This window comes from Chiloscyllium punctatum, chromosome 36, assembly GCF_047496795.1.
Source record: "Chiloscyllium punctatum isolate Juve2018m chromosome 36, sChiPun1.3, whole genome shotgun sequence".
NCBI classification, from domain to species: Eukaryota; Metazoa; Chordata; class Chondrichthyes; order Orectolobiformes; family Hemiscylliidae; genus Chiloscyllium; species Chiloscyllium punctatum.
The window spans coordinates 4092044-4234661 of record NC_092774.1 but is presented as its reverse complement, the minus strand read 5'-3'; the positions used below and the strand labels follow the sequence as shown (position 1 = coordinate 4234661).

The 142618-nt window shown below is 45.5% G+C and overlaps 3 protein-coding genes and 1 long non-coding RNA gene across 11 annotated transcripts; 2 read left to right on the top strand and 2 right to left on the bottom strand.

Moving 5' to 3' along the window:
- The first annotated feature begins 19570 nt into the window (after window positions 1–19570).
- On the top strand, window positions 19571–23501 carry LOC140460188 (proteasome subunit beta type-5-like). Its single transcript, XM_072554579.1, has 3 exons — window positions 19571–19795; window positions 21891–22197; window positions 23181–23501. Exons 1-3 carry the CDS (start codon window positions 19586–19588, stop codon window positions 23465–23467), a joined length of 804 nt encoding a protein of 267 aa, XP_072410680.1. The 5' UTR covers window positions 19571–19585; the 3' UTR covers window positions 23468–23501.
- A 4294-nt stretch (window positions 23502–27795) lies between these two features.
- LOC140460186 (uncharacterized) lies at window positions 27796–35703 on the bottom strand. Of its 3 annotated transcripts, XM_072554576.1 has the most exons (3): window positions 35609–35665; window positions 33923–34119; window positions 27796–33389 (listed from the first exon to the last, which is right to left on the bottom strand). In XM_072554576.1, the coding sequence occupies exon 3, from the start codon at window positions 33304–33306 to the stop codon at window positions 32026–32028; it is 1281 nt and encodes a 426-aa protein (XP_072410677.1). In that variant the 5' UTR covers window positions 33307–33389; window positions 33923–34119; window positions 35609–35665; the 3' UTR covers window positions 27796–32025. The 3 variants fall into 3 exon arrangements, with proteins under 3 accessions (XP_072410677.1, XP_072410676.1, XP_072410678.1); XM_072554575.1 differs by lacking the exon at window positions 33923–34119 and having other exon boundaries at window positions 35609–35703; XM_072554577.1 differs by lacking the exons at window positions 33923–34119; window positions 35609–35665 and adding an exon at window positions 35116–35236.
- A 42366-nt stretch (window positions 35704–78069) lies between these two features.
- On the bottom strand, window positions 78070–118201 carry LOC140460183 (uncharacterized). Of its 6 annotated transcripts, none has more exons than XM_072554570.1 (13): window positions 117246–118201; window positions 107396–107710; window positions 105886–106191; window positions 102450–102752; window positions 102041–102358; window positions 97887–98189; window positions 97478–97795; window positions 92676–92978; window positions 92273–92590; window positions 86331–86633; window positions 85923–86240; window positions 80661–80803; window positions 78070–78531 (listed from the first exon to the last, which is right to left on the bottom strand). In XM_072554570.1, the coding sequence occupies exons 1-13, from the start codon at window positions 117334–117336 to the stop codon at window positions 78520–78522; spliced, it is 3351 nt and encodes a 1116-aa protein (XP_072410671.1). In that variant the 5' UTR covers window positions 117337–118201; the 3' UTR covers window positions 78070–78519. The 6 variants fall into 6 exon arrangements, with proteins under 6 accessions (XP_072410671.1, XP_072410672.1, XP_072410673.1 ...); XM_072554571.1 differs by having other exon boundaries at window positions 80661–80800; XM_072554568.1 differs by lacking the exons at window positions 78070–78531; window positions 80661–80803 and adding exons at window positions 82104–82820; window positions 83875–84195.
- On the top strand, window positions 82773–137088 carry LOC140460184 (uncharacterized). Its single transcript, XR_011953899.1, has 3 exons — window positions 82773–82841; window positions 109969–110036; window positions 134496–137088. It is a non-coding gene; the product is annotated as an uncharacterized lncRNA (long non-coding RNA).
- The last annotated feature ends 5530 nt before the right edge of the window (window positions 137089–142618 follow it).

Genomic DNA, 142618 nt, shown 5'->3' with positions numbered 1-142618 from the left:
GCCATACCATACAGTGCTTCGTTTCCGGAGCAGGCTCACTGATGATGTTTACTGAGCGCGGGGACGAAACATCTGAACACAAACCTTCCAGCTCAGCGAGCGAGCCTACATTCAGAACGTCAACCTGAGGCTATCAAATCTACCTCAAAAACTCAACAATGTTTAACATTCGTTTTCTGAACGGTATGTGTATTGCAAACGCCCAAGGTGATGAGGAGAAGAGGAGGAGGAGGAGAGAGGAGGAGGAATAAACATCTCTCAGGGGGTTTGTGCCTCCCACAGTCTGGGTTGGATGCTGTGTGACACTGAGGAAGTTTAAGGACGCAGGCAGAGGTTTCAATCCTAAAGGGTTTGCGCATTCTGGAGAGGGGCTCGGATAGTACAGTTAAACGCGCCAGATGAGAACAGGGGACGGTTACATTGTAGCCACCGATCAGGTCTTGAAGGGGGTTAGAATGTTTAGTCCCGTCCTCTCCCTACCTCTGATGTAATTCAGTCACTCTCAAGCACAGCTGTCCAACTGTCTCTCTCCTCACCTCGATCTCTCACCTCACCTCTCTCTCTCGGTCCCCCTCTCTCTCTCTCTCCCCCTCTCTCTGACTCTCTTCCACTCTCTCTCTCTCTCACTCCTCTCTCTCCTCTCTCTCTCTCTCCCCCTCTCTCTCCTCTCCCCTCTCTCCTCTCCCTCTCTCTCTCTCTCTCTCCCTCTCTCCCTCTCTCTCCCTCTCTCTCTCCCTCTCTCTCTTCTCCTCTCTCTCTCATCTCCTCCCCCTCTCTCTCTCTCTCTCTCTCTCTCTCTCTCTCTCTCCTCTCTCTCTCATCTCTCTCCTCTCCTTCTCCCTCTCTCCCTCTCTCTCCCTCTCTCTCTCTCTCTCTCTCTTCTCTCACTCTCCTCTCTCCTCTCTCTCTCTCTCTCTCTCTCTCTCTCTCTCGTGCTGTCCCAGGTCTCAGAGCGAGTCTCTCTCCCACCCGACCTGCTGAGCTTTTCCAGCACTTCTCCGCTTGCCTTTTCTGATTTCCAGCCACTTTACCGTCACCCACAGCTTTCTATTCCACCTCCCCCCCCCCCACACCGCCACCATGGGCCCTGTCAGTGAACTGAAGGTGTTACACAAAAATGTACAAAGGGAGGAGGCAAGAGGAGGCCATTCGGCCCCTCCAGCCTGGCTCCCCCATTCTATCGGATCGAGGCTGATCGTGAAGCTCAATTCCCGAATCCCATCCTCCTCCCTTTCCGCACAAGAACGAAATCCAGATCAATGTGTGAGGGAGAGAGAGAGAGAGCTGATTGTGTGAGAGTGGGAATGTGTATGAGAGAGACAGAGAGTGAGATTGTATGAGGGAGGTGGTGATATCGGATTGAACTTACAATCCCTACAGTGTGGAAACAGGCCATTCACTCCAACAAGTCCATACTGACCCTTCAAAGTGTAACCCACCCAACCCATTCCCCCATTACTCTACATCACCCCTGACTAATGCCATCTAACACTATGGGTAATTTAGCACAGCCAATCCACACTAACCTGCTCATCTCTGGGCACTATGGGTAATTTAGCATGGCCAATCCGCCCTAAACTAGACATCCCTGGGCACTATGGTAATTTAGCATGGCCAATCACCCTAATCTACACATCCCTGGGCACGATGGGTATTTTAGCACGGCTAATCCACACTAACCTGCACATCCCCTGGGCACATATGGGTAATTTAGCATGGCCAATCCGCCCCTAAACTAGACCATCCCTGGGCACTATGGGTAACTTAGCATGGCCAATCCACCCCTAATCTACACACTCCCTGGGCACGATGGGTATTTTAGCACGACCAATCCACCCTAACCTGCACATCCCTGGGCACTATGGGTAAATTAGCACGGTCAATCCGCCCTAACGCTGCCAACATCATGGGCACTAAGTGTAATTTAGCATGACCAATTCACCCTAACCTGCACATCCCTGGGTACTATGGGTAATTTAGCACGGTAGATCCACATTAACCTGCACATCCCTGGGCACTATGGGTAATTTAGCACGGCCAATCCACCCTAACCTGCACATCCCTGGGCACTGTGGGTAATTTACAACGGTCAATCCACCCTAACCTACACACATCCCTTGGCACTATGGGCAATTAGCACGGCCAATCCACCCTAGCCTGCACATCCTCGGCACTATGGGTAATTTAGCATGGACAATCCACCCTAACCTGCACATCCCTGGGCACTATGGGTCATTTAGCATGGCCGATCCACCCTAACCTGACACCTACCTGCACATCCTGGCACTATCGGTAATTTAGCACGGCCGATCCACCACCCTACACCCTGCACATCCTGGAAGTTAGCACGCTATCCACCTAACCTGCCACATCCTGGGCACTATGGTAAGCACGGCTGATCCACCCTAACCTGCACATCCCTGGGTACTATGGGTAATTTAGCACGGCCAATCCACCCTCACCTACACATCCCTGGGCACTATGGGTAATTAGCACGGCCGATCCACCCTAACCCTGCACATCCCTGGGCACTATGGGTAATTTAGCACGGCTGATCCACACTAACCTGCACATCCCCTCGGTACTATGGGTAATTTAGCACGGCCAAACCCCACCCTAACCTGCACATCCCTGGACACTGTGGCGTAATTTAGCATGACCAATCCACCCCTAACCTGCACATCCCTGGGCCACTATGGGTAATTTAGCATGGCCAACCCACCCTAACCTGCACATCCCTGTGCACTATGGGTAAACTAGCACGGCCAATCCACCCTAACCTGCACATCCCTGGGCACTGTGGGTAATGTAGCCATAGTCAATCCACCCTAACCTGCACATCCTGGGCACTATGGGTAATTTAGCACGGTCGATCCACCCTAACCTGCACATCCCTGGGTACTATGGGTAATTTAGCACGGTCGATCCACCCCTAACGTGCACATCACTGGGCACTATGGGTAATTTAGCATGACCAATCCACCCTAACCTGCACATCCCTGTGCACTATGGGTAATTTAGCACGGCTGATCCACCCTAACCTGCACATCCCTGCGCACTGTGGGTAATTTAGCACGGTCAATCCACCCTAACCTGCACATCCATGTGCACTATGGGTAAATTGGCACGGTCAATCCACCCTAACCTGCACATCGTGGGCACTATGGGTAATTTAGCACGGTCAATCCACCCTAACCTGCACATCCCTGGGCACTATGGGTAATTTAGCACGGTAGATCCACACTAACCTGCACATCCCTGGGCACTATGGGTAATTTGGCACGGTCGATCCACACTAACCTGCACATCCCTGGGCACTATGGGTAATTTAGCGTGGCCAATCACCCTAACCTGCACATCCCTGGGCACTATGGGTAATTTAGCACGGCCAATCCACCCTAACCTGCACATCCCTGGGTACTATGGGTAATTTAGCACGGCCAATCCACCCTAACCTGCACATCCCTGGGCACTATGGGTAATTTAGCACGGTCAACCCACCCTAACCTGCACATCCCTGGGTACTATGGGTAATTTAGCACGCCCAATCCACTCTAACCTGCACATCCCTGGGCACTATGGGTAATTTAGCACGGCCAATCCACCCTAACTGCACATCCTGGGCACTATGGGTAATTTAGCACAGTAGATCCACATTAACCTGCACATCCCTGGGCACTATGGGTAATTTAGCAAGGTCATCACCCTAACCTGCACATCCCTGGGCACTATGGGTAATTTAGCATGGCCAATCCACCCTAACCTGCACATCCCTGGGCACTATGGGTAATTTAACACGGCCAATCCACCCTAACCTGCACATCCCTGGGCACTATGGGTAATTTAGCATGGCCAATCCACCCTAACCTACACATCCCTGGGCACTATGGGTAATTTAGCACGGCCGATCCACCCTAACCTGCACATCCCTGGGCACTATGGGTAATTTAGCACGGCCAACCCACCCTAACCTGCACATCCCTGGGGCACTATGGGTAATTTAGCATGGCAATCCAGCCTAACCTACACATCCCTGGGCATTATGGGTAATCTAGCATAGCCAATCCACCCTAACCTACACATCCCTGGGCACTATGGGTAATTTAGCACGGTCAATCTACCCTAACCTACACATCCTGGGCACTATGGGTAATTTAGCACGGCCAATCCACCCTAACCTGCACATCCCTGGGCACTGTGGGTAATTTTAGCACGGCCGATCCACCCTAACCTACACATCCCTGGGCACTATGGGTAATTTAGCACAGTCATTCCACCCTAACCTGCACATCCCTGGGCACTATGGGTAATTTAGCATGGCCAATCCACCCTAACCTGCACATCCCTGGGCACTGTGGGTAATTTAGCATGGCCAAATCCACCCTAACCTGCACATCCCTGTGCACTATGGGTAATTTAGGCATGGCCAATCCACCCTAACCTGCACATCCCTGGGCACTGTGGGTAATTCAGCACGGCCAACAAACCCTAACTTGCACATCCTGGGTACTATGGGTAATTTAGCACGGTCGATCCACCCTAACGTGCACATCACTGGGCACTATGGGTAATTTAGCACGGCTGATCCACCCTAACCTGCACATCCCTGCGCACTGTGGGTAATTTAGCACGGTCAATCCACCCTAACCTGCACATCCATGTGCACTATGGGTAAATTAGCATGACCAATCCACCCTAACCTGCACATCCCTGGGCACTATGGGTAATTTAGCACGGCCAATCCACCCTAACCTGCACATCCCTGGGTACTATGGGTAATTTAGCACGGCCAATCCACCCTAACATGCACATCCCTGGGGACTATGGGTAATTAGCACGGTCAACCCACCCTAACCTGCACATCCCTGGGTACTATGGGTAATTTAGCACGCCCAATCCACTCTAACCTGCACATCCCTGGGCACTATGGGTAATTTAGCACGGCCAATCCACCCTAATCTGCATATCCCTGGGGCACCATGGGTAATTTAGCACGGCCAATCCACCCTAACCTGCACATCCCTGGGCACTATGGGTAATTTAGCACAGTAGATCCACATTAACCTGCACATCCCTGGGCACTATGGGTAATTTAGCAAGGTCAATCCACCTAACCTGCACATCCCTGGGCACTATGGGTAATTTAGCATGGCCAATCCACCCTAACCTGCACATCCTGGGCACTATGGGTAATTTAACACGGCCGATCCACCCTAACCTGCACATCCCTGGGCACTATGGGTAATTTAGCAAGGTCAATCCACCCTAACCTACACATCCCTGGGCACTATGGGTAATTTAGCACGGCCGATCCACCCTAACCTGCACATCCCTGGGCACTATGGGTAATTTAGCACCATCAATCCACCCTAACCTGCACATCCCTGGGCATTATGGGTAATCTAGCATGGCCAATCCACCCTAACCTACACATCCCTGGGCACTATGGGTAATTTAGCACGGTCAATCCACCCTAACCTACACATCCCTGGGCACTATGGGTAATTTAGCACGGCCGATCCACCCTAACCTGCACATCCCTGGGCACTATGGGTAATTTAGCACCATCAATCCACCCTAACCTGCACATCCCTGGGCATTATGGGTAATCTAGCATGGCCCAATCCACCCTAACCTACACATCCCTGGGCACTATGGGTAATTTAGCACGGTCAATCTACCCTAACCTACACATCCCTGGGCACCATGGGTAATTTAGCACGGCCAACCCACCCTAACCTGCACATCCCTGGGGCACTATGGGTAATTTAGCATGGCCAATCCAGCCTAACCTACACATCCCTGGGCATTATGGGTAATCTAGCATAGCCAATCCACCCTAACCTACACATCCCTGGGCACTATGGTAATTTAGCACGGTCAATCTACCCTAACCTACACATCCCTGGGCACTCATGGGTAATTTAGCACGGCCAACCCACCCTAACCTGCACATCCCTGGGCACTATGGGTAATTTAGCATGGCCAATCCAGCCTAACCTACACATCCCTGGCATTATGGGTAATCTAGCATAGCCAATCCACCCTAACCTACACATCCCTGGGCACTATGGGTAATTTAGCACGGTCAATCTACCCTAACCTACACATCCCTGGGGCACTATGGGTAATTTAGCACGGCCAATCCACCCTAACCTGCACATCCCTGGGCACTGTGGTAATTTAGCACGGCCGATCCACCCTAACCTACACATCCCTGGGCACTATGGGTAATTTAGCATGGCCAATCCACCCTAACCTACACATCCCTGGGCATTATGGGTAATTTAGCACGGCCAATCCACCCTAACCTGCACATCCTGGGCTCTATGGGTGATTTAGCACAGTCATTCCACCCTAACCTGCACATCCCTGGGGCACTATGGGTAATTTAGCATGGCTAATCCACCCTAACCTACACATCCCTGGGCACTATGGGTAATCTAGCATGGCCAATCCACCCTAACCTACTCATCCCTGGGCACTTGGGTAATTTAGCACGGCCAATCCACCCTAACCTGCACATCCCTGGGGCTCTATGGGTAATTTAGCATGGCCAATCCACCCTAACCTACACATCCCTGGGCACTATGTGTAGTTTAGCACGGCCAATCCACCCTGACTGTGGAAGGAAACCCCACACAGTCATGGGGAGAATGTGCAAACTCCACACAGTCCGTCGCCCGAGGCTGGAATCGAACCTGGGTCCCTGGTGCTGAGAGGCAGCAGTGTTAACCCAGAGAGCCACCGTGTCACCCCATGTGAGAGTGTTTAAGGGAGAGATGGCAGGATTGAGTGTGAGATTGTACGTGATAGAGAGAGACAGTGCGATTGTGTGTGTTCTGAATTTCTGTGTATAAATACAATAAGTATGAAATCAAACCTCTGAAAGGGTTCCAGAGTATTGTTTGATTTTACGGCGATGACCCTGGCCCAAGATCCAGAAGGAATAAGAAACCTCTCCCACTTTCTCTATCCCAACAGCTTCCATTATTCCCTTGAGCACTGCAACTGTCTCAGACCCTCTAACGTCCGGGAATACCACACAGAGTTTGCGTCATTCCCCTCCTTCCCTCCCCAGTCACCCCTGGCTGTCAGCTACAATTCTGGTCAATCTACACTGCACCCACGGTCCCCCCTGGGTCCCCACTCTTTCTCACCTTTCCCGATTTAGAATGCAATTAGAATTAAAGTGGACGCAGGAACCAAGAAAGACGCTGGGTCTGGGATTGTGTCAGCACAGGAGAGGGGCACACACCCCTGCGCCGACTGGAGGAATGACAGCTGGCCTTGCAGAAGCAGGAGGTGGAGAATTCGAGCGCAAGGAATAGGCAGGTTTTTAACTGATAGGATACAAATTCCAGAATCTGTTTCGAGCCACTGCCCAGAGAGCATTAAAACTTGTAGCAGTGTCTGTCTAACATTGCAAACTTCAAACAGGCAGAGCGACAGGGAAGGTGACATGTCAAGCTCACCACTGAATCTGCCTCAGCCCTTTAACCCAGAGTCACCGAGGGTCTGGGTGAGTGTCTGTGAATACGTGAGTGTCGTGGAAACGCAGGAGTGAGTGTGTTTGTGGGTGTGAGAGTGTTTCTGTGTGAGATTTAGTGTTATCGCACCAAGACTTCCTCACGTTCCAAATACAATTTCCTGGCAATAATTGGCAATGTATCATTTGTCCTACAACTGGTTGGCTCAACCCCTCTCCAAGTTGTCGAATGTGTCCCACACCCTCTCGTACATTCTTTTCCCAAATGCCATGTTCCCCAGCTACAGCCCCCCCCAGAACTATGTCTGATACTGTAGCAGTGGGTGCCAGTACTTTCTCTCTCGTTCTCTCTGGAGGGACAGGCCCTACACATGGGAACTACACCAGTTTGTAGCTGCTTTAGCTGGGGCTGGGGGTGGAGGTGAGGTGGGAAAGGAGTTAAATGGGCACTGAGATTCCAACAGTGCCCACTCTCACTCACTCTCTCTCACACAGACAAACACACAGTGTTAGTGCACGCAGAGTCTAAATGTGTGCTGCGTCTTGATGTGCATCAGTGTGTCAATGTGAGTGTTAGTGTGTCTGTGTGTGTGTTAGTGTGTTTCTCTGAGGGTGTGTATGTGTGTTAGTGTGTCTGTATGTGTTTCTCTGAGGGTGTGCATGTGTGTCAGTGTGTCTGTGTGTATGTTTCTCTGAGGGTGTGTATGTGTGTTAGTGTGTCTGTATGTGTTTCTCTGAGGGTATGTTAGTGTGTCTGTGTCTGTGTTTCTCTGAGGGTGTGTATGTGTGTTAGTGTGTCTGTGTCTGTGTTTCTCTGAGGGTGTGTATGTGTGTCAGTGTGTCTGTGTCTGTGTTTCTCTGAGGGTGTGTATGTGTGTCAGTGTGTCTGTGTGTGTGTTTCTCTGAGGGTGTGTATGTGTGTCAGTGTGTCTGTATGTGTTTCTCTGAGGGTGTGTATGTCTGTTAGTGTGTCTGTGTCTGTGTTTCTCTGAGGGTGTGTATGTGTGTCAGTGTGTCTGTGTGTATGTTTCTCTGAGGGTGTGTATGTGTGTTAGTGTGTCTGTATGTGTTTCTCTGAGGGTATGTTAGTGTGTCTGTGTCTGTGTTTCTCTGAGGGTGTGTATGTGTGTCAGTGTGTCTGTGTCTGTGTTTCTCTGAGGGTGTGTATGTGTGTCAGTGTGTCTGTGTGTGTGTTTCTCTGAGGGTGTGTATGTCTGTTAGTGTGTCTGTGTCTGTGTTTCTCTGAGGGTGTGTATGTGTGTCAGTGTGTCTGTGTCTGTGTTTTCTCTGAGGGTGTGTATGTGTGTCAGTGTGTCTGTGTCTGTGTTTCTCTGAGGGTGTGTATGTCTGTTAGTGTGTCTGTGTCTGTGTTTCTCTGAGGGTGTGTATGTGTGTCAGTGTGTCTGTGTGTATGTTTCTCTGAGGGTGTGTATGTCTGTTAGTGTGTCTGTGTCTGTGTTTCTCTGAGGGTGTGTATGTGTGTCAGTGTGTCTGTGTCTGTGTTTCTCTGAGGGTGTGTATGTGTGTCAGTGTGTCTGTGTGTGTGTTTTCTCTGAGGGTGTGTATGTGTGTCAGTGTGTCTGTATGTGTTTCTCTGAGGGTGTGTATGTCTGTTAGTGTGTCTGTGTCTGTGTTTCTCTGAGGGTGTGTATGTGTGTCAGTGTGTGTGTTTCTCTGAGGGTGTGTATGTGTGTTAGTGTGTCTGTGTGTTTCTCTGAGGGTGTGTATGTGTGTTAGTGTGTCTGTATGTGTTTTTCTGAGGGTGTGTATGTGTGTCAGTGTGTCTGTGTTTCTCTGAGGGTGTGTATGTGTGTTAGTGTGTCTGTGTCTGTGTTTCTCTGAGGGTGTGTATGTGTGTCAGTGTGTCTGTGTGTGTGTTTCTCTGAGGGTGTGTATGTGTGTTAGTGTGTCTGTGTGTTTCTCTGAGGGTGTGTATGTGTGTTAGTGTGTCTGTGTCTGTGTTTCTCTGAGGGTGTGTATGTGTGTCAGTGTGTCTGTGTGTGTGTTTCTCTGAGGGTGTGTATGTGTGTTAGTGTGTCTGTGTGTTTCTCTGAGGGTGTGTATGTGTGTTAGTGTGTCTGTGTGTTTCTCTGAGGGTGTGTATGTGTGTTAGTGTGTCTGTGTGTTTCTCTGAGGGTGTGTATGTGTGTTAGTGTGTCTGTGTGTTTCTCTGAGGGTGTGTATGTGTGTTAGTGTGTCTGTGTGTTTCTCTGAGGGTGTGTATGTGTGTTAGTGTGTCTGTGTGTTTCTCTGAGGGTGTGTATGTGTGTTAGTGTGTCTGTGTGTTTCTCTGAGGGTGTGTATGTGTGTTAGTGTGTCTGTGTGTTTCTCTGAGGGTGTGTATGTGTGTTAGTGTGTCTGTGTCTGTGTTTCTCTGAGCATGTGTTTGTATGTATGTCTGTGTCTGTGTTTCTCTGAGGGTGTGTATGTGTGTGTGCGTGTCTATGTATGTACACATAAATGTCTAACAATACATGTGTGTATCTTCATGTGTTTCTATCTCTGTGTGTGTGTCTGTGTCTCTGTATCTGCCTACCAATGTCTGACTATCTCTATGTGTGTGAATGTGAGTGAGTTGTGCGTTAATGTGTAGTAGTGTGTGTATCTCTGTATCTGTGTATCTGTTGTGAATCCATTGAAATTGAGGGCTGACCCACCTCGTGTTTAAAGTGATACAATGCCACCCTCTGGTGGTCTCCCCATGCCACTACACAAGCGGCAGATTGTTTTTTGGGGAAAGCATCACAGCCTGTAAATCTCTCACGTTGCACAGTTGTTTCGTTCTTCAAACAATGTCTTTGGAGACACAGAACCTGTTTTGTCCAATCGATGTTGACCCTGAGATATGAGCAGAAGAAGATGAACAAGCCCAGTCCTAGTCTCACATCTTCCACTTATGAATTCTTTCCTCACTGAGAATCTGAGAGAGTGGTTCACAAGACATTACTAATTGCAGGAAATGGCATAAAATTCACCTTGTCTCCTTACAAAGTGGTTCACTCTGAGGTTCCTGGATACAGTGGCGATGGAAATACTCGATTCAAAACATGCATAATGTCAGGAATACTGGCCAAAGTCGAATCACTTCCACATTGCAGAAGGAACTGTCATGAAGTTAAAGGTATGTACTGTACCTCAGAGAGATGGAGAGTGCTGTTCTGAACTGAGATCTTCCAAGCCACTGTGTAATATGATGGCAGTCCCAGAAAATTGAAATTATGTAACATTTGGCTGTGAAATGGATACCTGAGTTTTGGTTGCTGTTTTGACAACAATTCAAATTTAATCAGACAGCTTAAATTATGCCCCAGGATACCAAAATTACATTTGAATTTTATTGTTTTGACACCTGGAAACCAATCAAGTTTTAAGAATTTCATCTATCAATGGAGGTATATAAATTCATTACTTTGAAAATTAGGGGCAAAGCAACTGCCATAGAGAGAGAAACTGCTGGAAAGCTAAATACCCATCTAACGTTGTGCTCTTAAAGAAATCAGAAAAATAAACTCTCTATCAAAGGGACCTTTTCATGTGAAATATACTTGCAGTAAAATGAAAGAAGGTGACCCAGGGAACTCAGCAGGTGGAAGAATGAAGACACAGAAGATGACAGCGACTGTGTGGTTTTGAAATTAAGTCGATATAATTTTAATAAGTGTCTTATTGGAACAGTATATTTTATACAGTTGGAGTCAGATGGTAGTTAATAAAGAGAAGGGGGGGCTTGGATTTGTGAATAGTTTTTATGTTGTTTAATGTTCACATTTAGAGTTAAAAATAAATTGCTGTTATTTTCTTGAAATAGTGGAATTTAGCAGTTGTCTCTCATTTATATTTTAACAGATTATGAGGCGACGTGAGCTTTTCTGGGTGTTTGGTTTAATTAACAGATGGGATTCACCTCCATATTGTAATAGTTTGGGGACTTGGGTCCAAGATCTGGACAGGTTTAGACAGATCCAGTCAGGGATTGTGACAGATTTGAATCGATTTGGGGGTGCAAAAGATCCCAGCAGATTTAAAAACTTGCTGATTAGTGTCCTAGATCTTTAAATAAAACTTAAGTGAGACAATTTATTTAATTTTGATTACTCGTGGTTGGTTAAAAGTGAGGGAAATGGCTCTTAAGATTGCTAAAGAGGTCCCGGGGTTTGCAAATGCACCCCAAATTTGCCAAGGATGTTTAGAAAGACAGAGGAAGGACATTCTTTTAGAATTCGCAAACAGGTTAGAATTGGGTGTAACCAGGGACAAAAGTAAAGCTGACATTGTAATGGAGTTGGTCAAGCACTGAGGGGTATCAGAGAAACAGACAAGTGCAGTAGAGTTAGAAAAACTTCAATTACAATTGAGGCAGAAGGAGTGATGAGAGAACTTGTGGGTAATGCTAGTGAACTTTTCTGTGTGTTTACTTTAATCAGCTCAAATGCATTCCTCTCCACACTGGATTGCGTGTGTGTGTGTCTTTTTTTGCTTCTCTCAAACTGAATGCCTGACAGTTTTTAGATTAGAGGGGTGCTGGAAAAGCACAGCAGGTCAGGCAGCATCCGAGGAGCAGGAAAATTGACGTTTCGGGTAAAAGCTGAAATACAGGCAGGGAGCCTGAAGGGTGGAGAGATAAATGAGAGGAGGGTGGGGGTGGGGAGAGAGTAGCATAGAGTACAATGGGTGAGTGGGGGAGGGGATGAAGGTGATAGGTCAGGGAGGAGAGGGTGGAGTGGATAGGTGGAAAAGGAGATAGGCAGGTAGGACAAGTCATGGGGACAGTGCTGAGCTGGAAGTTTGGAACTGGGATGAGGTGGGGAAGGGGAAATGAGGAAACTGTTGAAGTCCACATTGATGCCCTGGGGTTGAAATGTTCCGAGGCGGAAGATGAGGCGTTCTTCCTCCAGGCGTCTGGTGGTGAGGGAGCGGCGGTGAAGGAGGCCCAGGACCTCCATGTCCTCGGCAGAGTGGGAGGGGGAGTTGAAATGTTGGGCCACGGGGCGGTTTGGTTGATTGGTGCGGGTGTCTCGGAGATGTTCCCTAAAGTGCTCTGCCAGGAAGCGCCCAGTCTCCCCAATGTAGAGGAGACCGCATCGGGACCAACGGATACAATAAATGATATTAGTGGATGTGCAGGTGAAACTTTGATGGATGTGGAAGACTCCTTTAGGGCCTTGGATAGAGGTGAGGGAGGAGGTGTGGGCACAGGTTTTACAGTTCCTGCGGTGGCAGGGGAAAGTGCCAGAATGGGAGGGTGGGTCGTAGGGGGGTGTGGACCTGACCAGGTAGTCACGGAGGGAACGGTCTTTGCGGAAGGCGGAAAGGGGTGGGGAGGGAAATATATCCCTGGTGGTGGGGTCTTTTTGGAGGTGGCGGAAATGTCGGCGGATGATTTGGTTGATGCGAAGGTTTGTAGGGTGGAAGGTGAGCACCAGGGGCGTTCTGTCCTTGTTACGGTTGGAGGGGTGGGGTCTGAGGGCGGTTCATCCCCTTCCCCCACTCACCTATTGTACTCTATGCTACTTTCTCCCCACCCCCACCCTCCTCTCACTTATCTCTCCACCCTTAAGGTTCCCTGCCTGTATTCCTGATGAAGGGCTTTTACCCGAAACGTCGATTCTCTTGCTCCTCGGATGCTGCCTGAACTGCTGCGCTTTTCCAGCACCCCTCTGATCTCGATTCTGGTTTCCAGCATCTGCAAATTGGAGAAAGTGAGGACTGCAGATGCTGGAGATCAGAGCTGGAAAATGTGTTGCTGGAAAAGCACAGCTGGTCAGGCAGCATCCAAGGAGCAGGAGAATCGACGTTTCGGGCATAAGCCCTTGTTCAGGAAGCCCTTCCAGCATCTGCAGTCATTGTTTTTACCGAGTTTTACACCCTCTGATCCCATGTGCAGTGGCGTGGGCACACCAGCAGAGAGTGGCATTGTATCACGTTAAACCAAACAGAGCAGAGCTTTCTCTCCCTTTTTACTCTTTCTCTCTCTCTCTTTCTCCTTTCTCTCTCTCTCTCTTTCCCCTTTCTCTCTCTCTTTCCCCTTTCTCTCTCTTTCCCCTCTCTCTCTCTTGTTCCCCTTTCTCTCTCTCTCTTTCCCCTTTCTCTCTCTCTTTCCCCTTTCTCTCTCTCGTTCCCCTTTCTCTCTCTCTCTCTTTCCCCTTTCTCTCTCTTGTTCCCCTTTCTCTCTCTCTCATTCCCCTTTCTCTCTCTTGTTCCCCTTTCTCTCTCTCTCATTCCCCTTTCTCTCTCTCTTTCCTCTTTCTCTCTCTCTCTTTCCCCTTTCTCTTTCCTTTCCCCTTTTTATTTCTCACCTTCCCTCTCTCTCTGTTCCCCCCCCCCCTCCCCCCCAACACCGCCTCCTTTGCTGAACACAAGTTGACCTCAAGTATATTCACAGACAAAAGGACTTCACCAACAGGTATGAGATACCTCCTCCGCCCATTAGAGAGAAAGGAGCATGTATTGAACGATGATGTGGCTGGGGGCTACAGAGCCTCATGTAACCATCCAATACAGCAAGAACAAAAATACAGATATCCTAAATTTATCTGGTCCCATTTTCCTGCACTTGGCCCCTATCCCCCCAACCCCTTCCTATTCCTGTCCCCATCCCGATGCCTTTTCAATGCTGTCATTGTACCAGCCTCCCCCACTTCCTCTGGCAGCTCATTCCACACACGCACCATCGTCAGGTCACCTGAGGGTCACCCTATAACGTCACCCCTCCGATGCTCCAGGGAAAACAGCCCCAGCCTGTTCAGTCTCTCCCTGGAGCTCAAACCCTCCAACCCTGGCAACATCCTTGTAAATCTTTTCTGAACCCTTTCAAGTTTCACAACGTCTTTCCGATAGGAAGGAGACCAGAATTGCATGCAATATTCCAACAGTGGCCCTAAGCCGCAACATGACCTCCCAACTCCTGTACTCAATACTCTGACCAATAAAGGAAAGCATACCAAACACCTCCTTCACTATCCTATCGACCTGCGACTCCACTTTCAAGGAGCTATGAACCTGCACTCCAAGGTCTCTTTGTTCAGCAACACTCCCTAGGACCATACCATTAAGTCCTGCTAACTTCAGTTTCAATCTGAAAAAATCTTCTGCCTATTGGAATTTCTCAACACAGAAACTTAAACCCTGTGTTCAAAAACATCTCAGGATAGTTGGAATGTCTGAAAGTGTTCTAGGACAAGAGTAATGGGACATTACTTTCAATCTTCACTGTGGAACTACTATATTCACAGGCACTGCAACAAAACCACATTGTGACCATTCATCTGTCCAAGCCCGAGGGAGCGTTGCTGAACAGAGAGACCTGCGAGTGCAGGTTCATAGCTCCTTGAAAGTGGAGTCGCAGGTCGATAGGATAGTGAAGAAGGCGTTTGGTATGCTTTCCTTTATTGGTCAGAGTATTGAGTACAGCAGTTGGGAGGTCATGTTGCAGCTGCACAGGACATTGGTTAGGCCACTGTTGGAATATTGCGTGCAATTCTGGTCTCCTTCCTATCGGAAAGATGTTGTGAAACTTGAAAGGGTTCAGAAAAGATTTACAAGGATGTTGCCAGGGTTGGAGGGTTTGAGCTACAGGCAGAGGCTGAACAGGCTGAGGCTGTTTTCCCTGGAGCGTCGGGGGCTGAGGGGCGACCTTATAGAGGTTTATAAAATCATGAGGGGGCAGGGAGAGGGTAAATAGGCAAAGTCTTTTCCCTGGAGTGGGGGAGTCCAGAACATGAGGGGGAAAGGTTAAAGGTGAGAGGGGAAAGGGATCCAAGGGATAACTTTTTCCCCCAGAGGGTGGTGCGTGTGTGGAATGAGCTGCCAGAGGAAGTGGGGGAGGCTGGGACAATGACAGCATTGAAAAGGCATCGGGATGGGGACAGGAATAGGAAGGGGTTAGAGGGAGATGGGCCAAGGGCTGGGGAATGGGACTGGATTAGGGTTAGGGATATCTGGGTCAGCACGGACGTGTTGGGCCGAAGGGTCTGTTTCCATGCTGTATGAGTGTATGGTCTGTTTTAGGACTTTTCAATTCTTTTTCAGTTACAATTTGTAAGAGTATGTTACAAAACATTTCAAATTGCAGAAACTGCAAAAAGGTTCACCTCATAACTCAGAACTAACATAAGAACATAAGACCTAGGAACACGAGTCGGCCGTCTGACCCTTCGACCTTACTCCACCATTTCATAAGATGACAGCTGATCTTTTTGTGGCCTCAGCTCCACTCACCCACCCTCTCACCATAACCCTTCATTCCCTCATCGTTCAAAACAAAAATCTACCTTCGCTCGAAAAACGTTTACTGAAGTAACACCAACGACATCACTGGGCAGGGACTTCCATAGATTCCCAAACCCCGAGTGAAGACGTTCCTTCTCAATTCAGTCCGAAATCTGCTCCCCCCCGAATTCTGAGGCTATGCCCTCTTGTCCTAGTTTCATCTGTCAGTAAAACATCCTCTCTACATCTGTCTTATCCAGTCCCTTCATAATTTTATAGGTATCTCTAAGATTCCCCCCCTCATTCTTCTAAATTCCAAAGAATATAATCCCAGTCGACTCAGTCTCTCCTCATAAGCCAACCCCCTCAACTCCAGAACCAACCTAGAGACCCTCCTCTGTACCCCCTCTACTGCTTGTCCATCCTTTCTCAGGTAAGGAGACCAAATCTGCACACAGTACTCCAGGTGTGGCCTCACTAGCACCCCGTTACAGCTACAACATAACCTCCCTGTTTTTAAACTCCATCCCTTTAGCAATGAAGGACAAAATTCCAATTGCCTTCCTAATTAGCTGCTGTGCGTGCGGTGATTCATGCACAACCCTCTGTGATTCATGAACAAGGAAACCCAGGTCCCTCTGCATAGCAGCACACTGCAACTTTTTAACCATTCAAGTAATAGTCCTTTTTACTGTTACCCTGACCAAAATGGATGACTTCACATTTATTAACATTGTATTCCATCTGCCTGACCTTTACCCACTTACTTAAAGTATCTATGTTCATCTGTAAAGTTTCACAGTCCTCTGCACACTTTGCTCTGCCACTCATCCTCGTGTCATCTGCAACATTGACAGACCACACGTGGTCCCCAACTCCAAATCACCGATATAAATTGTAAATAATTATGGTCCCAACACTGATCCCTGACGCACACCACTAGTTACTGATTGCCAACCAGAATAGCATTCATTTATTCCCACTCTTTGCTTCCTGTTAGTCAAACAATCCTCTATCCATGCTAATACTTTGCCTGGAATGCCATGCACCTTTATCTTATGCAGCATCCTCTTGTGTGACATCTTTTCAAAGGCCTTCTGTAAATCTAGGTACACCACATCTACCAGGTCCCCATTGTCCACCTTGCTTGTAATGTCTTCGTAGAATTCCAGCAAGACCTGCCCTTCATGAACCCATGTTGCGTCTGCCCAGTGAGACAATTTCTATCCAGATGCTTTGCTATTTCTTCCTTGATAATAGATTCAAGCATCTTGCCCACTACAGACGTTATGCTAACTGGTCTATAATTCCCCACATTTTGACTACCTCCCTTTCTAAACAGTGGCGTCACATTTGCTGTTTTCCAATCCCCCAGAGTCCAGAGAATCTGGAAAATTACAAGTGCAGTTGTTATTTCTCCCGCCATCTCTTTTAGTATCCTGGGGTGCATTCCATCAGGGTCAGGAGACTGGTCTGGTCTTAGCTCCGTTAGCTTTCCCACCACTATCTCGTACGTAATAATGACTGTTTCCAGGTCTTCACCTACCTTCGTCTCTTTGTCAATTACTGGCATGTTATTGGTGTCCTCCACTGTGAAGACTGACACAAAATCCCTGCTCAATGCCTCAGCCATTACATCATATCCCATAACTGAAAACCTCTTCTCATCCTCTAAAGGAACAACGTTTTTACTTTAGCCACCTCATTTCCTTACCCAGTGATAAACTTTACAAACCTAAGCCTTGAGCCATCCAGTCCAGTCTGTCATACTGTTCCATCATGCGTATCTTACTGAGTCACAGAGTCATGGAGCTGTACAGTGTGGAACAGGCTCTTCGATCCGACTCGTCCATACCAATCAGCGTTCCTAAATGAATCTCGTGTTGTCCTTGGAGATGGGGAGAAGCACAGGTTCATCTGAATGATACTGGTGTTAAATTATAACTGTTTTCAGTGGTAGTATCTCGAGTATAGAATGTCAAATTGGTCAAACTAAGGTGGTGAAGACATTTGTTGAAATCGCTCCTTAGCGATTACTCGCTGACAGAGTTGAAGGTAAATGACTGACCTAGTTAGGAACCTGGCTGACCAGTCCGAGTCAGAGAGTGGGGAGAATGGGCAAATATTTTAATTTTACCATAGTTGCATTTTTCCCCAAGATGGGGAGTTGCAAGACTCGGGGACACATTGTTAAGGTTAAAGGAGACGGATTTAAAAAGACATAAGAGGCAAAGTTTTTAAAAAGAGGGTGGTTCGACTTCAGAATGAATTTCCTGAGGTTTGGAATATTGCGTGCAATTCTCCTTTCTATTGGAAGGATGTGGTGAAACTTGAAAGGGGTCAGAAAAGATTTACAAGGATGTTGCCAGGGTTGGAGAGTTTGAGCTACAGGGAGAGGCTGAACAGGCTGGGGCTGTTTTCCCTGGAGCGTCGGGGGCTGAGGGGTGACCTTATAGAGGTTTACAAAATCGTGAGGGACATGGATAGGATAAATAAGTCTTTTCCCTGGGGTCAGGGAGTCAGAACTAGAGGGCATAGGTTTAAGGTGAGATGGAAAAAATATAAAAGGCACCTAAGGGGTAATGTTTTCACACAGAGGGTGGTACGTGTATGGAATGAGATGCCAGATGAAGTGGTGGAGGCTGGTACAATTACAACATTTAAAAGGCTTCTGGATGGGGACAGGAATAGGAAGGGTTTGGAGGGATATGGGCCGGGTGCTGGCAGGTGGGACTAGATTGGGTTGGGATATCTGGTCGGCATGGACGGGGCAGTCCGAAAGGTCTGTTTCCATGCTGTACATCTCCCTGACTTTAAGTGGTGGACCTGGGTACAATTACAACATTTCAAAGAAATTTTGACAAGCACATGAACAGGAAAGGTTTGAAGGCATAGGGGCCAGGAGCAGGTAGGAGAGACTAGTTTAGTTTGGGATTATGGTCAGCATGGACCGGTTGGATTGAAGGGTCTGTTTCCATGCTGTGTTGTCTCTAAGACAGACTGTAACTAGGGCTGACCACAAGGATCAGGGACCCCAGCTATTCACAATGTTTAATCAACTGATTGCTCATATGGTAGAAGGCCATATCTATAACTCTGAAATTATTGTTGTCAGCAACGTAAACGTTTGTGGAAGAATAAAACGGAAATATAAATGTAAAATGTAAAAGAAAGTATAAAATGTAAAATAAATCACACAACACCAGGTTATAGTCCAACAGGTTTAATTGGAAGCACACTAGCTTTCGGAGCGACGCTCCTTCATCAGGTGGTTGTGGAGAATAAGATTGTAAGACACAGAATTTATAGCAAAAGTTGACAGTATGATAGAACTGAAATGATATATTGAAAAAAGACCCAGATTGTTTGTTAAGCCTTTCATCTTTTATCATGCCCATGTTGGTTTCAGTTCTTTCATTCGTAAATCACAATATAAAATGCACTAAAAATCTAAATGTATATATAAAATATAAATATAAAACGTAATTGTAAAGGTAAAATGTAAATGGTAAGAGTGTAAGTGTAAAATATAATTTGGAGTGTTAATGTAAAATCCATCCATTATAAATGTAAATGAGGATATAAAAGTAAATGTTTACATAAAACATAAAATAAAGTATAAATAGTAATTATAAACATAAACTGTAAATGTACCAGGTCCTGTACAATGTAATAGTAAATATAAACTGTAAAAGGTAGTAATGATTCTCAATGTCTTGGTGAAGACACAATAGACTCTGATGCTCCATGTGTTACAGCCTGAGTCCTCCAGGGACACCCACTTCCGGGTCATCCAGGGACACACATCGATCCCCGATCACATCGATCCGCGTGACGACATTTCCGGCCTCCCCGCTCACCCGCCTCCGCCGTCACTTCCGGACCAAGATGGCGCTGGCGGACGTGCTGAGTTGTTCCTCGTTCGGGTCCCGGAGCAGCTGTGTCCCGGGGCCGGGAGGGGGAGCGGCCCCAGGCCCAGGCCCGGGCCCGGGCCCGAACCACCTGGGGCTGGACTTCCTGATGGTCCCGGGGGCCCGGGAGAGCGGCACCGGGGACAGGATCGAGATTTTACACGGAACCACCACCTTGGGATTCCGGGTCAGAGTTCACCCGCGTCACCACCCCCCCACCCCCTCCCACAACACCCCCCCCACAACACCCCCCCAACCCCACAACACCCCCTCCCCCCCACCCCCCTCACCTCCCCAACACCCCCCCCCCCACCCCACAACACACCCCCCCTCACCTCCCCAACACCCCCCCACCCCCTCCCACAACACACCACCCCCCTCACCCCCCCAACACCCCCCCACCCCCCCCACAACACACCCCCCCACCCCCTCCCACAACACACCACCCCCCTCACCTCCCCAACACCCCCCCACCCCCCCAACACACCCCCCCACCCCCTCCCACAACACACCACCCCCCTCACCTCCCCAACACCCCCATCCCCCCCAACACACCCCCCCACCCCCTCCTCCACCCTCCCCCCCCAACACCCTCCCACAACACACCACCCCCCTCACCTCCCCAACACCCCCCCCACAACGCCCCCTCCCCCCCAACCCCACAACACACCACCCCCCTCACCTCCCCAACACCCCCATCCCCCCCAACACACCCCCCCACCCCCTCCCACAACACACCACCCCCCTCACCTCCCCAACACCCCCCCCACAACGCCCCCTCCCCCCCAACCCCACAACACACCACCCACCACCCCCCTCACCTCCCCAACACCCCCATCCCCCCCAACACACCACCCCCCCCACCTCCCCAACACCCCCATCCCCCCCAACACTCCACCCTCACCCCCCCAACACCCCCATCCCCCCCAACACACCCCCCCACCCCCTCCTCCACTCTCCCCCCCCAACACCCCCCCACCCCCTCCCACAACACACCACCCCCCTCACCTCCCCAACATCCCCCCCCCACAACGCCCCCTCCCCCCCAACCCCACAACACACCACCCCCCTCACCTCCCCAACAACCCCATCCCCCCCAACACTCCACCCTCACCCCCCCCAACACCCCCATCCCCCCCAACACACCCCCCCACCCCCTCCTCCACCCTCCCCCCCCCAACACCCCCCCACCCCCTCCCAACACCCCCCCACCCCCTCCCACAACACCCCCCCACCCCCTCCTCCACCCTCCCCCCCCCAACACCCCCCCACCCCCTCCCCCAACACCCCCCCCCCTCACCTCCCCAACACCTCCCCACAACGCCCCCTCCCCCCCAACCCCCCAACACACCCCCCTCACCTCCCCAACATCCCCCCACAACGCCCCCTCCCCCCCAACCCCACAACACACCACCCCCCTCACCTCCCCAACACCCCCCCCACCCCAGCAACCCCACAACACACCACCCCCCTCCCCCCAACATCCCCCTCCCACAACACCCCCTCCCCACCCCTCCCACAACACCCTCCCCCAACCCCACAACACACCACCCCCCTCCCCCCAACACCCCCCTCCCACAACATCCCCTCCCCACCCACAACACCCCTTCCCCACCCCCCCCACCCCACAACACACCACCCCCCTCACCTCCCCAACACCCCCATCCCCCCCAACACACCACCCTCACCCCCCCAACACCCCCATCCCCCCCATCACTCACCCCCCCAACACACCCCCCCACCCCCTCCTCCACCCTCCCCCTCCCCCTCCCACAACACACCCCCACAACACCTCCCAACACTCACCCCACTCACATACCCCCCCCACTCACCCCCCCCCACACAACCCCTCGACACTCACTCCCCACTGACCCTCCTGCCCCACCCCACAACCCCCCCGCCAACACACACCCTCACCCTCCCCACTGACCCCCACACCCCTCAAACCCCTCCCTCACACACCCCTCAAACCCTCCCCACACACTCACCCTCCCCACCCCCACGCACTCACCCTCCCCACCTGCCCCCACCCCACCTGGCCGCAGTGGGTGAGAGACAGGAAGGAGAGGGTGGGTGGGGTGTGTGAGAGGCAGGAAGGAGACAGGCTGCGTGGGGAGGGGGCTCAGGCCGAGGTGAGGGGGTGACGGAGAGAGAGACGGTAAAGAGAGGGGTTTGTGAACAGGAAGGATGGATGAAGGTAAAGACTGAATGAGCAGCAGTGACCTCCCAACCTGACAGTGTCTCTGATTTCCTTGCTCTCTCTCTCTTTCTCTCCGGTCCAGTTTGCCCACGGTGTGATTGTGGCGGTGGATTCCCGGGCCACCGCCGGCTCTTATGTGGCATCCCAGACGGTGAAGAAGGTGATTGAGATTAACCCGTACCTCCTGGGTACCATGGCCGGGGGAGCAGCAGACTGCAGCTTCTGGGAACGCCTCCTGGCCCGTCAGTGCCGCATCTATGAGCTGAGGAACAAGGAGAGGATCTCTGTGGCTGCTGCCTCCAAGCTGCTGGCTAACATGGTCTACCAGTACAAAGGCATGGGTCTCTCCATGGGCACCATGATCTGTGGCTGGGACAAGCGAGGGCCAGGTAAGGGGGCAGCCTGGGATGCTGCCCATTCACCCTTCTTATCCCTCAGGTTGGGTGTTGGCAGGGCTCATCTCAATCAGAGAATCCCCGTGGTGTGGACAGAGGCCCTGCAGCCCAATAAGAAGAGTCACCCACCCAGACCCATTCGCCTACCCTGTCACCCCACATTTACCCCTGACTAATGCACCTAACCGACACATCACTGGGCACTATGGGTAATTTAGCAAAGCCAATCCACCCCAACCTGCACATCCCTGGGCACTATGGGTAATTTTAGCATGGCCAATCCACCCTAACCTACACATCACTGGGCACTATGGGTAATTTAGCACAGCCAATCCACCCTAACCTGCATATCCCTGGGCACTATGGATAAGTTAGCACGGCCAATCCACCCTAACCTGCACATCCCTGGGCACTATGGGTAATTTAGCATGGCCAATCCACCCTAACCTGCACATCACTGGGCACTATGGGTAATTTAGCACGGCCAATCCACCCCAACCTACACATCCCTGGGCACTATGGGTAATTTAGCACGGCCAATCCACCCTAACCTGCACATCCCTGGGCACTATGGGACAATTTAGCATGGCCAATCCACCCCAACCTGCACACCCCTGGGCACTATGGGTAATTTAGCATGGCCAATCCACCCTAACCTGCACATCCCTGGGCACTATGGGTAATTTAGCATGGCCAATCCACCCTAACCTGCACACCTTTAGACTGTGGGAGGAAACCCACGCAGACGCAGTGGGGGGAGAATGTGCAAACCCCACACAGACAGTTACCCGAGGCAGGAATCGAACCTGGATCCCTGGCACCGTGAGGCAGCAGCGCTAACCATTGAGGCACCGTGTCACCCAAGGGTCTGTGAAAAGTGTGCTGCTCCTGCAGTCGGCCATCTTGGATGGTGCTTCTGCCTTGTTTCTCTCCCACCTTCTCTGACCTTCTCTCTGTCTCTCACAAACCCCCTGCAGGTCTCTATTACGTCGACAGCGAGGGGAATCGAGTCTCGGGCCAGGTCTTCTCGGTGGGCTCGGGCTCCGTCTATGCGTACGGCGTGTTGGATCGAGCGTACCGCCATGACATGAGCCCCGCCGAGGCCTACGAACTGGCCAAGCAGGCTATCTACCACGCCACTTACCGCGACGCTTACTCCGGGGGGATCGTCAGCCTCTACCACGTCAAGGAGACCGGCTGGGTGCGCATCTGTCGCGATGACGTCATGGACCTCCATCAGAAGTACAAAGAGGGCTGTGCCTAAATCCAGGCCGTTGGGGGGGTAGGGGGTAGGGGGTGTTGGGGGGGGGGGGGTGGTGCGGGCTGCGGAGGATAGGAGACACACTCAGGGCTGGGGGGCCAGGGTGGTTCGTTCATTGAGTTGAGGTTTGCTCCGGCAGAGTCAGGGTGAGGGATCCCCCACCTCCCTTCTATCTCTCTCACTCTTGCTCCCCTCCCCCAGTCCAAGCTCAGAGGTATTTCACTGGGTGGTGGGGGCAGGTGGAGGAGTGAGGAGTAAAGAGAGAGAGAGGAAATGCATCTTCTGTGCTCCAGCTTTACAAATTCTCTACTGGGATTGGGAGGGGTGTGCCTGGGAATTCTGTGGGTGAACACTCCACTGTCTCCCCTCCTTTCGATGTAAGCATGGGAGGGACCTTAGGATCAGACATGAGGGTGGGGGGGTAGGGGATGGTTTGTCTTTTGGGATTGAGGAGTGAGACCCATTTTGACCCAGAACTGGGCACTTTGTAACGGTCGCTCCCACGTTAACACTAATCCTGTGTAGTTGTGTTTCCTTGCTTGGAATGACAATAAACTGTTACATTTAAGGGTCTGGTTGTGCCATTTCTGGTCAGGGATCTGAGTGTGCTCTTGTATTTTTTAAAAATTCATTCATGGGATGAGGACATGGCTGGCCAAGCCAGCATTTATTGCCCAGAGGGCAGTTAAGAGTCAACAACATTGCTGTGGGTCTGGAGTCGCATGTAGGCCAGACCAGTGAGGGATGGAAGATTCCTTCCCTTAAGGGTGTCAGTAAACAGGGCAGGTTTTTCCAACGTTTGACAAAGGATTCGAGTTCTAATGACACCATCTGCCGTGGCGGGATTTGAACCCAGTTCCCCATAGCGTTACCTGGGCCTCTGGATTAACAGTCTAGTGATACTGTCGTTAGGCCATCGCCTACCCTCAAGCTGTATGTCTCATGTATGTTTCATCTTGAGCGATGTGAAACAAGAGGGAGCAGCAAATGGGACCCAATTTAGACAGTCCTGTTTGGAAAGGATAGCCAAGATGATTCTGGGTAGGAGTGAGAATGACAGGGTCGTTGTTCTGGGGGACTTTAACTTTCCAAATATTGACTGGGAATGCTGTAGTGCGAATTAGATGGGTCAGTTTTTGTCCAATGTGTGCAGGAGGGTTTCCTGACACAGTATGTAGACAGACCAACAAGGGGCGAGGCCACATTGGATTTGGTACTGGAGCATGAACCTGGTAGGTGAGCACTTTGCTGATAGTGACCATAATTTGGTATATTCATTTTAGTGATGGAAAGGAATAGGTATATACCACAGGGCAAGAGCTATAGCTGGGGGGAAACACAATGATGTGATTAGGCAAGGTTTAGGATGGAGAAGGAAACTGCAGGGGGATGGGCACAACTGAAATGTGGAGCTTATTCAAGGAACAGCTACTGTGTGTCCTTGATAAGTATGTACCTGTCAGGCAGGAAGGAAGTGGTTGAGTGAGGGAGCCGTGGTTTACTAAGGAAGGTAAATCTCTTGTCAGGAGGAAGGAGGAGGCTTACGTAAAGATGAGACATGAAGGCTCAGTTAGGGCACTACAAGTTAGCCAGGAAAGACCTAAAGAGAGGGAGCTAAGAAGAACCAGGAGAGGACACGAGAAGTTGTTCGCTGATAGGATCAAGGAAAACCCTAAGGCTTTCTACAGGTATATCAGGAATAAAAGAATGACGAGAGTAAGATTAGGGCCAATCAAGGACAGTTGTGTGTGCAGTCAGAGATGGGAGAAGTGCTAAATGAATATTTTCGTCGGTATTCACACTGGAAAAAGACAGTGTTGTCAAGGAGAATACTGAGAGACAGAGATGGGATTGAGGTTCACAAGGAGGAGGTGTTATCTTTTTGCACACTTTCCAGAATTGCTAAGTCCCCTGGGCTGAATGGGAAGCCAGGGAGGAGATTGCAGAGCCTTTGGCTTTGACTGTTGTCATCAATGTCTACAGGAATAGTGCCAGATACCAAATACTGTCCCCTTGTTCAAGAAGGGAAGTAGAGACAACCCTGGGTAATTATAGACCAGTGAGCCTTACTTCGGTTATGGGTAAAGTGTTGGTAAGGGTTAAAAGAGATAGCATTTATAATCATCTAGAAAGGAATAAGTTGATTGGGGATAGTCAATGTGGTTTTGTGAAGGGTGGGTCAATCCTCACAAACCTTACTGAGTTCTTTGAAAAGGTGACCAAACAGATGGATGTGGGTAAAGAGGTCGATGTGGTGTATGTGGATTTCAGTAAGGCCTTTGATAAGGTTCCCCACAGTAGGCTATTGCACAAAGGAGGGTGATTTAGTGGTTTGGATCAGAAATTGGCGAGCTGAAAGAAGACAGAGGGTGGTGGTTGATGGGAAATATTCATCCTGGAGTTCAGTTACTAATGGTCTACCACAAGGATCTGTTTTGGGTCCACTGCTGTTTGTCATTTTTATAAATGACCTGGATGAGGGCAGAGAAGGACAGGTCAGTAAATTGGTGTATGACGCTAAGGTCAGTAGACAAAAGTGAGGACTGCAGATACAGGATGATGAAGAGCTTTTGCCCGAAACGTTGACTCAGGTCGGTAGAGTTATGGAGAGTCCCAAATGATATTGTGGGTTTTACAGATGGATCGAGATAAGCTGCAGAGCTGGGCTGAGGGGTGGGGCAAAGGGAGTTTAATGTGGAAAGGTGTGAGGTGATTCACTATGGAAGGAGTAACAAGAATGCAGAGTCCTGGGCTAATGGGAAGATTCTTGGGAGTGTAGATGAACAGAGAGATCTTGGTGTCCATGCACATAGATCCCTGAAAGTTGCCACCCAGGTTGTTGGGGTGGCTAACAAGGCATACGGTGTGGTAACTTTTATTGGGAGAGGGATTGAGTTTCAGAGCCATGAGGTCACGCTGCAGCTGGACAAACTCTGGTGCGGCCCCATTTGGAGTATTGCGTACAGTTCTGGTCACCGCATTATAGGAAGGATGTGGAAGGTTTGGAAAGGGTTCAGAGGGGATTTACTAGGATGTTGTCTGGTATGGAGGGAAGGTCTGATGGGGAAAGGCTGTGAGGAACCTGAGGCTGTTTTTGTTAGAGAAAAGGTTGAGAGGTGGCTTAATTGATTCATATAAGATAATCGGAGGGTTAGATAGGGTGGAGAGGGAGAGCCTTTTTCTTCAAATGGTGATGGTGAGCACAAGGGGAGATAGCTTTAAACTGAGGGGTGATAGATATAGGACAGATGTCAGAGGTAGGTTCTTTACTCGGAGAGTAGTAGGGGCATGGAATGCCCTGCCTGCAGCGGGAGTAGACTCGCCAACTTTAAGGGCATTTAGAACATAGAAGAATACAGCGCAGTACAGGCCCTTCGGCCCTCGATGTTGCGCCGATCAAAGCCCACTAACCTACAATAACCCACTATCCTCCATATACCTATCCAATGCCCGCTTAAATACCCATAAAGAGGGAGAGTCCACTACTGCTACTGGCAGGGCATTCCATGAACTTACGACTCGCTGAGTGAAGAACCTACCCCTAACATCAGTCCTATATCTACCCCCCCTTAATTTAAAGCTATGCCCCCTTGTAATAGCTGACTCCATACGTGGAAAAAGGTTCTCACTGTCAACCCTATCTAACCCCCTAATCATCTTGTACACCTCTATCAAGTCACCCCTAAACCTTCTTTTCTCCAATGAAAACAACCCCAAGTGCCTCAGCCTTTCCTCATAGGATCTTCCTACCATACCAGGCAACATCCTGGTAAACTTCCTCTGCACTCGTTCCAATGCCTCCACATCCTTCCTATAGTATGGCGACCAAAACTGCACACAATATTCCAGATGCGGCCGCACCAGAGTCTTATACAACTGCAGCATGACCTCAGGACTCCGGAACTCAATTCCTCTACCAATAAAAGCCAGTACGCCATATGCCTTCTTCACCGCACTATTTACCTGGGTGGCAACTTTCAGAGATCTGTGTACATGGACACCAAGATCCCTCTGCTCTTCCACACTACCAAGTAGTCTACCATTAGCTCAGTAATCCATCTTTTTATTACTCTTACCAAAGTGAATCACTTCACACTTAGCTACATTGAACTCCATAAATGGGCATCGGATAGGCAGGTGGACGAGAATGGGATAGTGTAGGTGAGATGGGCTTCAGATCGGTTTCACAGGTTGGCCCAACATTGAGGGCTGAAGGGCCTGCACTGCGCTGGAATGTTCTATGTTCTAGAACCAAAACAATGAGCATTACCCCCTCTAGAGGAAACCAGGGAATGAGGTAATGAGTCTGTGATTAAATAAAAAGGCAGGTGTTTCTCAAGCCACTTGCAGGTTTAATCTGAATTTTGTCTCACTGATTATTACACATTATTTATAAAATTATAATACAGACAGCATACTCTAAAACCAGGAATCCACTCATTTAACTGGCAGGTATTCCAGTGCTCCTTCTACAGTGATTATTAAAATTAAAAGATCATTGGAAATAAGAGCAGGAGAAGGACATTTGCCTCCTTGAGCCAGCTCCACTTTTCGATAAGATCGTGGTTGGTCTGGTTGTGGGCTCAGCATTGCTTTCCTTCCTGTCCCACATAACTCTCAACTCCCTCAATCAAAACCCTGTCCAACTCAGCCTTGAATATGTTCAGTGACCCAACCTCCACTGCTTTCTGGGAGCGAGAATTCCCCAGACTCCTCATCCTCACAAGGTAATGAAATTCATCCTCCTCTCCAACAGAGAGGGGCCTGCGTGGAGTGGAGAAGATACTTCCACTATAAGGAGAGACCAGGATCCGAGGGCATTGCCTCAGAGTGAAGGGACGACCCTTTCAGACTGACATGAGGAGGAATCTCTTCAGCCAGAGGGTGGGCTCTCTGTGGACCTCATTGCCACAGAGGACTGTGGAGGCCAAGTCATCAAGTGTCTTGAAGGTAGAGATAGGAAGGTTCTCGATTAGGAAGGGGAATCGAGGGTTAGAGGGAGAAAGCAGAGAATGAAGTTGAGAAACATATCGATTGTGATGTTTGAATCTCTGTGGGCCAAATAGCCTAATTCTGCTCCTGGGTTGTGTGGTCCTTAACGATTTTGGTGAGAGAACTAATACACTTGACCAAGTGTGTAGATGAGGGTAGAGCCGAGAGTGTGGTGCTGGAAAAGCACAGCAGGAGAATCGACGTTTCGGGCATCAGCCCCTCATCAGGAACAGAGATGAGGTAAGGTCAGTTGATGTCGTTTGTACAGCTTTCAGCAAGGCCTTTTCCAAGGAGTCACATGGGAAACTGGCTCATGGAGTCCAAGGTACCTCGTCAAGTTGGATCCAAAAATTGGTTTAGTGGCAGGGGCCAGACGGTGGTGATAGAAGACTGGGTCCCTCATTGTTTGTGATATTCATAAATGGTGCAGATGAGAATGTTGGCGGGAAGTGATAAGTACGTTTGTGGATAAGTGGCTGGCAGTGATGAAGGACACCTTAGATTGCAGGAGGGTATAGTTATCAGATTTAACCCTGATAAATGTGAGGCCATGCAGTTTGGAAGAACAACAAGACAAGGGAATATTCATTGATGGCAGGACACGGGGAAATTCAGAGGAACAGTGGGACCTTGGGGGAGCCTGTCCACCGATCCCTGAAGGTGGTAGGGCAGGTTGATAGGGGAATGACAAAGATATATACAGGACGCCTGCCTTTCTCAGTGAACATATCGATTACAGGAGCATGGAGGTTACACTGGACCTGTGCAGAACCTGGGTGAGGTCACTGTGTGCAGTTCTGGTCTCCACACTATGGTAAGGATGTGATTGTACTGGGGGGGGGGGCAGAGGGGATTCACCAGGATGCTGCCTACGATGGCGCAATTTAGCTATGAAGAGAGCCTGAATAAACTCAGGATGTTTTCTTTAGAACATGATTTGGAGGTGCCGGTGTTGGACTGGGGTGTACAAAATTAAAAATCACACAACACCAGGTTATAGTCCAACAGGTTTAATTGGAAACATCAGCTTTCAGAGCGCTGCTCCTTCAAACAAGACTTCCTCTCTCCACAGGATCTCCAACTAACACTACACACCAGGTAAAGTGACATTTTCTTCCTGTGGACCCATGGCGAGGAGTCACTGAAACAACTCCACAGTGATATTAACAAGTTTCATCCCAGCATCAAACTTACCATGGACTATCTTTAGTTATCAGTCTCATTCTTGGACACGTGCATCTCCATTAAGGATGGGCACCTCACTCTGCTGCAAACCCACCAATAACTTCACAATACTACACTTCTCCAGCTTCCACCCAAAATGTACTAAAACAGCCATCCCCTATGGAGAAGTCCTACACATACACAGGATCTATTCAGATGAAGGAGCAGTGCTCTGAAAGCTAGTGCTTCCGAGTAAACCTGTCGGACTAGAACCTGGGTATTGTGTGATGTTTTTTACCTTCTTTACAGCAGAGAAGGTAGAAGGAGATTCTGATTGAGGTGTATAAGATTATGAAGGGGGGGGGGGTTAGACAGGGTGGAGAGAAAGCAGCTGCACCCCTTCATCTGAAGGTCAAGACGAAGGGGCACACTTTTAAAATGAAGGGCACGAGGTTTCGAGGGGAATTTGAGGAAAATCTGTTTTCACCCAGAGGGTAGTGGGAATCTGGAGCACATTCCCTGGGAGGGGAGTTGAGGTTGGAAACCTCACAACCTTTTAAAAAAAACACTTAGACAAACTTTTGAAGTGTCACGACATTCAGCACTATGAACCTAGTGCTGGAAAGTTGGACTGGTGTAGGCAGAAGTGTGGGGAGTAACATAAAGCTGGGTGGGATGGTGAACTGTGAAGTATAATCCAGGGAATTACAGACCAGTCAGTCTTCTGTTAGTGCTGGGTAAACAATTGGCCAGGATTTATGATTCCTTGGAAAACCACAGTTTGATTAGAGACAGTCAGTATAGCTTTGTGAGGGCCCAGGTCATGCCTCACAAGCCTGACTGAATCCTTTTGAGAATGTGACAAAACACATTGATGAAGGCAGAGCTGTGGATGTGATGCACATGGATCTTAGCAACACATTTGATAGGCTCATTCAGAAAGGAAGGAGCATGGGATACTGGGAAATTTGGCTGTCTGGATACAGAATTGGTTGGCCGTTAGAAGACAGAGGGTGGTAGCAGATGGAAAGTATTCAGCCTGGAGCTCGGTGACCAGTGGTGTTCTGCAGGGACCTGTTCTGGGACCTCTTCTCTTTATGATTTTTATAAAGGGCTAGGATAAGGAAGTGGAAGGGTGGGTTAGTAGGTTTGCCGACGACATGAAGCTTGGTGGTGTTGTTGATAGTGTGGAGGGCTGTTGTAGGTTGAAATGAGACACTGACAGGATATAGAACTGGGCTGAGTGTGGCAGATGGAGTTTAACCTGGAAAAGAGAAGTCATTCACTTTGAAAGGTTGAATTTGAATGCAGAACACAGGGTTAAAAGCAGGATTCTTGTCAGTGTGGAGGAACAGAGGGATCTTGGGGTCCATGTCCATAGATCCCTCAATGTTGCCACCCAAGTTGGTAGGGTTGTGTAGAAGGCGTATGGTGTGTTGCCTTTCATTAGCAGGGGAATTGAGTTCAAGAGCTGTGAGGTTATGCTGCAGCTCTATAGAGCCCTGGTTAGAGCACACTTGGTATATTGTGTTCAGTTATGGTCCCCTCATTACAGGAAGGATGCACAAGCTTTTGAGATGGTATGGAGGAGATGTACCAGGATGCGGCCTGGACTGGAGGGCATGTCTTATAATGAAAGGTTGAGGGAGCTAGGGATTTTCCTCATTGTAGCAAAGGATGAGAGGTGATGTGATAGAGGTGTATAAGACGATTAGAGGCATAGATAAAGTGGATAGCCAGAGGCTTTTTCCCAGGGGAATGTCTATCACAAGAGGGCATAATTTTAAGGTGATTAGAGGAAGGTTTAGGGGAGATGTTAGAGGTAGGCTCTTTACTCAGAGTGGCGGGTGCCAGCAGTGGTAGTCGAGTCAATTACATTAGGGACAGTTAAGTGACTGTTGGCTTGGCAAAAGTGAGGACTGCAGATGCTGGAGATTAGAGGGGTGCTGGAAAAGCACAGCAAGTCAGGCAGCATCCGAGGAGCAGGAACATCAACGTTTCAGGCAGGAGCCCTTCATCCCTTAGTACAAAGGAGGGTATGTAGGTTAGTCTAATCTTAGAGTAGGATAGAAGGCTGGCACAACATTGAGGGCAGAAGGGTCTGTACTGTTCTATGTTAACAAACTGAAGGGGGAATAGCTGGAAAAACAAGTGAGATGAGAAAGGAACAGCAGGATAGGGCGATGGGTGCTTGATGAAGAGAGAATGGAACGAGGCTCAAGTGGTGAAGAACTGTGTTCTCAGACCAATTGAGCCAAATGGCCTGTGCTGTAGCGTTCATGTGACACCATGAGAGATTCAATGAAGGGGACCATCAACTGAACAGGCTGCAACCCAGAGGAACCCAACACAGGAATTCACCAAGTACTTTTTCCTTCAGGCCTCCTACCATCGGGGTCACCATGCTAGGAAGCAGGGTGAACTCGCTGGTGCCTCAGGAGGTGGGAGGACCGAATGAAGCCCTTCCCACACACGGAGCAAGTGAACGGCCTCTCGTCTGTGTGGACTCGCTGGTGCCTCAGGAGGTGGGACGAGTCTGTAAATCCCTTCCCACACTCCGAGCAGGCGAATGGTCGCACTGCAGTGTGATAGCGCTGGTGTATCACCAGGCTTTTGGTGCTTTTAAAACACTTCCCGCAGGTCGAACAGGGGAACGGTCTCTCGTCGGTGTGGACCTGCTGGTGGGTCAGTAGTTTGGAGGACCGAATGAATCCCTTCCCGCACACAGAGCAGGTGAACGGCCTCTCGCCAGTGTGGATGCGCTGGTGGGTCAGCAGGTTGGAGGATTGAGTGAACCCTTTCCCACACACTGAGCAGGTGAACGGCCTCTCCCCGGTGTGGACCCGCTGGTGGGTCAGGAGGGCGGATGACCGAGCGAATCCTTTCCCGCACACTGAGCAGGTAAACGGCTTCTCCCCAGTGTGGACCCGCTGGTGTGTTTCCAGGTTGGAAGCCTGGGCAAACTTCTTCCCACAGTCTCGGCAGGGGAACGGCCTCTCCCCAGTGTGGACCCGCTGGTGGGTCAGCAGGTTGGAGGTGCGGGCAAACTTTCTGCCACACGCGGGGCAGGCGAATGGCCTCTCGCCAACTCCCTGCAGCTGATGTCTCCTCTGCTTCGGGTTGCGTTTATCAGAACTCTGAAACCCTTGTGCATCGATGTGAAACCGCTGGTGCCTCAGGAGGGAAGATGATCGAGTGAACTCTTTCCCACAAGAGGAGCACTCGAGGAGCGGCTGAACAGAGTGGCTCTTCCAGTGCCTCTGCAGGTCAGATAGCTGAGTGAATCCCTTCCCACACACCGAGCAGGAGAAAGGCCTCTGCCCAGTGTGTCGGCATTGGCCTCGCTTTGTCTCCTGCGGGCTCTTGGTGCCCTTGGCACGGTCAGAACATCTCCACGGTGTCTTGTCACAGTGAACCCACTTGTGTGCCTGTAGGTTGGAGGGATAGGACAAACCCTTCCCACATGCACAGTAGGTAAACCCACTCTCCTCAGTGGCAGGACGCTGACCATCTTCCAACACGGAGAGTGAGCTGAATCCTGTCTCGCCGTGCCCACCTTCCCCTGGATCCTCCTCGCTGTGACAGTGCACGTGTCTCTCCAGGTCAGGCGAAAGGATGATGGTGAGACCACACCCGGTACAAGTGTGTGGTTTGTCCACCAGTCGGTCGCTGCTTTCTCCTTCCATGTGCAAACACCGACAATATTGAGACCCCCAATGGAACTAGCTCCTGGATCAGATCTTAAAGAGAGGCCTCGTATGTAAAACCCCTGTAAAATGAATGGAGAAACAGAAAGATGGAGCACAATTACTTTGCAGCCAATTTTCTCTCCGAAGAAGAATAAAATGGCTTTCTCTGAGCACGTTGGCAGGAAGCGGAGAGTCGGGGATGGGGGGGGGGGGGGGGGGGGGGGGAGGGGAGGGGGAAGGTTAGGCACAGACAGAGGAGTGGAGATGGAAGCAGACAGTTGTGAAATTGGCAGTGATTGTAAATGAAGACATTCACGATTTCGGAAGCAGATCATGTGACTGCTGCACCAGGTCAAGGGGAGGGGATGGCGCATTGGTAATGGCACTTGACACATCATCTGAAACCCCAGGCTAATGCTCTGAGGACATGGACTCAAATCACTGACTGTGGAGTAGAAAGCCAAATTTACTGATAACACAAAGAAGAAGGGCTTTGAAAGCAATCGAAAAGTACATATGAGTTTGGACCAGACATTTAACTCTTCAAGCCTGTTCTGCCGTTCAATAATATTAATCCACGATCTCAGCCATCCATCAATATCCATCCACTTACTGACTTGTTTGTCAAGAATCGATGTAATTCTGCCTTACAATGGTTCAAAGTCTTCTTCCATTACCATTTCCTCTTCCTATTTGTTTTAGATTGTCAACTCTTTATTTTGAAACAGTGGTCCCCCGTTCTAGAACGTCCTTCAAGGGAGAACATCCTTTACAGAAGTAGCAGGAAAAGCTCAGTAGGTCTGACAGCATCTGTGAAGAGAAATCAGAGTTGACGTTTTGCATCCAGAGATCCTTCTTCAGAAAGGACCTGAAATGTTAGCTTTGATTTCTCTTCATAGATGCTGCCAGACCTGCTGAGCTTTCCAGCGACTTCTGTCTTTGTTTCTGACCTACAGGATCTGCAGGGTTTTTTTCTTTTCACATCTACCCTGACAAGATTTGGAGCAGCTGGTGTTGGGCTGGGGTGGATAAAGTTAAAAATCAACAACACCAGGTTATAGTCCGTCAGGTATTTTTTAAAATCAGATTCTCTCCAGTGTGGAAACAGGCCCTTCAGCCCAACAAGTCCACACCGACCCTCTGAAGAGTAACCCACCCATACACATTTCCCTCTGACTGATGCACCTAACACTATGGACAATTTAGCATGGTCAATTCACCTGACCTGCACATCTTTGGACTGTGGGAGGAAACAGGAGCACCCGGAGAAACCCGCACAGACACGGGAAGAATGTGCAAACTCCACACAGACAGTCACCGAAGGTTGAAATTGAACTTGGGACTCTGGTGCTGTGAGGCAGCAGTGCTGACCACTAAGCCACCATACCGGAATAATTGCTACTATATTCCACTTTAGAAATAGAACTAGTCTGACTCAAGATTGGGATACAGACAGACTTAAATCCCACACCTTTAATGCATTGTCTGAGCTGTGTTGGCACCTTTTGTTATAAAACCTGAAGCTGTCTTGAAAATTTGACTTAAAAGAAGTTCTGGGATTTACATATTGAAGAACCGAAACTAGTAAACCCATTCTAAAAGATGAAAGACTTAATCTCAGTTTGTTCAATCTATCATTTCATCTGCATAACACTGTAATCTTTTGCAATAAATTCTGTGTCTTATCATCCTGCTTCACAACCACTTGATGAGGAAGCAGCGCTTCAAAAGCTAGTGCCTCCAAATAAACCTCTTGTTGTGTGAAGTTTAACCCTAACAAGAGTCCTCAATCAGTTTGACTCTTACCCATCTCAACTACAGCCCTAATCTATTCAATCACAGAAACACCCGCCAATTCCAGGCGTAAACTGTCTCGAGTAGGCTTCCAACGGCGTTTACATCCTTCCCTTGAATAAGGTGACCCATGACCCACAATAGTAGGGCAGGCTCAAGGAAGCTGAACGGCCTTGCTGCTGTTCCTGGTGCTGGCTGGTCTACAGCATCCCGGGGAGCTCAGCTGAGAAACTTCCCTTGCCGGTCGGGTGGTTGGTCAGCCACTGGCGGGAGATGGGCCCCCACAAGGGCGGCTGGGCCATCCCACAAAGCCCCGCGCGGCAGAAAGGGCTCTATTTGTTCCATGGGGGGAGAGACGCGCATGCGCAAGATGGCCCCAGGTCACCACATCCCCCCCCCGCCCAGAAGAGCTGATATAACCCTTCCGAGGGGGAGGGGTGTCAACATCGGAGAGAATAGAGCGGGCGGGTGATACAATTAAAAATGAAAGAAAGAAAAGACCAACCGGATCATCCGGAAGCTTTCCCTCCCGGTGGAACCAAACCGGAGCCACCTCGGTGACAGAGCCAAACCACGTGACCTTCCCATCAAGGGGGCGGGACTGTCATCTGATCAACATGTGTTCACACCAATAGGCAGCTCAGATCTCACTTGGAGGACCAATGGTCGACCAACCAATCGGAGCACCGATATGCGGCCTCCTCCACCTCGTCCTGGGAGTCTTGAGGTGGAGCTGAGGCCATTCATCCCATCGATTTCGCTCTGCTATGCAACCACTGAACTGGTAGCCCTTGATGTTTTTTTTCTGCCACTGCCCTATCCCTTGATTTCCTTACTGACTCTGGACCATTCGCCTCGAGGTGGGTTAGTCATGGGAAATGCAGTGTTACAGGGATAGGGGAGGGGAAATGGAGGTCTCTCTGGGATGCTCTTCACAGGGTCAGTATGAAACCGTTGGGCCGAATGGCCTGTTTCCACAGTGTAGGGAACCTCTGATTCTATGATGAAGAGTCATCGCGACTTGAAACATTAGCTTGCTCTCTCTCTCCATGGATGCACGTCTGACCCGGTGTGATCTTCAGCTTTTTAAAATTGTTTTCACAAGACAGATCGTCCGTGTGAGAATCTGATAACAACCTCCCAGATCGGGGCTGTGGTTACCACCCAGCCACTGATGGACAAGAAATTCGCCGTCGATGTGGGAATTTGGGAACTGGACCGTAGCCCTGTCTCCTGAATGCTGCCCAGACCTTTGGGGAAGAAACAGACCATTTATACCCTTATCTTTTGGAACAGACTCTGGGAGACTGCCTGCAAAACCTCTTCCTGAGTGGGAGAGAACAATTATACCATCTGTCCTCTACAGCACTCTTGCAAAGTCCCAAAGAGACATTTTGTGTTCTTGTGAATTTGATGATCTGCTATCCAGAACATGGGTCACAGAATCCCTAATGTGCAAGTACAAGATATTTGATCCATCAATTCTGCACCGACCCTCCAAAGGGCATCCTACCCAGGTCCACTTCATTCCATAACCCGCATTTCCTATGGCTAACCCACCTAACCTGCACATCCCTGGATACTATGGACAATTCAGCATGTCCAATCCACCTCGACTGCACATCTTCAGACTGTGGAAGGAAACCAGAGTATCCAGAGGAAACCCAGGCAAACACAGAGAGAAGATGGGTATGCTTTTGTTTGTACGTTCAAAGCCTGGGACATGGTTTAGTAACTATTTGACTAATTCGATGAATAAGGGTAGACCCTGGGTAAAAGACCCTTGTCATTCACCTTATCTATGTCCCTTATGATTTTATAAACCTCAGTAAGGTCACTTTTTAACCTCCTGTGCTCCAGTGAAAAAAAATCCAAGCCTTTCTAGTCTCAAACCTCCATTCTCGGCAAAATTCTGGTAAATCTTTTCTGACCCCTGTCCAGTTTAATGATATCATTCCTACAAATGAACAACCAGAACTGGATACAGTACTCCAGAAGAAGCCTCACCCATGTTCTATGCAAGCTCAACAAAATGTCCCAACACCTATACTCACCTATATAGTCTGAGCAATGAGGACAAAGAGACTAAACACTTTAATCTCCCCGTCTACCTGTGATGCAAACTTCAAAGATTTGTGTACCTGAAGCCTGAAGTCTGTTCTAAATCACTACCTATGGCCCTATCATAGGTAGGGCCTACTTTAGGGCCCTATCAGTCCTTGTCTTCCATATTCATAACCTCCACCATGAAAAGGAGCTAGCCAGCTGATACATGGGAACACTATCACCCGCAAGCTCCCATTCAACCCACACACCATCCTCACTCAGATTTTTTCACTATTGCTGGGCCAAAGTCTTAAAATCCCCTCCCCAATGCCATTGTCTATCAATATACACCAAATGGATGACAGCATTTCAATAAGGCAGCTCACTATCACCTTCTCCTGGGAAATTATGAATGGCCACAAATGCAGCAACCCACAGAGGTATTAGGGTTACAGTTTCAGGATTTGAACCCCATCACTATGAAGGAACAGTGATATAATTCCAAATAAGCATGGTCAGTGACAGAGAGTGGACCTTGCAGGTTGTGGTGTTCCTCAGTAGCTGTTGCTCCCTTTTCTTCAGGGTGGTGGAGTTTGTAACATTTGGAAACCACTGTTGAAGAAGTCACGGAGGAAGTCAATGTTTCAGGTGTTGGATTGTATATCAATGAAGTACAGCTGCTTCATCCTGGACGATGTTGACCCTCCCCAGTGCTACTGGAGCTGAATCCATCCAAGCAGGTGTAGAGTATTCCCCCATCACAGTCCAGGTTCGGGACTTGTTTATTGTAGAAAATTATGGAGAGTCAAGATACGACTCACCAATTGCAGTGTTATTGTCCTATGAATTCTGTTGTAGCCGCAATTTTTATGTAGCTGCCCTTTACAGTTACCCTTTGCAGATCAGCAGCTCTTCATTAGAACAATGCTGTGAAAAAGTGGGATTTATGCTGAAGATGAGATGGGATTAGTGGAAGGGAGAGGTAAGCCGGTCAGTGGACATGTAGACCAGAGAGAGAAAGAGAGAGATATGAAAGGGGTAGACAAACAAGGGGATTATTGACAATAGGCCAAGACAGAAGGGAGCTGAATAAGTGATAAGGAGAGCTGAGAGCAGGAAAGAATGGGTAGGCTGTGCTGAAAACAACCCGTGTCATGACAGGACCAGAGGGTGGAGATGGGTAGAAAGCATGGAAGGACAAAATCAGACTCTAAAGTTATTCAACTCCGTGTTGAGCCCTAGTAGAAAATGACTTGTTGTTTGTTGAGCTGGCACTGAGGGTCACTGGAACACTGCAGCAGGCTTGTGACAGAAATGTTGGTGTGGGAACATGGTATGTCACTGGAGCTCCAACTTTTTTGTCCTTTTTTGCTGATTGCTAAAAGCTACCAATCCTCAGGTTGCTGCTTTTTCTGGTCTTTTTATATGATTCCTCTTTGGATCTTATACTGACCCTCATTTCTTGTGGAAGCTATGGCTGAGTTGTCTTTTCTCTATTATTTTTGTGCCAGACAGGAATGAATGATTATTGTAATTCATTCACAAGTTGTTTACATATTCATCATTAATTCTCCACTATCAAACCTTTCAGTAAAGTTCTTCAATCTGTTCTTGCACGTTTGCAATTTATACCCTTGTATTTCCCTTCAATTTAGAATCAAGACCATAGTTTCAGATTCAACTACTTTATTTTCCACATTAATGAAAAATTGTATTATGGTTCTTAAGAGCAACTTGGGACTGAAAACCTCCTACCAGTTGGGGTTGTGAGCAAAGTGGTGAGTGGATACGTGGTGAGTACATTCATTTCACTGCCCGTAGTTAGAGGGGATAACCGTGTAGTTACTGAGTGTAAGTTATGGGACCAAAGGACTCATAGAATTATAGAATCCTTACAGTACAGAAGTGGGCCATTCGGAATAGCATCTTATTCTATCCCCATTATCATTGCTAATCCAGGTAAACTGTACACCACAGTACAATTTAGCATTGAGCACATTTTCAGAGTGCGGGAGTAAACTTGAGCACTCGGAGGAAACCCAGGCAGGCAGACATGTGGAGAATGTGCAAACCTGACAGAGAGAGTCTCCCAAGGCTGCAATTGAACCCGAATCCCTGGCACTGTGAGGCTTACCACTATACCGCCCTATTCTAGGCTGAGTCGGACTGAGTAGAATGAAATACGAATTTATTTTAATCTAGGGGTGCGGCCTAGTAGAATATCTGGAAACCTCGAAATAAGGGATGAGGATTGGTGGGGTAAACTTGAAGCCGTCTGAAAGTGAATAAGGTATATCAGGAAGCCATACAAAACCCAATGGAACGTCTGAGGCCAACCTGTGAAACCAATCTGAAGCCCATCTAACCTACACTATTTCATTCTCGTCCATATGCCTATCCACTGCCCATTTAACTGCCCTTAAAGTTGGCATGTCTACATCTGTTGCAGGCAGGATGTTCCACACCCTTACTAGTCTGAGTAAAGAAACTACCTCTGACATCTGTCCTTTATCTCTCACCTCTCAATTTAAAGTGATCTCTCCTATGATAGCCATCACCATCCAAGGAAAATGGTTCTCACTGTCCACCTTATCTAACCCTCTGATTATCTTATATTTCTAAATTAAGTCACCTCTCAACCTTTTCACGAAAACAGCCTCAGGTCCCTCAGAAGACCTTCCCTCCATAACAGGGAACATCATGGTAAATCTCCTGTGCACCCTTTCCTCGGCTTCCACACCCTTCCAGTAATGGGGTGACCAGAATTGCACGCAATACTCCAAGTGCAGCCAGAGATTTGTACAGCTGCACCATCGCGCTGATAAGTGTAACACCAGTGACCCTCAAAAAACCTGACACCATCCAGGACTCAGCAAAACACTTGGTTGACACCACATTGCAGCTCTATCAATGATGTACAGTAACAGCAGTGTGTACCAACTACAAGATGCACTGCAGAAATTCGTCAAATGTTCCTGACACAGCACATTCCACAATCTAATAAGAGCCTGCTGAACAGTTTTTCAAAAGCTGGTATCGCAATTAAAGATGCAGGTGTATTGGTGGTTGGGGTTTGCTTTCGACCCGACCTGTAAGGAATGTCTGGCAAAATGTAACCACATCATTATGAAATAAAAATGTTTTGTTATTTTAGTTTGCATCTTCACTGGTTATTGGAATTTTGAGTCAGGCGTGAAATATTGTTCCAATACTCACACAGAATGACCACCCAGTGAATGACTGCCCATTCCTTACTGGCTACTATGTGAGATGGTTTCCATTTCGTCATGGTACTTTTTGTTTAAGTCATGACATTCAGACATTGATTTTGATCCTGTTTTGGTGTGGCCTGTTTGATACAGATCTCTCAGTTAGGATCTGCCATTTTGTTGCATTTCAAGAAGGTGATCTAAATAGGTTTAGCTTTACCTTTGACCCTATTGTATAAGTTTTCAAAAATTGCAACTCGGAACATCATTTCCATGACATCTCCCATTTCATTGACTCCTCTTTCTCTCTAAATCTGAGAGACTGAGATCTAATCACAACACAGTCAGAAAGCACAGAATGTTCCTCCTGTAGCATCTCAGTTGCTGTTACTTTTTCTGGTTACTGCACCATCCTCAATGAGACCAATATTTTTGAACCAGACAGGTCGTAGACGAGGATAAAATCAATTCCTCCTCTTCACTGTTGGTACACTATTCCAATCCCAACGTCTCAACATTTGCTCAGTCATTCCTCAATCCAGCTCTCCATAATGGGACCAGTATATCCCTCCAATTTATATTTTCCTTTCACTGATTCCTGTGGAAATCCACTTGCATCATCACCATCCAGCATTGGTGACTGATTAGTTCCAGTCTCTCTCAAAAATCGTAATTCGTTGACATCATTGATTGGAAGAATAAGAAAATACTTCCCTTCTTTGCTCTCCCCCCAAATGAATCCAGGATTTTAAACTGGACTGAACGACAATCTATGGCTTTGGGGGTTATTGAGTTCACTCGATGAGAGCGACTTCTGCATTTCTTCATCTGCATTTTCATCATTTTTCTTTGCAGCTGCTGCTTCTATTTCGTCCTCCAACCTTTCCGTCCTCCACGCTGTATACCCTCTTGGAGGATAGGCGGCGCCACATCCTCCTCCGGGACCCGCCAATCACAGCCTCGCTTTTCCGCCCGCGCTCTGGCCGTTGGGATTTAAACCCCCAATCTCCCGCGCCACGCGGCAGCCCCGCCCCCGGAGGAAGGTCCGCCAATCACAGAATCGCTTTTCTGGCCGTTGGGATTTAAACCCCCAATCTCCCGCGCCACGCGGCCGCCCCTCTCGCGAGGGCGGAGGAGGGTCCGCCAATCACAGAATCGCTTTGCTGCTCGCGCTCTGGCCGTTGAGATTTAAACACCCAAACTCTCGCGCCACGCGGCCGCCCCTCCCCCGAGAGCGGAGCGGCCCCGCCAATCACAGCCTCGCGTTTCTGCTCGCGCTCCGGCCGTTGGCGGTTTGAAAAGGCCCGAGCTCGCGCGGGCTGAGGGTGACGTTGCGCGATCTTTCCGTCTCCTGCAGTCAGTCTGTGGAGGGAGGGAGGGCTCAGAGGGAGGTCACTCACCCATACCACACAGGGACAAGGGGGGGTAAAAAAAAAACACAGGGGAATGAATTTGGGGGGTGGGGTGGGGCATGACATCGTCATTCCTGGTCAAAACTAAAAGGAAAACCCCCAAAGAGCTGGAGAGAAAGATCCCTTTTGGGCACTATCTGCAGGAGCTCTGGCTGACGACGTCGTGGCGTTTGGCATCTTCTCCCAATTTTTGTCAACACTGTGTATGTGGTGCCCAGGTAATCATCGATCCCACCAGATCGTCCAGCACACAGACAAATACTGCTGTTAAAGTTAGTGCCTACTGTGACCATCTATAACTTATGAAGTTTATAATCTATTGTTGTTTCAGACCTCGGGTTGTAAAGTGTATGAGTGATGAATCATTTTAAATTTGATCTGTATGTCTACGTAGTTTTAGTTTCATTTTCCATTTGATCTGTGAGCGCTGCATGGTTCCCTGGAGGTTGTTTACTAGTTTGTGTAATGCGACTGTTTAATCCTTGAGGTGAACAGTTCAGTACATTAGGACACAAAGTGATCCATATGGACTTGAAATGTTAACTTTGTTTCTGTCTCCCCAGATGCTGCCAGACCTGCTGAGTTTCTTCAGTATTTACTGCATTTGATCCAAGACATTAGTGTGGGATTCTGGAATACTAATCCAGTGGTGTTACCATAACACCGCAACCTCCCTTTGCTTTACTGCTGACCAACAAGTGCCCAAATGTATGTGTGCAACAAGTAGCCTGAGTTTACAATTTTAGACCTGGAAGCTCTAACCTCTTGCAGTAGTAAAGCTGGAGGGATATATGTACGACGGATGGATTCTCCAGCATTCATTCTCAAGGTCTATTTGGTGTGTTGCTTGCTGCTCCAGATCCTGAACAGTTCATTGACCTCAGTGCTGGTTCCAATCACCTCAATGCACTTGCTAAAAAATCTCAGAGTCATAGAGATGTACAGCATGGAGACAGACACTTCGTTCCAACTCGTCCATGATGACCAGATATCCGAACTTAATCTCATCCCATTTTCCAGCACTTGGCCCATATCCCTCCAAACCCTTCCTATTCATTTCCCCATCTCAATGCCTTTTAAATGCTGTAATTGTCCCAGCCTCCACTGCTTTTCTTGCAGCTCGTTCCATACATGTTCCACCCTCTGTGTGAAAAACTTTCTCGTTAGGTCCCTTTTATACCTTTCCCCTCTCATCCTCAACCTATGCCCTCTAGTTCTGGATTCCCTCACCCCAGGGAAAAGATCCTGTCAGTTTTTCCTATCCATGCCCCTCATGATTTTATAAACCTCTATGAGGTCACCCCTCAGCCTCCGAAGCTCCAAGGAAAACAAACCCAGCCAATTCAGCCTCTCCCTATAGCTCAAATCGTCCAATCCTGGCAACATCTTGTAAAGTTTTTCTGAACCCTTTCAAGTTTCACGACATGCTTCTGATAGGAAGAAGACCAGAATTGCACCCAATATTCCAAAAGTAGTCTAACCATTGTTCGTGCAACCGCAACACGACCTCCCAGCTCTGACACTCAATACTCTGACCAATAAAGGAAATCATACCACATGCTTTCTTCGCTATCCTATCTACTTGTGGCTCTGCTTTTAAGGAAGTATGAACCTGCACTCCAAGGTCTCCTTTTTCAGCAACACTCCCCAGAACTTTATCATGAAGGATGTAAATCCTGTTCTGATTTGCTTTTCCAAAATGCAGCACCTCACATTTATCTAAATTAAATTTCATCTGCCACTCGTCAGCCCATTGGCCCATCTGATCAAGATTCCATTGTACTCTGAGGTGGCCTTCGTCGCTGTCCACTACACCTTCAACTTTGGCGTCATCTGCAAATTTAGTATCTATGCTTCCTGTGTTCACACTCCCATCATTTACATCAATGACAAAAAGCAGTGGACCCAGTACTAATCATTGCGCACACCACTGGTCACAGGTCTCCCGTCTGAAAAGCAATCCTCCACCATCACCCTCTGTCTTCTATCTTCGAGTCAGTTCTGTACCCAAATGGCTAGTTCTTTCAGTATTCCATGAGATCGAACCTTGCTAACCAGTCTCCCATGAGGAACCTTGTTGGATGGCTTACTGAAGTCCATATCGATGACGTCTACCGCTCTGCCCTCATCAATCCTCTTTGCTACTTCTTCAAAAAACTCAATCAAGTTTGAGAGACATGATTTCCCATGCACAAAACCTTGCTGACTCTCCCGAGTCATGTCTTGCCTTTCCAAATACATGTAAATTCTATCCCTCAGGATTTCCTCCAATGTTCCCACCACTGGTGTCAAGTTCACCAGTCTATAGTTCCCTGGCTTTACCACCTTTCTTAAATAGTGGCACCATGTTTGCCAACCTGCAGTCTTTTGACATTGACATGAGGGATATCGTGTTGGACAGATGAGTGGTCACAATGTGGTTTTGTTGCAATGTCAGTGAATATAGTGGTTCCACAGTAAAGATTGAAAGTAATGACCCATTGCCCTTGTCCTTGAATGCTTTCAGACATTCCAGCTATTCTTAGATGTTTTTGAACATAGTTTTTAAGTTTCTGTGTTGAGAAATCCCTGGAGGTAGAAGATTTTTGCAGATTGAAATTGATTGCATTTGAATAAGGAAGCCTCAGTTCAGTGGCATGAATTCTGTCTTCTTCACAGTTACCACCACAGAGATGTGAACCCCTTGGCTTGGGATTTAGGTTATTTCTGGTCATTCTGGATTTTTAAGTCGTTTCTTTATTTGCATTAGGTGTGAACTAGAGGGAACATTCACCAATGAGAGGAGAACTCAAATGGTTTTGAAGCATTAGGTTGAAGACCCAGGGAGGTGGGGGTATGTTCAAAATAAAATAAAGAGGATTGAACTCAGATCAGACGGGTATCACACTTGATCACAGTCAAATGATCAAGTTGCTGCTGTTCATTTAGTGAAGCTCCACTCACATTATAGATCAGGTAGGAGTTCCAGGTCATCGACCTAGCGACACTGAAGGGACTGGTGATATAGTTCCCAGTCAGTGATGTGCTCCTTGGATGGGAATATGCAGGTGATAGTGTACTTGGGAACCTGCTGCCCTTTGTCTAGGTGGTAGCTTTTGCAGGTTTGGGAAGTGCTGCAGAAGCTTCCTTGACAAGGTATTGCAGTGAATTTTATAAATAGGACACATTGCTGCTGCTTTGTATCATTATTTAAGGAACTGACGGGGATGTCAATCAAATGGATTGTAAACTCTTGGATTGTGTGAATCATTTTGAGTGTTGGTGAGCTGCATCGAGCATGTGATTGAAGAGTGTTCTATCATATTCCTGACTTCTGCCTAGAAGATATTGGTCAGGATCTAGGGAGTCAGGATGTGAGTTACTTGTCACAGAATTCCCATGGCCAAGAAAGCTGAGACCATCAAAGCAGCCATATTCCTGTCAAGTGGTGAAGCATTATTATCAGAATCAAAACTCGGGAAAATATAGAAGAGAGCAATCTCTCTACTCACTAACAATACAACTGAATTGTTCCAGATAGTGTGGAACCAGGAAACCATTCCTGTTGAATTTGAAGATGCAACATTTTCTCATTTTTACAAAAGGAAGCAAAGTTGTTGAGTTAGTAGCAACCATTGCAGGATTGTGCAATGTTGAGAAAGTATTTGCAAGTGTCCTGCTAAGTAATTTGACACTACATCTTAAGATGCATGAGGAATTGTGAGGGGTGGAAGGGCTTTTGCCCGAAACATCGATTTTGCTGCTCCTTGGATGTTGCCTGGACTGCTGTGCTCTTCCAGCACCACTAATCCAGAACTACATCTTAAACAGAACCTTCGACCAACGAGTGAATGTAATACCAGAAAAAGTCATGGTACAGTTGGCCTTTAGCTTCTCAGCAGCTTCTGGAGAGGTCGTAAGAGCATGATAGCATCTTGTCATCAATATTGTTAATCTGATTAAAGCAATCATCATTGTGGTGAGGTAATTCTGTGATGCCATATATGCTCATGTCCTGATTGGTAGACCAACCTCTGACACCTTCCAATTCACAAAGCGAATGAAGCAGAGCTGTGAGTTGGCTGTCATTCCATTCAGCAGGATTTTCTCTGCCATGCTTTCTGAAGCATTCTGTACCAGTGAAAGTGGCATCAACATCAAATGTTGTACAACATGCAAAGTGTTCAAATTGACAAGACAAAACCAAAATGCATGCAACTTTCTTTTTCTGGATGCACTTCTCCCTATGTCTCATTCAGCAAAAAAAATTCCCTAGTTGCATGGATCATGCAGACTCATGGTGTCATGGACTCTCCATGCCACTTTCTTCCACAGTTTTAAAGCAGGTAGGAGAACACATTGCTATTGCCATAACCATATTTTCTCACAGTTACTTAGATTCAGGAGTTGGACCTCTGGATTAGAAATTTGCTCATGTCACCCTGCTGTTTCAGAATGGTGGCAGAGGGAAACTAGGGTTTTAAGACCAGTTGTCCGAACATCTATGATGCGAAAATTGTTGGAGTTTACAGTCAAAGATAGTGAAACTGATCACCTTGAAAAAGTTTGGTTAATCAGAGAGAGTCAGTGTGGACTAATGAAGGTTGGTCAGAGAGTTTTTGAAAGCTGGTGGAGAAGGGTGAGTCAATGCATGCTGTTTCGATGGATCTTCAGAAGACTTTATCAGAAGTCCCACTGAAGAGACTATTACTGGAAGCCAACAGCATCGAGGACAAATTAATGATTTGCATTGGAAATCGGTTGAGTGACAAGAAACAGAGAGTAATGGGTAAGTACTCAAATTAGTATGACATGACGAGTGTTGTCCTACTGTGATCTGTGTTGGGGTCTCAATTATTCACAATATTCATTAGCAACTTGAATAATAGCAGAAAATGTCAACTATCCAAACCTGCTGATGACACAAAATTGAGCAGCATTGTAGACGGTGTTCATGACAGCGTAGAATTGCAACAGCTTATTGATAGGTTTAATGAAGGGGCAGATGGATTTGAAGTAAGTGTGACATTATCCATTTCGGACTGAAGGAAGATACATCAGGGTATTTTTTAGAAGGTTCCAAGTTACGTACAGTGGAGGTCTAAAGAGATTTGAGGTTCAGGTGCATAGCTCTTCGAAATGCCACGAACAGGTACAGAAAGTATTCAAGAAGGCTAATGGAATGTTGGCCTTCATGTTTAAAGGGCTGGAGTACAGAGATGCATGCTGTGCTAAAGGTATACAAAACCCTAATTCGACCCCACTTCAAGTTCTGGGCATCACACTTAAGGAAAGATGTTTAGCCCTGGAGGGAGTTCAGCACCAGTTTCCAATGATGATACCTAGACCTCAGGGGTTAAGTTATGAGGAGAGATGAGACAAATTATTCTTTATAGTCTAGAATTTGGAAGGTTAAGGGGTGACTATTCAAGGCCTTCAGGATATTAACAGGGAAAGACAGGGTTGATAAAGAAAATCTATTTCCACCGGATAAGATTCTAGAGCAGGGGGCATTGTCTAAAAATTAAATTCAGGCCATTCAGGAGAGATATTACAAAGCACTTCTGCTTGCAAAGGGTAGTGGAGCTTTGGATCTTCCTTCCTCAAACATCGTTGAATGCAAAGTCCATTGTAAACTTTAAATGTGAGGTGGACTAATTTTTATTAAGCAAGAGTTACAAGGGATATAGGCTCAAGACAGTCAAATGGAGTTAGGCCACAGATTAGGTTATTGAAACACTGAACATGTTCAAGGGGCTGAATGGCCTCCTCCTGTTCCTATCTTCCTATAACACTGCTTTTTGGATGTATCACCTCTCCGTTTTCTTTGTTTCTCTGATCTTCCTGCTCTGGAATAGTCATGAGATGTTTGACATTCTCTATGTTGATGTTCGAAAGGATGAGCTTGTCTTCTTTACAGTCATTGGCTGAACACTACAATTACTCAGGATAAACTGGCCTGGACAATTGAAGCAGATAATGTGGAGAGCATTTTTAACAGCCCCATCTAGTCATGGTGGTGAGACATGTGATCCTGAAGAGGGTTACTTCATCACTCAGGAGGCAACCTTAGTCCAGCATCACTTCAGTCTGATGGAAGAAGGTCCTGTGGCTTGAGCTGTTGATGTGCTAGATTGTGGTTACAGTATATTATGTCTGTTGTTTCATTGAACACTCATTGCCCCATGAAAGGAGTATGATGAATTAATTGGTTGGTACTGTGGTGACTCGTTTGTGGTGAGGAATCATTCCACAGTGTCACCCTGACTTGCCCTTCCAGGTATGTCTGAGCTCAGTGGTTGGATTAAATTGCGATGTTTAGAGATCATTCTGTAAATAATGGATGATTTTTGGAACTTGTGTACCTGACCACACACCTCATGCTTCAGCTTTACACAGTAGCATGATAGCCATGAATTTGTGTTGAACTATTCCACTCACTTTGGTGATTAAACTTAAAAAGGAGGGTTAGTTGAATCCTAATTCACCAATGGAGAGACATAGCTGTTACTGTCATGTGGATTTGTTCATCTGTCAAGATAGTTTCATGGGGTTTGGCCACTGTTGTGTAGAAGTAGTTTTTTTTTGAAACTACACCCATTGAGGATCAATGATAAGTAAAAACAATGCAGATGCTGGAAACCAGATTCTGGATTAGTGGTGCTGGAAAAGCACAGCAGTTCAGGCAGCATCCTCCACCCTTCAGACACTCTGTCTGTATTCCTGATGAAGGGCTTTTGCCCGAAACGTCGATTTTACTGCTCCTCGGATGCTGCCTGAACTGCTGTGCATTTCCAGCACCACTAATCCAAAATCAATGGTAAGTGACTTACAACAAAGATTTCTCTAAGTCTCCTCTTTAGAAAACTACAACAATAACCCTGTTCTTGAAGAGTGTCAAAATAAAACTGAGATCAACCTACAACTGATCACCCCGACATAAGTTGAAGGAGAGACTCTGAACTATGTTAAGACTTCCCATACCTTGGCAGCTCCCTATCTCAAAAAGGCTGCCATCAATGAGGAGAACAAATCTGACCAGTTCAGCCTTCCACCAAGTAAGGCAACAAATGTTTCACAGCAGGACTTTGACAAGTGAATGAAAACCATGACATATTGCGCAGTTGTCATCACCACACTCACGTGTTCCAGTACTGTGCTGTACCGTGTATCAGTGATACAGAAGAATGCAACAGAAATTCCATGAGCAATGCTTCCATCAGTGGGATTCAGTGGGAGAACCAATGGAAAAATGCATGTGGCCTTCTTGAAAATGGATCGATAGGTGTTCAGGCACAACTTGTTTAAAATCAACTTTATTGGAATGGCCACTCTGGATGGATGTCCAAAAAAAAACTATCACCCCCACCAGGTCCTGTTCTTTCAAATGGTCAGCATTCCTTGGGAAGAGAAAGAAAAACCCTTTCAAGGAAACTGTGTCAGACAGATGCTTGTTTTGTGGTTGCACTGGAACAGCATGGCTCAGGGCACCACGAGAATGAGAGTCTCCAGTATCACAAGTGGAATATTATCAGACCCCATCATTATCATTGTAACCCGGACATTCAGTAATTTCTTCATACTCTGGGAAATGGTTTGAAGTGGCTGAAATATGGTGAGAGGAATTCTGTGAGCATCAGATGAGGTTGAGATGGATTATTTGCTTGATCATGGTGGAAGAAAATGGCTCGAAAATGTGAGGGAGAAGATGGTGGAGAGTGGTGATTAAATAACTTGATGAGTAATCCACCAGCCCAGGTTTACTTATTTTTAAATTTCAGAATATACTTTATTCATAAATTATTGGAAAATACAAAAGTACAAACATGTCCACACGGATTTTTGTGGGATTTTTCAGTTTCCTCATTAAAGCTTCAAACCCTTTGCAACAAAAATGCAATTCTGAATCATGGAAGCCACTCCGGTGATAATGATATCATGAATTTTAACAGACACTTGTTATATTTTGATGGAAATACCTTAGATAATTGGTCTTTACCCATTTCACTTTGGCTTTAGTGCATCCCTCAGCATGTGGTCCCGAACTTGGAATGTGCCAGTCTGCAAGACTCGGTCAAAGTGAGCTCTTTCAACTGGAGCGAGGTTTTTGGCAGACCTTAATGTCCTGGGGACAGCGGCTCATGTCCCACTGTGGCCACTGGTCAAAGGTAAATTTAATTGATAAAATCTGGAATCGAAAGCAAGTCTCAGTCTTTGTGACTGTGAAACATTTGTTGATTTTTGTGAAAAGCCATTCAGTTCACAGAATTTGTTTAGAGAAGGAAATCTCTCCAGACACAGTTTGTTTTCGTTCTGATTAAGTGTCACTGGACTCAAAATGTTAACTGCTTTCTTTCGACAAATGCTGCCAGACCTGTTGAGTTTCACCAACAATTTCTGTTTCTGTTACAGCAAAACTTTTGACGTTCAATGACGTCTGAAATACCTGAGTAAGTCACTCAGTTAAAAGGAAAGTAGACGTGGGGCAACGTATGCTGGTCTTGCCAGTGACACCCATATTCCAGGGAAAAAAATGTAAAAATCATGTCTTTTCCCAGCTGTACTGGACTTCCAGGCTTCAGGGTCGGAAGATTCATTGAACTTTCTCCTCTGAACATATCGAGCAGTTTAGTTGCTTAATTGTTCACCATTATTCAGGACTGGATGTGGCAGGATTACAGACTTGATCTGATCCACTTGTTATGGAACTGCTCAGTATGTCCATTGGTTACTTCTGCTGCAGTTTAGCATGTACTGGGAGAATGGTGAATCTGTGAAATTCTTGTCCACAGAGGGTTGAGTCACTATGTGTATCCAAGGCTGAGATGGCCAGATTTTTAATCAGTAAAGAAATCAAGGGGTTTAAGGAAAAGGTAGGAAAGTAGAGTTGAGGATTATAGGATCAACCATGATCTCAGTGAATGGTGAACTGGACTCAAGGGGCTGAATGGCCTCCCTACTTCAACATCTTTGGGTCTTATTTCAACCTGCCTTGTAGCTGAGACCAAGTGATACAAAAAATATCTAATATAGGAAGATAGATGAATGACAGATGAATGTTTGAGTTCAGTGATTCATTGGGACCCGAATAAAAGGAAATAAATAAAAGCATGGCAGACAAGTGTGAGTGATACAGTGATTGTCCAACAGAGGGAGATAGATGAATGTTTGAGTTTGGTGATTCATGCTGACTCCAAGAAAAGGAGAGTGAATGACAAGTAAGTAGTTAAGTGCAGGTTTGAGCAGAGTGCTTCACAACTCAGATCAGTGGTCAGAACACAACTGTTTTCACAAATGGAAGATAAGAGGTGAATTTGGGGGATACTTTTTTAAGAATGGTATTGTTACAATCTTGACTATACTGCCTAAGAATGTGTTGGTGATTGATTCAGTTGTGGCTTTCAGTGGGGGATTGGATAATTATTTCAAGAGATTTGCAGCACTGTGGGGAGATGGATGAGCTAAGTTGCTTGCAGGAAAAAAAGACCAAGTCAGAAGTCACTTCACCTGACAAAGGAGCATCACTCTGGAAGTTTGTGATTTTAAATAAACGCGTTGGACTATAATCTGATGGCATGTGACTTCTAACTTTGTCTACTCCAGCCCAACACTGACATCTCCATCTCAAAAAAGGGAGTTTGCTGGACAAATACAGAAGGCCGAGTTGTGACCTTTCTTCACTGGACTTGAGACGTTCACTCTGTTTCTCCCTCCTTTCATGCTACTAGGTCTGCTGAGTTTCCCCTGCAAATTCTGCCTTTGTACTCCTTTGTTGAACTTGCTTATTGCCTCTTCCAAGAATTGTAACATACTTGTCATACATGACCTCCCTTTGACCAAGCTGTGCAGACTCAGCCCTATTTTACCTTGTACTTCCAAGTCCTCCCCAATCTCATTCTTAGTAATGGATTCTAAAATCTTCCCAATGACTGAGGTCAGGCTAACCGACTTGAACTGTTTTTGTCTTGTGCCTCCCCCCACCTTCTTAAAAATGAGTGTCACATTAGCAATTTTCTAATCCTGAACGTATAGAGGAGATTTACCAGGATGATGCCTGGACTGGAGGATCTGTTTTGTCAAGTAAAGTTGAGAAAGCTCGGGTTTTTCTCAATGGAGTGAAGAAGGCTGAGAGGGGACTTTTTGGATGTGTACAAGATGATGAAAGGAATAGATAGAGTGGATAGCCAGAGACTTTTTCCGAGGATGGAAGTGACGATCACAAGGGGGCATAATTTTAAGGTGATTGGAGGAAGATTAAAGAGAGATGTCAATGGAAGGTTCTTTACACAGAGAGTGATGGGTGCGTGGAATGAGAGTCAGACACATTAGGGTCATATAAGCGACTCTTGGATAGGCACATGGAAGATAGTACAATCAAGGGTTTGTATTTTAGTTTGATCTTCGAGTACGATAAAAAGTCGGCAGAAGATGGAGAGCCAACGTGCCTGTTCTGTGCTGTACTGTTCTCTGTTCTACGTTCTTATCAGGGTTAATCCCAGGATATTCATAGTGGAGAATTCCAAAGATAGGAAGGTCATTAAACATCAAGGAGTTAAGCTTAGTTTCTCTTTTGTTAAAGATGGCTATTGCTTGGCACATGATTGAACAATACTTATAACTTATCTCCTGTTTTGCATACTGTTTTTTTTAAGGGGGGGGAGACCTACCAGGCAACGACCTCAGCGGCCAGGTCTCGAACACTGAGCCTGGCTGTGTGGCTCAGAAGGGAAGGGAGAGAAGAGGAAAGCGATAGTGATAGGAGATTCAATGGTGAGAGGAACAGACAGGAGTTTCTGTGGTTGTGAACGAGACTCTCAGACAATATGTTGCCTCCAAGATTCCAGGGTCAGGGATGGTGCAGATCGAATCTACAGGATTCGTAAGGGCACTGGTGAATAGCCAGAAGTCGTGGCACAAATCGGTGTCAATGATGTAGGTAGGAAAGAGGATAGGGACCTGAAAAAAGAAGATCGTGAGTTAGGTTGAAAGCTAAAAGGCATTATGAGCAGAGTAGTAATCTCAGGATTACTGCCGGTGTCACGGGCTAATGAGGCTAGGAACAGAGAGTAAGTGCAGATGAACACGAGGCTGCAGGGCTGCTGTAGGAGGGATGGCTTCAGATATGTGGATCATTGGGATACTTTCTGGGGAAGGTGGGATCTGTAAAACAAGGATGTGTTGCACCTGAACTGGAGGGTGCATCAATATCCAGGGCTGGAGGTTTGCTGGAGCTCTTTGGGAGAGTTTAATCTGGTTTGGCAGTGGGTTAGGAACTGGAGCTACATATTTGAGGATGGGGTAGTCAGTGAACAGCCAGATACAGCATGCAGACAGTCTGTGAGGAGGGATGGACAGTTGTTAGGGCAAAGTTGCAGTCAGTGTGATGGTTTGAAGTATCAGGAATAATGATGATGAACTTAGAGCATGAAGCAGTACTTGGAACTATGATGTTGTGGCTATTACAGAGACTTGGATATTACAGGGACAGCAATGGTTGTTAGTTGTTCCAGGATTCAGATGTTTCAAGAGGAATAGGGGGGAGGTAAAAGAGAAGGAGGAGTGGTATTGCTAATGAGGGATATTATTACAGCTGCAGAAAGGGAGGTCATTGTGGAGGGTTTGTCTCCAAGGTCAGTAAGGGTGGAAGTCAGAAACAGGAAAAGAGCAGTCACTTTATTGGGAGTTTTCTACAGACCCCCAGTAGCAACGGAGACAGAGAGGAGCAGATGGGAAAGGTGCAGAAGTAACAGGGTTACTGCCATTTAACTTCCCGAACATTGATTGGAACCTCCTTAATTCAAATAGTTTGGATGGAGCAGTTTTTTTCAGGTTTGTCCAGAAAGGATTCTGAACTCAAAATTTAGATCGGCCAACTGGAGGGGAGACCATATTGGATTTCTGGGTGTCAGATCTCTGGGTGGGAGAGCATTTCGGTGATCGGGATCATAACTCCCTGATCTTTACTATAGCCACGGAGAGAAATAGGAGCAGACGCTATGGGAAAGTATTTAATTGGTGGAGGGGGAATTACAATGCTATTAGGCAGGAATTGGGGCACCTAAATTGGGAACAGATTTACTCATGAAAATGCACGACAGAAATGTGGAGCTTGTTTATGGAGCACTTGCTGATAGTGCTGGATAGGTTTGTCCCACTGAGGCAGGGATGGGATATTAGGGTGAAGGAACCTCGGGTGACAAGGGATGTGGGTCATCTCGTCAGAGGAAGAAGGATGCTTAATTAAAGTGAGGAGGCAAGGATCAGACAGGGTTTGACAGAGTTACAAGGTAACCAAGAAGGAACTGAATAATGGACTTAGGAGACCTAGAAGGAGTCATGAAAAATCTTTAGTGAGTATGATTAAGGAAAATCCCAAGGCGTTACATACTTCTGTGAGGGTCAAGGGGATGGTCAGAGTGAGGGTAGGGCCAATCAGGGATATTGGAATGGACATGTGCCTGGAGTTCGAGGAGGTAGGGGAGGTAATTAATTAATATTTTGCTTCAGTATTCATTATTGAGTGGGACCTGACATTTGTGAGGACAGCATGAAACAGACTGGTATGCCGAAGGAGGATGCTGAATATTTTGAAAAACAAGAGGATCGATAGATAAGTCCCCTGTGCCAGATAGGATATTCTCAAGGTTACTACAGGAAGCAAGGGAAGAGATTGCTGTGCCTTTGGTGATGATCTCCACTGTTTATTGGAATAGTGTCAAATGATTGGAGGGTTGCAAACATTTTTCCCTTGGTCAAGAAAGGCATAATAGGGATAATCCAGGGAATTACAGACCAGCCAGTCTTGTGTTGTGGTGGGCAAACTATTGGTGAGGATTCTGAGAGACAAGATTTATGATTACTTGGAAAGCCATAGTTTGATTAGAGATAGTCACCATGGCTTTGCGAGGAGCAGGTCTTATTGAATTATTTGTGGATGTGAGAAAACACAGAGATGAAGGTAGAGCAGTGAATGAGGTGTACATGGAGGTAGAGGAGTGTACATAGATTTTTGCAAGGCATTGGATAAGGTTCCACATGATAGGCTCATTCAGAAAGTAAGGAGGTATGGGGCACAGGGAAATTTGTCTGGATTCAGAATTGTCTGACCCATAGAAGACAGAGGGTGGTAGCAGATGGAAAGTTTTCAGCCTGGAGCTATGTCACCTGTGATGTTCTGTATGGACCTGTTCTGGGAACTCTTCTCTTTATGATTTTTATAAATGACTAGGATAAGGAAGTGGAAGGGTGGCTCAGTCAATTTGCCGATGACACTAAGGTTGATGGAGTTATAGATAGTGTGGAGGGCTGTTGGAGGTTATAAGGAGACATTGACAAATGTATTAATCACCTAATTCAAATTATGGGAACTTCATTAAAGTCAGAAGCATTATATTGTGGAACTGGGAAAAAAAAATTGTTATGCACATAAGGGTATAAATATGCTGCCTTTTTATTAAACATCAGAGATAACATGATTAATACATTCAGGGATATCTTGATTGATATTCTGGATTATAGACTATTGAACTCTCACCAGCTTTGTTACAAAAAAGTGTGTTTAATTTGTAACTTACATGTGCTCTGAGAATATCTGAGCCAACACCCAGGTACTAATCCAAGCCCAAGTACATCTGCCTTATCTACTGCATTTCTCGCATTAAAATAAGTGCACCTCAGACCACCTGTCACTTTGTGTTCATCATCTGCTCCCTGCTTATTTGTCCTCTTAGTCTTGCTGACTTCATTAGCTAGTTCCTTACAGGCTTTAGTTACTACCTCCTTCCTGTCCACTAACCTCCTCATTTGGTTCCCATCCCTCTGTCACATTAGTTTAAGCCCTTCCCGACAGCGTTAGCAAAAGCACCCCCAAGGACATTGCCCAGGTGTAGACTGTTATTTGGAATCGTCCCACCTCCCCCAGAACCGGTCCCAATCTCCCAAAGATTTGAATCCCTCTCTCCTGCACCATCTTTCGAGCCACTCATTCATTCTTCCATTTCGACTCTGATTAGCATGTGATACTGGTAGCAATCCTAAGATTACTACCTCTGAGCTCATATTTTTTAACTTGGCTCCTAATTCCCTAACTTCTGCTTGGAAGATCTCATCCATTTATTACCGATATCATTCGTGCCTATATGCAACATGACAGCTGGCTGTTCACCCTCCCCCTTCAGAATGTCCTGCAGCCGATCTGACACATCCCTGACATGTGACTTGGTAGGCAACATACCATTCAGGAGTCTTGTTTTCAACCACAGAACCACCTACCTGCTCCCTTTAGAATTGAAGCCCCTCTGACTATAGCTCATCCACTCATTTTCCTACCCTTCTGTACAACAGAGCCAGCTATGGTGCCGTGAACCTGGCTACTGCTGCCTTTCCCTGGTGAGCCATCTCCCCCAACAGTATCTAAAATGGTATCCCTGTTTTGGAGGGTGATGACTGCAGGGTATACCTGCACTGCCTTCCTGCTCTTCCTCTGCCTTTTCTCTTTCACCCTCAGTAATCCTAATCTGCGGTGTGACCAATTCAGTAAATGTGCTATCCATGACCTCCTTAGCACCTCCAGAGCCATCAATGTGGTCTCACAAGAGCTGCAGCTGGACACACTTGCTGTACGTGAAGGAGTCAGGGATATCAGCCGTGTCCCAGAGCAAGAGGAGCACAACACAGGTCTGGGATCTCCTGCCATTTTTATGATTGAGCTTAATTTAGCCCAACTATAATATCAAATAATAGATAAATTAAATTCAATAAATAAATCACAGTACTTACCAGCATATGGTAAAAGAAAAAAAAAGAAAACCCTTCCCTAACCATACACCAGAGTCTTTTATTTTCTGTTAGAGGATGAGGGTGTGTGAGAGACACTACATGTGTAGTGTCTCAGGGTTTCACCACTGCCCAAATATATCAGTTCACTCACCTTCCCAGAGTGCAGTTTGACCACTCCCACTCAGCCCCACTGCCAAAATGAAAGCCCAATGTCAGAGGTTGGTTCATTGCACAGAAAGTGGAATGCACTGCCAGCAGTGTTCATAGAGTCAGATACATTATGGAGACTTAAGTGACTCTTGGATAGGCATATGGATGATCGTAAAATGTAGGTGTGTTTGATCTCAGAGTGGGCGAAAAGATCGGCACAACATCGAGGTCCAAAGAGCCTATACTGTGGTGTACTGTTCTATGTACTGTGTACCCAAAACTGAATTTTTGTTCAGGTCTTGCTGCAAATGAACACAGGCTGTATCTGAGATGCTGTGAATGCTGCTGAACATCATGCAATGATTAGAGAACATTCCTACCGCTGGCCTTATGATGGAGGACAGTTCTTCAATGAAGCAGTTGAAGATTGTAGGCCGAGGGGATTAGTGTCCATTCCTCGAAGGCAAGGCACCTGAGTTCAAGTGTCACCTACTCAGAGATGTGTAATAACATCTCCCAACAGGTTTATTATACATTATCTACTCTGAGAAACTTCAATAATTAAGTCCTCGGAATGCGGTGACTGGCTTCCAACAACCATTTATCCATCTTCCTTTGTGTTAATGATGACTCCAACTCGTGGAAGAGATTGCTTACTTTGAATCCCTTTGACTGTAGGTTTGACACCAATGCGTGATATCACATTCAGTAAAATGCAGGATTGATGTCAAGGGCAGACCCCATCAGTTTCCCCTCTTCTTTTCAACTGTTTTGTGAATGTTTGAGCCAAGGCTGCAATGAGATCGGAGCTGAGTAGGTCCAAATTCAAGACAAATTGAGCAGGGGTGAGGCTGTTAGTGTTGAGTCAGTGTGACTTGGTAGAACTGTTGACCACACCTTCCATCACCTTGGTGATGATTGAGAGTATATTGATAGGGCTTTGTTTGTGAGTTGGATTTGTTGTGCTTTTTGTGATCAGGCTATACCCATGCAAGTTTCCACATTGTCAGGGGATGGCAGTACTGTAACTGTACTAGAAAAGCTTGGTTAGGGGCAGATTAGTACTGGAGCACAGGTCTTAAGGTACAACTGAATGTCTTGCTTGGTCATTTCAGAGGGCATTGAAAACTCAAGGACAATTTTATGAATCTGTAATGACATACCAGTCATTACAGAGGATCATGGATATTCATTCCCAAATGGTCATTTGTGAACCAGATGAATTTGTATGATAATTATCAATCTATGGTCACTATTAGCCGAGCTTATCATTATTAGATTAGGTTACTTACAGTGTGGAAACAGGTCCTGCGGCCTAACAAGTCCACACCGACCCGCCGAAGCACAACCCACCCAGACCCATTCGCCTACACTTACCCCTTCACCTAACACTACGGGCAATTTAGCATGGCCAATTCACCTAATCTGCACATTTTTTGGATTGTGGGTGGAAACCGGAGCACCCGGAGGAAACCCACGCAGACATGGGGAGAACGTGCAAACTCCACACAGTTGCCTGAGGTGGGAATTGAACCTGGGTCTCATACTAAACACACTTCACGAAAATGATGATATTTGAACTTGTCTCCTAGAACATTAAACTGGGTTGTTGTATGATTGAGTGGCAACCCCACTACCTCAACATGACATTAAAGAGGTTAGAATGAGGAATCACAGGTTAAGCTTCAGGAGCTGTTTATTTACAACTGAGGTGAGGTGAAATGTCTTCATCTAAAATATTCTGATCTTTTCAGTTGTCTTCCTGAGAGTACTGTGCATTCTGAGTTATTGAATAAATTCAAGATTGCCTCAATAGGTTTACGGGTATGAAGGGATGCGATGATAGTGTGAGAAACTGAGACTTGGGAGAAAGCAAACAAGTTTTTGTTGCAACACGAGACAAGCTCTCAGGAGTCAATGGCTGATTCCTTACAATATTTCATACTTTCTTAGGTTTGAATATTTTTTCTCCCTGTTTCCGTCTGTCTGCCACTTAATGTGACACACAATCTGGCTGCACTGTATACAAACAGACTGCCATTTCTCCCACTTTCTCCCTCCTCCCTCTCCATGCTGCACAGAAACTGAAGCTGGCACTTCCAGGTTGTCTGCCCATTGTTTAAGCTGACAGCCTTTACAATTGACTGAGAGGAGAGAAACAAGCAGCTCAAACAGGAAGCAGAGGACCAGCCTGTTCCTTCTGAGCAATTGTGTGTGTAAGGTAACTCTATTAAGTGAATTTACAGATGGGTGACCTCAGGGGTGGGAGGAGCTTCTGTTGGTTATTAGCAGATTCTGTTTACTGGTAGAAATTCTGCAGCTGCATGGTACACAGACTGCTGTGATAAACAGGAGAATATGGGAGGGAGAGAGAGAGAGAGAGAGAGAGAGAGAAAAGAAAGAGGGGCAGAGTATGTTCTGGAGTGGGAGAGATACCGGGTAATTGGAAAAGGGATCAAATGGAACTGCATGTGGAGAGCAAGAGAGGAAATATTGGGTAAAAGTGTGTTTTGAAATGGGACAGAGAAAGAACAGGAATTGTAGTGACATTTTGTAATAAGTGGAAAGGAGATAGAAGGAGAAATGAATTAAACAGGAAAAGAGTAAGTGTCGGAGAGAGAAAGATTCAGTGATGACATTAGGAGTTGAAAAGTGTTGAGTTGTGCATTTTCCAGAGTGGTTTGGGGGTGTTCTTTCTCATGTGATGTGGAATCTCTGGTCTGTGATTTATGCCTCAATTTCTTAATTCATACTTCAGTCTTAAATGACAGGAAAAATCCCCTCATCACTGATCTAATAATTGTGTTCCCCCAGGTATCTACTTGTGTTCCTGGGATGTACTCACATAATGTCTTGTCCTGGGATGCATGTCTTCAGTGTCCGGTTCTGACATATTTCCAAAAACTTACATTCAGGATGTTGCCCCAACTTTAGAACCAGTTCCCTAATAACCTGGCAGAAGAAATCTCTTCAATTATCTGTTCATCTTCCCTCAATATCTAGTCCTGGGGTGTATATTCTTACAGAAAATTTACTGGTGTTGTAGCTGTCAGTAATCAGGGAACACACCGTTTACCCACACCCTGGGTATGCTCTCCAGTATGAAGCTCTCAGGCACTCGGAAACAGAAATTGCTGGACACACTTGGTAGGTCTGGCAGCATGTCTCGAGAAAGAGCAGAGTTAATCTTTGAAGTCCATTGATCCTCCTTCAGAACTGATAGCTAGGGAAAACTGACTTTTATGCTGATCATGGGGAGTTAAGGAGGGGCGGGAAGGTGGAGGAGGGAGTGAATAGGTGGAGAGGGAGAGCAGACAGAGAAAAACAGTGGATAAAGGCTAAAAAAGGGGAGTCGATGGCCTAGTGGTCTCATCTTCCCACATCTGATCCTCAATACTCTGCCCCTTTCCCACTCTATCTTCCTGTTCCCCTTTCTCTCTCCTTTCCTTATTCCGCTTTCTCCCTTCTCCCTCCTGTCCCAGCTGACCCTGCACAGGGTAGAAGCTGTCTCTCAGATGCTGGCTGCACTTTGTGCAAACAGGCTGCCTGGACAATGACTGATGGGAGAGAAGCGAACAGTCTCAAAACAGGAAACAGAGGCCCAGGCCGTTATTTGCAGTCATTGAGTGTGAAAATTATACTGAGGACAGAGGGTTTCAGCATTCGCTCACTGAAGGAGAGTTAAAGAAAAAGAACTGTCCATGCCTGGGAGCTGACTCAAACATACTGCAGTGACACAGTAAGGGAATCATTTATTCCTCTCTGAGAGTGGGTTTGTCGATGGGCGAATTGTGGGAGCAGTGGGCGGGGTATTGTTTCTCGCTTGGGAACATTGCTGAAGCTGCGTGTTTGCACGCAGTACAATGAGGTGGAGGAGAATAGTATGTTATAAAGCAGGAATAAGGGCAGTAATGTGATAGATTGGGAGAGATCACAAGAGGAAGTGAATTGAATGTGGTGTTACAGAGTAGAAGAGGTGGTGATTGAGAGAAGGGAGATATATGTGCCTGGATTGCACTGCCATGAATTTACACAGTATATTATATCTGATTTATTATTTCATAGGATGTGGGCATCACTGCCAAGGACAGCATTTGCTGCCCCCTTCCTCATTGCTCATGACCTGAGTGGCTTGTTGTCCACTTCACATCAGAATCAGTCACATTGCTGTGGGTGTGGAGTCACATGTAGGCAAGAGCAGGTAAAGAGAGCAGATTCCCTTCCCTGAAGGGAAGTTGTGAACAAGATAGGTTTTTACAACTGTAAAACAATACTGTAACTTGCTTTTAATTCCAGATTTAACTCACTGAATTTGAGTTCCATCAGGTGCTGCAGTGCAAGTTGGAGTCCATGTCCCCAGAGAATTAAAAACAGAAAATGCTGGAGAGACTCTGTATCTCAGATTTTAGATGTAAACTCTGTTCATCTTCCACAGATACTGCCAGACCTACTGAGTTTCTTCACCACTTGCTGTTTTATTTCAGATTCCTGGCGTCTGTATTATTTTACTTTTCCTGCCCCAGCGAATTAGTCTGGACATCTAGATTACTAGTCAAGTGACATTATCACTCTGCCACTCTACCGGATGAGTTCAGGTGCTAGGAATCTCTCCTGGCTCCCCAAGGCCTGTCCACAATCGACATTGTTAATAAAGCGTGGTGCTAGAAAAGGCACAGCAGCTCAGGCAGCGTCCGAGGAGCAAGAGAGTCGACATTTTAAGCAGGACCCTTCTTCAGGACATAGCATAAGAAGAAAGAACAGTGCAGCACAGGAACAGCCCCTTTGGCCCTCTAAGCCTGCTCTGACATACTTTGCCCTTTCACATTGAAACTATTTTCCCTTACAGGATCCATATTGCTCTACTCCCTTCCTATTCATGTATTTGTCCAGGTATTTCTTGAACGCTGCTGTTGTGTCTGCTTCCACCTCCTCCACTGGCAGTGCATGCCAAGCACTCACCACATTTTGTGTGAAAAATGTGCTTCACACATCTCTTTGAACCTTTCCCCCCACTGCCCCCAGCACCTTGAACCTTGTAATTGATCCCTCCACCTGGGAAAACGCCTCATGCTTTCCACTCTATCCGTGCCATTCACAATCTTATAAACTTCTTTCAGGTCACCTCTGAACTTCCCGCATTCCAGTGAAAACAAACCTTGTCATCCTTTCTTCATCGCTAAAATCCTCCATACGAGGCGACATCCTGTTAAGTCTTTTCTGTATCCTCTCTAAAGCATCCACATTCTTCTGGTAGTGTGGTGACCAGAACTGCACACAATATTCCAATTGTGTCCCAACTAAAGTTCGATAAAGCTACAGCCTGACTTGTCTATCCTGATACTCGATGCCCCTTCCAATGAAGGCACGAATGCCAATGGTCTTTTTAGCTACCTTGTCTACCTGCACTGCCACCTTTAGTGATCTGTGGACCTGTACACCCAGATCTCTCTGCATATCAATACTTCGAAGGGTTCTGCCATTCACTGTATAATTTCTACCTGTACTTGACCTTCCAAAATGTATCACCTCACATTTGTCTGGATTAAACTCCACCTGCCATTTTCTGCCCATGCCTCCAACTGATCTGTGTCCTGCTGTATCCTCTGACATATAAGAATGTGATAGAATACTTCCCATTGTCTGATAAGTGCAACTCTAGTGGCACTGAAAAAGCTCGACAGCATCCAGGACAAAGTAAAGCACTTAGCTGACACCACATTGCACCCTCTGCCTATGATGCACAATCGCAGCATCTACCACTGACAGGATGCACTGCAGAAATTCACCAAATGCTCCCTACGCAGCACATTCCAGATTCCATTTACCATCCTGGCTTAGGATTATATCCATTTTCCTTCAGTGTTGCTGGGTCGGAATCCTAGAATTCCCTCATTAACACCTTTATGGCGACTGTATACCCAGAAATATCACCCTCTTTTTCTGGGCTATGGGAATGTTTCACTCATGACCGGACTTGAGAAAAGGATAGAAATGGAATGCAATCATATGGGAAAAGACAGGAGAGTAGCTGAAGACTTGTGCTCCAGAACTTGCCACTCCCCTAGCCAGATTCTTCCAGTACAATTACATCACAAGAAGCTAGGTCAAAGCCAACCCAGCCCCAGCCTAATACTGCCTCATTAGTCTCCCCAATCATCAGTAAAATGATCGAAGTGTCACCAATAGTGCTATCAAACAGTACCTTTGGAGCAATAACCTGCTCAGTGATGTCCAGTTTGGGTTTTGCCAGGGCCACTCAGCTCCTATCCTCGTTCATGTCTTGGCTCAAACATGGACAAAGGAACTGAATTCCAGAGGTGAGGTGAGAGTGACAGCTGTTACCATCAAGGCTGCATTTGACAGAGTGTGGCATCAAGGAGCCCGAGCAAAATTGGTATTAATGGGAATGAGGGGGTTAAATTCTCCACTGGTTGGAGTCATACTTGGCAGGTAAGAAGATGGTCGTGGTTGTTGGAGATCAATCATCTCAGCTCCAGGACATTTCAGCAGGACTTCCTCAAGATCGTGTCCTAACTCCAACCATCTTCAACTGCTTTATCAATGACTTCCCTCCATCATAAGGTCAGAAGTGAGGATTTTTGCCGATAATTGTACAATGTTCATTACCCCTCATAACTTCTCAGGCCTGCACCCCCCAGCAGCCCACACCCCACTCCTGGCACCTTTCCCTACCACTGGAGGAAGTACAAAATCTGTGCCCACACCACTCGCCTCACCTCCTTCCAAGGCCCCAAGCTATCCTTCCACATCTATCAGAAATTTATCTGTACCTCAACAATGTCATTTACTGCATCCGTTGCACCCGGTGTGCTCTTCTATATACTGGGGAGACAGGATGCTTTCTTGTGGATCATTTCAGATACCCACACCCACCAACCCCACTGCCCCGTGGTTGAACACTTCAACACCCCCTCCCACTCCATCAAGGACATGCAGGTCCTGGGTCTCCTCCACAACCAAACCGTTACCACCCGACGCCTCATATTCCATCTTGGGACCCTGCAACCACACAGGGATAAATGTGAATTTCATCACCTTCGTCATTTCCCCTCCCCCTACATTATCCCAGTCCTAAGCTTCCATCCTCAGGTGACAGTCTGTGTGGAGTTTGCACATTCTCCATGCGTCAACATGGATTTCCTCCACAGGATGTGTTTTCCTTCCATAGCAGGTTTGGGGTGGATTGTCTATGGGAAATGTTGGGTTACAGGGATAGTGGAAGTGGTTAGGTCTGGGTGGGAGATGCACTTGGAGGGTTGGTGTGGACTCAATGGGCCAAATGGACTGCTTCCACATTGTAGGGGTTCCATAATTCTAAATCTGGAGTTATGAACTTTAGCTCCAATTTGCTTCATGTGCCTCAGCAATGTAAACAGGGCATTAGATAAATCTTCAAGAGGACTGAGGGACTGTCAGTCCAATCAATGCAGGCTTCCAACCATGGACTTTGGTGTGAATCTGTCCTTGTGACAGCATTCACATTTCTATAATCCATCCACAAAATCTAGCTAATCCATCCAGTTCAGGAAAGAACACTACTGGTTTGCTCTGATTCAGTTCAGTCATGGGTTTTCCAACATGTACTGAATCTCTGTTTCCATGTGAGCTTCTTTTTCTTGGTTCAAGGATGTAGTTTCACCAGTCCTGAAATTCCTGCACATCCATGTCATATCCAGCTATTGTGGTACATCTGGATTGTTCTCTACAAATTACCTCACACGTCATTAGCAGTCTTAAAAGATTTCCCTGTTGTCTTGTCTGTAAATGTGATAATAAGCTAGTTCATTTTTGGGAGGTTTGATTTGAGAAATATCTCCTTCTAACTTTATCATCTTCCACTATCCTTATTATCTGATACACTTGTTCCTCCTGTTTACATATGCAGGTACGTCATCTCTAGGAGCTCCTCCTCCCGAGGGGTATTGTGGAGTACCAATTTCGTTGGGGGTCTTCCGTGGTGACACTTGCTGCTGGCACAGTCAGTAGCACCTTACAGCAGAGCTTTAAACACCTGAGGCCCACACAGAATACCAGTAAGTGTGCAATGAGGAGAACTATCCCGTGTGCCAAATTGGGTACCCAAGATTTACCTGTCAACCAATTTAGCCAGCTGTCTGTAATTGTGGGTCCCTGTCGAAAATGTTCGAGGTGGACTCGGATATTCTTGATGGTTTCTGTAATGTTCTAAGAGGCATCAATAACATGGGTGATACATTGTCACCAATAATTGTCCAAGCTCTCCCTTGCTGTGCTCGTTGATAATCCAGCGTGTGACTTGTCTGCTGTGTGTAGATCTGAGTTCAGCCAGCTCTGTATTAATTGTTACCAGAATGTTTGAGCTATTATTGCCTAAGATAATGAGGCCACATACAAGGTAATTTCGGTTTTTAGCGCTGACGACCCCTGCTGTGCCCCTAAAGACAGAGATCCCAAGAATCAATATCCCAATGATGACCCCAAAGTGGTGGGGACCTGCCAGTCAGCACAGAAATCCTTCTCCGAACATGTCCCCTCTGGGGAATGGTACAGTAAGGGATGCAATTGTCCCCATCGTGAACAGGTTTGGGAGGTGTGGGGTGTCTGTCGCATAAGTCCCCTTAAATAGAAAAGCAAAACCCTTCACCGTTGGGTAACATACATTGTCCTGTCTTTCCGTCTGTCTGTCCAACATGTCGCCCCTGGTTCCTTGGGTGCCCCCCCAGCTGGTGAGTGTCGAAGGGGTATGTCCATGTGGCAGAGCTGACATGGGTGCCATTGCACCGACCACATATGAATAGTCTGACCACGGTCACAATCAAGCATGCCTGCTCACTGCAGGTGCAGGCAAACTGTCCCCTGGTGACTGAACAGTGCTGATAAGTGCACTGTGTCTGGACACATGAGTTATCTTTAGGAACCGGGGCATAAACACATCCCCATCCCTGCCCTGTGAAACAGAGTGGGTAATCACTGGATTTTAAACTGGCTCTTCCCTTCCCTAGGCTGGGGGACCCAGTCCCATGGGCCGGTAGTCCTGCCCAGCTGCACACATCTACCCTGGAGTCCCCTTACTGCCCCTTACACAGCGCTCCTGATGTGTCTACTGTATACAGGTCACAAGGGGTCCACACCGGGGTGGCCACAAACAGGGATTCTACTGATCGCACCAGTGGGTAGCAGACAGTTCAGTTCCCATGTAAACTTAGGTGGGTTTTATACAAGAGGTTATCTTCAAATTCTGACAGGCTCCTGACAGTCGCGACACTTAAACACATTAAAATATGTACAGGTATTAACATTTAGCAGTTAAAAATAAAATTATCAGTCAAAGTCTTTGTTTTTGTCAGGAGGTGCAGTCGTGCTTCTGTGTGGTTTGTTCTATTGTGTTTTCGGTATTCCCACAGGGATGACCGTCTTGTCCGCCATTCCTGTCTGTACCTGGGGAATGGTCAATGACATAACTTTGGTCGTAGGAATCTTTAACGGTTTTCGTTGGGTCCAGTGCTTCCATGTGCCTTTTCCTTTAATACCTACACAGATACAGGTGTCCCCACTTATTACCACGTTGGATGGCCCTTTCCGTTTTGGTGCAAAGCTTGGTTTGTCGGGCAGTACCCAGGACACAGCTTCCGGCTGCTGGGACCTCAGGGAAGATTTCAAATTCCCCCGCCTTGTTCTTTTTATCCTGTTTATCAATTACAGATTTCCACATCGCTTTCAAGTGAGCACTTAATTCTATTACATACGGCCGAATTTTGTCTTTTAGTGGACCCACACCAGTGTCACCTGTTATTATTGTCTCTGGGAATTGTGTTGCTTGCCCGGTCATTAATTCAAATGGTGTTGGCCCGGTTGCCTGATTTGTGGTGGCTCTTAATTTCATTAGTCTGGCTGGCAGTACATCAGCCCATGTTCTGTCTGAGGTTTGCATAGTCTTAGCTAAAGTATTTTTGAGCGTTTTATTCATTCTCTCCACCATCCCTGAGCTCTGCGGGTGATAGGGAATGTGAAATTTTTGTCTAATGCCAAGTAATTTGCAGACAGTCTTCATGACCTTGCCTGTAAAATGCATCCCTTGGTTGGAGTTGCTCTTGAGGGATACCTCCTACCTCCTACCTCGGGATTACCCCTTCCGCTAATATTCTGGTTACATTGGTCAATTTGCAGCTTTTGGTCGGGAATACCTCTACCCACCGGGTAAATTAGTCTGTGATGACCAGGCAGTATGTTTTTCCACGGGCATGTGGTAGTGGCCCTATCTGAAGGTCTCCCCAGGGTCCCCAAGGTCTGGGCTGGTGTCCCATCTTAACGTTTATGGGTCTCCCTGAGTTTCCATTGCTTGCTCTCTTTCTGCGGGGTGTCCTCCTGTAGCTGCTGAATTTGGATAGCATCTTTCGCTAATTCAGTAGTGACTTTTGCAGCCTTGACAATGGCTTCTTGTTTTAGGGCTTTCTGAGCTGCTCAGTCTGCTGCCTGGTTTCCTTTGAATTTTAGCCAACCAGGACTCGCTTTTGCTGGCTCCTTTTGATGGGCTTTTATTTTTATAACTGCAGCCTCTTCAGGCTGTTCACTGGCACGTAATAGTGCCTGAATTCTTAACTGGTGTCTGATAGGGGTTCTCCTACGGTGGTGAACCCTCTGCTACCTCATGCCACCATGTAGTCATGGGCTACACTGAAGGCACATTGATTGTCCATATGTATATTCACGATTTTTCCTTTTGCTAGTTCCAGTGCTTTGGTGAGTGCTATCAGTTCTGCTACCTGCGCTGACTGACTTCCATTAATCCTTCTGGAAATAACTGTTTCTAACTGACCATTTACCACAGCCCATCCTATTTGGGGCGACCCTGCTACATATTTTCATGACCTGTCCACAAAGAGGGTCTCCCCCACTCTGTCTCGGGGGGGGGGGGGGTATCCTTTATTCTCCCCCTATCTTCATCCCCATCTATATCCCCACAGTTGTGCAGTTCCCCGATGTCTAGAATTCCCTCAGCTGGGTTTTCTCCCATATCCCTAAGTGTTACCACGGACTGACTTGGGGATAGAAGAACTGCCTCCCACTTTGCCCCTCTCATATTGGAGACGGCCCTCAGTTTCCCTGTGTTCAGCATCTCTACTAGGGTGTGTTTGGTGTGGAGGATGACATTCCCTGTCATTACGATGGGCTCACTAACCCTAATGGCCCAAGCAGCACAGTCGAAGGCTGCTATGCATCTGGGCAACTCGGTGACTGCTGGCCCTTCTGTATTTGAGTAATACCTATTGTATGTATTGTTTATTTCTACGAGGGTAGTGTCACTTAGGGAAGCTGGTGTTTTATCCCCTCCTACCCCATTTTATTTGTGTGGGGTAAGGGTAAGTTTGTGATGGATGCATCTGCTCCTGTGTCTTCTAGTATTTCATATTTCCTCCCTCCTATTACTGCAGGTACATAAATGTTCCCCTCTCCCTTCTCCTCACAAATCGGGGCAGCTGGTTGTCAGCTCTGCTGACCTCGGAATCCCCATGGTTCTGCAGTGTTTTGGATGGTGTTTGGGGGTGTCCCATTCTTTTCCTAGCACATTGCTGCTATGTGTCCTTTTCTGTTGCAGTGTCTACAGTATTTTACATTGTTCCCTGCTCTATTCCCTACTCGTGCGACCCTACATTTTCTAGCAAAGTGACCCTGTTGACCACAGTTGTGGCAGGATAGTTTTATTCTGCTCTTGCCTCCATTCCGGTCGGCTGCTTTATCAGGTGTTGCCTTTATCATGAGCTTCTGCCTCCTGCACCCTGCTCGCCCACTCAACTAGATCATCATAATCCTAGGACATTATTACTCCCATTTTCAGGGAGTGGGGTGGACGTCGAGACCCTATCTCTAAAAGCTTCGATGAATACCTGGGCCCCCCGATCTGAGTTTGCTTGCCCTGAGCATTCCTGATAGACCCTAAATAATTGTTCCCCATATTCAGAGACTCCATCCCCTTTAACTTGCTCAGTGTTCATGATCTTGCTCCAGTTTGTGGAAGCATTTCCTCGCACCCTCTGGATTTCTTTATTAAAATTGGCGAAGAGGCCTGCTGGGCATCTACATCAGCTGTAAGGGAAGTGGCATGTGCCCACCATCTTCCCCTAAAGTCTCAGGCTGCTGTGGCATCAGGTCAACCAGTTACCTGACTCCACTTGTCTGCTGGGCAAGTTGTCCAGACCTGTTGGTGTATTTCTCTCAGGTGTAGTTGGTGCCCTACCCATACACTATCCAGCTCATCTCAGAACCTGGTGTTTGTGCTCCAGGGTTGTAAGTTGCCTTGGGAGGCCATAATTTGCTGCCTCTCCCCTGGAGTGAAGGGTTTATAATTTGCTTTGGGCTGTGAGTCTGTTCCTCCTCTGGTAACGGGCACTAAGTTATACTCTTGCATGGTTCATCCAAAAGAGGGAGCAGTTGGTCCCTGCTGGATGGTTTTGTAGGAGGGGATAGAGTCAATCTCCCTTTCCTCCCGTACTCTTTTTAATCTTTGTTCTAGCTCCTTTATCCTGTCCTCCAGATCCTCAATTCGTTCTTGGCCTTTTCTCCACCTGCTAGTGAAGGCATCTACTTGTTCAATTCGGCCTGTAATTAGTACACTAACATTTCCCCTATCTTTTTAGTTTTATTTCGTTTCTGCTTATCTATCTATCCACTGTTATCCTAATGTTTGGGATGGTTCCCAAACCCTTTTCTTCATTTGCTCTGTCAAACCCTTGTCTGTCTGCCTTGTATTTCTCAATAAGGGAAACTGCAGTATCCCCCTTAAAACTTTGATCTGCCATTTAGCAGATTGTGTAGCCCAGATAACACCAACAATGAAGTGTTCCTAACCAGTGGGGACTTCTCTACCCCGTGGCCGATAATACTGTCCCAGTGCCGTCCGTACGGCTGTAACAGCCTCCTAACAAGGTGTGCTCCCCATTAGTGGGACTCTTTACCCTCCCGGCCACCGTCACTATTCAAGCTCTGTTGTTCTACCATGGACTGACAGAGTATCATAGTTACTCAGAGTGTCCATGTTCCTCAGCTTGGTAACATGGGCTCCACTGAGATTTGGCTCTTGGTCAGAGTGATCAGCTCCTCTTCCTCACCACATTGGAAATTGCAAATATAAACAGCACCCAACTTTTAACTTAAACTCTAACTGGACTCTGTGTTGCTCACCCCTACAGAGTCCAATGTTACCTGGATTTGCCACTTGTGCTTCACAACTCCGAGTACCTTTGACGCTACAATTCTCACTTCAAATCCCAATCTTCGCGTGGGGGAGGCTAGCCCTCTTAACAACTGGTTTAGTACGGGGTTTTTGAGACAGGCACTACCTTGTCCTCTGGCTGTTTCAGCAAAAGCAGCAGGTTCTTACAACAGTTAATACAGTTACCACTTATTCTCCACAGACATGCACTTAATTTTGTTTTAACTCAGTACTGTAGCAAGTTAGACATTGCAGTTGGTATACGTTTTAAACTGTGTCCTTGGCCCGGTCAGACTCTTCCTGTTTGCAGGTACAAATTGGTTCTTACCCTGGCTCCCTGATCATGGCCTTTGACCAGGGCACCTGCTTGCAGCGCCCATTATTGTGGGGAAAATCACCAGCCTCAGAGTCAGAGTCAGGGTTCAACGACAGAGTTTATTGTACAAGGAAATACAGGAGCTCTGGGGAGAGAAAGACACCAACAGCACAGTGGTCAGCTGTGAGTCTTCTCACAACCTGGAGTACATGTCAAGATACTTTTATATATTTTGTAAGATAATAGGTCAGTGATGAGGTCCTTGTCTCTGTAACATAGTTTGTTTATTGTAAAGATGGCAGAATCGTTGTCAGTTTCAGTACAGATATTGTCAGTTTCAATGTCTGAGCAGAAGTCCATTGCTGTAGTAATTGACACTAGTTGCTTTTCCTGAGAAGGACAATTACTGCAGCCCTGGCTATTAGCACTTTGTCTTGAGTCTGTATCAAGCTGTTAGCATTTCTGTCAAAGGTGTTGGTGGACCCAGACACTTTGGCGGGCACTATACGCTACTCATGTGTATTCTGTCCCCCACCCGCCTTAAACTAATCAGATAGGTTGTGAGTGCATTGTGCTGGCATTCTGGTGGCCCCAGGCAGTGTCTGTGTTTGCTCTGCTGCCTCTCGCCATGTTGTGGGTTAGCAGCCATCTTGTGTGTCAAGTGGCCAATTTATGGCTCAGCGGCCATCTTGTGTGTCCGTGTGCCTATTGTCACACTGCACCATGCCACCTCCCACTTCACTTTTTATCCTGTTCCTAATGATAATCCCATTTCAGAATGTTTGTGTAACATAACCAATTCTTCTTCCTATGATCAGGATTATTTTCCCAATCAATTACTTTCCTAATCCTCTGAACATTTTTATATGAACCACAGAATTTTGCTTTCATTTGTTCATTTTGTAACAGCATCAATGCTCAACCTTCGCTTTCCTTGAAACATTCCAATTGCTGAATGTTTCCTTGGCCATTCTTTCATTTTCACCTGTCAAACATTCAAATGCCTTTGTGCTACCCTACATGCTCTTGGGAGTCTTCCTTGAACCATAGACACATTAACCATTATTGAGGAATCATCTTATTTGTTCAAGAATTTCTCCCCAATTAACTTCAATAGACCTCTAATCTCATGACCAGAAACCAACCCAAACCAATTCAAAACCAGTGGATTGATCTGTGACCCTCTGGGAGCAAATAGCAAGAATCTAATTCTTTATCCTACTCCTGTGGGTATCCATGACAGTATGCCTTGATTATGCTTTTGAGGGTCTGATGATCCCTCTCTAGAGCTCACTGTGTTTACAGATAATACACAAATGACTTCAATTATTTTATTCCCAAGCTGTTCATGATTTGCTGGAAAGGTTGAGACAGAGAGTCATAGAGTCATTGAGATGAACAGCACGGAAACAGACCCTTCGATCCAGCTCGTCCATGTCAACCAGTTATCTGAACGTAACTTAGTCCCATTTGCCAACACTTGGCCCATATCTATCTAAACCTTTCCTATTCATATGCCCGTCCAGATGCCTTTCAAATGCTGCATTTGTACCAGCCTCCATCACTTCCTTTGGCAGCTCATTCCATACACGCACATTTATCTGCAGGAAAACGTTGCCCATCTTGGTCCTTTTTATATCTTTTCCCTCTCACCCTAAACCTATGCCCTCTAGTTCTGGACTCCCCCACTCCAGGGAAAAGACTTTGTCTATTTACCCTATCCATACCCCTCATGAATTTATGAACCTCGATATGGTCACCCCTCAGCCTCCAGGGAAAACAGCCCCAGCCTACTCAGCCTCTCCTCATAGCTCAAATCTTCCAACCCTGGCAACATCCTTGTAAATCCTTTCTGACCCCTTTCAAGTTTCACAACATCCTTCGCATCGGAAGGAGACAAGAATTAACTCAGAACCTTGACTAGACTATGATAGTAATGATCGTACACAATCTATTGACACTTTATTGAAGTTCATCAAAATTGGTACAGGTATCAAAGGCACTGCTGAGATTTTCCGACCGTCTGACATATGAGACATGTTTTACAAAACTGCATTATGTCTTTCTGAAGTCCTGGTCATGTAAAATCCCTGATTATTGATACCTGTGCTTTCCATATTCCTCTATGCCATGCCATAAGAACTCCATGTACTATTCACAATATCTCCTCGTGATACCTGGGCAGTGCCATTATTTGATGAAGAACCATCAATTCTTCATCTGCAGGTCTGGTCATCAAACCTCTACTTTTAATACAATAATTCTCTTGAACTTCTTCAGCCTCAGCTACAGCAACAGCAGTGGAATATCTGTTTACATTTCCATAAGCATCTCAATCTTCTTATATATCTCTTTCTTTGCCCTTTTCTGTCATCTCTCGTTTCTTCATTCTGTTCTGATGCTCCAGCCACTGTAACTGAATATGTCCTGATACCAGTGTTTGATTGTGCAAAATCCCCCACCTCCTCTGTATTTCCTTTCAACCTAAGACCTTTTTGAGTACCTGAATTATTCTGCCATTCTTGCCCTGTCAAGTATTACGACCTCCAACGTATCCATCAGGTCAATCAACCTGGGTTTTGAAAGTCCCACAGACACTGCCGGGGCATGTCTGCCACCTGCTGGACATTCTTTGCCATTTCCAGTGCCCTGTCTGAAACACAGGCACAGAAACTGCTGTTTTCCTTCATCTTTCTATCTACCAATATCACACCCAAATCCTCATTGCCCAGTTTTAATTCCAGTCATGGCCAAGAGCCCTCAAACGTTATCACAACTCAGTGTAGTGATGTACTAGAAACCAACCCCCCACCCCCCCTCCCATTTTCAGAAATTGCTGCTGCAACAGTTGTTAAAGAGAAGATAAACTAGGTTTCTTGATGTTTCAAGTGGTTTACTGCACAGAACTGAGAGAAGGAACTCCCGATTGCTACAGACCTGGTAGTTTTCCTCCTGATCTGAACCAACTTCTCTCTGTCTTGTTCATAGTCCTAGTATGTTCAGCAAACAGACAACCAATCACATCGAGTCACAGTGAGTCATAGAGATGTACAGCATAGAAACAGATACTTTAGTCCAACATGTCTGTGCTGACCAGATATGCTAAATTAATCTTGTCCCATTTGCCAACACTTGGCCCATACCCCTCTAAAACTTTCTATTCATATATCCATTCAGGTGCATTTTAAATGTCATCTTTCTCAATTGATTCACTAACCATGTCGTTTCTGACTTTCCCTCTCTCTTCCTCCTTTTTAAAATGCCGTTGTTTGATCTTTTTTGCCCCAAAGTTCCAAAGCAACACAACAGCTTATAGAATTGTAATTACTGCTCCTGGAATGTGAGGAAATCAGCTCCAACACTGAAAATACCTGAAAAATGAACAGCTTCTGCAGCCACAATTTTTTTTCCCATCCTCCATCTTGGATTACCCAGAATCTGACATTGGCTGGCAGAGGGCCTTTGTTACTCATCCATAATCCAGTCAGCTTCACTTGGGAACAAGTCCCTGGCTCCAGTTCATCTACACATTGCTGTAACCCACAGCTGCACAAACATGGTTCACAACTGATAGCAAATTACTTGCTTTCAAAACATGCAGCTTCCTCGTGGATGCCCTTATTAGATCTCAGCTGAAGTATTGTGTGCATCTTTGAGCAAAATATTAGCATATACCATATGTTTTACAATGGAAACTCATTTTATGGAATGACGTTTCATTGTCTTCAGGGTTGAAACCTGGAAGCCTGCAAAGACCATGTCTATTTTAATTTGTGTTTCTTTAATAACCATGGAGTGAAATGATCAAGAATTGTTCCAAAAACTAGGAATCACAGAATCAGAGATATGTTACTGTGCAGAACGAGGTCATTCAGTCCATCATGCCTGCACCAGCTCACAAAATGATTATCATGCTCAAGTGCCAATCTCCTGCTATTTTTCCCATTCCTTCCACATTATATCTTTCCAATAAGTTACTCATTTCTCCCTTCAATGCCTCAATTTTCCCACACATGCAGCAAGTTCATTCTATTCCCCAACTACTTCCTGAGTGAAAGAAACTTCTCCTCACTTCACTTTTGCCTCGTTTGTAGATCTTTTTAATCTGTGCCCTTTCCCTTTTCTTGTCCCTTTTGCAAACTGGAACTTGTTCTCCCTACCTACTCTGTTTAGCTCATTCACCATTTTTAAATGCTCGACCTGATTTCCTCTAAACTTTCTTCTCTCGAAGGAGAACAGTCTCCTGAATCTATCCCCATAACTGAAGTTCCTCATCCCTGGAACCATTCTTGTAAAGCTGCATTCTCTCCAATGTGCTCACATATGTCCACACATGTGGCACACAGATCTGCATGTAGATCTCCAGCTGAGCTTTAAGAAGTGTCTTATACACATTGAAGATCACCTCCTTCCTCATGTACACGATATCCCTATTAATAAAGCGAAGGATGATGCCTGCTTTCCTTTCTATTCTCTCCACCTGAGCTGCACTTTCAGTCTTCAGTGCATACATATACGCTGAGGTAATCCTGCTTCTGCACCCCCACAGAACTGTATCCCCAATTTTGTGTTGTCTTTTAATGTTCTTGCTTCACCTTACACTTCTCTGCATTGAAAGTCATCTGCCACCCATCTGCCCATTCCACTGACCTTTCCACGTCCTTTTCAAGTTCTACACTGTCCCCTTCACAGTTTATAATTCTTTCAGGTTTTGTGTTCTCTACAACCTTTGAAATTGCCCCCTGCACACCAAGATCTAGATCATTAATATATGTCAGGGAAAGCAAGTGTTCAAAATCAGACCCCTGGAAGATTCTATTACAAACATCCTCCAGCCTGAAACACATCTATTGACCATGACTCTCAGTTCCCTGTCACTCAGGCAAACATTGTCTCCGTGTTGTTCCTGATAATTTTATTGCATGACCTATAACTTTACTGATAGATCTGTCGTGTGTCACTGTATGAACTATCTTCCGAAAGAAAAATATAGAAATTGTTGGGAAAGCTCAGAAGGTCTGGCAGCATTTGTGGAGAGAAATCAGAGCTAATGTTTCAGGTTGAGTGTCCCTTCCACAGAAGTGATAGTCGCGAGGAAAATGTTGGTTTATATGGCAAGGATAGAGTGGAGGGAGGGGGTAAGGAGTGTACAATAAGTGGGTAGAGCGCCCAAAGAGAGAGAAGAACTGTAAGCCAGACAAAGGAGTTGATAACGATCTGGCTCGGAGGGTTTGTTAGTGGTTAACAATGGGTGGTGTGTAATAACAGGCTGTGTGATAAGGACTTGGGAGAGTTAAAGCTGTAAATTTATTGAACACAATATTGAGTCCAGAAGGCTGCTGGGTCCCCATGTTCTTCTAACTTGCAGTAAGTTTTGCTGGAGCACTGCAGCAAGCCTGAGACAGAAATGTTGGCAATGCTACAGGGTGGTGTGTTGAAGTGGTTGGGTCTTTTTTGCAAGTAAAACGCCAGTATTCTTCAAAGCAGTCAGCTAGTCTATGCTTCACTCCCCAAGACAGAGGAGACCACATTGTGATCAGTGAATGCAGTAGACTAGATTGTGTGAACTGCTGGTAAAGTGCTGCTTCAGCTGGAAGGTGTGTTTGAGCCTTTGGATACTGAGGAGGGAGGAAGTAAACCGACAGATATTACAGCTTCTGTGGATGCAGCAGAAGATGCCATGAGGCTGTGGAGGTGTGGTGGGATTTAAGAAGAGTAAACCAGGGTATCCCAGAGGGAACAGTCCCTGCAGAAAGCTGACGAGGGAGGGGAGGTGTGTATGTGTCTAAAACTCTCTTCTAAAAGTCTACGTACATCACATCAACAGCATTACCCTTATCAAATCTTTCTGTTCCCTTTCCAAAACCTTTCGCTTCAGCAAGATAGTTAAACAGGATTTTCCCTATGGGAATCCATGTTGACTGTTCTGGTCAACCCATGTTTTTCCATGTTTATTCCATTTTCCCAAATATCTCTATTTTGGGAAATTAGCCCTTTCATTTAACCAACTTGTCCATGCTGCCCAGTTTTCACATTTCAACAAGTCCCATTTACTTGCTTTTGGTCCACATCCCTCCTTGCCTATCCCTTCCATGTCCTTGTCTAAATGTTTCTTAAATGATGAAATTGTATTCACTTCCACCACTATCTCTGGCAGCCCATTCCAAACACTCACCACCCTCCCTGTGAAAAAACTGTCCCTCTGGAGCCATGTGTATCCCTCCTCTCTCAGCTTAAACCTTAGCTCTCTAGTTTTAGACTCATGTATCCTGGGGAAATGCTGCTAGCTCTCTACCTTATCTGTGCATCTCATGATTTTCTTGACCACTACAAGGTCAGCCATCAGTCTTCTATGCCCCAGGGAAAATGTGTCCCAGACTATCCAACCTGTCCGTTTATCTCAAACCTTCCAGTCCAGGTAGCATCTGTGTAAATCTTATCTTCACTCTTTCGAGTTCAATAATATCCTTTCAATAGTAAGGTGACCAGAACTGCATGCAGTACTCCAAATGTGGCCTCACCAATGTTTGTACAGCTGCACCAAGATGTCCCAACCCCTACACTCAGTGCTCTGACCAATGAAAGCAAGCATACTGAGAGACTTCTTCACCACCCTATCTGCTTGTGACTCCACCATCAAGGAGTTATGAACCTGTACCCCAGATCTCTTCGTGCTATAATACGGCCCATGATATCTATTTCTTGATTATGTTCCTCCTGTCACACATAGATGAGATTTTCCCAGATTTTCTTCTGTTCCATAATGCCTACCAATACTTGGCCTTGAAGTGGGTGCCACAGACATCCAGATCTTGAGTCTAACTATCCGGACCAGACTAACTATCAGGACTCCATACAATCTAGTCGACTGTATTCGCGAATCACAATGTGGTCTACTCTATATTGGGGAAACAAAGCATAGACTGGGTGACTGCTTTGCAATACACCTGAGTCCTGTTGGTGAATAACACCCTGATACTGGATTCTTTTTCCCCGAGTTCATAGCTTTCCTGGTTCTCATTCTACCCTTAATTCTAGTGCCTGCCATGATAGGATTCAAACCCATATCCTCAGATATGGATTCTGGCTTAATACTCCAACGATAATACCACTGGGACAATACCTTCCCTCCTCATCAGCCATCTTCAACCTTCACTCCCTTCAGAACTAACACACAGTGGCAGCAGTGTGTCCCTTCTACAAGAACCATTGTGGCAACCCACCAAGGCTCCTTTGACAGTTCCTTGTAAACTCACAACCTCTACCAGCTAGAGGTACAAAGGCAGCAGAAGCCTGGCAGCGTCATCACCTGCAGTGCAGTGACCAAGGTGCACACCATCCTGATTTGGAGTCAAAGCACCTTTCCTTTACCGTCACTTTGTCCAAAACCTGGAACCGACTTACGAACAGCCCTGATACTCAAAGAATTGCAGTGATTCAAGACGATAATTCATCTGCACCTTCTCCAGAGCAATTAGTTCGGCAAAAAACACCGACCGAGTCAGCATCACCCATACCCCATTAACAAATGAATGAAGAATTCACCAAATATCTATTTCTGGGATATAAAACTCCTGTGGTTATAAAGCTGTGGTATTCCCATAGCTTTTCTTAATAGGGGTTTCCCGCCAATATCTTGCCCTGGTTGTGTGAGCTTGTTGACTGCATTAGACACAAACCCTCAGTCTGTCACCTACACTGTAGAATATTCACTCCTTCATCAGTTTGTGGATCTCCGATATCTGGTTCTGGGGACTGTGTCCCTCAATAACTGGGGTATTTGCTCATACACGGGGTTTCAGTTCTCCTCCAACATCAAGTCCTTGGATATATTTGCCCAGTGACTGTAGTCATTCAGTCCAGTACTTATTTCATTTCACCTTTCATTTTTATTGATTTCATTTCACATCAAAACTTTTACATCAATGAAAAGACTTTTTAAAAAGCTGCAGGCCGTAATCTGAATAACTTTTATTTCTACAATAATTTTCACAAGACCCAAGGGATCAGTCCTCCACCATCCATCCCATTCTTCCACTCCATCCTGATTCACCTTCCACTCTTCCCCCATTCCTCATTCCATGCTCCCAATCCCCATTCCCTCACCTTATCGTCAACTCTCCTATTTTCTCCCAATTCCCCTTTCAATTCTCCTGAGTCCATTGAAGTTTTATCTCCCTGAATGAGCTGTTGCAGTGCAGTAGCTGAGTATTTTCCATTGAAAGTTGGAAAGCACCATTCTCAGACATGACAATGACATTTCTGGACTATTCACATCTTGAATTCGTCTGAATGTGAGTCTTATCCATCTGTTGGTCATTGCTGAACCTGTAATACAGACAGTAGGGTAAGGTACAATTGTGTGACACAGGCAGTCTGAGCCAAAAATACAGATAGACACAAAAACACAGGTGGACTTTCCTTACTGTGGGACACAGACCCCAAAAGTGAGAGAGTCATTCCTTATTCTGGGAGATTGTCCCTAAAGGGACAGGTGGTCTTTCCTTATTCTGGGAGATGGACAAATTAGCCCACAAAAGGTTAGGTCATAAAATAAGTGCCCATCGTATTGGAGATAGTAGATTAACATGGATAGGGAGTTGTCCAAGGGACAATAAACTGCAAGTGGGGATAAAGGTTTCTTTTTCAGGTTGACAACTTGTGACCAGTGGGGTCCTGCAGGAGTCAGTGCTGGGACCACAACTGTTTACAATATATATTCATGACTTGGAGGGAGAAAGCAAATGTAATGTCGCAAAATTTGCAGGTGACACAAAAATGGGGAGAAAGGCAGGTTGCAAGGGGGTTACAAATAGTTTAAAGAAAAGTATTGATCAGTTAGGTAAATGGGCAAATAGAGTATGATCTGACAAAATGTGAAGTTATTGTTTTGGAAGGGACAACAAAAGATCAAGCAAATGGAGAAAAACTGCAGAAAGCTGCAACACTGAGGGACTTGGGGATATTTATGCATGAAACACAGAAAGCTAACACAGTCACTCCTGATGAAAGGTCCCAACCCGAAACATCATCTCCCCTGCTCCTCCAATGCTGCCTGACCTGCTGTGCCTTTCCAACTCCAAATTTCATTGACTCTGACTTCCAGCATCTGCAGTCCTTACTATCTCCAAACCACCACATAGGGTTCAGCAGGTAATCAGGATGGCAAATGAAATATTGGCCCTTATTTCAGGAGGGGGGGGGTTAAAGTGTAAGGGTAGGGGCGTCTTACTGCAACTGTACATGGTGCTGCTGAGGTCGCATCGGGAGTAGTTTGAATGGTTTTACTCTCCTTATTGAAGTAAAGAGATTATTTCATTGGAGGCCGTTCAGAGAAGGTTCACTTGGATGATTCTCTTCTGAGTAAAGTTTAAACAGTTGGGACTCTACTCGCAGGAGTTTAGAAGATTCAGAGGTGATCTTATTGAAACATGTCGCATTCTTCCGGGGCTTGACAGGGTAAATACTAAGAAGATATTTCCCCTTATGGGACAGTCTAGGAGCAGTGGACACAGTCTCAGATTAAAGTAATGCCAATTCAAGACTGAGATGAAGAGTAAATTCTTCTGTCAGAGGGTTGTATGTCTTTGGAACTCCTTACTGCAGACAGCTATGGGGCCAGAGTCCGTGTATGTACTTAAGGCTGAGATCGATAGATTCTTGATCAATTGGGGAATTGAGGATTACGAGGAAAGGGCAGGAAAGTCAACGTGAGGGGTGTTGGATCAACTATGATCCTGTTGAACGGCAGAGCAGGTTTGAGGGACCAAATCCCTCGAGTTCACTCATGCTCTTTAGGAAAAGAAACTAGTATCCTGACTGGGTCTGGTATGAAAGTGAGTTCAGGCCCACAGCATTGTGGTTGATATTTAAGTGCCCCCTGGGCATTTAGGAATAGTCTAGCCAGCGATGATCGGATCCATGAATTTTTTTTAAAATGTCTGTCATTTCAAGAATTTGATGGATAAATTTGAGGCCATCTGCCCTTATCCGAAGAGATGATGGCTACAGATTAAGTTCTTGGTTGTGATCAGGGCCATAGTTATGCAGGACTCTGTTGTTCAGGTACATAACTGCTGACTTATCTTTCAGATGATGGAATATGCTGTGTAACCCAACAGAACAAGCTGTCCTTATTCTCAGAGATGGGTTCTTTAGGTCAGATCATCTGACCTTATTGTGGGAGATAGACTTAAGTGCTTTGATGTCTGAGCTTATTCTGGAACACAAGACCTATGGGCCTGACCCCCTTCTTTGGGGGGATGATGACCCAAAGACCCAATGATGAGAAAAACTTCAAAGTATGAAAGGATCAACATTCAACTCTGAGTTTGTTTCTAATGTGTGAGCTCGAATCTCAGAGTCAGGTGAGAAATTATGGTGATAAACTGAACATAAACCTTACACATATAGGCAGGATATGTTATTGTTCATTTGGAAGTGAAAGTTCCAATTACCTTAACAACAGTAACAAAGGTGCTGTAGAGAAAACTTAGAATAAAGAGAATGGCAAAGGCAGCAACTGTTAGTGCGTTGTCATCTCCATCCATATCTTCCACTTCTTCCTTCCCTTCTTCTCCTTTCACATCGGGAGGGACTGCTAAAACAGAGAGATATGGTGGGTGTCAAAGTTGACTGTGAACATTTCATTAAGGTCACCAGCATCTCAATAATCTGAGGATAATACAATTAAGGAGGAAACCATGGTAGAGCTGCACTAGGGGCAGGAAACTTTTAGAAAAGCTTTCTCTCATTCTCAATCTGTCTGATTTTGTCTCGACCATTGCCCCTATCTTCCTCCCTCTTTCACTACCTTCCAACTGGCCTTCGCTGATTCTCTCCCTTCTTTGTTTCATTGTCACTCTCATTGTTTCTCTCTCTTTCTCTTCATCACATTCATTGTTTGTCCCAAAGGAATGCAGAAACAAACAACATGAACATTAAATTGTTTCCAAAATCTTAATCTTTCCAACTCTGTCAGTTCTCGGTTTCTCTGGTGCATTATCTAATCTACAGGCTGTAACACTCAAGTTTCTGCCTCCTTGGCACTAATAACACTCAATGACCAGCAAACAAACAAGTCTCTTGTGCAGCACTCTGAGATTATCCCCACAGTCAGGATGATATCCTTTATAACTTCAAATACGTCTTTCTTTTTGATTCGAGAGAATGTTTTATTTGACCTAATATTATACGAGACACAAAACTACCTTGTAATATCAATTGTAGAATAGAACATCTGCTCAATGACACAAAGACTTGTCGGTGGTGATGTGAGGGATGAAATGAGTCTGAAAGCCTACAATTCATGAATCACCGTGATGTGGTTTGGTAGTGAGCACTTTTGCTTGTGGGTGACAGGACCGTGGGTTCAAGTTTCATCACTGATCCTTGTGATCCTCAGCTAAGTTGACACTCCAATGTAAGATTGAGAAAGTGTTGCGAGTGGAGAAGAAGGTACCTCCTGATGAGGTTGATGTCTATGATCTCATAGCCATTTCAAAAGAGTTGGGCGATTCTCTTCAGTGTCTCAGCCAGTCATCATTTATCTCTCAGCCAACAGCAAAAAGCAGATGATCTGGTTATTATCAAGCTTTTATTGTAGAAACTTACTGTCTGCAATTTGAAATGGAGAAATCAAGAGACCAAAGGCAAGTACTGCTATGACATGATGATAATCAAAGTGTGGACGAATCACAGCAATTGATCACATCAATTCGTCAAAAATCAACCAAGATATAAGGCAAGGAAATCACAGTGGAGTGGGAGAGCTTTGTCAAGTAAAGATTCAAAAATACCTTTCACTCTGAACATGCTGCATTCACCACAGCTCATGTCCCAAGTTATTGATTTATTTTCTCCCAAACCCATCAACAATGATCACTCTAAACTAACACTGAAACTTTTCATGTCAGGTTTATTGAAACTTGATCAGTACATTGACATACAATTAACATTCTGCAGAGTTTCACACATATTTCATACATAATCAGGGGCAGCACACAAAACATTTCAAAAAAACCTGAGGATCTCAGGTATTTGGAGAAAACAATGTTGGCTGATTTAAAGATTTATTTTTACTCTCAAGTTCTGAGCAATGTTGGAATTTGTTCATGTTTGAAGCACATTGCTACCAGAAGAGAGGTTTCAAAGTGCTCACAACAGTTTTCTGGTTGTGTTAACCATCCATTTACAGGGATGATATAAATGGGTGATTGTATAAATCAGCAGATGTTATGAACAGGAGTTATAGCTATCAGTTAGAACAAGTGAGACATTAACCAGGTTGGGTTTACTGTGAGATTTATTAATGCTTCTGAACACATTTGCTGTAACTGACTCGTGTCCCACCACACAGGAATACGTGGTGCCGCTGTTCCACTCCTCTGCAGAGACCGTCAAGTGACTGCCTGAATTCCAGCCACCTCTGCCGTCCTCAGTCACTGGCTGATGCATGAACCCTGTCTTCAGAAGGGTATCATTGGCCATCCAAACCAGGTCGATCTCTGCGGGAGAGAATCCAGTGACCAGGCAAACCAGGGTCGCAGTGTGAGCAGTCTCCATCTCATCCAGTGAAGGGGGCAGGAGAAAGACTTGAGGCTGAGTCTTAACATCAACTGTAAACAGAGAAAATGGAGGTTAGACTTCATATTTCACTCAGTCTGTATTTACCTGACACGTTTGTCTATTAACACAAAACTAAGCAACTTCTGCATCCCCAGGAATTCCTCTGAGATCAGGAACTAAAAGCATTTCTTTTCCTGTTGATTTTTCGGGGAGGTTGTGCAAGGATGGGATCTTCAATCTTGTTCATTGTCTCACCATGAGTGTGGATCACCTTTTCAGAAAGAGTGTCCAAATCATTAATGGAGCTGTGCTGTTCTTCAAATTAATTAAATTCCTTCAAATCATGAGTGATTTAAATGGATTAAACATGGAGAAACTGTTTCCAGTGACAAGCGAGTCAGAACAGACATTGCAGAGGAATGGCAAATGAACTGGTGGGGTATTAATTGAATTTGATTTGTTCTGTTCTTTATGATAACTTGGAATGCACAGTGTGAAAGAGGGTACAAGCAAATTAAAGAGTAACATTCACCAGGGAATTGGACAGAAAATTGAAAAGTAGACAATGGTAAGGTTGCTGAGATGGAGCTGATGATTCATGGGATCATTTGAAGAGCTATTTCAAAGAGCTGGCAGTGACAAGATAGACCAAATGGCATCTTTTCAAAGTGTACTGTTTCTGAGATAAACCATGGAGAACCACTTCCTGAGGTCAACAGGGAGGTTACAGGCATTATTCTCATGTGGTGCTCTCTGCTCTTTCTCCTTTTCCTCAACGTGGATTCACTCAGATCCAGCCTACACCTCAGACTGACCAATCTCCCTTACAGTCCAGTGTTGGATTGATGGGATGTTAATGTTGAAAATGCTGCTTATCCCTCTCTGTCTATCCTATTGCCATCAATCCATTCCCTAGGAGCTAGTGTGATTCACACCAAGGCTGCTGTGGTGATTTCAGGTTTCATCTGTTCAGTTTCTTGACGGGGCTCGCACACATCGCTGGGCTTGTAACATAGTCTGACAACCAGAGTTAGGCTGCTCAGCATTCTGGAATTAAATCACTTCATTTGCTAAGATTAGATGCACAGTTCCATGAACACGTACCTTGGGCTTTCCTGATTGACCTCTTCTCTGGCGTTGGCAAACTTCTGTCCTCCACCAAACACATACACTCTACCCCACTCTCCCACTCTGCAGCAGGGACTGTAAGTCTACTGAAGATGGTCTCTTTATGTCCATTCTTCTTGGGACTCTGGGTCTTCACTCCATCTTGTCTCATGATTCCATCGACTTTCCAGGTTACCCTGACTCCCTCTAAATCAGTGTGAAGTACCTCACAAAGAATGGTTGCTGTTCTGTTCCTCCAGATCTCTTCAAATGGAGGCTTGCTTATGGTGACCGAGATTCTGGAATCCAAACATTCATCTGGGAGGAGAACGACAATTATTATCCTAACTCCCCAGTGGGATGTGTGTGCCACTTGTAAAGATGACAATTCATGCTCGCCACCAGACATACAACTAATAACTTCCTCAGCTCTTTCAGAGGGCAGTTATGAATCAGTGACATTGTTGTGTGCATTTTACCTTTCTTGTCCTTTTAAAATCTCTCTCCTCTCATCTTAAATATACACCACACTCTTGAAATCCCCCATTATTGGGAAAAGATAACTATCATTAACTCTGTCTGTTCCCCTCATTATTTTATAAACTTCTATCAGGTCGCCTCTCAATCTCCGACAGTGGAAAAAGTTCCTGCTGATCCAGTCTTCTTTGTAACTCAAATCTTCCAGACCCAGCAATATCCTGGTAAATCTCTTCTGAACCCTCTCCAGCTGAATAATACCCTTCCTCTAACTGCGCAACCAGAACTGGACAGGTATTTCAGAAGTGGTCTCATGAATGTCCTATACAACCTCAACATGGCTTCCCAACTCTGAGACTCAAAGGACTGAGTAATGAAGGCAAGTATGCTAAATATCTTTTTAACCGAACTGTCTCATGTGACGCAAACATCAAAGAATTATGTACCTGGACTCTTCAGTTCTTCTTTTCTACAACATTACCCAAGGCCCTCCCATTCATTGCATCAGCCCTACCATTATTTGTTGTACCAAAGTGTAATAGCTCGTATTTATCCACATTGAACTCCAGCCATTTTTTCAGCCCATTGACCTATTTGATAAAGATCCCTTTGAAACCTTAGCAAACCTTCTTCACTGTCTGATGTACTACTAATTTTACTAACCATTCTTTCCATATTCTCATCTCGATCTTTTATGTAAATGTCAAACAGAAGAGGACTCAGAACCGGTGCCCTTGGGAACACCGATGGTGACAGGCCTCCTACAGGGCTGAAGTAGTAAGAACAGCTAATATCTGTCTCTAAAGAAAGAACTACAAACCAATTCGGTTTTTCTCAAATTCCCACAGCTTAACGGTTAATTTTTCTAATTCTGACATTTTATTTCCAATTTTTAGTTGAATTCAAATTCTGAAACTGCCTGAAATTTGAACCATATTTCTGGATTACTAACTGTACTTACTGGATTAGTGGTGCTGGAAGAGCACAGCAGTTCAGGCAGCATCCAATGAGCAGCGAAATCGACGTTTCGGGCTGTACTTGTCTACCTTTGAACATTGTCAGGGATTTCTCCTTTCTCAACAAAGGTTTTATTTTCAAACCCCACTCAAAAGACCTGAGCTCATCATCCCGACAGGTCTCCCCAAAACCAGTCCTGAGGGAATGTTGTGCTGCCAGACATGCCGTCTTTTACACAAAACATTAAACAGAAGGCCCCTCATCACACATACCAAAGAGATCTCCTGGCTGCAAGTTCAGACAAGAGAAAGGGAGATCTCCTCTGTGGCCACTCTCACTCCTCTCTGGTTATTATTATATTGCTGTTTGTGGGCCCTTATTGTGCAGAAATTAGTTCATATATTTCTTCCATTGGAACAATAACTGCACTGCTAAAAACACATTTGATCAACAGTGAAGTATTTTGGAACATATTGACTTTGTGAAAGGCACGACAAACCCACTATGACTATGACATGTACATTGTTCATGTTGAAGCTGAATGATCCTAATAGAGTTTACAGCAGTGAGGATAAATGATTTCCATGTTGGAATTACGCCCAACACCCTACCTTCGATGTTCTTCAGTGTGGCACTGATGGTGGAGTTGGAGGGGGGATGAAACACTGTACAGACGACAGCTGAGCCTTTCCTCCACTCCTCTGCACTCACAGTCAGGTAATGCCTGACACGAAATGTCTGTGCCTGTTCTAGAGCAGTCAGTCCAGCGCTGGTGTTGGAGGAGATCAGAGTGCTGTCTTTCTCCCAGGAGACGTATACGAGGTCCGGGTAGAACTCAGTGATCATACACTCAAATGTGACTGTGTTTTTATTCTTGCTCTCTTGCGGTGGTACAAGCAGCAGTCTGACCTTGGGACTTTTTGGCTCAACTGGAACAGATGGGCAAATGAGAAAGCTATTTCATCATTTCTCACGGGATTAACAAGTTCAGGTATTTAAGTTCTGATCTGATTGCCTACCTTTTACTCCACGTATTTGCTTTGACATCGGTGAGGATGAGGGAGCACTTTGGGCAGAGCAGACAAAATCGACCCCACTCTCCCACTCCTCAACACTGGTTTGGAGTTGACTGATGACCGTGGGTAAGATTCCTTCTTGTATTAGCCGCTGAGTCTTAATCCCTTCATGTCTCTTCTTACCGCTCACTTCCCAGGAGATCTGAACCTGGCTTGGATCAGAACAGACCACTGCACACTCCACAGTAGCAGTCTTATTGATCCAAATCTCCACAATAGAAGGATTTCGGAGAAATATAGACATTTCTGGGAATAAGAAAGGAAAAACCTCAGAAGAATGGCTATTGGTTGTTGTCAGTAACCCTCACAATTTTATTTAAGACAGTTTTGCATTGATCATGATCAAGATGAAGTAAGGACAAGACGGAATTTAAGTTTGAATCCTTTTTAACCTGTAAAATCTCCCGCTGATATTGAATGAAGCTACACTGCAGCTCGAACGTTAAAAATAGAAACTTGGAGCAGGAACATGCCATTTGGTTCATTCAGTCTGATCATGCTGATCCTCTATCTCAATGCCATTTCCCTTCTCTCTTCCCATTCCCATTTATACCCTTAACCTTTATTTTCTGGTTAACTCTGTTCAGTGACACGACCTCGCTAGCTTTCTGAGGATTCTGAGAACTCCACAGGTTCACCAGCCTCTGAAGAAAGTTCTTCTCAGTTCAGTCCAAAATGGCCTACCCTGTATGCTGAGACCATGACCCCTTGCTCTCCTACGATTCAGCAGTGGGTGTGAGTAACTTTTCGAACCTACACTCCAAGGTCTCTTTGTTCAGCAACAGTCCCTAGGACCTTACCATTAAGTGTATAAGTCCTGCTAAGTTTTGTTTTCCCAAAATGCAGCACCTCACATTTATCTAAATTAAATTCCATCTGCCACTTCTCAGTCCATTAGCCCATCTGGTCAAGATCACGTTGTATTCTGAGGAAACCTTCTTTGCTGTCCACTACACCTCCAATTTTGGTGTCATCTGCAAACCTACTAACCGTACCTCTTATGCTCACATCCAAATGACTTATATAAATGAAGAAAGGTTGTGGACCCAGCACCAATCCTTGTGGCACTCCACTAGTCACAGGCTTCCAGTCTGAAAAGCAACCTTGCACCACCTCCCTCTGTCTTCTACCTTTGAGCCAGTTCTGTATCCAAATGGCGAGTTCTTTCTGTATTCCATGAGATCTAACCTTGCTCACCAGTCTCCCATGAGGAACCTTGTTGGACGCCTTCCTGAAGTCCATATAGATCACATCTACCGTTCTGCCCTCATCAATCCTCTTTGTTAAATCTTCAAAAAACTCAATCAAGTTTGTGAGGCATGAATTTACACACACAAAATCATGTTGACTATCCCTAATCAGTCCTTGCCTATCCAAAAATATGTACATCATGTCCCCCAGGATTCCATCCAACAACTTGCCCACCAACAAAGTCATGCTCACCGGTCTATAGTTCCCTGGCTTGTCCTTACCACCTTTCTTAAATAGTAGCACCACGTTAACCAACCTCCAATCTTCCAGCACCTCACCTGTGACTATCGATCATATAACACCTGATCAGGTCCTGGGAATTTATCCATTTTATGCATTTCAAGACATCCAGCACTTCCTCCTCTGTAATATTGACATTTTTCAATATGTCACCATCTATTTTCCTACATTCTATGTCTTCTGTGTCCTTTTCTACAATGAACACTGATGCGAAATACTCGTTTAGTATCTCCCATATCTCCTGCGACTCCACACAAAGGTTGACTTGCTGATCTTTGAGAGGTCCTATTGTCTCCCTCATTACCCTTTTGTCCTTAATGTATTCATAAAAACCCCTTGGATTCTCCTTCAACCTATTTGCTAAAAGCTATCTCATTTCCCCTTTTTGCCCTCCTGATTTCCCTCTTTAGTATACTCCAACTGCCTTTCTATTCTTCTGAGGATTCACTCGATCTATCCTGTCTATACCTGACATACGCTTCCTTCTTTTTCTCAACCAAACCCTGAATCCAGCATTCCCTACATCTACCAGCCTTGCCTTTTACCCTAACAGGAATATACTGTTTCTGGACTCTTGTGATCTCATTTCTGAAGGCTTCCCATTTTCCAGCCATCCCTTTACCTTCGAACATCTGCCCCAATCAGCTTTTGAAAGTTCTTGCCTAATACCATCAAAATTAGCTTTCCTCCATTTTAGAACTTCAACTTCTTTACCCTTTTCCATCACAATTTTAAAACTAATAGAATTATGGCCGCTGGCCCCAAAGTGCTTCCCCACTGACACCTCAGTCACCTGCCCTACCTTATTTCCTAAGAGTAGGTCAAGTTTTGCACCTTCTCTCGTTGATACATCTACATACTGAATCAGAAGATTTTCTTGTACACACTTAATAAATTCTTCTCCATCTCAACCCTTAAAACAATGGCAGTTCCAGTCTTTGTTTGGAAAGTTAAAATCCCCTACCATAACCACTCTATTATTCTTACGATAACTGAGATCTCCTTACAAATTTGTTTCTCAATTTACCGCTAACTATGAGGGGTTCCATAATACAATCCCAATATGGTGATCATCCCTTTCTTATATCTCAGTTCAATCCAATTAACTTCCCAGGATGTAGTTGTGGGAATATCCACCCGCGTACAGCTGTAATGCTATCCCTTATCAAAAAAGCCACTCCCCCTCCTCTCTTGCCTCCCTTTCGGTCCTTTCTATAATGTTTTTATCCTGGAATGTGAAGCTGCCAGTCCTGTCCATCCCTGAGCCATGTTTCTGTAATTGCTATGATATCCCAGTCCCATGTTCCTAACCATGCCCGGAGTTCATCTGCCTTCCCTATTCGGCCTCTTCCATTGAAATAAATGCAGTTAAATTTATCAGTCCTACCTTGTTCTCTGCTTTGTCCCTGCCTGCCCTTACTGTTTGACTCGCTTCTGTTCTCAACTGTACCAATCTCAGATTGATCTGTTTTCTCACTATCTCCCTGGGTCCCAACTCCCACCTTACTAGTTTAAATCCGCCCAAGAAGCTCGAGCAAATCACCCTGCCAGTATATTATCCCCCTTCCGATTCAGGTTTAATCCGTCCTTCTTGTACAGGTCACTTCTACCTCAGAAGAGATTACAATGTCCCAAAAATGTGACTCCTTCTCCCATGCACCAGCTCTTCAGCCAAGCATTCATCTGCTCTATCCTCCTATTCCTATCCTCACTTGCTCATAGCACAGAAGTAATCCAGATATTACTACTCTTGAGGACCTCCTTTTTACATTCCTGCCTAACTCTCTATATTCTCTCTTCAGAATTTCATCCATTTCCCTTCCTATGTCGTTGGTTCCAATGTGTACAATGATCTCCTACTGGGCTCTCTCCCCCTTAAGAACATTCTGCATCCTCCCTGAGACATCCTTGATCCTGGCACCAGGGAGGCAACACACCATTCTGATGTTTTGCTACTGGCCACAGAAACATCTGTCTGAGCCTCAGACTAGAGAATCCCCGAACACAATCGATCGCTTGGAACCCGACGTACCCCTCATTGCATTAGAGCCAGTCTCAATACCAGAAACTTGCTGTTTGTGCTACAATCCCCTGAAAATCCATCACCCCTTACATTTTCCAAAACAGCATACTTATTTGAAATGGGGATAGCCACAAAAGACCCATGCATTACCTGCCTACCTTTCCTGGAGTTAACCCATCTATGTGACTGTATTTGCAACTTTTCTCCCTTCCTATAACAGCTAACCATCACACCCTCTTGCTCTTGTTAATTCCTCATTGCCTCTAACTGTCTCTCCAACCGATCCATTCGATCTGATACGATTTGCAACCAACAGCATTTATTGCAGATATAATCCTCAGTAACACGTAAACTCTCCGTAAACTCCCACATCCGACAAGAAAAGCACATCATTCTACTAAAGGCCATTTTTGCTTTTTTCTATCTACAGATCCAGAAAATAACTTTGTCTTATTCCTCTACAAAACACTGCTCCAGGCTAACTTAATACTTATGGCTTCTATGTTTAAGTTTAATCAAGAGACATATCTCAATAAAACATATAATCAAGAAAGAACCCACTCTTACTCACAACTGAAGACTTACTGTAAGACGACACTTAAATCTATTTACTTATCTGTTTCTGTGCTGTCACCTCTCCCAAACAGGTTCCTCCAAGATCAGTTGTACATCTCACTGTTTGTTAATTCAAACAGCAAAGACAGTAACTGCGCAGTTTCACTGCTGTCTCACGGAGTGGCGTGGGTTTCTCTCTCTCTCTCTCTCTCTCTCTCTCTCCTGCACTGCCTTACCATGTGCTGCCTTTGTCTTTTCCTCCCCTTTGAAAACTGCTGTTGTTTTGACTTTTCTTCTCTCCAAAGTTCCAAAACAATCCAACAGCATATCAAACAGCCACTGCTGCTCCTGGAATTCGAGGAAATCACCTCTAACACCTGAAACACCTCAAAAAAGGAGCAGCCTGTTACAGCCAGAAATTTTTCCCATCCTCCATCTTGGATGCTGAATCAATGTGCATGTCTCTTTTCCAGGTACTGGGATTACTTCAATTTTAAATGTGGTATCCTTGTTCAAATGTCTCTGTAGTCTCACGTCCTTCTATCTCTGTAACCTTTGCCAGACCTAAAACTCTCTCTTTTTCCAAGTCAGTGATGTAAATTGTAAATAGCTGCAGCCAACTGGTATTTCTCTTATCCCTGCACCTTGCTTCCTGTCCATTCAACAATGCCTTTTGTATACAGAACACACTGCTGACACTGTGTCTTGGTCCAACATTTTTATCCTCTCTTTTTGAAATGAAGCATTTTGCTAAACTTCATTCTATTCAAGGCACTATTTAAATGCAAACTCAAGCTTTCACGCCTTGAGCAGAATAGTCAGACTAGAGGACTTGCCCTGGATGTGGGTCAGGGGTCAATTCAGAACTAAAATGGGGAACCAATATTTTGATGAGTGGTCAACTTCTGGAGCAGGTTCTCATGGGAAATGACAAAAGCAGATCATGGCAACAATGTAAGTAGATGCTGAAAGATTTCTTGCACAAGTCAATATTTTGGAGGCAGTAGGAAAGGAACAAGTAGCAGCTGACTTGAACTTTGGACACTATCATGTGCTGCTACAGTTTCATACCATGACCCATTTCCTGCAGTCACAGAGAGTCTAGTCACGTAAGAGTTAAAGTAAACTTCCCAGTCTATTTTACTGATGTCAACTTTTTCATTTCCAAACTTAATATGAATTCAGATTGTCAAAATGTCTTGGAGAGCATTCATATCAGTTCTCTGGATTATTAGCTGAACATTTCAGCTTTAACTCCTTAGTCGAACGTTCTCATCCAGATTACTAGGTTACATGTGTCCAAAGACCACTCTCAATCTGTACAACACATCGGTATCAATACTAAGGCAATGCTGCACTGCTGGATGTGGCAATGCTATGTCTGCCCAATCAAGTGGAACAAGAAGATCCCACAACCACTAACTTGAAGACAAGAACTGGGAGATCTCATCCATATCTTAGATAATACAACACTCTTCAAACAAAAGCAATAAAGCTGTCTTTCCTGATTGTCTGAACATTGCTGGGTGCAAAGTAATTGACTGTACCATGCATTAGAAGAGTCATTATACTTCCAAAATACCAGGATTGGCTGTATTGTCAAGTGCTTTGGAGTTCTGAACTTGTGGAAGGAGTTACACAAAGAGCAATTGTGTTTTTCTTTCTTCAGTTACCCTGATCTTAAGATTAGTTTCCCATTCACATAACTACAATAATGTACATCATTACTGTTAGCATTAAACATGACTGGCCCAATTACAGGTTATAGTAATGAAGAGACAAGTGTGTCAATGTTGGAGTCAGGTCCAGCACCTACCTTGAACATTCTTCACCTCCTTCCTGCTGTTAAAGTTGGAGGGTGGATGACTCACTGCACAGGTGAAGACTGAGCCTTTCCACCACTCCTCTGTGCTCACACTCAGGTAGTGCCTGACACTGAATGTCTCTGTCTGCTCCAGAGCAGTGGGGCCAGCACGGGTGTTGGAGGAGATCAGGCTGCCATCCTTCTCCCAGGAGACCTGTATGCTGTCTGGGTAAAATCCAGTGATCACACACTCGAGTGTAACTCTGCTGTGATTCTTGATCTCTTGGGCTGAAGGAGGCAGCAGTCTGACTTTGGGACTTTTTGGTGGAGCTGGAACCAACAGACAAAAGAAGGTATTAAACTCTTTCCTTTGAGGTTGACCAGGTCATCGTATTTTTTTTAGTCTCTTACTGACCTTTTAAGCTCCTTGTTCGTTTTGACACAGTGGAGGAGGAGGGAGCACTTTGGGCAGAGCAGACAAAATCGACCCCACTCTCCCACTCCTCAACACTGGTTTGGAGTTGACTGATGACCGTGGGTAAGATTCCTTCTTGTATTAGCCGCTGAGTCTTAATCACTTCATGTCTCTTCTTACCGCTCACTTCCCAGGAGATCTGAACCTGGCTTGGATCAGAACAGACCACTGCACACTCCACAGTAGCAGTCTTATTGATCCAAACCTCCACAATAGAAGGATTTCGGATAAATATAGACATTTCTGGGAATAAGAAAGGAAAAACCTCAGAAGAATGGCTATTGGTTGTTGTCAGTAACCCTCACAATTTTACTTAAGACAGTTTTGCATTGACCATGATCAATATGAAGTAAGGACAAGACGGAATTTAATTTTGAATCCTTTTTAACCTGTAAAATCTCCAGCTGATATTGAATGAATCTGTACTGAAGCTGAAATATAAGAAATAGAAACTTGGAGCAGAATCAGGCCATTTTGGTCATTCAGTCTGATCATGCTGATCCTCTATCTCAATGTCATTCCCCTTCTCTTCTAATACCCATTGACACCTTTAGCCCCCAGAATATCTATTTCCTTGTTAACTGTATTCAGTGACAATGACCTCTCCAATCTTTGGGGCAGAGAATTTGACCTCCCTCTGAAGAAAGTTCTTCTGATCTCAGTCCAAAATGGCCGACCCTGTATCCTGAGACCATGACCCTTTGGTCTCCTTCAGAACAGTTCATCCCAGACTGGAAACTTTAATTCTGTTTCTCTCTCTGCGGTTGCTGCCTGAACTACAGAGTTGCTCCAGAATTCTCTGTCCAGCTTGTCTGAATTGTACATTTTGCAATGAGATCATTCTTCGTGGGAGTAAATCAACATTAAAAATTCCCAGGACAGTTGAAACATTATCTTGCATTTCTTTGATTTTACATCTTGATCAAGAAAACATTGTGCAGGCAAAAAGAACACGGCAGAAATCATTGTAATCTGTTCCCTGTAAGTATGGTCAGTGCATTCACAGTGGGGACTGCAATTGAGCTGTGGGTGTGAGTGACTTTTTGATGTGACGATGTTAATACAAGGCATCTGTGATTTATGAAGGGCAGTAAGAGAGACAGATATGAACTCATCAGATAAAGGAACAATTGAATCAAGACTTGTTTGAAGGGCTTATGCCCAAAATGTCGATGCTCCTCAGATAGTGCCTGACCTGCTGTGCTTTTCTAGCACCACACTCTTGACTCTGATCTCCAGGGTCTGCAGTCCTCACTTTCTCCTTGTTTATTCACAGGCTTCTTATGATTCTGTGCATCATGTTGTGACGTGGAACATACTGAATCAATGTCTCTTTTCCAGTCGCACTGAGCTAGGATTGCCTCAATTTTACATGGTGTATCTTTGTTCAAATGTCTCTGTTGTCTCACATCCTCCTATCTCGGTAATCTTTAGCAGGCCTACAACTCTCTCTTCATCTATGTCAGTGATACAGATCGTGAATAGCTGCAGCCACCTGGTTTTTCTCTTATCCCTTTGCTTTCTGTCCATTAACCACACCTCCATCCATGCTGGTATATGAGAGTGCTTTTTCAGCATTTGCTTCCCATCCTTAACTGTCCTGGAAGGTGTGGTGGTAAGCTGCAGTACATCTGGGGTAGGTCGAGCTCCAGTCTAGCTGTTATGAAATGAGTTCCTGAATTGTGACTGTGCAACATTTATGAAGTTTCAATGTAGTTGGAGGTCAGACGGTGTGTGGCTGGGAGGGGAATTGACGGGGCACTGTTCTTTGACCTTCCAGCTGGGAGACATTTCTGGGATGGAGGCTTGTTGAGATGTTGCAGTGTACTTTGGACACAGAACACACTGCTGTCACTGCGTCGTGACCTAACATTTTTCTTCTGTATGTTTGAAGTGAAGCAGATTGATACACTTCACTGTATTCAAGGCACTATTTAAATACAATTCATACTTGGGTCTGGGCCAAAACCATCAGGGAACACTGGGATCCACTGGATTTCCTCAGTTGATGTTCAGCACACAGTGTCAGCCTGACAGGAATAAGCACGTTTTGAATTTACAAGGTTCTTGCTTCTCCCCCTGGCCTTTTATTAAAACATACAGTGAACACTTATTGGTTCAGAAGATATTTATAAGGATGTTGCCAGGGTTGGAGGGTTTGAGCTATAGGGAGCGGCTGAATGGGCTGGGGCTGTTTTCAGTGGAGCTTCAGAGGCTTATGGATGTTGATAAAATCATGAGGGGCATGGATAGAGTCAATAGTCAAGTCTTTTCCCTGGGGTGGGGGAGTACAGAACTAGAGGGAAAATATTCAAAAGGGATCTGAGTGGTAACTTTTTCACGGAGAGGGTGGTGCTTGTATGGAATGAGCTTCCAGAGGAATTGGTGGAGACTGGTACAATTACAACATTTAAAAAGCAACTGGATGGTCATATGTGCAAGAAGGCTGCTCACAATTACCAAGGACAATTAGGATTAAGCTACAAAGGCTGGCCTTAACAAGCAATGGTCACATCCTGTCATAGAATAAAAACTAATTTCCTTTCAACTTACTGATGGATTGAGATTGATTGTGTTCAGGCCTGTCATAGGATATCGTCGAAAGTTTTAAAAACATATTTTGATGTGCAGTCAATGATTTTAGACTGAGTTTTGTTTTGCACTGTGTTGAATTCAAACATTCTCATGTTTATGAGTTGCTCATTCCTACCTTCCACTATGGCCATGTCTGAACATTTCACAGCCCCCCCATTACAGGTTACCTCCAATAATAAAGCCTCAATGAGTGAAATTGAGAAATGCTGATATTATTGGGTGATTGTAACTAATTCAATATATCATTCCTAAAAATTATTTTAAAAAAGGATTCCACCAGCATCCTTCTTGTGGACACGGAGTGCCCTGTCATTGACTAATATTGTTCCAGGAGACGGACAAACGATATTATTTTCATTTCTACTACACAGGAATCTCACCCTCCACTTGCTGAATTTGAATTTCTGTGTTCTGCTTCTTTAACCTTTCTCAGCACCACATCAGTGAAAGGGTTGAACGTACTGGTTCAATTGAAGATATCTGGCTGCTGTATCCCTGTCCATCCCTTTCACCCATTTCCAATTCTGCAGTCTTTCTGAGTCAGATGATACATTGTAAGTCTTGGCTACTAGAATCAGACCAGAGAGGTAATGGTCAAGCTGTGAGGCTGAATCCAATCCAAACTGGCCTGGTCAAGGTTACAAAACAAAATGACTGTATCGATAAGGATTGGATTGGTTGGGAGAATTTCAGATAGGTCTGTATCTCTTCCATGTTTGCATACTTTAATTAAGACAGTCACCACAGACTGATTTGCAACCCAAACAATTTGCAATAAAATTCAATGGACCATTTGATTCATGATCAATCACTTTATTTCACAGATTTGTTGGTGGCATTTATATTGGTGTTGTGCACCATCAGGGAGTGTCAGGTTTAAATTAGTCTGAAACAGGAACCTTGGCATACACCCAGAACAAGAGCAAGGAGGGCAAGAGCAAGCAGCATTTCCACCTGGAACGGGAAGATTTGTATTTCCACCTGGAACAGGAAGAGTTGCAGATTTAAGATTTGTACATTTTCACCTCCCAGTCCTTGTGCTGGGAATGTGGGAGCTCCACCCAGCCCCTGAATTCTGCCACACCCTGTTTATTTAGGAAATTCAAGGCACACCACCATGTAAACCATGGCAAGCTTTTGGACCTTGACCAGAATAGTCAGATTAGAGGAGATGCCCTGCACTTTACGTGGGTCAGGGGTCAATTCAGAACTAAAATGGGGAACCAATATTTCACTGAGAAATCAAACTGTGGAGCTGGTTCTCTCGGGAGGCTGTGGAAGCAGATCAGGGCAGTTCAATGAAATGCAATATTCACAAATCAATATTTGGAAGGCATGAGAAAAGGAACAAGTAGGAGCTGAGTTAAACTTTAGACACTCCCCATATGGCACCACAGTTTTAGGCCATGCCCCATTACCTTTCCTGCAGTCACAAAGGGTCTTGGTAGGCAAGAGTCCAAGTAAACTTCCCAGTCCCTTTCACTGATGTTAACTTTTTATTTCCAGACTTTATGTAAAGCCAGACTATCAAAGTACTTTGGAGGGAGTTGATCTCAGTTCTGTGGCTAATTAGCTAACATTTCAGCTTTACCTTCTTGGTGGGACTTTCTCATCTAGATCAGAAAGTTGTGTGTGTCCAAAGCCCACTCTGTGTCATTGAGTGTATAATCAATGCAACACATCAGTGTCAACACTGAGGCAGTGCTGTTGGATGTGGCAATGCCTTGTCTGTCATGTCAAGTGAAACAAGAAGATCCCACAGCCACTAACTTGAAGATGACAACTGGGAGATCCCATTTATGCCCTGGATAATACGACAGCAGTAAAACTCCCTTTCCTGTTCATCTGAACACTGTGTGTGCAATTAATTGGCAGGTATCATGCACCACAATAGTCATTAAACTTCAAAAAATTCCTTGTTGGCTGCATTGTAAAGTGCTTTGGAATCGGAAATTGTGGAAGGAGTTACACAAAGAACAATTGTGTTTTTCTTTCTTCAGTTACCCTGATCTTAAGATTAGTTTCCCATTCACATAACTACAATAATGTACATCATTACTGTTAGCATTAAACATGACTGGCCCAATTACAGGTTATAGTAATGAAGAGACAAGTGTGTCAATGTTGGAGTCAGGTCCAGCACTTACCTTGAACATTCTTCACCTCCTTCCTGCTGTTAAAGTTGGAGGGTGGATGACTCACTGCACAGGTGAAGACTGAGCCTTTCCACCACTCCTCTGTGCTCACACTCAGGTAGTGCCTGACACTGAATGTCTCTGTCTGCTCCAGAGCAGTGGGGCCAGCACGGGTGTTGGAGGAGATCAGGCTGCCATCCTTCTCCCAGGAGACCTGTATGCTGTCTGGGTAAAATCCAGTGATCACACACTCGAGTGTAACTCTGCTGTGATTCTTGATCTCTTGGGCTGAAGGAGGCAGCAGTCTGACTTTGGGACTTTTTGGCTGAACTGGAACCAATGAACAAAACAAAGATGGTGTTAAACATTTTCCTTTGAGGTTGGCAATGTCAGTGATATAATTTTTCATTCTCTTGCCTACCTTTTATGCTCCTTGTTCGTTTTGACGTGGGAGAAGAGGAGGAACCACTTTGAGCAGAGCACACAAACTCCACCCCACTCTCCCACTCCTCTGCTGTGGTTTGGAGATGGCTGATGACCGTGTATTGGGTGCCTTCCTCTTTCTGCTGTTGCGTTGTAATTCCTTCACTTCTCTGCTTCCCATTCACATTCCAGGTGATCCGGACCTGGCTGGGATCAGAACAGACTGCTGTACACAACACAGTAGCAGTCCGGTTGATCCAAACCTCTTCCTTAGAAGGATTGCGAATAAAAACTGATATTTCTGGGAATGGGAAAGGAAAAGTTCAGAAGAATTGAAATTGTTTTGTGTCGGGAGTGACATGCCAGGACAGCAAATGTGGTAGGAGACTGACAGGACAGGAGGTGTCAGGAGGATTCAGAATGTTAATAGAGATTTTGCTGTTGATGAGAAATGGTGACAGATCAGCACAGAGGAGAATTTTGTCTTCAGTACTTTATAATGTGCAAAATCATCAGCTGATACTGGATGAAATCACACACCAGTTAATCTCACATTGAATTGAACATTAGATAATCTCAAGATTGTTTAAACGTTGTCACATAGTCCTTGGCTTGCACTCTGACTGCGAAAACATAATCAGAGCATCAAGATCCTGCTACGTCCTCTTTGAATGCATTTGCTGTGACTATGACCAATAGATTCACAATGAGGACTGTGATTAAGTTGTGGGTTTGGACAACATGTAACTGTCACAATGTTAATAAATTGGAAACTCTTGTGAAATGCAGTGAGATAAATGCAGATGCTTCGCAAAAGATACAACGGAAAAATGGCTTATTCACTGAAAGCACCTCCAGCCCAGTCCCTGATTTGTGACATTGAGCAGATTGAAGCAATGAGGACCTCTCACCTCTTTTCGAACCAGCCTTGGAATGTCTCAATTTGAAAATGCTTATCCTTGTGTTTATGCCTTTCCTTAGTCTCCCATCTCCTTATGTCTGTCACACTTATCAGCTGCACATGTGTCAATGAACTCTCCATTCCTGCAAATCTGACCCTTTCTACATCTCCCACGCTTTTCACTCCAGTACTGGCAGATGTTCCTTCAGGCACTGAGGCCCTGACTTCTAGAAATCCATCCCTGAATCATGATTACATGTCCAACTCTCAGTCCTGTAAGGTGCTCCTTCAAAACTATTCCTTCTCCCTGATATCTGCTCCATTGGCTGAGTGTCAATTTCCGATTGATAACTCTCCAGTGCAACACCTTAGGATCTTATCCTGAATGGCAGCTTATTGTAGGTAACACTCTGTGAAGGAAGATGATTAATTTGGAACAAACAGAACAGCCCTCAAACTCAGAGGGAGTGTCAAAGATCCCCCTTTTGCAACTGTTTGGGAGTCATTTGGATAAAGCATGTACATCCTGCCCCACACTGGCATGTCTGAGTTGTGGGAGTAGGAAGTGGATGGTTGACCAAACACTTCACACATTTTCCCCATTGCTACTAAATTTCCAAACGCTCGTTGTCATTTCAGATATCCCACACTCAGCACGTGTTCTGAACACTTTCCAGGCACATTGCACCAAAAATCACAACTCCCTTATATATAATGATGTTAACTGTTGAATGCAATGTAAAACATAACTGTTATTTCATCAAGATGAAGTCCTTAATGACCTTTGAGAATCAACTCCCTGGCTGCATTTTCGAATGACATTCAACACACAGTGTCCAACAAGAACATGATTTTTATTCCCTTGAGATGGCTTTGGTTTCTCTCCCCTCCTCACTTTTTACGTATGATACTGAACAGTTCCAAGTCAAAAATATTGACAAATTGAGAGATTGATTACATTGAAGTTAATCACAGTCTGTTGTCAGTAAGTTGTAATCATTGGTTTAATGTACACAATCCATAGGCAGTGTGTATAAACATTGGGTGTGGTCAGCAATTTGACAGCTTGGATTTAATATTCACATTGGTAATGAGAAATATTCTGATATTTGTAAACTGCTTAACCCTACCTTCATAAATGATCAAATGTCACCATCTAACCCATCCCTAATGATCAGTGATCTCTCAGCATATAAGCTCTCAGAGTAGTGGAGAAGACGCCTTATTGTTGTAAAATCCTGATACTGTTCAGCAAACGAGGTTCAATTTCATTTGTTCCTCAAAACCCATAAACTTTGTGAGCTGACTATTTTGTGAGGATTGAAGTGTAATGGACTGCAGTCAATAACTGGGTAATGGGGTACATCGGCAAGATGGCAGCAGAGTGGACACTCCAGCTGGAGCTCCTCTGCTCCACCAGTTCCTTTTCTCTTTCCCTTCTCTTTGCTGCAGTTTTTGTTTCTTCCAAAACTTTTAACTTCTGAACTTACCCAGAGGAATGGAGAAGATGATTCCCAGACTGGAGGGCGTCGTTGGCAAGACCTGGAGGTGGGTTTGAGACCAGGACGGCACAGGGGTAGAGTCTGAGACCAGGACGGCACGGGAAGCAAGTCCTTCTGTGAGTTCTAGACCAGAGGTCATCAGGCGAAGGTGACTCCTGGACTGGAGGGCATCATGGGGAGATGAGTCCTGGACTGGGGGCTGTCATGGGGAGATGAGTCCTGGACTGGAGGGCATCATGGGGAGATGAGTCCTGGACTGGAGACCATCATGGGGAGATGAGTCCTGGACTGGGGGCCATCATGGGGAGATGAGTCCTGGACTGGAGGCCATCATGGGGAGATGAGTCCTGGACTGGAGGGCATCATGGGGAGATGAGTCCTGGACTGGAGGGCATCATGGGGAGATGAGTCCTGGACTGGAGGGAGTCATGGGGAGATGAGTCCTGGACTGGAGGGCATCATGGGGAGATGAGTCCTGGACTGGAGGGCATCATGGGGAGATGAGTCCTGGACTGGAGACCATCATGGGGAGATGAGTCCTGGACTGGAGGCCATCATGGGGAGATGAGTCATGGACTGGAGGGCATCATGGGGAGATGAGTCCTGGACTGGAGGGAGTCATGGGGAGATGAGTCCTGGACTGGAGACCATCATGGGGAGATGAGTCCTGGACTGGAGGGGATCATGGGGAGATGAGTCCTGGACTGGAGGCTGTCATGGGGAGATGAGTCCTGGACTGGAGGCCAAGAGTACTGGACGCAGGTCCCCGGGGCAAGCCCTAGACTGGAGACCAGAGGGAGAAGGCAAGTCCCACGAGCAAGTCCTGGACTGCAGGTCACCACCGGGGGTGGGGGGGGAGGGGGAGGCCCTTGCAGACTGGAAGCCCAGTGTGGTCTGGAGGCTGACTTGGAGAAAAGTAGCTTGGGTACTTTTAAAAAACTTTTTATTCTTATGCTGGACATTGAGTAATTCGAGTATTTTTCAGAACATAGAACAGAATATTACAGTACAGAACAGGCCTTTTGGCCCTCAATGTTGCGCTGGTCTGTGAGACCCATCTGAAGCCCGTCTAACCTACACTATTCCATTCTCAAAACCTTTCCCTTCCTCTGGTAGACTTTATTTATTCATCTTTCTATTCTATAACAAAGACTTAAGTATCTGTACCTAGGTCTCCTGTATATAAGATGGCGGCATAAGCAGCTACATTGCAAATATTTCACTGTACTCATTCGAGTGCACATGTCAATAAAACTAACTCGAATTCTAATTCCAATTTGAATAGAATACTTCACATTTCAACAGTCAAACTGTTCTCAAAGTTTACTGGACCGTATTGGGCCCAGTAGATTTCTTGTGTTCTCTCTCAGCAATTCCACTGACAACCAACATCTTTACAATAGAACAACCGTCTTTTACCAGATCAATGTGATTCATTCACAACCAACCCATCAATGGATTCCATACATTTGTTGGTCACATTTATATTGCCTTCAGAGAGAATGATGTCAAAGTTAGCTTCACACAGGAACCTCACCATGTTGTGAGAACAAATGCAGGAAGGGTTCTGTTCCTAAATCAAACTGGAAGACTTAATGATTTAGGTGGCATACATTTTCACCGTCATTGCCCTGCGATGGGAAATATGGAACTACACCCAGGGACAGAATTTTGTCTTTTTGATCTGGCAGAAGGAGAGTTTGTATGAGGATGAATTATGTCAATCTTGGCATCAGGCTGAGGTCTTACCTTGAACATTCTTCACCTCCTTCCTGCTGTTAAAGTTGGAGGGTGGATGACTCACTGCACAGGTGAAGACTGAGCCCTTCCACCACTCCTCTGTGCTCACACTCAGATAGTGCCTGACACTGAATGTCTCTGTCTGCTCCAGAGCAGTGAGGCCAGCAGGGGTGTTGGAGGAGATCAGGCTGCCATCCTTCTCCCAGGAGACCTGTATGCTGTCTGGGTAAAATCCAGTGATCACACACTCGAGTGTAACTCTGCTGTGGTTCTTGATCTCTTGGGCTGAAGGAGGCAGCAGTCTGACTTTGGGACTTTTTGGCTGAACTGGAACCAATGAACAAAACAAAGATGGTGTTAAATATTTTCCTTTGTGGTTGGCAATGTCAGTGATATAACTTTTCATTCACTTGCCTACCTTTTATGCTCCTTGTTCGTTTTGACACGGGAGAAGAGGAGGAACCACTTTGAGCAGAGCACACAACCTCCATCCCGTTCTCCCACTGCTCTGCTGTTGTTCGGAGTTGGCTGATGACCATGTATTGGGCACCTTCCTCTTTCTGTGCTTGAGCTATAACCCCTTCACTTCTCTGCTTCCCATTTACATTCCAGATGATCCGGACCTGGCTGGGATCAGAACAGACTGCTGTACACACCAGGGTGGCAGTCTTGTTGATCCAAACCTCTTGCATGGAAGGATTTTGGAGAAATAGAGACACTTCTGGGAAAGGGAAAGGAAAAATTTCAGAAGAATTGGCATTTTTCGGTATCAGCAGGTGTCAGATGTTTAAGGAAGGCTTAGCTGTCATGAGAAACAAGAAATATAGGGACAGAAGTGGCCTGGAACTGGAATTGTTTTTAATCCAGGACATCTGGAGCAGATACCTGATCATTAGAAAATCCAAGGGTTATTTCAAACATGTTTTGTGGTTCTCAGTTTGTAAGTTTTGACCAAGAATGTACAATCAGTGCATTAAGAAAGAGCCAGATCCATTTTGAATGTGTTTACCAAGTGATCAAGAATCCACTGTGAGGACTGTAATTGAGTTGTGGGCTGAGCAGTTTTCAGAGACAACACTATTAATAAGTGTAATCTCTGATTTGTGAAATGGAGTGAGACAGAGATACAAACTGCTCAGCAAAATGAACAACTGAACAAATTTGTTTTCACTGGGTGTGACAGTGGATTGATTCCTGATGTCGAGTACACCAAATCAAAAAGAAGCTCATTTCTTTCAACCAAACACTGTTGCTGGCACCTCTGTGTTGGCATTGTTGGCTCATATCCCACTTGGGTACAAATCTCAAAGCTGGCAATTCAGGGCAGACCAGAGGGAGTGCTGCACTGTCAGAGGTGTTGTCTTTGGATGAGAAATGAAAATGAGGTCCTGACTGCTGTGTCAAGTGGAAGGTACATATGGCAGAGCACTATTCTGCAGAAAAGCAGGAAGGTTACTGCTGATGTTCTGGTCAATTTTATCACTCACTCACTGGGTCATTCTGTACAGGTTGGCTGCTGTGTTTCCTACATTATAAGAGTGACTTCACATTAAAATACTTAACTGGCTGTGAAGCACTTAATGATGTCATGTGGTTGTGAAAACGATATATTAATGCAAATCGTTCTTTACTTTTCCTCTCATACAGGTCAGCCCTGGAAGTTTCTGTTTTATGATTCTCATCGTAATGTTCCATTGCCTTGGCCTTTCCTCTATCTGTAATCTTCTTCAGCTCGACAATAAACTGGAAACTCTGTACAACTCGGGGTGTGAATCCTCTGTTCCCTTTGTCCAAACATTGGTGGCCAGATCCGAATCTGTGGAACTCACTGCCCCAGCCTCAGTGACCTGTTCTCTCTCTTTCTCTCTCCCCCTTCCAGACACTGTTAAAAACCACCTTACTGGCCAAGCTTTTGGTCACATCCTAATTCCACCATTTTTTGGCTCAGTACCAATTCCTCTCTGGCTTTTTACCAGCTTGGGCTGTTTTATCACATTGGAGGATATGTAAGTGCAACATGTCACTGATGATCATGCCTGTGAAGGAGGTTGGTTCATTTTTGCATTGGGACAGTAAACCCGGTGTATCATAGGAAGTAATAAAAGTCCTCTCTTGTTGGAGGTTGGTGATCATTTATATATAATATGTTCCCCATCCTCTCTAATTTCGTTCAAGAGCTATTAGACTGGGAGAATAATGATTCATTGAATTTGTCATCTGTCCTTCTTAGTTGCCTGTCATAGGATCACCATCACTTCAGATATCCTGCAGAATCAGTCTACAAAAACATTCACTGTGCAAACCCCCACAACTGGGGTATCTGCTTTGATCCACACTGATTGTTCTCTGTCTATATCATATTGAGTTAATACTTGCAGAGAGAATGATGACTCTGTCTGTGTCCTGGTCAAAACCATTCATGAACACTGTGTACCGACTCCTCTGGCTGCAGTTTGAGCTGATGTTCAGGACAGTGTCTGACAGGGTCACGCCTGTTATTAGCTTCAGATGTTCTGCTTCCCTCACCCACCTTTCAGACAAGATGTTGAGCAATTTCCTTCCAGGTTATCATTGATCATTCTATTAGTAACCAAGTCTTAATGTTTGCTTTCCCACAATCAATCCTCACAGGGTCGGAAGCACTCCCCATACCATTGTAAAATGGTGAAATCACAGGGTAAGGGGCAGTTCACTCCACATTCCCTCATGGAGACATTAAAAGGAGCTTTGGCAATTTGAATTCCTTGTGAACATTGAGAACCTTTCATTGACCATTGTCAGTCTCCAGGATCGAAGGGAACTTCTCCAATTTTACTGTCCTGTGTTTCCACCCAAAACCTATCGGATTGTACAGGGCACCAGATAAGTCCTTCTGGCCTGAATTACCAACTTGCCTCAGGACCAACATCATTGAAGTAAGAGACCAAATCCTACTTTATTAGATCAAGGTGGTGGCCCCCATGGGTGACAAATAATCGTCAAATTCTTCTCAACTTAGTGGTGAGGGTCAAACTGTGAGATTAGGACATTTCAACCTAAACCAGTCCAGGTCGCCAAACAGTGACCATTTCAATAAGGAGTGGGAAACATTAACCAGGGCTGTCACTTCTCACAGTCTTTACACTATCATTCTGACAGACTCCATGGGCTGGGGATTTGAACCTGCCAGATGACTTGTAATAAAATTCAACAGTCAATTCCATTCACAATGAGCTCACAACTTTATTTGACACCTTTGTTGGGCACAGTTATATTGGTGCTTTTCACCGTTTTTGAGGGTCACATTAAGGTTAGTGTGGTAGAGCAGTACTGGCACAAAGTCAGAACAAGAGCAAGGAGGACAACTGTGGCATGTCGGTTTTTCACCTGGAATTGGAAGAAATACAAATTTAAATGTCATACATGTTTACCTCTCCTCCCCTATGTCATGGACAAGCTCCCTCAGGAGATCTTCGAAACAGATCATGGTAATTCATTCAAATTCAGCATTGGAAAGATTTCTGTGATGAAACAGCACTTGGGTAGCACTGGGAGGAAACAGAAGGTGACTTGGACTGTGGATGGTTTCAGAAGACCATTTGATATCTCGTCTGATTTTCTTTCTACTGCAGTTACGTCGAGTAGCATGGAATGAGGGTTTTAATGGGCAGGCAACCCCACCCAGGTGGTCTTCCTGTTTCATACATTACATTACAATACTCCACTCAGATGTGACTTTAATATCAAAACAGAAAATACTAAACATCTCACCTCTCCCTGCAATGAAGGACAGTAATTCAAGTGTTCAGGCATTCAGTCAATAGGAGATTGAATTTCTAACAGGGTATTCTTTCTCCCCGTCAGACTCTACTTACCCTCTTGGTACTTCATGTTGATCCTGGTATTGAAGCCTGTAGCCTCATGGATCACTTCACAAGTGTATTCATCCCCTTTCTTCCAATCTGCCACCTGTACAGTCAGGTAAGAGATTGTTTCAAACATATTGCCTTTTTCCTTTTTGGAAGGGAGTTTGGTACCCGATTGGTGCACTCCAGCTTTAAACCAGGAAACCTGGACACTGTCAGGATAGAATCCAGATAGCATGCACCCCAGGGCAGCAGTAGTTTGATTGTAGACAACCTCCGGGGATGGAACAACAGAGAAGACATGGGGAGCCTGAGCTGTGGAAAGATACAATATTTCAGATGATGTGATTGTTTTGGAAACAGACTTCCCCCAACATCGAAAGAAACCATCACATATTGATTTTGATTCACTTGGGAATAAACAGCCTGATGAGAATGACCATGAATGTGAAGTGAGCTGGGTAAGAGAGTGCTAGCAGCATATCTACGGTCTCCCAAGTGAAGTATCACATTTTACTGGGACCTGGAACAAAGGCAGGTAACTGGAAGTTGAGGTGGAGGTCACCCATGATCTAATGAAATGGTGGAGCAGTCTTAAGGAGCTGACTGGACTCCCCCTGTTCATGTGCCATGGCTCGGCAGCTCCTTCAATGCCATGATCATGTTATCTAGATATCTCTTGATGTCAAGAGCATCTCGAAATCTATGAATCTCTGTTTTGATCTGAATGACTGAGCTTCCACACTGCAAGATTTTGGGAGTGTGTGTGAAATCAGGTAAACAACCAGTAAAGGATGGAGAGGAATTGTTTCCATTTCCAGGGAGATCACTCGTAATAAGTGATACAATAAACCCAGGTTGGCATGAGGACGTTTTCCTTTGGAAATATAACAATTTGTTTGAATTTTCCTGAAAGGGGCCGGTGAAGCAGATTCAACTGTATTTTCCAAAACAGAAACGGATTATTATTGAGAATACAAAACATTGGGAGGATCGTGGATAAAGAGCAGAGCAGTGAAACAATTTTGCATCTTTGATAATGCAGGCACAGATTTATTGGGCTAAATGACCTTTCCTGTATGATTTTCTAAATCAGGATCTTGTTGGTGATATGTTAAAGGGTGGGTGCAGGGCTCTAATATTGGAGCTGGATCAGAAAGTGGACAAAGTTATGGGATTTGTTTCCTGTGTGTCACAACCCCACCACCCCAGCCCTCCCCCCTTTGCCCCAGTCCCGATATTCAGTTTCACTGACTTGAGCAGAACTAAATGCTGGGATTGGGACATCACAGGCGATGACATTGTTGCCCTGCCTTGGGTCGTTTGGGGTGATTTCTCATGGCTCTTTACTTAGCTCCCAGCAGCACTGCTGTTAAGTCAGGATAGACTCTGTGGCTACAAGAATTCATTTGTGGTCTATTTGGCAGAAACCTCCTTCACTGGTTGCTGAAGGTTCCTTTCCAACTTCATCCCCTGATCCTAGTACAGTTTAGAATGGTATGTAAGCTCTTGTACTAACGTGTCGGCTTTTTGACCTCGGCTGTCACCATTTCATCTGACTTGTAACCCGCTTTGCAATGGTAGACCTTGTTGGCATTCCAATCCGATGCAGAGACTTTGAGCACACTGCTCATTGTGTACGTCATATTTTGCCCCAAGACTGCTGGATAGTTATTTACTCCAGTTGTGATCACTCTATTGTCACTGGACCAATTCTGATTGATGCTCTTGGGCTGAAAATCCTTGACTAGACAGAGGAGGCTGATCTCATCTTGGTTGGAGCTTGTCTCACAGTAAGTACTGGAAGCATAAACTGCAGGTTTGATCTGGACATCTGAAACAGAAATAGATAGACCCAGTAAATAAATTCATGGCAATTAGATGAAACTGGAGAGATTGTGTTAAAGCTACAACCAGCTACTTCTGAAAACAATTACACTCTTACACAGAGAGTTTACACATTTATAGATCAGCTGTGGCTCAGTTGGTCTCACGGTCACATCAAAATCAAAAGGTCATGTGTTCAAACTCATTTCAGAGTTGAGCTGATACTGTTGGAGTGTTCCACTGTTTGAACCACCATCCTCCAGACGAGAAATTGAATTGGAAACACAAACTAATTAATTAATCGAAAAATTTCATATAGAACTGACAGCACCAGATGGTACTTCACATAAATGGAAGAATCTAGCTCCAAAATTATGGTGATAGTAATAATTGTTTTGAGGTGACATTGATTGAGAAATTAAAATACCACAGATTCAAAACAAGTGACATTTCTAACCTGGAGGCAATAGCAATATGGGCAAGAAAGGATTCAGGACTCGTGGAAATATATTGTCTAACAGGCCGTGAGTTCAAAACCTGCCCTGATTGAGATGGTTAAAGCTGTTGACTTGCATGGACTGGCACCAGATCACACAATCGGGAGAAGCTGACAGATTGTGATACAAGAGGCAAATGTGAGAACTGCAGATGCTGGAAACCAGAGTTTAGATCAGAGTGGTGCTGGAAAAGCACAGCAGGTCAGGCAGCATCCGAGGAGCAGGAATATCGACCTTCTGGGCAAAAGCCCTTTATCAGGAATAGAGGGAAGGAAGCCTCCAGGATGGAGAGATAAATGGGGTTGGGGGCGGGGGGGGGGGGGGGGGGGGGGGGGATACGGTGGTTGCTGGGGAGACGGTAGCAAAGAGTATAATGGGTGAATGGAGGTGGGGGATGGAGGTGATAGGTCAGAGAGGAGGGTGGGGGAAGGTCACAGAGAGTACAATAGGTGAATGGAGGTGGGGGATGGAGGTGATAGGTCAGAGAGGAGGGTGGGGGAAGGTCGCAAAGAGTACAATAGGTGAATGGGGGTGGGGATGGAGGTGATAGGTCAGAGAGGAGGGTGGGGGAAGGTCACAGAGAGTACAATAGGTGAATGGAGGTGGGGATGGAGGTGATAGGTCAGCGGGGAGGGTGGGGGAAGGTCACAGAGAGTACAATAGGTGAATGGAGGTGGGGATGGAGGTGATAGGTCAGCGGGGAGGGTGGGGGAAGGTCACAGAGAGTACAATAGGTGAATGGAGGTGGGGATGGAGGTGATAGGTCAGCGGGGAGGGTGGAGTGGATAAGTGGGAAGGGAGATTGGCAGGTAGGAATGGTCATGAGGACAGCGCTGAGCTGGAATGTTGGAACTGGGGTAAGGTGGGAGGAAGGGAAATGAGGAAACTGGTGAAGTCCACATTGATGCCCTGGGGTTGACGTGTTCCGAAGTGGAAGATGAGGCGTTCCTCCTCCAGGCGTCAGGTGGTGAGGGAGCGGCGGTGGATGCAAACCCTTCAGGTTTTTCATGGAATTGAATCTGTCACACTAGGGACAGGCCAAGGATAGGAAGGGTAATATTTCAATTGTACAGAGAAATATGTACAACCACAGACTGTCAATCTTATGATTCAGTCTTTTAGATTTTCACCTCCTTCAATGACATATTGATATTATCTCCATATCTCTTGATGTCAAGAGTAACTCATTGTCTCCCAATCTCTGTCTTGAGTTAAAGATTGAGCTTCTATGCTGCAAGATTTTGGGAATGTGTGTGAAATCAGGGAAACAGCCAGTAAAAGCCAATGGATAGTTGGTGATTGTCAGAGGAAAGGGAGAGCTCATGCTCGGTAAGGGATTACATAATGAAATTATTCTTGAAGTTACCTTGGGAAAACACTGGACAGCTGGGAATTGGAGGACAAAGCAGAGACGGTCTACATTATCAAGCAGGAATCTTGCATTATTCAGGGGAACAGCAGATTGACATCAACCCCACAGGCTTGAATAGGCTGGAATATTGTTTGGGTGTGAAGTCAATGTTGTGTCTGATTCACTCAATTTGAAAATGGTTAATTATCTTGTGATCTTAATGCTATTTTTTCAAATATTGGCTGCTGTGTTCCCGACATTCCACTGATCATGACACTTCAAATGTAGTTCTTTGGCTGTGAAAAGTTTTACCAAAGACACAATGTAAATTCAAGCATTTTGAGAAAATAGAGAAATTAAATTAATCCACTGTGGGCTTCAGAAATCTGAGTATTAATTCTATTTCTGTCTCCACAGATGCTGATGGAGCTGCTGAACTTTTCCAGTGTGGGTGACAGGATCATATCAGTCAACATCGTTTCCAGGTGACAGTCTTTCACATCCTGCAACCAGTGGGCAGTAAGTCTAGTTCATGATGGATCAGTGGATCAAACAGTGTTGGGAAGTGGGGGTCAGGAGATGGATCTGGGGATAACTTTGATAAATTCCTGAGACTGTCAGCATTGTACTGAAGGACAGCAGTAATGAGGAGAATGATGAGCGTAACTGTATCGGCTGCAGAGAGCTGGAATTGATAAAATTCAGGGTGAACCTGGCCTTGAGTGATTCTGGTGAGAGTGAATCTCAGCCCAGGTTACAATCTGCCCTGGTCTCTTTCTGACTGTACTCAATGGGATTGAAAATCTGAGCAGCTGTAAAACACACAGATGCTTCACTGTAACCTGATGTGTTCTACAGCCAAGACCAAATTCACCCTCAGTGTATCCTCGGTGACACCTCATGTCAGGTCTGTGGGTAATTCTGACTCAGCCAGAGGCAAAGGACTCTCTGGTCCATGAGAGCTCAAGGTGCAACAGATCCAGGATGGTTCAGAGTTTTAGGAAATGAAGTGGGGGGGTGAGGTGGGGGGGAGATTAAGCAGCCTGGGGTTATTTTCTTTGGAAGAGTTGATTACGGTCGTGTTCCCTTATGGCCCTGGTATAATGCAGACAATAGCTGTTCACTCAGCAGTGGCTCAGTGGTCACAGTCTCACTTTAAACCTGAAGGTTGGGAGTTTTAGCTGATTCTTTGAGCACAACATCTAGGTTGATATTACTGAGGGAGTGCTACACTGTTGGAGGGGCTGGTCTTTTAGATCAGACATTAAACTGACTTCTCAAAGTGTCGTCCAGTATTTATCCCCCCTCTAACATCATTAAAAACTGTCAGTATCTTATTGGTCATGGGGTCCTGGTTTAATGACGTATTCACTGCTTCCAAAAAACTGACAGCACTTCAAATCTATTCAAAAACTATAAACTGGTCAGGTATGTCCTGAACTCATGGAAGGTGCAATAAAAATACAAGTTATTTCCTTCGCAACTACTTTGAGCACATGACAATGAGTATTGGCTAATATAATAAAGGAGCTTTGATAGCTAGACAGAATATGCAGCACAGGATGTGTCCATTCAGCCCAACCAGTCCATGCTGGTATTTCTGGTCCACTCAAGCCTCTTTTTATTATATTCATTCCTGGAGTGAGGGGGTCACTGTCTGAGGCAGCATTAATTACCTCTCCCTAATTGCCCCAGAGAACATCATGGTGAGATGTTTCTTGAACCCCTGCTGACCATTTAAGCATGGACACCCATGCATGTTCGAAAAGGTGTTGCAGCATTTGAGGCCAGTGACAGTAAAGATCCAATAATATAGCTCCAGGTCAAGATGCTGTGTGGATTGGAAGGGAACATGTAGGTGGAGATGTTCCAAAGTATTTGCTGCCGTTGTCCTTCTAGATGGTGGTGGTTGTGGGTTTGGAAGGTGCTATTGAAGGAACCTTAGTGAGTTGTTGCAGTAGATAGTACACACTGCTGTCACTAAGCATTGATGGTGGAGGGAGTAGATGTTGAGGGGTTTCGATGGGATGCTAATCAGTTCTGTCATATTTCCTCATCTGAACCATCATAACCATCCATTCCCTTTCTCCTCACAGCCTTGTCTAGCTTCCCTTTAAATCCATCTCCACTCTTCACTTCAATGACTCCATCCTTTAACAATTTCACATTCTCACCACTCTTCGGCTGAAGAGGTTCCAATTGGATTCCTTGGGAACAGTCTTATACTGATGGCCTCAAGATATGCCGTTTAAGATAAAGATGAGGAGAAATTTTGTCTCACAGATTAGATTCCCTACAGTGTAGAAACAGGCCATTTGACCCAACAAGTGCACACCGACCGTCCGAAGAGGAACCCACCCAGACTCATTTCCCTCTGACTATGCACCTAAGACTATGGGCAATTTGCCAATCCACCTGACCTGCAAATCTTTGGATTGTGGGAGGAAACCGGAGCACCCGGAGGAAACCCAAGCAGACATGGGGAGAGTGTGCAAACTCCACACAGACAGTTGCCCAAGAATGAAATCGAACCCGGGTCCCTGGCGCTGTGAGGCTGCAGTGTTAACCATTGAGCCACAATGCCGCCAAGAAGGTAGTGAATCTGTGAAATGTTTTCCTGCAAAGGACTGTCGAGGGTCTGTCATTACGTATATTCAATATTGGCATAGACAGATTTTTAATCACAAAGGGAATCAAGGATTATGGAAAAAAGGCAGGAAAATGGAGTGGAGGATGATCAGATCAGTCATGATCTCATTGAATGGTGGAACAGAATCAATGGGCTGAATGATCTACTCTGTCTTAGATCTTCCCCACAAGGTGAAACATTCTCCTTCTACTCCATTCGATCAAAGCCTTTCAGAACATTAACAATCTTGATTTAGTCACCCCTCAGCCTTCTCTATCCAAGAGAGAAGACACCCGGTGGCCTGTCAATCCTTTCATTGTGTGTGTCAGTCACACACAGGAACTTAGGAACAGGAGTGGGCCACTGAGCCTCTCAAGCCTGACCTGCCATTCTAGATCATGGCTGACCATCCCCTCAATTCCATTCTCCTGCTTTATCTCCATTTCCCATAATGTCATCAGTCTCCAGATCCACACTGATTTCTGTCTTGAACCTGTTCAATGATCGTACTTCCACAGCCCTCTGGGTAGAGAGTTCCAAAAGATTCACCATCCTCTGAAAGAGGTAGTTCCTCCTCATCTCAATTGGAAATGGCCTGCCTCTCATCCTAAGAGTTTTGGTTCCCCCGGCTCTAATCGCCAGCCATGGGAAACATCCTGTTCACATCAGCCCCTGTAAGAATTTTGTATATTCAGTCAGATCACCTCTCATTCTTCAAAACTCCAGAGAATACAGACACAGTTTCCACAATTTCCTCAATCCCTCTTCATTAAACAACCCTGCCAGGGATTAGTCTGGTAAACAACCATTGCACTGCCTGTACAGCAAGTATTATCTGTTCTTGGATAAGGAGACCAAAACTGTACACAATGTTCTGGGTGTGGTCTCACCAAGGCCCTATACAACTGCAGTAAGGCACCTTTCCTTGTGTACTCAAATCCCCCTGTAATTAATCCCAACATCCTGCTAGGTTTGAGTGACTCATGGACAAGGACACCCAGATCCCTTTGGACACTCACACTTCCAAATCAGACTTTCTGTTTTTTCCTGTCAAAGTGAATAACTTCAGACTTCTATGTAATATATTTTAAAAGCCCAATTCCAGCCTATTCACAAAGCCAGTCCAAATCTTCCTGAAGCCTGTTTGCACCCTCCTCACAAATAATGTTCCCAGCCAGTTTGATGTCATCAGCAAATTTATAAACATCCCCATTGGTCCCCACATCCTTGTCATTTATACGGATTGTGAGCATTTGTGGAACTAGCATTGACCCTTGGAGTATCTCACCAGTAACAGCCTGCTGTCCTGAGAATGATCCATTTATTCCAACTTTCTGCTTCTGTCTAGTCACTGATTCTCCATCCAGACTTATATATTCCTCCAAGTCTAATTTAGTTGGGTGGCACGGTGCCACAGTGGTTCGCACTGCTGCCTCACAGCACCTGAGACCCGGGTTCAATTCCTGCCTCAGGCGACTGACTGTGGAGTTTGCACGTTCTCCCCGTGTCTGCGTGGGTTTCCTCCGGGTGCTCCAGTTTCCTCCCACAGTCCAAAGATGTGCGGGTCAGGTGAATTGGCCATGCTAAATTGCCTGTAGTGTTAGGTAAGGGGCAAATGTAGGGTATGGGTGGGTTGTGCTTCGGCGGGTCTGTGTGGACTTGTTGGGCCGAAGGGCCTGTTTCCACACTGTAATCTAATCTAATCTAATTATCCCCAGTATGGGAATTTAAAAGCAGAGAGTCACAGAGATGTCCTGCACAGAAACAGACCTTTTGGTCCAACTCGTTCATGCCAACCAGATATCCCAAACTAATCTCATCTCTGACACTCCAGGGAAAACAGCCCCAGTCTCTTCAGCCTCTCCCTGCAGATCAAATCCTTCAACCTTGGCAATATCCTTGTAATTTTTTTCTGAACTTTAATCAAATTTCACAACATTCTTCTGATAGGAGGGAGACCAAAATTGCACACAGTATTCCACAACTGGCCTAACCAATGTCCTGTACAGCCGCAGCATGACCTCTCAACTCCGAAACTGGATGCTTTCACCAATTGCCTTCTTCACTATCTTGCCTACTTTCAACTCCACTTTAAAGGAGCTCTTAACATGCACCCCAAAGTCTCTTTGTTCAGCAACTCTCCCCAGGCCCTTACCATTAAGTGGATAAGTCCTGCCCTGATTGGCCTTTCCAAAATGCTCTCAAAAGTTTTCTGAAAATCCAGATGCCACATCCACTGGCACCCCTCTGTCTATGCTGCGTGTATCAGTGTATGGTGGCTCTTTGGTGGAACAAACCACTCAATCCACCCCCCTGTTACTGTCCCAGAGGGCTGTCAAATGTTTTCCTTTCAATATTAATCTGATGTTGATCTTTACAATAGAATCTGATTCTTCTGTCCTTTCAGTCAGAACATAACAGATCACAGAAACTCCCTGAGTAAGTGAGGTTGTCTCAAATTTTATCCTGAATTAGTAATTCTAAAAATTTCCTCAACTCCACCATCAGACTGACTGGACTGTGTCAGTGATAGGTTTGCTTTTAATTTATTCCTTTTACCCTTATATCCTGCATCCACTTTCTCAGTGTCATTGAGAATTTTAAACACCTTTTCCCAACAATCAGATTAAAAGCTCCGAGATCCTCAATAATAAATGCTGAGAGATTTGAAATGTCTGTTCAATGCTGACAGGATCTCACACCATACAGTGTACTGGGTCTCATCCAGTATATTACAGTCCAGTATCAACATCCTACTGCAGACCTCACCCCCTCACACTGAACTGATCCTTTCAGCATCTTTCCAGAATGTTCCAGCTTTAACCCCATTGATGGGGGGAGTGGGGGAGGGGGACCTGTTCTATTGGCTTTGTAGGTCACAGAGGGAGAGAGAGAGAGAGAGAGGAGAAAGGTAAAGGTCATGGAATGAAAGCGGGAGAAGAAGAGAAATAGAGACCAAAGAAAAGGGAAGGAACTGACAACAAAGGAAGAAAAGGTAGTGGAATACAAAAAGAAAGATGAGAAAGGAGGTAGAGCGCACTCAGTGAGTAAATTCAGACAAGAGCTTGAACAACGACAACTGCAGAAACACACCTAAAATTACCCAAGTACAAGAAATATTTGTTCAGTGTTTTATATTTTCCTGAGGAGGAAGAATGGGAATTACACAGACCGCAGTGTTTCACTCCAGTTAAACTGACCCCTCACTCAGTGTTTGTGATCAGGGATGTTCCCACATACGATCTGCACTGCAGCCAAGAACTTCCTTCCGGGAAGGTAAGAGAAAACTGGGGTATTCAGATCGCCTGCCTGTTCCACACAGTGCCTGGTATTCAATTCCAGGTCAGTCCCTGAAATTCAGGATCAGGCTTTGGGCAGGAGGAGTGTCAAGTCAGAAACTGCCTGTTCTGTCTCACTCCCCGGGAGGAATTTCTCTCCCAGTGAATCCAGGGAGATCGAGGAAACTTTACTGTGTGCTTTTTGTAAAATTCATCTTTTTAGATAAATGTCCTCAGGGGGACATGTTGAAATCATCATTGACCTTCCTGTTCATTTAGTTAATGATATTATTAAAATAAATTCATTTTAAAAGAATGAAGAAAACTCATTGTAAAAAGCCCACAGGAGAATATCATCGTGCTCAGGAATAATGATAGAATCAGTTTCCTTCACAAAACTCTTGTTCCACAGGAAAGTTGTGAAATTTCAATTCAAGCTCCTTGATCTCGAGTGGATATAAACCTGTCCCTGAAAAAGGATCATCCCCTTCCTTTCCCATAAGCCTTACTTCCATTTGAGGGACCATCTCCACTAAAAGGAGCAGTGGTCAGAACTGGCTGAATATCAATAACCTTGTTCCACTGACACTAAACCCTTTGGACTTAGACTCACGGTGAGATTTAATCACCATCCAGCTCATATATTAGGGTGAAGTTTCCTTGTCAAATGTTTTAATCCAATGATTGTAAACATTGAAACAGTGAAGAGAAAAATATGATATCCATAAATTTAAAAATAATCAATTCCATGCTATTATTGTCCAAGAACGATTTCAACCAAGCAGAAACTCTTCTGTTCTCAACCTTTCAGCATGGGTCTAGTTAGAGATTTCAGAGTGAGAGAGGGTTTAAAATCTCACAGCTAATGAAACCATTCATGTCAAAGCACACCCTAAATCCTGTCTCAATCAGACACAACTTCATTCCACACCCACAGCCTGTTTGCTGTCTGTCTGGACAGCTCAGTGGAATATGCTACAAATTTGTTGGGATGAGGGATTTTTAATAAACACTCATCCCTGTATCTCACTCTGTTCAAATAATTTCTCTCAGTTCGCAAAATTATCAAGTGAAATCAGGAACTTAACACTTTTAAAACTGTTCAACAAGGTATGAACTATAAAAAAAATAAAAATGGAAAAGACTGTAACACCAATTTTACATCACAACAGAATTGGATCCTGTCTTTTAACTGAGATTATAACAAAATCCCAACCTGCCTCCAAATATCCAACAGTCGAAAATCATTAAACCTACCCCAATCCAGCAAGTATCCTGAATAATGTAATCTGGATCAAGCTGAGCATGTTAAACAGATCCCAGAACCTTCATTAGGTTTTCTGAGGTTTAATATTAACGATTGAGAATAAATCTAGTCTCAGGTTTCAGCTCCAGTTACTGGGTATATTCTTGACTCTGCAGAAATTCACCTCTCTGGGATGGAATCATGTAATTGTCCAAAATATCTCACTGATTTTACTACATTATCAAATTCACTAAACACACATTAAATACAATAAATTGTCGAAAATAGTAGAATTGAGAAGTTTGTCTTACCTGAAGTCACTTCCAGGAAGGTTCCGCTCCCCCAGTAGTCAAGATAATACCACTGTGCTCTGTCTCTTCATTCACCCAATACAATAACTGACCCTGAGCTCAATATATAATAATCCCCAAGGAATTAAACATAAACTGTGTTTTAACCTGGAGCAGCAATTTCCTCTATTTTCATCTGAAATTCCATCCTGATCCTGTCCCAAATGTATTTACAAATGTGGTGTTTTTACCGTTTTCCTGTCTGTGGTACACCAGCTCCTGCAAGTTATCCATAAAAAGAATCGCCTCCTTTTTGTCTTGTTTTCTCCCAGGAATCGACATTTTCCCTGACAATCCCAGTCAGTGTTTAGATATTTCACTCTGGGAAACAGGAATGTGAAATCCACGGATACACACTGTCATTAGGAGCGAGGCAGTTTGTGTCAGGTTTTGTGCTGCTGTGGTAGTATATCCATCACAGTGTTTCAGCCGGGCTCAGAAACCACAGCTACAGGATCCAGCCCGAAATCAAATGTCCCAAACAACTCTCCAGTCTGTGTCCGAGTGTCTCCCACACTCCAGGAGTCAATGCTGGGGTTTTCAGGATTGTATGGGAAGCTGGGGGAATCCACAAGGAGTTTTCATTCTCCATCATTCTCTCTCTGTTCCTCACTGTTCTGTCCATCTTTCAAACGATATCTTCACAGAAAGTTGTTCCCACACCCAGATTATTGAATTGGATCTGATTTATTTCCACAGCTCAGGAAGTAAAGCCAGTGATAGCACCCAGAGAGAGCAGTTTAAATAGATTTCCAGTGGCAGGTTTTTGAATGGGGAGACCCCCCATCTGTCTCACTGTGTCACTCCAGTATGTATACACTGTGATAGGGAGCCGTACATGAACCTCCTCCCCTTTCCCTGACACTGAGTCCGGTCAGATTTCACATTTAACCCGATCACACTGACACTGCTCCAAGTGAGCATTGCTGCTCTGATTCTCCCTGCCCAGGGACTGGCCTTTCCTGTTTCAGTCCAGAGAGATCTTTGTTCATGTCCCGAACTCCTTTTCTCATCATATCACCTGTGCCAGGAATCAGCAGTGAATAATCCCATTTCCCCATTCCCAGGACCAGCAGGTCCCAACACAGTCAGGATGGGAATGAAGCTGTGCTGGTAGCTGGGGGGTGTGTGTGTGATAGTTCCTCCCGTTTCACTGATTCCCCTGACTGTCGATTCTCTCAGTGATTTTTTGTCCCAGTCCAGCCCCATTTCCTCTCACTGTGTCTCTCGCACAGTAATACACGGCGGTGTCATCCACTCTCAGATTGGGAATCTCAATGTAGGTTTTTGTCGAAGATTCGATTGAAAACGTGATTCGACCCTGAACTCCGGGTGCGTAGTAAGTGCTGTATCCTTGATTGTAAGAAAGTATCCATTCCAGCCCTTTTCCGGGGACCTGTCTCACCCAGTGTGTCCTGTAGCTGTACAGGCTGTACCCACTCACTGTACAGGTCAGTCTGACAGACTCCCCCGGCTTTTTCACAACTGACTCAGGCTGTGTCAGCACGATCTGAGAGCGGATACCTGTGAATAACAGAGAAACAGAAGAGAGCTCACTTTAATAAACTGGTCAGATAAACAGAGAGTCCCAGAATCTGGGAAGAAGCAGCCTCACTGTGTGGGGAGAAAGCCCCGGGAACTCTCACCTGTCAGACAGAGCAGGAGGACACAGAGATAAGGTGTAATCCCCATCGCGGTGTGGAAGCAGAGACAGAGTCAGACACTCCAGAGATCCGGCTGCTTCAGGGCACCTTTGTCTGGAGCTGGAGTCAGTGCTGTTTAAATAGGGGAGTGAAGTGAGTGAAGGTTCACCAACTTCCCCAGCAGCTCCACCCACTGAAACCAGCTTCAGTGTCCCCGCCTTCCAACAGGCAACAGTTCAGCAGCAATAATCAGGTTAAAGATCCTGTCACACTCTGTCCTAGTGCATTGTTTCAAAATTAAAGAGCTTGTGAACAACAAACAAACTGAGAGGCACCAGTCAGTGCACAGATATCCCTCTGAGAGAGAGGGGGTGGGGGTGGGGGGGGACTGAGTGACACCAGTCAGTGTACAGATAACCTCCCTGAGAGAGAGGGGACTGAGAGACACCAGTCAGTGTACAGATATCTCCCTGAGAGAGAGGGGGGACCGAGAGACACCAGTCAGTGTACAGATATCTCCCTGTGGGAGAGGGGGGACCGAGAGACACCAGTCAGTGTACAGATATCTCCCTGAGAGAGAGGGGCCTGAGAGACACCAGTCAGTGTACCGATATCTCCCTGTGAGAGAGGGGGGACTGAGAGACACCAGTCAGTGTACAGATATCTCCCTTAGAGAGAGGGAGGGGGAACTGAGGGACAACAGTCGGCTGAAGATATTTCCCTGAGAGAGAGGAGGCGGTGGGGTGACTAAGAGACACCAGTCAGTGTACAGGTATCTCCCTGAGAGAGAGAGAGAGAGAGGGGACTGAGAGACACCAGTCAGTGTACAGATATCTCCCTGAGAGAGAGGGGGGGACTGAGGGACACCAGTCAGTGTACAGATATCTCCCTGAGAGAGAGGGGGGACTGAAAGACACCAGTCAGTGTACAGATATCTCCCTGAGAGAGAGGGAGGGGGAACTGAGGGACAACAGTCGGCTGCAGATATTTCCCTGAGAGAGAGGAGGGGGTGGGGTGACTAAGAGACACCAGTCAGTGTACAGGTATCTCCCTGAGAGAGAGAGAGAGAGGGGGGACTGAGAGGCACCAGTTAGTGTACAGATATCTCCCTGAGAAAGAGGGGGGACTGAGGGACACCAGTCAGTGTACAGATATCTCCCTGAGAGAGAGGGGGGACTGAAAGACACCAGTCAGTGTACAGATATCTCCCTGAGAGAGAGGGAGGGGAACTGAGGGACAACAGTCAGCTGCAGATATCTCCCTGAGAGAGAGGAGGGGGTGGGGTGACTAAGAGATACCAGTCAGTGTACAGATATCTCCCTGAGAGAGAGGGGGGACTGAGAGGCACCAGTTAGTGTACAGATATCTCCGTGAAAGAGAAGGGACTGAGAGACACAAGTCAGTGTCCTGGTATCTTCCTGAGAGAGAGAGGACTGAGCGACGCCAGTTCGTGTACAGATAACTCCTTTATGAAGCTTGGCACCATCCAGGACAAAGCTGCTGGGTTGTTCGGCACCTATCCACCACCATTAATATTCAACACATCCACAATGGCAGCAGTGTGTACCATTCACAAGATCAACTGTATCAATTCACCAAGGCTCATTCGACAGCCCCTTCTCAACCCTTGACCCCGACCACATGGATGGACAGGGGCAGCTTCTGTATGGGATCACCATCACCTGCAAGTTCCCCCGGTAACTCACTCACCATCCTGAGTTGGAATGACATCACTGTTCCTGCATCATCACTGAGTTAAAATGCTGCAAGTCTCTCCCTAATAGTTTCAACTGCAGCAGTTCAAAAAGACAGATCACCCCACTTTCTCAAGGGCATTTTTGCTTATGAACAATAGTCCAGCTGATGATGCCCACATTCCATGACCAAGCAGTAAAATATCGAGCAATAATCACAAATTATCTTTCCTGGGATTGAGACAATAAAGTGTTATATTTCTGGGCAATGGGAAAGACCCCTGTCTCCATGCCATTAAAATAATCCCTTTTTGATTTCTGTCAGTTTGTGAGAGGCAGATCTGTTGATGCTGAGCTTTCAGGAACAGAACACAGACACTAATAGAGGCAATCGGGAGTTTGGAACCTGACAGCTGCTCAGTCAGACAGGCAGGTCAATGATGTAGGAAATACAGCTCTGGGCACTGCACCACAGGGAAAAGATGACTATTACAGACAGGGATCAGGGGAGGATGACCAGAAATGGGGGACTTCAGTTATGATGAAGGAAGAAATGTTTGGATTTGATACTTGGGAATCTCCTTCCACCTCTCCACCCCTTCCTCCTCCTTTAAGATTCTCTTTAAACACAACTGTTTGACCAAACCTTTGGTCATCTATCTGATATCTCCCAACTGATGCTGGGGTCAGTTTATATTTTATGTTCTCCCATGCAGTGCCTTGGCATGGTTTTCAATCTTGAAGGTACTATTTAAGTACAAGCTGCTGGAATAGAGTAGGTTAAAATCTAACATAATAGCTGGTGAAAGGTTTCAGGAGGATCGGATAAATATTGTCTCTGGTGAGTGAGCCAGTGATGTGAGGACATAGGAATTTATTATAACAGCAGAGAGAATAGTAAACCTGAAGGTTGAGTGGCTATTAGAATTCAGGGGATGGTCACTGAATCATTGATAAAGAAAAAGAAAACTGATAAAGATAATAAATTAGGAACAAACATATGAGATTGTGAAAACTTATGAAGGATGTAAGAAGGAAGAAATTAGTGAGAGTAAACATGGGTCCCTGAGAGACTGAAACAGAGAAAATCCCTACGGGGAATGAGGAATTGACAGAGGTACGAAAGAAGACCCCAAAAAAACCATTCCAGATGGAGGAAAGGATCAAAGATCTGGGTGAAAATGGGGAACTTGGGTATATTATAATGTGCAGTGAAGTTGTGTTGGAGAGATTAATGCAGCTTAGTGTCAGAATCTATGATTAGGGATGCAGCAGAGTGAACTGAGAGAATTGCTGACACTGAGTCTAAAAGGAAATCTATTGGCAGATTGGATTATAATGAAGAATATGTGATAATGATAAAATAAGCAATGATCAAATAAGCAAGGTGAACATCAATAGTCTGTTCCCATTGGCGGGAGTGCATGTACCATTGTAATATGCCGAAGTGTTTCAGTGAATGTACTGCTACAATAACACGAACAGATGTCTCAAAATAATTCACTGACACGAGTAACACAGTCTGGAGTATTTGTACAGGACCTGTATCAGGAACAGCACTGACTGACTCTGTATCCTCACCTCCTTGTTACCCTCTCTAATAACACTGTACTGACATCACTAACAGTACTGAGTGTCTGTATATCACCCTCACCAGTAACACTGTCTGAATTATTAGGACTGACCTTTTATGAGTGAATCACTCTGTCTGTCAATATTTCTGTCTTGCCCTTTCTATGTATTTACTAATGTATATATACATCCATGAATGAATTCACAACATGTAAACTTGTTTATTTCTATCTCAATCAATATATACAATATATGTGTCTTTACTTCGGCTTAATCATGATGGTGAACATTCACAATTTCAGCTTCACAGTTGAATGGCCAATCCTTGTTTATGATTTGCAGAGCTGAGCAGTGGATGAGGCCAGAGCGATCATCTACTTTTTACTGACCACCCCCTCCCCCATACCCCACAACCCCATCCCCAATCCCGACACCTATCCAGCACAGGTCAGTGGGTTGCTCACAGAACTGGCCCACTGCTATACTCGAGTTAAACAACGGAAATGACTTTTTAGACGGAGCCCTTATCAACAAGAAGCAGTGTTACACACACCCAAAAGTAATCTCATCTCATCAGCAATGATTGATGGAAACCACAGTCGAAATGTTTCACTGACTGTGTCAGATCCACATGCAGCAAATTGTTTCTGAGCTGAGAACGTTGTCCAGCCTTGAATGTCCCCCTCCTGTGTTTTCCCTCCTGTTTTCTCCTTCACTGTTTACCCCTCAGACCTCACTCAGTAAGACCCTGTTGTGAAACCTGACCCAGGGCTCACCAAGGGCACACTGACCTTGACTGACTCAGTCACTGATGGGATTGAAGGAGTGTGGGGGAGTTGTTCAGTCACTGATGGGATTGAAGGAGTGTGAGGGAGTTGTTCAGTCACTGATGGGATTGAAGGAGTGAGGGGGAGTTGTTCAGTCACTGATGGAATTGAAGGAGTGTGAGGGAGTTGTTCAGTCACTGATGGGATTGAAGGAGTGTGAGGGTGTTGTTCAGTCACTGATGGGATTGAAGGAGTGTGAGGGAGTTGTTCAGTCACTGATGGGATTGAAGGAGTGTGAGGGAGTTGTTCAGTCACTGATGGGATTGAAGGAGTATGAGGGAGTTGTTCAGTCACTGATGGGATTGAAGGAGTGTGAGGGAGTTGTTCAGTCACTGATGGGATTGAAGGAGTGTGAGGGTGTTGTTCAGTCACTGATGGGATTGAAGGAGTGTGAGGGAGTTGTTCAGTCACTGATGGGATTGAAGGAGTGTGAGGGAGTTGTTCAGTCACTGATGGGATTGAAGGAGTATGAGGGAGTTGTTCAGTCACTGATGGGATTGAGGGAGTGTGAGGGAGTTGTTCAGTCACTGATGGGATTGAAGGAGTGTGGGGGAGTTGTTCAGTCACTGATGGGATTGAAGGAGTGTGAGGGAGTTGTTCAGTCACTGATGGGATTGAAGGAGTGTGGGGGAGTTGTTCAGTCACTGATGGGATTGAAGGAGTGTGGGGGAGTTGTTCAGTCACTGATGGGATTGAAGGAGTGTGGGGGAGTTGTTCTGTCACTGATAGGATTGAAGGAGTGTGGGGGAGTTGTTCAGTCACTGATGGGATTGAAGGAGTGTGAGGGAGTTTTTCAGTCATTGATGGGATTGACAGAGTGTGGTGGAATTGTTCAGTGACCACTCTTTCCGAAGTATGTTTCCCAAGATTACATCCTGCTGGACGATCTCCCTGACAGCGAGACACAGTAATGGAGGGGTTCTGTTCCTGCACTCACAATCCAGAATCCTGGATTCACAAATCCCACCAGTTTGAGAACTTGAAATCCATTTCACAATGTCAGCATTTAAAAGTAATCAACCGAGTCAGGAAGGAATCCAGTTGTCCTTTCCTGGTTTGCACATTGGTTCAGAGTAGGTTCTGATCGAGAGAATCAATACTACAGGGGATAGAATGGTAGGGTGGGGGATCCAGGCATAGTCTTGTTGATGGAGATGTGAGCATTGATGAATGTTCAGGAGATTTCTTCACTTGTGTTTCATATCCAGAGAGTATTCCCCAATAGACTTTCCTCAGGAGATTAAATGGAGTTGATAAACTTGTTGGATAAGGGAGTGTGTCCATAAAATGTGGAAGGAGATTAAATGGGTGGTAATCCCAGGACAGTGTGGGTTGTAAATGGGCTGTGAATGACCCAGAGTTATTGGTTGTCTGATGATTCAATTGTTCTCCATCACAAGGTTAATTCACTTTGTTGTTCACCAGTTAATCACCATCCCCAATCTGAGACAAACTCTGTTTTATTGGAACATAGAATATAGAACAATACAGCGCAGAACAGGCCCTTCAGCCCTTGACGTTGCGCTGACCTGTGTACTAATCTCAGTCCATCCCCCTCCACTATCCCATCATCATCCATGTGCTTATCCAAGGATTGTTAAATCTCCCTAATGTGGCTGAGTTCACTACATTGGCAGGCAGGGCATTCCATGCCCTTACCACTCCCAGAGTAAAGAAACTCATTTGGTGTCTTTGTTTAAAATCTTGATCAAGGTCTTCAAGTTTAGGGTGAAGATTATCTACGTTAGAGACAATTTTGTTTGATATGGAAGGTGCTAGCTATGAAGAGAGGTCGAGTAGGTTAAGATTATTTTCATTAGCAAAGCGGAGATTGGGGGGGACTTGATTGAGGTCTACAAAATCATGAAGGGTATAGACAGGGTAGATAGAGATAAGCTTTTTCCCAGGGTGAGGGATTCAATAACGAGAGGTCATGCGTTCAAGGTGAGAGGTGAAAAGTTTAAGGGGGATACACGCAGAAAGTACTTTCCACAGAGGGTGGTAGGAGCCTGGAACGCGTTGTCAGCAGAGGTAGTAGAGGCAGACATGGTAGATTCATTTAAGCTGCAACTGAACAGACGCATGAGTATGTGGGGAACAGAGGGATACAGCTGCTTAGGAATTGGGCGATAGGATTAGACAATGGATTTGGATCGGCTCAGGCTTGGAGGGCTGAAGGGCCTGTTCCTGGGCTGTAAATTATCTTTGTTCTTTGTGCTGTTTCTGTCCAAGGGATAGATTGTTCTCCACTCATACAGGGAGATTCATTTTTGACCCTCTTTACCCTTCACATTCTCAGACCTCTTTTCAGTAAATATAAGAATGAATAATTGGTGTCAGTCACTAAATCAGAACCTTATTTCCATATGTAAAACACGGTGCTTATTCTTTTTAGTAACTTTATTCCCTCTGGGAGGCCCCCTGTTCAGTTTCAGTGGTGCTGCCTACTCCTACAGGAAACGTAAGGAGAAGGAAATAGCCCTGAGGTTGTTGCCAAGTTTCACACATCTGACAGCTCTGAATTAAAATATCAAACCTGTTTCTCATAACACGACAGCTGCACACTGTGAGATTCTGTTCAAATACAGAGGAAAATCAGACCTGGAGGAGACCATTCAGCCCCTCGATGTTGTTCCATTATTCACAGGTAGATCATAACTGAGGTGTACTGACCTGTCTCAGTTCTAGATCCTTCAATGCTTCTTTCAGAAAATTGCTGTCAGTCTCAATGTTGAATTTTTCACTTGATTCTCCGGCTTCATCAGCTTCTCAGGGGAGAGAGTTTGAGATTTCCCCCACCCTTTGTGTGGAGAAATATTTAATAGCATCCCTGAATGACCTGGTTTGAATTTAAAGATCTGCACCCCCACCACCACTGGAGAAATCATTTCTCTGTATTTATCCTATTGAATCTTTAATCAGCTTGAACCTCTCAATTCAATCACTCTTTAATCTCCTAAATTCCACATTTGAGGGAATATAAGTCAAATCAATGTAAATGCCACCTTGTTGTAACCCTGTTAGCTGGTATCATTCTGGTAAATCTCCACAGCTCCCTCTCCAATGTCAATCCATCCTTCCTGAGCTTCATTCCTGATATCAAGTGACATCGAATGATGGAACCAGAACTCTATTCAATTCCAGCATCAATTCCCCGTCTTTGTGTTCCAATATTTATCATCAACTGCTGAACATTGAGAGATTCTATAAAAATGTGTTTGACAGATTAATTCAAACTCAAACGTAGCAGTTGTCTGTCACACATGAAGCAAACCTTCTGCCTTTACATTCATATCCTGCAGGATTGGTCATTCCACTTGTGGGATATTTATTTCAATGATCTGTCTGATTGATGTAAATGATGAACTCTGTGTCTCAATGATCATGGTGCACTCTCCCTTCTCATCCCCATCCTGCAGCCTTTCACACACTTGATCACCCAGTGTCCATGTCCTTCTCCAGTGTCCAGCAGAGTGGGACTGTCCTCACTGGTTCCACACTTATCTGTCCAGTCATAGCCAGGGATTTTTAATATTCTTTCAAGGGATGTGAGTGTCATAGGCAAGGGCAGCATTTATTGCCCATCTCTAATTCCTCGAAAGTGAGGGCTTGCTGGACCAGTTCAGGGGGCAGTTGTGTGTCAATTATATTGCTGTGGGTTTGGAGTCACAAGGCAAAAACCTTCATACAATTGTGATGCCAAAATATATAGGCTATGGGCCAAGTGATGGAAAATGGGGTTCGAACAGAGAACATTACAGTGCAGTACATCGCAGGCATTCGATGTTGCACCGAACTGTGAAACCAAACTGAAGCCCATTTAACCTCCACTATTCCATTCTCATCTATATCCAGTGACCATTTAAATGCCCTTAAAGTTGGCGAGTCTACTCCGATTGCAGGCAGTGTGTTCCATGCCCCTATCACTCTCTGAATAAAGAAACTATCTCTGATATCTGTCCTATATCTATTACCCCTTGTGCTAGCCATCGCCGTCCGCTCTACCTAACCCTCTGATTATCTTATACGTCTCAATTAAGTTACCTCCCAACCTTCTTCTCTCCGATGAAAACAGCCTCAAGTCCCTCAGCCTTTCCTCATCACACCTTCCCTCCATACCAGGCAACATTCTAGTAAATCTCCTCTGAACCCTTTCCAAACCTTCCACATCCTTCCTATAATGCGATGACCACAACTGTGCACAATACTCCAAGTGCGGCTGCACCTGAGTTTTGTCCAGCTGCAGCATGATCTCATTGTTCCAAAACTCAATACCTCTACGAATGAAAGCTAACACACCATATGCCTCCTTCACAACCCTATCAACATGGGTGGAAAGTTTCAAGGATTTATGTACATGGACACCGAGATCCCTCTGCTCATCTGCACTTCCACGAATCTTATCATGGGCCCAGTACTCTGCATTCCTGTTCCTCCTTCCATAGCGAATCACCTTACACTTTTCCGCAATAAACTCCATTTACGACCTCTCCGCCCAGCTCTCCAGCTTATCAATGTCTCTCTGTAACCTACAACATCCTTCATCACTATCCACGACTCTACTGACCTTAGTGTCACCCACAAATTTACTAACCCAACCTTCTGTGCCTCATCCAGGTCATTTATAAAAATGACAAACAGCAGTGGACCCAAAACAGATCCTTGTGGTAGACCATTAGTAACTGAACTCCAGGATGAATATTTCCCATCAACCACCACCTTCTGCCTTCTTTCAGCTCACCAATTTCTGATCTAAACCGCTTAATCACCTTCAATTCCATGCCTCTGTATTTTGTGCAATAGTCTACTGTGGGGAACCTTATCAAACGCTTTACTGAAATCCATATACACCACATCGACCGCTTTAACCTTATCCACCTGTTTGGTCACCTTCTCAAAGAACTCAATAAGGTTTGTGAGGCACAGCCTACCCTTCACAAAACTGTGTTGACTGTCCCTAATCAACTTATTCCTCTCCAGATGATTACAAACTCTGTGTCTTATAACCCTTACCAACACTTTACCCATAACCGAAGTAAGGCTCACTGGTCTATAATTACCCAGGGTTGTCTCTACTCCCCTTCTTGAACAAGGGGACAACATTTGCTATCCTCCAGTCTTCTGGCACTATTCCTGTCGACAATGATGACATAAAGATCAAAGCCAAAGGCTGGGCAATCTCCTCCCGGGCTTTCTAGAGAATCCGAGGATAAATCCCTCTCAGCACAGGGGACTTATCTATTTTTACACTTTCCAGAATTGCTAACACCTCCTCCTTGTGAACCTCAATCCCATCAAGTCTAGTAGCCTGTATCTCAGTATTGTCCTCTACAACATTGTCTTTCTCTAGTGTGAATACTGAAGCAGAGTATTCATTTCACTTCCCCTGTTAGGGGTGGTGGAGTGGTGCAGCGGGAGTACGCTGGGCCCATAATCCAGAGGTCGATGGATCAATACCGTCCTCTGCTATTGCTCAATGTCTCCTTGAGCAGCTTTCCTTTCTAACGGTGTTCTTTTAATGCTACTGGCTGTGAATCTTATCAGATCGAATGGATTGGTTGGGGAGACAGTTAGAAGCAATGAGGAATTTGCAACAGCAACAGTGTATGATGGATAACAGTTATAGGATGGGGGGAAACTCTCAGATACAGTCACCTAGATGGGTTAACTCCAGGAAAGATAAGAGAGGTAGGCAGCTAGTGCAGGAGTCTTTTGTGGGAAAAACCCATTTCAAACAGGTATGCTGTTTTGGAAAATGTAGGGGGTGATGGATTCTCAGGGGAACGTAGCACGAACAGCCAAGTTGCTGGTATTGAGACTGGCTCGAATGCAACGAGGGGTGTGTCAGGTTCCAAGAGATCAATTGTGTTCAGGGATTCTCTAGTTCGAGGTACAGACAGACGTTTCTGTGGCCAGCAGCAAAAAAGCAGAATGGTGTGTTACTTCCCTGGTGCCAGGATCAAGGATGTCTCAGAGAGGGTGCAGAATGTTCTCGCGGGGGAGAGGGACCAGCAAGAGGTCATTGTCCACATTGGAACCAATGGCATTGGAAGAGAAAAGGTTGAGATTCTGAAGGGAGATTACGGAGAGTTCGGCAGAAATTTAAAAAGGAGGCCCTCGGGAGTAGGAATATCTGGATTACTCCTGATGCTACGAGCTAGTGAGGGCAGGAATAGGAGGATAGAGTAGATGAATGCATGGCTGAGGAGCTGGTGTATGGGGGAAGGATTCACATTTTTGGATCATTGGAATCCCTTTTGGAGTAGAAGTGACCTGTAGAAGAAGGACAGTTTGCACCTAAATTGGAAGGGGACCAATATACTGGCGGGGAGATTTGCTCGAGCTGCTCGGGAGGATTTAAATTAGTAAGGTGGGGTGATGGGACCCGGGGAGGTAGTGAGGAAAGAGATCAATCTGAGACTGGTACAGTTGAGAACAGAAGTGACTCAACCAGTCAGAGCAGGCAGGGACAAGGTAGGACTAATAAATTAAACTGCATTTATTTCAATGCAAGGGGCCTAACAGGGAAGACAGATGAACTCAGGGCACGGTTAGGAACATGGGACTGGGATATCATAGCAATTACAGAAACATGGCTCTGTGATGGGCAGGACTGGCAGCTTAATGTTCCAGGATACAAATGCTACAGGAAGGATAGAAAGGGAGGCGAGAGAGGAGAGGGGGTGACATTTTAGATGAGGGATAGCATTACAGCTGTGCTGAGGGAGGATATTGCCGTAAATACATCCAGGGAAGTTATTTGAGTGGAACTGAGAAATAAGAAATGGATGATAACCTTATTGGGATTGTATTATAGACCCCCTAATAGTCAGAGGGAAATTGAGAAACAAACTTGTAAGGAGATCTCAGCTATCTGTAAGATGAATAGGGTGGTTATGGTAGGGGATTTTAACTTTCCAAACATAGACTGGGACTGCCATAGTGTCAAAGGTTTAGATGGAGAGGAATTTGTTAAGTGTGTACAAGACAATTTTCTGATTCAGTATGTGGATGTACCTACTAGAGAAGGTGCAAAACTTGACCTACTCTTGGGAAATAAGGCAGGGCAGGTGACTGAGGTGTCAGTGGGGGAGCACTTTGGAGCCAGCGACCATAATTCTATTAGATTTAAAATAATGATGGAAAAGGATAGACCAGATCTAAAAGTTGAAGTTCGAAATTGGAGAAAGACCAATTTTGACGGTATTAGGCAAGAACTTTCGAAAGCTGATTGGAGGCAGATGTTCGCAGGTAAAGTGACAGTTGGAAAATCGGAAGCCTTCAGAAATGAGATAACAAGAATCCAGAGAAAGTATATTCCTGTTAGGGTGAAAGGAAAGATTGGTAGATACAGGGAATGCTGGATGACGAAAGAAATTGAGGGTTTGGTTAAGAAAAAGAAGGAAGCATATGTCAGGTGTAGACAGGATAGATCGAGTGAATCCTTCGAAGAGTATAAAGAAAGTATGAGTATATTTAAGAAGGAAATCAGGAGGGCAAAAAGGGAACATGAGATAGCTTTGGCAAATAGAATTAAGGAGAATCCAAAGAGTTTTTACGAATACATTAAAGACAAAACAGTAACGAGGGAGAGAATAGAGCCTTTCAAAGACCAGCAAGACTTGCGGCCTTTGTGTGGAGCCGCAGAAAATGGGGGAGATACTAAATGAGTGTTTTGCATCAGTATTTACTGTGGAAAAGGATATGGAAGATATAGACTATAGGGAAATAGATGGTGACATCTTGCAAAATGTCCATAACACAGAGGAGTAAGTGCTGGATGTCTTGAAACGCATAAAAGATAAAAGTCGATAAATCCCCAGGACCTGATCAGGTGTATCCTAGAACTCTGTGGGAAACTGGAGAAGTGATTGCTGGGCCTCTTGCTGAGATATTTGTATCATCGATAGTCACAGGTGAGGTGCCAGAAGACTGGAGGTTGGCTAACGTGTTGCCACTGTTTAAGATGAGTGGTAAGGACAAGCCAGGGAACTATAGACCAGTGAGTCTGAACTCGGTGGTGGGCAAGTTGTTGGAGGGAATCCTGAGGGACAGGATGTATATGTATTTGGAAAGGCTAGGGCTGATTAGGGATAGTCAACATGACTTTGTGCATGGGAAATCATATCTCACAAACTTGAAGCTCGAGTTTCCCCATTTCATTTTCTTGTTCAAGCTGCTCCATCAGGAACTGAAGCCTTGGTAATTCAGTTGACTCACCTCTTGTATCAGTTTGCTTCTTTTCCAGTTTTAAATGCTCTGCTATTACCCCAATTGTGTCGACTTTACTTGTCCCTGCTTTGAATCCTAACTTCCACGTCCTCACCAATTCTAACAGCCTGGCTTTGGTTACTTTTTGTCAATCACTCAGGGATAAAATGCCCCTCTACAGGAACGTTTCTGTAACTGCCAAAGGCATTTATCCGTTTTCCAGTTATTATTCCCTTACTTCCACTGACATGTTTGTAGCATCAGGTATCCCACAGTGAGCCTCCTGTTTTATGTTGAGATGAGAAAAGTGCACTGTCTTTCTGATCCCACTTCTCCATGGGTCAGGAAGGATGTGGAAGCATTGGAAAAGGTGCAGAGGAGATTTACCAGGATGTTGCCTGGTCTAGAGGGAAGGTCTTATGAGTAAAAGCTGAGAGACTTGTGTCTGTTCTCATTGGAAAGAAGGAGGTGAAGGGGGGATTTGATAGAGACATACAAGATGATCAGAGGATTAGATAGGATAGACAGTGAAAGACCTTTTCCTTGGGTGATGATGTCAGCTTGTACGAGAGGGCATAACCACTGATTAGCTCCCATATCTCTCCAAATTGTAACATCTTTCCCGTCTCCCCAACCCCCAACTGTTTTTCCTGAGTAAACTTTACCCACAGAGATGAAGTCTTTATAGCGATCAGGCACTAACTCAATAACCAGCCCCTGCCTTGGGGCTGTGCACTCTTCTGCAGCTCCTCAACTTTTCTTGGTATTTCCTTTACGACTGTCATTAATCCCACTGGCTTAGCCTCTTTCACCACACCTTTTCCCACAGTGCCTTTCTTCAACGACCAGCACTGTGATCTTATGTGTCCCACCTTCTGGCAGTGAAAACACCTTTTCCCAGTGCCTTTCTTAAACCCCAGGCACTGTAATTTTATGTATACCAGTCCATTACTGTGAAAACACCTTTCATCTCCTTTCCACCCCCTTGGGCTTCTTTTTTAACCTGTGTAAACTATTCCCACTGTGCTCTATTCTTTGTTTTGTAGTAAAGGCTCTCCCCTTCTCCCAATTTCTATCCCACACAGGATAAAATTCCTTTCGGAAGCTAAATTTCACCTTGTGCACTCTTGTACACTCATCTGCCATCTCTGCCAGTCTTCTCACTTCTTCAACTTTCTGTTCATCCTCGTGAATTCTTATCATCTCTGGAAGTGAGTTTTTAAACTCCTCAGGCAGTGTAACCTCTCTTAGTGCCTCCCATATCTTATCTATTTTTAAGGTCCACACCCATCTAAAATTACTATGTTTAAATCTTTCAAATCAACACAAGTCTGACCTGGTTCCTTCTTTATGTTTCTGAACCGCTGTCTATATGCTTCTGGAACCAATTCATAAGCACTCAAAATAGTCTTTTTGACATCTGCATCATATCTTGACCCCTCATCTGACAGCACTGCATACACCTCACTAACTCTGCCTTTCAGCTTAGTCTGAATGAACATTACCCACAAGTTCTCTCACCACTCCATCGGCCTCGCCAATTTTTCAAATTAAATGAAGAAGGCTTCATCATCTTTCTCATCAAAATGTGGCAATGTTTTAACATATTTGTACACATCACTACCTTCTCTCTTCATCTCCATCCTGTTAACATGACTTTCCTGTCTAATTCACAACTTTGGAAGTTCAGATTCTCTCTCCTTTGCTCTTTCTTTTTCTCTTTGCTCAGCTAAGTCCCTTCTCTCCCTTCCTTTTCCCTCTAACATGGCTCTTCATTCCTTTTCTTTATCTTCTAACTCCATTTGCCTCAGTTTTAATTGAAGTTTTTCTAACTCTACTGCACTTGTCTGTTTCTCTGATACCCCTCAGTGCTTGACCAACTCCATTACAATGTCAGCTTTACTTTTGTCCCTGGTTACACCCAATTCTAACCTGTTTGCGAATTCTAAAAGAATGTCCTTCCTTTGTCTTTCGAAACATTCTTGGCAAATTTTCACATGAAAAGGTCCCTTTGATAGAGTGTTTTCTTAAAGGTACAGTATATGTTTTCAACTTCAGAACACATATATCCTCTCTCATACTCACACTCTCAACCTCTCTCACGTACAGTCACACACTCACTCCATGTCTTTTTCACACACATTGACTCACTCTCTCTCACACACTGACTCTATATCTCACATACACACACTCTCAAACACAATCCCACACACTCTCAACACACACACTCACATACACTCAGTCTCACACGCATGTTGGCTGTTGTCTCACTAAATGCCTTAATCATCACAGCAAGACTCCCTCAATGTTGTGCCCTCCTTCCCCAACAATATCGACAAGCTCACCATTGAACAGCCTCATTGTTGGCTGTAAGGGTGAAAGCGAGTATGTGTGTGTATGTCTGTGTATGCTCTCAGTGTTTTACACAAGCTCAACATTTTTATTTTGTGGTGGTTTCTGTATACAATGACAAAAACCCAATCGAGGGGTTCTGGGTGGTTTACTCACAGGAATGAGTTACAGGCAGAAATCTATTCGAGGGAACTGTCGATTCAATGTTAACTCTGAAACCCACAATTATTTCCAATCTCTTACTGTGCTATCAACATTTTACCCAAAGTTGTGGAAGCAACAGCACGATCATGTGATGCAGCATCACTTCCTTTGATGATGTGTGCTGTGTCTGATTAGCATATTACACTATCAGAAGTGATAAAATATTCTCCAAATCCCAAGCTCAGGTTGTTTCTGTAAATGGTGAACAACAGTGTTCCTAGCACCGTTCCTTGTAGAATATTACTTCCCAGCATTTGTCAATCTGAGTAACATCCTTTAACCACTATTCGTGGTTTGGTTTAGTTGCCAACTTGTTTTCTATTCTGTTGTTGTCCTTTGATTTACACCATTTGGTCTTTGCGATTTTGCATCATCTCGCAGGCCTTTTGTAACTCCAAATGTATTACATTGAGTACATTAATCTTGTCGATACTTTCTGGGACTTCTTCAAAGAATGCAATCTGGTTGGTTAAGAGTTTCAGTATTTTATTCCTTGCTGACAGCACTTTGTGATATTTTTAGTTGACATGTTTCTGTTAGATTTCTGAAGGAGTTACAGAAATGATAAGAATACACGACAACAAATATATGTTTATAAATTCAAGCAAAGGGAACAGGCTCAGAGAATGAGCAAAAAGCTGATGTGATTAGTATTTTTAAGACTGGAGATAGATTGAAAGCTTCATAAACCTCTCAAGGAACTGCTCCTGCTTTCGAGCAGCACAATGATTGTTTATGATTAATATGTGACAGATGTCCGAAACTCAGTGATAACATCAAGATCAGTTCCTTCTCCTTCCACTTCCTCTCAGAGATCACAGTCAGGTTTAATCTGAGCAGGGGGACCTCCCAGAGGGACTTGGTTACTAAAAGGAATAAGTACATTGATACTGATATGAAAATCAAATTCTGATTTTATTCTTTGCTCCAACAAACAGGTATATATTTACTGAAAGGTGACAGACCGGCAGAACTGAAACTAATTGCAAAAGACCTCCAACATCATGGCTTTAACCTCACATCAGAATGGTTAGACCCTGCAATGAACATTCAGATTCTTTTGTGAAACATGTCCACGAGGAAGGTATGAATAGGAAATTGGACTATTGCACAGAGAATTTTATCGTCTGTTAAGTTCAAGATTTTTAGTTTATGTAAAGAAGGCTCTCAGAAAAATGTGTCAGCACAATTAGTGTCTGACTGTACACGGACTGAGGGAACAACACAAACACACATTTATCGTGGGAGACAATACACAGATTGAGGGAACGTTAGGGAACCACGGTGATAGTATGGGAACTGTGCACTAATTGAGGACGCTATGCAGGAGCACAGTTACACAGTGGGACTTTATACAGGTTGAAAGAATGCTCCAGAAATACTTACTATGGGACTGAATGCCGAGTGAGAAAGCTGAACAGAAACACAGTTGCAAGATTGTTCAGTGAGAGCGAAGTACAAATACATGGTTACAGTGCTGACTGTGCACCGAGTAAATGAACTATGGAGAAACATTTACAATGTGGGACTGCACACAGAGTGAGGGATACTTTAGTATATCAGTAACTGCATAATTGTACACAAAGTGAGGGGCTCTACAAAAACACAGTTACAGTGTCAGACCCCAATCGGAATGCGAGAAGTCGACAGAAACACAGTTAGAAGATGGGACTATACTTTCAGGATTCATTCGAGTGTGTAGTGGATATCAAGCCCTCTACTGGAGTTAGCACAAAGTTCCAAATGTTAAAATAACTACACAGAATTTCCTATTTCATCTGATTAACAGATCCAAGTAGATAGAAAGCATGGACCAAGTTTTTGTCCTGAGCAAGAAGTCAGAAAGATTGTAGCTACAGATAAACATCTGTGTATAACACAACAAACTAAAACTCCAATCCCCTTATAAACTCCTCCTTAAACTCACAGTCAGAAAAACAGACAGGGAAAAATAGGTTTCAGACATAGGAATACCTGTAAACATTTCAGTGGTTCTTATTAACAGGTTGTTGAGGTGATCCTTATGATTATTACACCAGTTAGAATGTTGCTTTTCAATCATATTTCTGCAAAAGTTTCCACTGTTTTGCACGAGACACAAAGTGCATGGTTCACTGATAAAAGGGCTGTGACGTCTCAGTTAAAAGTCACAGCTTACAACAACCCCTGAATGAAAGAGGAACAGATTTTCATGTTTAAAATGGGTTGGAACTGGAGAGACCAGAGAATCAACTCCCATGGAGATCAAACGACTTCTCTCTGTGATGTGTTTCCACCCCAAAAGGTTCAGTTCCCAGAAAACTAATGACACAATTGTTGGTAGGCAAAAGGCTTTTGCCACCGATAACTGGTCACTAGTCCATAGACCAATACATAGAAACACAGATATGTGTGGAACTATACACAGAGTAAGGGGATTCTACAGAACATAGTTGTATTGTGGGATTGTACAGATATCGAGGAAACTGTATACAAGCATAACAGAAACCAGTGTGGTGCTTTCCACAGATTGAGGGGATGATACAGAAATACATTTTAGGTCATGACTAGCACAAAAGAAGTTTTCTATTGCTGTGTGATGTGAATGACTTTGGTTCCAGGACTTCGCAGCTGCAGTTCCTCATAATAGTGTCCCAAGCCCAACCATCTTTAAGAATGGCCTTTGCTCCATAGTTAGGAAAGAAGTGGTAATGTTTTCAGTTGATTGCACAATGTATAACAACCATTCATAACTACTCATACATTGCAGCAGTCCATATCCTTACGGAGCAAGATCTGAACCACATTCTCTCTTGGGTCGTGAAGTAGGAAGGAACTTTCACATGAGTGCCAGGCAATGACCATTTCCAACAAAGGAGACCAGAGCTATCTCCCCCTCACATCCAATCTCATTATCATCATTGAATCCCCCACTATTAATGTCTTGGAGTTACCACTGACCAAAACCGACTGGACCATCCATCTCAATACTGTGTCTCCAAGACAAGATCAGATGATGGGAATTCCCTCACGAGGAGCTGTCATGGAAAATAGCAAATTTCTTTCCCCAAAGGTCATCAGTAAACCAGATGGATTTTCTTCTGAGGATCGACAGTGGTTACATGGTCATCATTAGGTCAGATTTTGATTCCAGATATTTCTTGGGGTTGTCTGCCATGGTATCTGGGATTATATGACCCGAAAACATTACACTGGGTTTCTGCATTTTATTAGGGGAGGTATATTGGTAATGTCACTGGGCCAGTAATCCAGAAATCCATTATTAATGTTCTCAGGATATGGGGTCCAATCCCACCGTGGGACATGGTGAAATTTGAAATGATTAAAACTCTATCATAATAATATACCAATGGCGATCATGTAACCTCTGTCCTTTGTAAAAATCAATGTGGTTCACTAATGGCCTTTAGTGATGGAAATCTGCCATCCTTGACCCCAGGGCAATTAGGAATGAGCAGTAAATGCCAGCCTAGCAAATGATGACCACATCCCACAAACAAATACAAATATAAAAATACAAGTCCGGTATGATCACCCCAACCTCCCAGTATATGTGACCCCACTATGGTGATCAGCGATTTTAATAATGGGATCAAAAACACCAGGTCCAAATATTCTTTGCACAGAAAGATAAGCAGCACTGTAAATAAAACGTCAGGAAGCATCAAATTAGCAAGAAATAATAGACCAAACTGTAGCAAATAAACTCCAATGTTGGCAATTGTGTGGTCATCCACTTCAGAACCAGAACGGGTAGATCTGAATACTTTCAAAACAGTGATAAGCTAGGAACATCCCATCCTCCTATATCCCCTTCCTCTCTAATCCCCATCCTCCTACATCCCCATCCTCCTACATCCCCATCCTCCCTCATCCCCATCCTCCCTCATCCCCATCCTCCCTCATCCCCATCCTCCCACATCCCCATCCTCCCTCATCTCCATCCTCCCTCATCCCCATCCTCCTACATCCCCATCCTCCTACATCCCCATCCTCCTACATCCCCATCCTCCTACATCCCCATCCTCCCTCATCCCCATCCTCCCACATCCCCATCCTCCCTCATCTCCATCCTCCCTCATCCCCATCCTCCTACATCCCCATCCTCCTACATCCCCTTCCTCCCACATCCCCATCCTCCCACATCCCCATCCTCCCTCATATACTTTCTGTGGAATGTGGACATTGCCAGGCTGGCCTGCATTTCTTGCCTGTCCCTAGTTGCCCCCTTGAGAAGGTGGTGGTAAGCTGTCTTCTTGAACCGCTGCAGTCCACCTGCTGTGGTTGACCCACAATGCCATTTGGGAGTGAATTCCCGGATCTTGACCCAGCGACACTGAAGAAACGGTGATATATTTCCACGTCAGGATGGTCAGTGGCTTAGAGGGGAACTTGAAGTTGGTGGTGTTCCGATATATCGACCTGAACACGTGATGGTCTCCATTTCGTCATTAAAACTTCCATTTTAAGATCCTAACATTCTGGGACACACTCAGATTCTGCTTCTGTGTACGCTTTTTGATACAACTGCTTTGTTGTAATTTGACTAACCTCTCTGAACTAAAAATATCCACTTTGTCCTCCACCTGTTTCTGTTTTTATTTCTCAGCCATTCAATCAAACGTTTCTGATAATTGAACTTTAATTTCCTTATCTTTATTCTTTGATTTCCCTCCTATTTTAACCTGTGGCTTTGTGACCTTTTTACCACAGAGTCAGGAGAATTCCCAGGATATACTGCCTGTAACATCTTACTGCCTGATTTTCCACTGGCCTTTCAACCACAATAGGTATCACTCCCACCTGTGATCCAGCTGTATCATACCTGAGGATAAACTGGATTAGAGAATCTCACCCTGTTATAAACGATCTGCATTATCTTCAAAGACATCTCATCCTCCTTTACGACCTGAGCATTTCTCTTTTCCCCAGTTTCTATCCCTCACAGATTGGAATTGATGCTCAAAGTGAAACTTTGATTTTAACTGGGGTTAAATCGGGGTTAGAGCCCCCGGGGTGAAATCGGGGTTGGAGCCCCCCAGGGTTAAATCGGGGTTAGAGTCCCCAGGGTTAAATCGGGGTTAGAGTCCCCAGGGTTAAATCAGGGTTAGAGTCCCCAGGGTTAAATTGGGGTTAGAGTCCCCCAGGGTTAAATCGGGGTTAGAGTCCCCAGGGTTAAATCAAGGTTACAGCACCCCAGAGTTAAATCGGGGTTAGAGTCCCCAGGGTTAAATCGGGGTTAGAGTCCCCAGGGTTAAATCAAGGTTAGAGCTCCCCAGAGTTAAATCGGGGTAAGAGTCCCCAGGGTTAAATCGGGGTTAGAGTCCCCAGGGTTAAATCAAGGTTAGAGCTCCCCAGAGTTAAATCGGGGTAAGAGTCCCCAGGGTTAAATCGGGGTTAGAGCCCCCCAGGGTTAAATCGGGGTTAGAGTCCCCAGGGTTAAATCAGGGTGAGAGTCCCCAGGGTTAAATCGGGGTTAGAGCCCCCCAGGGTTAAATCGGGGTTAGAGTCCCCAGGGTTAAATCAAGGTTAGAGCTCCCCAGAGTTAAATCGGGGTAAGAGTCCCCAGGGTTAAATCGGGGTGAGAGTCCCCAGGCTTAAATCGGGGTTAGAGTCCCCCAGGGTTAAATCGGGGTTAGAGCCCCCCAGGGTTAAATCGGGGTTAGAGTCCCCCAGGGTTAAATCGGGGTTAGAGTCCCCGGGGTTAAATCGGGGTCCCCCAGGGTTAAATCGGGGTTAGAGCCCCCCAGGGTTAAATCGGGGTTAGAGTCCCCAGGGTTAAATCAAGGTTAGAGCTCCCCAGAGTTAAATCGGGGTTAGAGTCCCCCAGGGTTAAATCGGGGTTCGAGTCCCCAGGGTTAAATCAGGATGAGAGCCCCCAGGGTTAAATCAGGGTTAGAGTCTCCCAGAGTTAAATCGGGGTTAGAGTCTCCCGGGGTTAAATCGGGGTGAGAGTCCCCAGGGTTAAATCGGGGTGAGAGTCTCCCAGGGTTAAATCGGGGTGAGAGTCCCCCAGAGTTAAATCAGGGTTAGAGTCCCCCAGGGTTAAATCGGGGTTAGAGTCCCCCAGGGTTAAATCGGGGTGAGAGTCCCCAGGGTTAAATCAGAGTGAGAGCCCCCAGGGTTAAATCGGGGTTAGAGTCCCCGGGGTTAAATCAGGGTGAGAGTCCCCAGGGTTAAATCGGGGTTAGAGTCCCCCAGGGTTAAATCGGGGTTAGAATCCCCAGGGTTAAATCGGGGTGAGAGTCCCCCAGAGTTAAATCGGGGTTAGAGTCCCCCAGGGTTAAATCGGGGTTAGAGTCCCCCAGGGTTAAATCGGGGTGAGAGTCCCCAGGGTTAAATCAGAGTGAGAGACCCCAGGGTTAAATCGGGGTTAGAGTCCCCGGGGTTAAATCAGGGTGAGAGTCCCCAGGGTTAAATCGGGGTTAGAGTCCCCCAGGGTTAAATCGGGGTTAGAATCCCCAGGGTTAAATCGGGGTGAGAGTCCCCAGGCTTAAATCGGGGTTAGAGTCCCCGGGGTTAAATCGGGGTGAGAGTCCCCCAGGGTTAAATCAGGGTGAGATTCCCCAGGGTTAAATCGGGGTTAGACTCCACAGGGTTAAATCGGGGTGAGAGTCCCCCAGGGTTAAATCAGGGTGAGAGTCCCCCAGGGTTAAATCAGGGAGAGAGTCCCCAGGGTTACATCGGGGTTAGAGTTCCCCAGGGTTAAATCGGGGTGAGAGTCCCCAGGGTTAAATCGGGGTGAGAGACCCCAGGGTTAAATCGGGGTGAGAGTCCCCAGGGTTAAATCGGGGTTAGAGTGCCCCAGGGTAAATCGGAGTGAGAGTCCCCAGGGTTAAATCGGGGTTAGAGTCCCCCAGGGTTAAATCGGGGTGAGAATCCCCCAGGGTTAAATCGGAGTGAGAGTCCCCCAGGGTTAAATCGGAGTGAGAGTCCCCCAGGGTTAAATCGGGGTTAGAGTCCCCGGGGTTAAATCGGGGTGAGAATCCCCCAGGTTTAAATCGGGCTTAGAGTCCCCCAGGCTTAAATCGGGGTGAGTGTCACCCAGGGTTAAATCAGGGTGAGAGTCCCCAGGGTTAAATCGGGGTAAGAGTCCCCAGGATTAAATCGGGGTAAGAGTCCCCAGGGTTAAATCGGGGTTAGAGTCCCCAGGGTTAAATCGGGGTGAGAGTCCCCCGGGGTTAAATCGGTGTCAGAGCCCCCAGGGTTAAATCGGGGTGACTGTCCCCCAGGGTTAAATCGGGGTGAGCGTCCCCCAGGGTTAAATCGGGGTTCGAGTCCCCCAGGGTTAAATCAGGGTGAGAGCCCCCCACGATTAAATCGGGGTTAGAGTCCCCCAGGGTTAAATCGGGGTAAGAGACTCCGGGGTTAAATCGGGGTTAGAGTCCCCCAGGGTTAAATCAGGGTTAGAGCTCCCTAGGGTTAAATTGGAAAGCCCAAGAGATGTGCTTGATTATGTCCCACACACTTCCCCCCCTGCGCCCCCCCAAAAACCGAAAGACGAGTCCAGAGGATTTCATTGATTATATTACAGGGACAATTCAAATGTATCTAGCCACACCTCAGGACCTCTTCAGTCTGTGCTGCTTGGCTCTGGCCCCAAGCGAGGGTTCGAGATGGAAACCCCAGTTGGGGGTTACAATGATTGGGAGGCCTTTTCCAGAGGCGTTCCCCATCTCGGGGACCAGATCCTGGTGATTCGGGGGGGGGCTCTCCAGAGAAGTCTGCAACAACACCAGGTATATATAATTAGGGTATTGGAGTGCAGCCCAAAGCAGGAGGAGGCCAGTTCAGATCGGCTTTGCTCCACATACTCCACCCATGTAGGGGACACCACTTGTCATGTAGGAAATCCCTCGCCCCAGCTTTAATGCACTACTATTACAATGTATCCCAGAGCGGGTAGCTACTGCTGTTCAAACCAATAACATGGATTGGCCGGATAACACCTGCCAACAAATGAGAAGAGTGCTCACTTATTACTGACATAGTCTGAAAGGCCCGAAACAGGCAACAGACAAGCATGAAATTATACAGCACCCTCCCCCCCGCCCACCCCCTCACAAAGATTCTAATGTCCCTGTTACAGGCCCTGACTCCCTCAGGAACCACCCAATGGACCCCCACCCTTGTCCCAGGAGTGGGTCGATGGATATGACCATACACATGCTGCTCACCCGAATGGCCTCAGTGCAATGTTTCATCGTTCCCCTGACACCCCTCCACCCACTTTCCACAACTAACACGGCTGCCCTTGACCCTGTGGTGGCTACCCCCCCCACCCCCACCACATCACGGACAATGACACGGCCAATGCAGACCTGTTTTCACTGTGGTGTGGATGGTCATTGGCGGTGAGACTGCCCACTGTTACACCTGCGATACAGAACCCCAGACAGGGGATGAGTTTGCTCTGCTGCCCCCTTCCCAGCCCCTGATTATCCTCCTTTCAGCTCTACCCTGTCCTGTCTAAAGACCCCAAGGATGAACCGGTCGTCTGCTTGACTGTTGAGGATAAAGAAATCCCCTTCCTGATTGATACCGGTACCACTGCCTCAACATTTGAGACTTCCTGTGTGGGCTCACATACAGCTCTGTCCACCTGAGTGGTCTAACTGGACAGGAAAGGCAGTGTCCCCAAACAGCACCACTCATGATTCAGTTTGGGGCCCCCCGTACCTGTGCTGTCCAATTCACTCAAACCCCTAATTTAGGCATTAACCAAGCAGGGAGGGATTTGTTGTGTGCCCTTCAGGTTAAGATTCTCTGCCTTAATGAGGGCGTTACAATTAGACAGAATTCGACCAACAGACAGTTCTGGGTCTATTGCACCCCCCAATGGTGGGCTGTCACATTACACCCAAAGGATTTTCCACCTCCTCTCCAAGTCCCTGATCCCCACGTAACCCTTTGTTACGATTCCACTGGAGCCTCCACTGAGCAGACACCTTTGTCCCCTTCCTCGAGTCCACTGTCACTGTTACTGTAACAAGACACATTGAAGGTAAGCAGGGAACCGCCTTCTTAGTAGACGTTCCTGTCCACCTCTTGTACCAACCAG

What these genes read in the sequence shown, in the direction of transcription:
- LOC140460188 (XM_072554579.1), top strand. Translation starts at nt 19,586, where the DNA reads ATGGCGCTGGCGGACGTGCTGAGTTGTTCCTCGTTCGGGTCCCGGAGC. An exon ending in CCACCACCTTGGGATTCCGG is followed by an intron (nt 19,796 to 21,890) that starts GTCAGAGTTCAC and finishes TCTCCGGTCCAG; the next exon opens with TTTGCCCACGGTGTGATTGT. An exon ending in CTGGGACAAGCGAGGGCCAG is followed by an intron (nt 22,198 to 23,180) that starts GTAAGGGGGCAG and finishes AACCCCCTGCAG; the next exon opens with GTCTCTATTACGTCGACAGC.
- LOC140460186 (XM_072554575.1), bottom strand. Translation starts at nt 33,306, where the DNA reads ATGGAAGGAGAAAGCAGCGACCGACTGGTGGACAAACCACACACTTGT.
- LOC140460183 (XM_072554568.1), bottom strand. Translation starts at nt 117,336, where the DNA reads ATGTCGATTCCTGGGAGAAAACAAGACAAAAAGGAGGCGATTCTTTTT. An exon ending in CGAGGTCAAAAAGCCGACAC is followed by an intron (nt 106,192 to 107,395) that starts GTTAGTACAAGA and finishes ATCTTTCCACAG; the next exon opens with CTCAGGCTCCCCATGTCTTC. An exon ending in ACGAACAAGGAGCATAAAAG is followed by an intron (nt 102,359 to 102,449) that starts GTAGGCAAGTGA and finishes CATTGGTTCCAG; the next exon opens with TTCAGCCAAAAAGTCCCAAA.